The sequence below is a fragment of the Pinus tabuliformis genome, chromosome 5_2 (assembly GCF_031772625.1).
Source record: "Pinus tabuliformis cultivar Carrire ecotype Pingquan chromosome 5_2, CPIR1, whole genome shotgun sequence".
Lineage (NCBI taxonomy): Eukaryota > Viridiplantae > Streptophyta > Pinopsida > Pinales > Pinaceae > Pinus > Pinus tabuliformis.
Window position 1 is genome coordinate 407502317 of NC_142306.1, and position 144179 is coordinate 407646495.

Genomic DNA, 144179 nt, shown 5'->3' on the forward strand with positions numbered 1-144179 from the left:
GATGTTGATTCTCTCGATATTAGACTCCCGATCCTCATTAATCTCTTGCTCCAATGACGTGAGCTCAATTCTTCTCCTTTGTGCAGCTTGGCGATTCTCGCGGATGTTTTGTAACTCCATGATTGCTTGCTGATCTTCAAGTTGTTTGTTGCTCAACTTCAAATACTTCATGGTCCACTTAGCTCTCTCCAATTCAAGGGATAAGGCTTGGATTTCTGTTTGTTGCTCCGGGATGATCTCCCTAAGTTTGGCACTTTGTGGGCCGGTATCTGTATCATCATCATGAATGAGAATGAAGTCAGTCTCTTGTTCACCTGAAGGCCCCTCATCCTACATTGGCCTCTTGCCTTTGTCTTGTACCTGTGATGCTGATGGAGGAAGCGAGACCCCTTCCACACTAGGTGGAGATAACACTCGCTTTGCTGCTGCAAACAAATGTCTGGTGCCCCTCTAATATGTGGTGAATACTGGCACACTAGCAGTCTCATGGTGCTCATACTGATGAGAAGGTCCACCTATCTCATGCTTGACCTCTGATAATCCTTGTGAAGCTATGAAGAAGTCACGAGAGATGAAATCATCCCAAGTGATGCCTTGTAATCCAAGCTGATGAACCACAAAAATCTTAATAAGAGAAAAATGATAAACATTGTTAAGTTGCTGCTGAGGGGTTTAATGCTGCACAAGTGTGGTCATCCTCTCTATGTTCCGACAAATGAAATACAGAATATTCATCATCCGTACCCCGGTGAAATGCATGAGCAACCTGATGTGATAATCATATAAACGAGAGAACCGTCCCTCACAGCTGAAATATTTCATGATCAATTTCATTAGTGGAGCATATTCATCTTTCAAATATCGGAATGGAAACACTCTCTTGAGCTGCCTCAAGAAACCGGTTTTAATGTATGGCTCATAATGCTGCCGGTCAATCTTCTTCCTCTTGGTCCATGGTTCCCCAATGTTTGGTATGTCGGTTGCTAGTGAGACAGTTTCTGGTGTAAGTGTAAAGGTGACACCAGCCAAGGTAGCCTGATCTCCATGTAAATGCAGCACAAATAGATGAGCCAACTCATGATGAAATTGAACATTAGCCACCTTTTGACAAAACTCATAGCATGACTGATGCTGAAAACAAAACATGGCAAGAGGGCAGGCCTGTAATTCAGTGAGGGTGACCGGTTCTTCTCTGATATGCCTACCTCCTCTATGAGGCCTCCGGGGTGCATGTTCCTCCATGGGAGAGTCACTTTGAGTTTCCATTTCATAATCAGATGAATGCTCAGATGCCATGACTGTTGTTTTTCAAACTGCCTTGGAGAAAAAGATGCTGGTGTATGAAAACTGTTTGGACTACTCTTTTAGTGATGTGTGCAAACTCTGCCACCAAAGGGGAAAACAAATGAAACAGGGACTGTTAGGAAGGGGAAATAATATCAAGGGATTAGGAATTATTGGGAGAGAGATTTGTTAGGGAAATATGGGAGAGGGTTTGAGGGATTTATGTGTGGGATAGGGTTTAGGGTTTCACATTTGAAAGTTTTGGGAAAGGGAATTTAGGATAGGGGTTTAGTAACTTTAGGGGATGGGGAACAATGGAGTCAAGGAAAAAAGGGAATTAAGGACAAAAGAAATAATGGAAAAGAGTAACCTTGGTGGCAAACAAGTTTTGAAACCCTAGGCAGCAGCTTACATGTGAGGAATTCAAAATGATAGGGTTTGAATTTTTGTTTCAATCATTAGCATCCATAAACCACCATCACTTATCACACAATTGGATGAAATACCAAGATAAGGACCCTACCTAGCAAATCCACGCAAGTTATGGGAAATTTGGAGAAATTTCAATCAAATTCGGGCTTTCAGGTGTATGCGTCGCGCCACATACCCAACGCGCCGCGCCATGCCAGTGCGCCGCGCCCGTTCAGAATTACACTGCGCAACTTCTCCCAGTGCACCGTGCCTCCCTGGTGCGTCGCACCGGCCAAATTTCCTCCAACTTCACCCAAATCGCACACTAACTTTGAATGGCTTCTCCTTGTTCTTGGCATGCAAATAACATTGATCTTCATGAAAATATCTTTATAAAGACATGGATTTAATTTTTGACTCTCCAAGACCCATCTTTGTAATTTTTTGGCATTGGCACTTTTTCTATTTTAATACAACTCTATTTTTGAATTTCCTTTTTGATTTTTTGACTAAAATGATGAAATTCTTGGCAATTTTTTGCAGGGATAGCTGACATGGAATTTGGAAAAGGAGACCAGGGCTGCGCCTGAAGAATTCAACAACTGAAAACTTTTGAAAATTATTACAAAGGAAAAAATGTTGACTTTTCTTCGAAACATAGTTTTGAAGAACAGTCATAATCCATCAATATGACGATGAAATTCGCGAAATAGAAAACATGTGTAGAACCTCCCTCTGGCCTGTTGGCATTTGGACACTTTAACGACTCAATTTGTGAAATCCTAGACCTATGATTGACATGACTCTTTGCCCATTTAAAGATCAAACATTGACTGTCATGGACTTTAATAAACATTGATGAAAAGACCTAAGCCAGCAGGTACAAGACATGAGGGGAATGAATGACAAAGCCCTTCCGTCAGATTATGGCATGTTCCTAAATGGAATGCAGGTGATCGAGCAGGATGGGACACCTAAAAATGAAATGAAAAAAGAGTTTTGATCTCTGACAGAGGACTGATAAGACCGACTCTAACACAGTAGAACTCTAATACAACAATGAAAATAGACAAAACATTACATAACCTTCCAACTCTATAAATAATTTCCTACAAGCAAAATCCTAACTACCCATGGTCTTTCAATTAATGAGTACCAACTACCTAATTAACTTTATTTAATCAAGATGAAATTTTAAAATTAAATTACCACCAACTGAATAATTGATGGGCCTTATTGAAAGAACATGGCCTCATACATCAATTGAATAACTCCTAAGTACCCCAAAGTAGGGGCGATAGGGTAGACAGTAGAATAATTATGGTAAAAGTAGTAATATAATCATACCTTATTTATTAGCATTCACTAGCATGCATACCAAAGGGAATAATTAACAAAACCAGAAAGAAATTATCCATCTTCCTTTGAATAAGTAAGAAAGGAAAGGAATGTGTTTCATTAGTCATGTGGGGGAGATTTGTCACACCTGAGAAACTCAAGGGTTGAGGGTCAAAAACATATACCACTCTAGAAAATCATTAGTCCTAAAAATCCCTTAGAGGCTTATCTCATGCGATGATTTGTTGCATAATCTCATGGTACATAATTACATCAAATCCTTTCCACCAAGGAGTCAATAAATAAGACAAATAAAAAAAATTCAAATGCCTTTATAATGTGGAAGCTCTATTTTTTTTTCTTCCCTCCCATAGGTAATTGGTTTGTGCGGGAGATTGATGTTTTGGATAGGGTTTGTATTGCACTACCACATCTTAGAAATGGTTGATTTTATAGTTTGATAGAAAGTTTGTTGAATGCCTTTACACAAAATAACATCCTAACAATGAAAAATGGCCACAATCCCAATAATGCAATAATGTGGAAAGAAGGTTGGAAATCTTCAAGGGACTTAAATCTAGAAGTTTAGTAAGAAACATAGTGAGACACTAGGCTCATTAAAAAGTTAGCTTCATGGTTCACCAATATAAGAACTAGATATGACATACTTTTATGGTTTATTAATCTTGTAAGAGGTGAATACTTTGCACAACTTGGATACGCAACTATATTTCTAGAAGGTCAAGGGTGTGAGACCAAAAGGTAGTGGTACAAGGATAGGTGTTTTGAACTTCCTCTCAAGGATAGGTTATTCATGTGGTTGTAATTTGCCAATAAAACTCTCACTTATGAAATTTTACCAAAATAGCCTAGCAAGGAATAAGCTTTTGCTCACTATGTAAAAATAGTCTTGAGACAATAAATCATCTTCTAATAAGGAGACACTTTCCAAGGAATTTTGGTAGATGGTGAAATCATTAACATGTGGCAATGGATTATGGGAAGGTGATGGAAAATGCATCAAAGAATTGGATGGAACACTGTAAATAATAAGACACAAAGTAGTCTCATTGATTGTTAGTTGGGCATTGTGGCTAGGTATTAAATTTACTATCTTTCAACATCATACACTCACACCGATGTAGGTATTAAAAAAAAATCAATCATTCTTGTGATATGTTAAGAAAATTGGTTGGTCCTAGATTGGTTGATCCAATGGATATTCACAAGAGTGGAACCATGAGGCTTTTTCGATGGGCATTGAAAGGAACCAAGGATTATGTGAAGTTGGAGGTTTTCTATTTTTATCAAGAGATCCTAACATGATTTTCACATGTGATTTATCCAAAGGAAGCAAAAACTTGGTAGATATTAAGGTAATATTAATTCTAATGGGCATTGTTATAGGTAGAGGAATAATTAAGATGTGATTTTTTGGAAACTGCAAACTTTTGATTAGATGCATAAATGAAGAAATATAGAATAAAAACATTGGCTAATATCATCTCATCACCTAGATAAAATAAAAATAAATCACATTTACCTTCATGCGGCACAAACATATATTTAGGGAGCTTAATATGCTAGAATATTAACTATCCAAAAAGGAAACAGATAGACATAGTATTGAATCTAGATGATAATTTCCAACATATTAGTCACTTCTCATGAATTTATGTTTATAGTATTTGAAGTAGAGTGGTGAATATATAATTTGATGTAAAAGTTGTTTTGAGTTGTTCTCATAGAACCCAATATTTTGATATGGTCTTAAGTTGATCATATTGTTTAGTAATGCAGGTAGAACCTTACAAAATCTTGTGTTACCAAACATGTTCATACAATAATGTCACTTCCTTGATAAGCCAAACACATTTTTAGCCAATGTGTGTGTGTGAAAGAGAGACGCGGGGGGGCAGGAGATGGAGAGGGAGGGAGAGGGAGAGGGAGAGGCTTTTATACTTAACCAAATTCCAAGTTATGCACACACATATGTTTCCCCAATCTCGTATTATTAACCCTCAAAAGGTGTTTGAAGAGGAGAAGGAAATTCCTCGTTATCCTCAAAAGGAGTTTGAGGAGGAGAAGGGCCTTCTTAGTTATAAATGTAATAAGAACACAACGAAAAATTAATGTGTCAATCTCTCTCTCTAGGAAATTAATCTTGATGTACCAAAGTATCATTCCTACTTTTGTCGGAAAAATAGTCCCAAAGTATTCCAAGAACACTCTAACATGCATATTTAACAATAGGGAAGACAACAAGAAATCTTTGTAGATGTGCTTGGAAAACCATTGGAGTGACTTACTAGCATACAATCCCTAGTTTTTCTTGAGTGCCAAGAGATTCTCTAATTATGTTTTTAAAATCAAAGTAGATAAGGAGTAAATTAAGAAAGGAGGGCCCTAGTCATTAAGGAATCAAGTCTATTTTTGAGTGATTTGATTGCACATTTTGATCCCATTGAAGAAAGAGTAAGGTGTAATATTCCAAATTTATGAGTGCAAGAAATGCTAAAGGATTTTTGTCCAATTTTGGTAATATTAATTAAAAAGGGCAATCATTATTTTGGAGAAAGATGGAAAATAATATTTTATGGGAGAAAGGCGGCAAATAATATTTTATTGGAAGAATGGTGGAAAAATAATATTTTACTAGAGAATGGTGGCAATATATTATTTTATTAGAAAAGTGTGGCAAATTACTATTTAATTAAAATGGCGGCAGAAGTCACTAAGTGGAAAATAGCCCCCACCAATAAAATAATATTAAAAAGGAATCTAAGAAGGATGGAGTGAAATTATAAAAGGAGGAGAGATTCATTTGTTGGGCATCCTATTTTCCTATCATCTCTCATTGACATTGAAAGGAAACTCAATCAAGTTTCAGTATTGAGGGTTTCAAGTGAAATCCTAACTCTAAGCTAATTTCAGTGGACTTCGAGTTCCACCCTAGATAGCTCTCTTCTAGTTTTGATGGACAAAAGTTCCATCCTAGTTGGATTTCTTTTCAAGTGCTTATTTAAGAATGAAAAGAATTGTTGGCAGACATATTTTAGCACTTTGTTTATTTGTTAGAGGATAAATTTCTATCATTCTCAAGGCGTTGAGTTTTCCTTAGATGGGTTGTATTCTTAAAGCTTAAAATCACCTTCATCTAGGTCGAAAACCTCAAAATCCAAGGATCAATTTGTGTAAGAGGGAAGACATTGAATTTATTGTTTCATGAACCCTCCACTCAACTAGGGATGCATATTATTAATTCATTTCACTATTCAGCTAGGGAGGTCGAATTAAAATCATTATCATATCTGAGTTTGAAGGACCAAGTTGTTTATTTCCATAGGGTTGATTCTCTGCTTGAATATTAAGGAATTTTCAACAAAACTAAATCCATTATTATTTTGTAAGTAAGTCGAATTCCATTCCACTAGTGGATTAGCTTTCCTGTGATATAAATTTTGGTACTACTTGTACCTGACCCTCATTCTCTGAGCATTTCAATCATTAAATTCCTTAATAAATCCAAGTGTGGTAGTAGGTTGTCCAGGAGGTTGATTCTCTGTGCACATTTCATTAATAGTGATTATTTATTGCAGAATTTAAGGGCCAAGTTTCTGATATCTCGGAGGCCATATTTATTACTTATCAATGCCAAAAGGGAGGGTATATTTTACCAAAGTTGTGGGTAGCATCTATTCTCAAATTTCAAACCCATTTTTGAAGTGGAATAGGCTTCAATTTGAAGGCTAAAATCCTTCTCTAAATCAGTCACCACTTTCCTTATTTATGTTCTTGCAATCTCTAGGGATTGCATCTCCATCTAGTAGAGGTTGAGTTCTTGTTCTCAGTGATTATTATCATCAATAAAATCTCTAGTTTTGATGTAATATTTTTTGAAGATTACATCAGCTAGAGGTTGTTAGAAAATGCAATATGGCAGCTATTATATTCATATTTTCGTTAACCTTAATAATTGCTCGTGAACTTTATTTATCTTCTTGTGTTTTCTATATTAGTTATTCTTCATCAAATAATTATCAAGAGAAAAATAGTAAAGACAATGGACACAGAAATTAGGCTCCAAGTCAAGTAAAAACCCCTCCAAGAATAAAACATAGAAAAATATATTCTCTTCTTATAGAATCTGCTTCAAATGAGATAAACAAGACCCAAACCCTAGACCAAGTCCTCCTCCAAGTACCAAGTCAACCCTTCAAGAATCTCTTTCAAGTATATCAGATCAAACAAGGCTTAATCATGCCTCAACCAACTTCTAGCTTCAACTTCGACCCCCATTTTCGACCCTGTAACTTCGACCTACAACTTTGACTCTATAGTTATTACAGGGACCCTAATTCAGCCACAAGATAGTCCTTCAAGAGATCCTCCTTTGAGCAAGACAATTACTCCCAAGATCAACAAAGTCAAATCAGGATACTCACTCTTCCAATGATTCATTCCTACAACTTGATCTTCATGCAATTTCGGCCTTCCTTGAAGTTGTAGAAAACCTTAATATTCACACGTGTGAGAGAGATAGATCCCAAAAACAAACTTTTCTTCTTATTCTTGGATATCCTTTCCTTTTAGACCTTCACTCTTCGTTCCTAGCTTCAGATCAAACTTGTGTGAATGCATGTCCCAAATGAGATCGAAACTACTTCTATTTATAGCCTTTCCAAGGGGTCAAGTTCCCTCATTTAGGCTGACTTGTACTTTGGAGGTTTCCAGGACTTTCTAGACTCAAAAATAATTCTTTTACAAGGTACATTCTACCTGGAAGGATCTGATAACCATGATTTTGACTCTCTTGATTCATGACAATAAATCTTATGACCTAGTAATCCTTAGAAGCATGAAGAACATGCGTTTACCTAGAAGACCATCAATAAGAAGCATGAAACCCATGCTTTTAAAATAATAATTTTTTTTCTTATTTTGTTTGTTATATAAGATATACATATTGAAATGAGTACAATAACAATTATGATGGCTGAAACTAGTTACATTTTCAACACTCGCTCTTAACTATGGAGGTATTCATAATTGTACTACCAGTACAACATCATTCTCAAATTGAAGAGTTATAATAAGAAGAGTCAGATTGATAAGCCAACTGTAAGCATCATCAATATAACCAACACTATCTTTGAGGCCTAGCTAGACAAGCTCAACCTCATTCAAGAGCATTATGCTGGGAGGCTTTACATGAGATGCCACACTACCTCTAAGGAACATACGCCATCTGAATATTCACACAGTATGTATTTTTAGGACTATTATTTTCTTGTATTTTTATCCCTTAATCCTCAAAGAATGTTGCTCCTCTTCGACCACTCTTATATTGGATACATATCTTTTCCTCTAGAAAATATGGTGTATATTTGCAACTGCTCATGAAGTTTTAATCAAAATCGTAAGACACAAACCTACTCTACTACTATGTGGAATTCAATTCACAATTTAGAACATCAATCATAAACATAGAATGAGAAACACAACACATGCACACATTATTTCTCCAAATGAAATAAATCTACTAAAAACCCCTTTGTCTGCTTGCATTAATCTAATGAATAGAGATGTATTACAATCTCTAGCTCAATCTGAGCTCAATCTGCAAGTGAATAACCTATCTCTCTACTCACTAAGAAGCTCTGAACCAGACTTATTCAATTTTTGCCTCTACTTGAGCCCCTGTTTCCTTGTGTAATTCCTGAGGAAATTAGGCCCCTATTATTTAGGAATTTCTTCCAAAATTCTTGGGCAATTCCCAAGGTTGATCATTTCATTGCATGCAACACATGTACACTCAAGACTAGTCTACAACTAATGTTACACTACCTTGGAATCTCCACCACAACTGGGGAACTCGAATTCTCTACATCCACTAGCTATTTTGGGTTGATTGATCAGTTAATAGGATGATAACTCAATTAGACTGAAGTCTCACTACATAATTGACCTTCCACTAGTTCCTCCAACAGTTAGAACTATTTTAACTAGAAACAACTTGAAATAATTGACCTTCATTGCTACAAATTAGCAATGACACATGCTTAACTGAACTCCAACTCCTCCAACTCTAATTTATTGAGTAAAATAAGTGACACAAGCCATTTCACACAAGTTAACTGCATTCAAGTTGTCTTTTGATGTGGAAATTTGAATATTCTCAATTTGACCAAGGCAAAATCAAATTGATACTTTCTTGCTGCATTTTTCAACACTCCCTCTCAGTAAGAAAGGGATTATTAACCACCCCCATCCTGCACTTATGGAACTCAAACTTCCCTCTTGACAAGGCCTTTGTCAAAATTTCATCATCTTGTTCCTTTGTCGGAATGTATTGTAGCAACATTATCTGCCTCTGCACACAATCCCATAAATGGTGATACTTGATATCTATATGCTTGGATCGATCATGAAATATCAGATTCTCAAAGAGATTAATGCAACTTTGATTATCACAATAGATCATCGTAGATCCATCATGATACCAAACAATCCCACAAGTGGCTTTCTCATTCACATCACCTCACATGTTGCTTGAATTGTAGCCATGTATTTTTCTTCTGGCGAGTTGAACGCCACATATCTTTGCTTCTTCTTGTACTAGGAAACTATTGTGGACCCAACATTGAAAATTCCACCTAATTTACTCTTTCAATCTGATGGACTCCCCACCCAAAATGCATCTATGAAGCCACATAACTTCACTCCCTTTATCTATATGTACCATAGTCCAAACTGGGTAGTGCCTTTGTGATACCGTAAAACATGCTTAGCTGCCTACCAAAACAATTTGATCGACCTAACCATAGCTTGGCTTAGTTGTTTGATTGCATAGCACATATTTGGTCATGTGTTCACAATATACATGAGTGAACCCATTGGCTTCCTATAAATGGAATCATCCACTTCCTTATCTGAAGTGGCATCCTCCTTCCTCTAGTTGGTTGCTAGAGGTGTCTCCATGGGTTTACAACTCTCCATGTGAAACCTCTATAGTATCTCATTTGAATACTTTCCTTGAGACACAAACAATTCCTCATTGTCTTTCCATACTTCCAACCCAATGAAATAGTGCATGAGACCCATGTCCTTCATTCAAATTCCCTTGCAAGGTACTTCTTGCAAGATTTGATCAATTGTTCATCACCAATTAAAATTAAATCATAAACATATCACACAATAATAATCAATTTACCTTCTACCAAGATGTGATAGAGGTTTGCATCGAATTCCATTTTGGTGAAACCCAAACCAATGAGATAGTTGTCAATCTTAGTGTACCAAGCACAAGGTGCTTGTTTGAGACTATAAAATGCTTGCTTTAGTCTTCACACATGAGACTCTTGATAAAATGCCTCAAGACCTTCTTGATGATCAATGTACACCTCCTCCTCAATAACTCCATTGAGAAATGTTGTCTTTACATCCATCTGCTGGATCTTCCACCCCATTTTCGTAGTTAGTGTAAGAATTGATCTAATGGATGAGTACCTTGTTACAGGAGCCAAGGTATCCTCATAGTCAATTCTCTTAACTTGAGAGTATCCGTTAGCCACAAATTTGGCCTTATACTTCTCTATGCTTCCATCTGCTACATGCTTAACCTTCAAGATCCATCTCGAACCCACAACTAATTTATCTGTCAGTCTTAGGACCACTTCCTAAACATTGTTCTTTAGAATGGACTCATATTCCTCCACCATTGCATCAACCCATATAGGTTTCTCTACTACTTTCTCGAAACAGGATGGCTCAGTCTCTACAAGCTCAGTCATTAGATCCATGAAGCCAATATACCTATTAGGTGACCTCCTTGGCTCAGACTCTACAAGCTTAGTCATTAGATTATTCCTTGATTCTTTGGAGACATGGCAATAAAAATAGGCTCCAAAAATTCCAAAGTGCGACATATATGGATTTCTCCCCGAGAAGGCCTCCTCCAATGCAATCATACTAAGAACTCATTGAGGAATATGGTTCTGAAAATAGATTGTTGTGTTGCATGCCTCGGCCCATGAATGCAAAGGTAGGCCTTGGTCATGCAACATAGCCCTTACATCTCCCACAATGCTACGATTCTTTCTCTCAGCTACCCCATTTTGTTGTGGATTGTGGGGTTTTGTTAGCTCTCTTCGAATGCCTTATTTTGCATAGAAATGTTTGAATTCATTCGAAACATACTGACCTCCATTATCACTCCTAGGAGCCTCCACCTTCTTGTCAATTTATTTCTCAACTAGTGCCTTTAATTCTGCGAACTTGGAGAATGTCTCATCTTTCTTCCGCATGAAGAAGATCCAACACTTCCTTGAGAAGTCATCAATAAAAGTGAAAAAATATTTATGTCTGGCAGTGGAGGTTGTCAAGAAAGGTCCACAGACACTAGAGTGGATCATTTTCCAAGAATTCATGTGCTTTTTTGTCCCAATCATGGAATGTGAATTTTGCATACTTCCCCAAGGTACGTCCTTTACATACATCCTGTTGCGCAAGTGCTCCTTTGGGTAGGCTAGTGGTTATTTGCTACATAATCTTCAAGGTGCCATGATAAAAATGGCCAAGTGTTTTGTGCCAAAGTTCACCGACATCGCATCTTTTCAATTTCTTTGCCTTACTTCTTAATGTAGCACAATCTTCCACATCTAGCTTATACATGCTCTTCACACAAACCTCGATATGCTTCACCTGCCTCATGGATATGTGTCTCAGAAATGTTTTCCTTTTGCTGAAGATCACATCATAACCATGATCTTCCAAAACTACAATAGAGATGAGATTTTTCTTTAAGCCTAGAACGAACATGACATCCTCCATTCTAAGAGGGGAGACCGACTCCCTCAGAAAGGTGATTGTACCATTCTCGGTTGTGTTGTACCTTCTGTCATCCCCCACCTTGATGTTCATCTAGAGATCTTTCTCCTTCGGGTCATTGAAAAAATCTCTACACTCTGTCATGTGGAATGATGCACTTGAGTCCAAGTACTACACGCTCCCCTTCAATGTGTTGGCCATGCATACGATAAGGGTGAAATTAAGCTCGAACTGTGAAGCCAAGGCTTTACTTGCTACTCCTCCTTAGTTCTTCTTGCTTGACTTTTTGTGTCGACACTTCGTGGCATAGTTCCTGAATTCATGACAATTGAATCATTTACTTTTGGACAAATGTTTCTTTTTGTCCCCTTGGCTGGATTATGGTATGGTTTGAGATTTCTTCCCTTTTCCTTTCTTTTCCTTTCCAACCAATGAAATTTTTTCTTCTTCCTTGCCCTTGGATGAAGTCCCATATCTAGTATTTTGCCTTATTTCCTCTTGTACAAAATTAGACCATAAGCATTTCCCAATTTCGATATTTTCTCCATCTCGTTCACCAAATCTTGGTAGTTCTGCCAAAACTTGGGAAGGGCTAGGCTTACCAAGTAATATTCTGCAACATTAACACCAACCCCACCAAGTTCATCATGAACTTATTTAAATATGCTCAGATACTGCGGGATAGTGTCATTCTTTCGCATCTTGATATTTTGAAGTTTATCCTTGAGCACTAGCTTCCTGTGGAGACTAGTATTCTCGAACAATTTTGTCATTGCTTTCCACATTATGAATGGAGTTTCTTTCCCATGGAGATTTGAGATAATGCAATCTCGTACTCCCTCCAAAACTATTCTCCTCGCCTTGGCTACATCTTTCTTCCATTGGGCTAGGCTCTGTGCATCAGATGCTTGTGGTTTTACAACATCTATCTTGATGTATCCTAACAATCCGTTGTCATCCAATATTGCCTCCATGGGATCCTTCCATGCAATGAAATTAGAATTTCCTTCCAAGGCATACTCTAGTCTCAGCCCGTTGAAGGTCATCTTGCCAACTCTAAAGAGATCCTGCTACAATGAACTACAAATTTAAACCTCCTGAGAAACAACTTCAAAATTCTTGTTTTAATGTGAATCTTGCTCTGACACCATGTAGAAATTATGGTGTATATTTGCAATTTCTCATGAAGTTTTAATCAAAATCATAATACACAAACCTACTCTATTTCTCCATGGAATTCAATTTACATTTTAAAACATCAATCACAAACATGTAATGAGAAATAACACACAATATTTTTATAAGGGAAAGAAATCTGCTAAAATCCCCTTTCCCTGCTTGCATTAATATGTGTATATTTTCTTCCGGATCCATCGCATTGCCTGCTTGCATTAATATGATTAATAAAGATGCATTACAATTGCTAGCTTAATTTGAGCTCAACCTGCAAGTGAATAACCTATCTCTCTGCTCACTAAGAAGCTTTGATCGAGACTTAATCAATTTCTGCCTCTACTTGAGCCCCTATTTCCTTGTGCAATTCCTGAGGAAATTAGGCCCCTATTATTTAGGAATTTCCTCCAAAATAATACACAAACCTATTCTATTTCTCCATGGAATTCAATTTACATTTTAGAACATCAATCACAAACATGTAATGAGAAATAACACACAATATTTTTATAAGGGAAAGAAATCTGCTAAAACCCCTTTGCCTGCTTGCATTAATATGATTAATAGAGATGTATTACAATTGCTAGCTCAATTTGAGCTCAACCTACAAGTGAATAACCTATCTCTCTGCTCACTAAGAAGCTCTGACCCAAACTTAGTCAATTTTTGCCTCTACTTGAGCCCCTATTTCCTTGTGCAATTCCTGAGGAAATTAGGCCCTTATTATTTAGGAATTTCCTTCAAAATGTTTGTGCAACTCCCATGGTTGATCATTTGACTGCATGCAACACATGTACACTCAAGACTAGTCTACAACTAATGTTATATTGCCTTGGAATCTCCACCACAGCTATGGAAATCTAATTATCTACATCCAATAGCTAATTTGGGTTGATTGATCAGTTAACTGGATGATCACTGAGTTACAGTAAGCCTCACTACACAACGAATCTTCCACTAGTTCCTCCAACAGTTAGAACTAGTTTAACTGAAAACAACTCGAAATAACTGACCTTGATTGCTACAAATTAGAAATCACACATGCTTAACTAAACTTCAACTCCTCTAACTCTAATTTACTGAGTAAATTGAGGGAAACAAGTCATGTCACACAAGTCAATTTCATCCAAGTTGTTTGTTGATGCGGAAATTCAAATTTTATCAATTTGACAAAGGCAAGACAAATCAAGACTTTCTTGCTGCATTTTTTAACACATCCTCAAAGAGTGTCAATACCTTTCCTTTCTTCTAATTTCTATCCTCAAGGAAACCAAAATTCTTATCCAATCCTCCACCAGTCTTTCTTCATAACCTTCACTTAGACTTAGAGTTGTTAGTCCTGGTTAAGTGCTTGGCACATGAAGAAGAGAATGCACATGTGATGTATATCATCACTCCCTCTCAACCACAGAGGATACCTCCATTCCCTCTTCATTAGGGGATAAATCCTTGCTCCTTTACAAATATCTTATAGATTGTAGGTTTTAACCATGTACTTAAATTACATGCAAACGAATTCTTAAAACAAAAACATATACAATGGAAAGAACATAAAAAAAAATATACATAGAGATTTTCCCCTGGATACCAAAGCGGGACTACCAGATTGATTTTTCATTATATTCCTTTCAATGTTATAATAAATATATATACGTGTCGGAGAATCCATAAACCCCAATCCACTAACCCAGGATTAAAACATAACCTTAGTTCCCTTGACCGTATCTACAAAATACCATGGGAAAAAAAAACATCATGCCTAAAACCATGTACAAAAACCATGAACAAAACCATGGGTAGGTTCACCACCATCTTTGGGTCTGCCCCCCATCCTTCGGTGACCCTAGTCATGGAAATAATATAATACACACCCAATAGAGATTTCATACTCCCTCTAAATAATAAAGGAGATTCACAACTTTTTTTAATTAGAAAGTCATAGCCACAAGCTTTCTAGCTTGTCTCCATAAGAGTATGTTGGCTTAGTGGGTCCTAGAATAGGTTCAAAGTTAGTTGCACCAAACAAATCCCTACACTACTAGCCCTTTTGGCATCAACCCGCAGAGCGTGGACTAAAGTCTCACCCGAAGTAGTTTGGGGGGATGTTGGAACTACGTTTCCGCACCCAGAGATCAGAGTGATGTCGTTTTATGCCCTAAATCCGCCTTCGCACAAATTGATAAGCCTTTATGGCTTATTGATATAACTCCCTTTAATCAACCTCTAGACCTCCGCGAAGGTCTACGACTGTCTTTCGTGGACCTTGAATAGACTAATCAGCTACTTACGTGCATCAAAGATTACTCTTAATCCAGTAATAACTCAAATCGGCCTAAGTGTTTGATAACTTTAACATACAAATAGATTATCTTCACATAAACAGTTAACATTAATTGCGTCCATATAACAATACAAATCAAGAAAAGTTGCGCATCAATACAATATTATTTCATAAACCCATCATTTGTCATAGCATAAGCGCATTCATTCATAACAGAAGTAAATATATAACACGGGTATTTCTACAACAATCTTCTTTATTAATATTCAGTTCAGCTTACATACTCAAACTTCCTTGTGCACTCAGCTGCAGACTCTACTCTAGGACTCTACACACACAGCTGCAGAGCCTTTCTTTCTACTCTTCTGCGCTAATTCTCTAGACTTTTCCCATGTACTTCATTTCTTCCCGATCATGCTTAGACTCTCTAAGGCACACCTATTTATACAATCCCATGGTCCGCAAACCATGGGTAGATCCTCAAAAATCCGATTCAACTTACATAAAGAATGGTAAAACCCTTTATGACTCTTTAAATATCTACGCGCTCCGTGACCACAATTTGTGGAGACTTTACATCTTTATACAACAAAACTTGGGCTTTTGCCCAAAATTGACCCTAGGGGACCCCATCCCAACAGGCCCCCAACACAAAGATCGTGACTCGCCCTTGAGTCACTCGAATGGCATGGAGATCTTACTGTGAAGATCCCCCAGCTCCACTTGTGCAACTTCTACCTCAGTTGTGCTCTGTGTGGCTGCCTGCTTGATCTGTTCCACCAGCTACTCTGAGGTTGGTCCTGCACTATCCTACTGGATTTTCTGCTGCGTGCTTTGCAAGTTCGCCAATTTCTCCTGAATATTAGCGGAGACGATGTATGCCTCATCCAACCAGGGCCCCAATTTGGCCTTAAGAATGACCTCTTTCCTCTCCGCTTCTTCCACCTGTGTAAGCAGCTGCTTCGCCTCCTGCAGCTTGGCAAGGCGTTGTGTTGTAGCAACGGCACGTACCATCGCCCTTACTTCATCATATTGTTGTTGGAGCTCGCAGACTTCCGTATTTAATACCTGTAGGGTGGAATCTTCCTGCAGGGCCGTCACTACCTCCATAGCTTGCTCAAACATCACAGTGCAATCCACCACCGCAGCATCCACCGTTGCGACTCCATCTTTCACAGCAGCTTCGCGTTGTTCCCTTACCTCTAGCGGGGTTGTAGGCTACGACTTGAGCTCCAATTCTATTATCTTCAAGTTCATCTCAAAATGGACTCTAGCCACCTCTGCTTTGGCATCGCGCATGCCTGCTGCAATTTTTTTGATCTTTGCCTCCAACTGTGCGTCCTCTAGGATATGTAGATCTGGCACTGTTTTGCATGCTTCTGCCACTGTGGCTGCCAGCTGGGCACTCTATGCCTAGATTGTTTCCTTGGCCTTTAACGCCTCCATCTTCTCAACGAACATTTGTTCATTGTTCACCTGATACTCATTAATGAGACTGAGCACGTGCTGATCCCGAGCTCTGAACTCTATTCTCACACTTACCTCCAGCGTGTGAAGGTAGTCATTGGGGAGTGCGGCTAGGTTGAGGCCGATATTCTTCAAATAACTTACGATGAACTTGTCATCAGCCACCTCTACGCTCAAGGATCCATCTGGCTTAGGAGCCTCCCTACTCATTACCTCTTAAGTAGATCCCTCAGAGGCGACAGCCCCTCCAGCACTAACAATATCTCCTGGTTCAGACATCATGCTAAGAATAAATCGTTGGGTATCCTCGGGTAACCTATCAAATACAAAAATAGCGACTAAATCATTGAAAAACTGGGGATTCATAAACAATTGATAGCTCAACACAGAAATTATTTGGATGCAAAGTGTTTCTCGTTGGACGGCCACGCGTAATTTATAAGCAAATTCAAATTCAAATTTGATTTTTCCCCCAAAGTCTGTCCATAAATGTTGAATTAGCGGTAGATTTCTAAATATTTCAGCCTTAAATGCCTTAAAATTTACCCCATGCCCCCCCCATTCCTCTTAACCGTCTCCTGACATTCAAATCATGAGCAATGACTATAACGTTTACTTTCTGGTTGCGCTGCGTAGTCTCTCCCCCTATAGCGCATCTCCCTTCACGCTTCTTCTGATACTATGACATCATTCGTTTTCGAGTAGCCCCCTTGTCGCGTAGCTCTACAAACTGGGCAGTCCAGTTTATAGTTTTGCGCCTCCTTGCAACTACCTGGAGCGCTAAGACTATGCTACCGTCATGTAGTCATTGGGCCGAATCTCTGTTGTATGGCTTCAACCGGCTTCCATTTGCCCTTCCCGGAAATGGGTCTCCATTCAACTTCGTGAGCTAAACTGCTCCACCATCTGTAATGTCTTTGATAACATATGGCCCTAGCCAGTGCATCTGAAATTTCCATGGAAACTTATCAAACTTACTGTCATATAATAAAACCAAGCCATTTACCTTGAAGGTGCGCAGTTTGATGTGTCGATTGTGCCAAGATTTTTCATGTTCCTCTGGAACCTGCTTGATCAGATATTCAACCTATGAGTGACATCACTGAAAGATTTATTAAACTAAGGTATTGCAAACTCATGTGCTGGTGTATGTGTTTTGTGTTATTGAAGCAACGGATCGATCAGATTGCCAATACATAGACAATAAAATGGAAAGACATCAGAGAAATATAGTAAGCAAACACAAAAACACAAACAATTTTAATAAGGAGTTCACCCTATTCTCCAGAGCTATGTCTCCGGTCCAGCTTTCAGTGGTGGCCTTGTTTTATTGTGCCTTTGGGCAGAGAATTTACAATACAGGGACTCAATGTAAGTTCACCTGAAGCAGGTTTTGCTGGTGTTGAAGCCCCGAAAATTGGGTCTACAACAAGGGGGATACCCACCCAGTCTGAACCTTGGTTAGGAGCTCCTTTTCTATTTGGTGTAGTGGATCCGACTGGGGATATGGGACCAGTTTCCCAATTTATGTGTGTGTGTGTGAAGAATTGATATTTCCTTTCTAAAAGTTCCTAAGTGAAATGTTCTAATTCTAACTCTAATCTAATAACATGCAAATTGTATTCTAATAAGCAAAAATATCTAAGTCTACACCAACCCGGGGTGTAATCCTTCTGTTATGCGATCTAAAATGATTTTAGATAACAATTGGTAATAAAGATCATTCAACTTTTATGAGAAAAGAATTCAATAAAGATGAACCACTTTGTATAAAAAGTTAGAAGAAACAGTAGTGAAAGGCATATCGCATGATAAGCTACTCATACACTAAGCATAAATAAATAGCTATCATCCTACAAAAGTGCCAAATGATAACTCAGACATTCACGCATCAATATATAAACAGCTTAACATGAATATCACTTTTAACACAAAGGCATAAATAGTTAAGAGATAGAAGTACCATTTATAACTAGTTCTACTCATGAGCTTCAAGCGATAATGATTTATCTCTTCTTAATCCAACATCCACTAAGAGTACAAAAGTGCAACATCAGTAGCAGATATTAAATGCAGATATCAATAAATCATGTTCCATTCATTCATCAAAACCTCCTCAGAGGGTACAAAAGTGCATGTTCTGGGGATAAGTTTTTGATAAATTTCAAGACCCTTCTATAAATGCATGAGAAGGGTTTAAATACTACTAACTAAATCTAAAAATAACTTATTACAAAAATGTAGGATGCGGTTTAAATGACCGTCCTCATTTCAGGAAAAAATAAAGCAAAATTAAAACTAAAACTGAATCTAAAATTAAAACTACTAACTAATTATTTCTGTATCTGCTCCTTCAAATCGCACGCGTTTAGCATTTGCTTGAGAAGAGTCGGTTGGCTGACTTCTGATTTTAGTTGTGCTGTGAAAACAAAATCGGCAAGAGTTTGCGCCATCTTCTTGGCAGAATTGATGATACACTTGAGAGTCATGCACTGGCTGTGTGGTTTTACCAAGTATGCCCAGTAATAATCCCAATTCAACTTGGTTAACCTTTGGATTGATTCTGCCTTTTCTTGAGCCTTCTGTCTCTAGCATGTTTGCAGTTGTTTGGTAGATACCCTGGAGTGGTTTCTGAGATCAAATTTTCTCTATGCAAATTTTCATTTAGACAATCAATAACGTTGTTTGCTGTCGTGGCTGCTTCTTCTGCTACTTGCTTTGCTTTCCTGAGTTGTGCATCCCATTTGATAAGAGCATTTCTTTGTGATTGTCATTTATTATTGGTGCGCCTGCTCTTTTTCCCTCCTCAATTTCTTGCCAGGCCAAATATTCAGTAACTCGTTTATCAATTAAATCATAATCATGTCGTAAATCCACGACTTGATTAGTGATTTTATCACTTATTTCACAATATGAATTCCACTATGATATTCTTTAGCTCAATGCTTCATGTTGTTGTAGTAGTTGCTCATTCAAGGAAATGGATTCTGTGATGAATTCTATAAGTTTAGGATCATCCTTGTGCATCTCCTACATATCCTGCAACTGTTTTTCTCTCTCATCCAAACTGTTCTGGTAGCCTATCTGCATTCGTTGGAAGTCCTGTTGTAGCCTTTCAAGCTGTTTTTGTGCTTCGTTGTTGACGTTGGCTTGTTGCAACTATTGTTTCAAAACTTGTATCTGGTCTTCCTTTTCTTTTAGCAGTTGTTGTACCTCAGATGCTTTATCAATAGTCGTCGAGGCATATGCTCCTGCGATCTGAGTAATTTAGTGAGATTCTCGGTGGGATCGGTAGTAGGATCTTGCCATAGGACGTCTAATTGCTCTGCATCATGGGAGAGCACGTTTTCCAATTTCCTTTTCTTCCTTTGTCTTCTCACTACTGCCTTGTGTTTTGGACTATAAAATATATCAAGAGGAGGAATCTCTTTTATCTTGAGTATAAGTTTAGAGGATAGGGTAATAGGAATATATTCCATATCTGAGACATTGCTAATTGTTCCTGTGACTATATCTTTTGTTGCCTATACATCACTCGCAGGTGTCTTTGTGCTTTGTCCTTCTTGATTGATCAGATCATTAAAGGTATCCCATTCTTTATCTAGCTCAGTTATGACTAATGGTGGCTGAACGATGAGAGGGGGAGGATCCATTTGTGGGGAGGTAAAAGCCTGTTGTTGTGGCAGCTCTTTTGATTGGGCAGTATCCTTCACTAACCCCTCGCTTTTACCATGCTGACTTTCTGATCTCTTGGAATGTTCAGGTGTTTCTTTCCTGGACTTAGATTTAGATCTATTTGTTCCTGAACTTCCACTAAGACTAATACTTGGAGTTGGTTCCCTTACGGGTTCCAAGCGTAGTTTTTCCACAGGGATACTAGCTAACCTCCTTTCCCTATATATCTTGAACTCTTGAAATTCTGCTAGAGAGAATCGCATTTGGGCCAAATGTAGAACTTCTTCAAGCATACTTTTCTGTTGGAACATTTCATCAAAAATATCTTCTTCTTTAGAAAACACCTTTATTTTGACTACGATAGTGAAATTCTTAACAATATCATGAGGGTCGAACGGTCTTCCTAGAAACTTGAATAATTGTAGACACGTTATGTTGTTTACTTCGTTGAATGCATGGCCTACATCAAATAGTGAAAAGGCCCCACAGGCTACAGGAAATTGTGGCCAAATAGCCTTCTTTTTTCCCTTCAAATCTTTAGTCAAACCTCCTTCTCCGCAAGTTTGATAAGCAATTTCTCGTGCCAAGATTTTATTAGGAACATACAAAGGTAGGACATAAGGGGGAGCGAGACTTCCGAATACCCTAACATATGTAAACATTTCTTCTCCGAACCATCTCGCAACAGGGAGTATATCTACCTCTGCTTTAGGAGAAAACCTTGGAACATCTTTATCATACAACACTTTGTACATGGGCAGCATGATTCCATGACAAATCTTGTAGAAATACGGAGTGAACTTAGAATCCCACAATTCTTTATGATAAACATGAATGGGTAAGGGGTCTTGAGTCATCCATTTCCAACCCATCACAGGAAACTTGGAAATATAACAGATCGCATCCATCACATATGCAGATAAGTAGAAAGGGGGATAGATTCTCTGAGAAACAGTTCTTTTAGACCGGTAATTTACAATGGCTGTGACTAAGTTATCAGACAATATTTTAGCCCAGTCCACTATAGTAGCATTGGTGGCGGCATCCAATAATGGTAGCCATTCAGATGAAAATTTGTTAATGTCTGGCTTCCCAAAAAGTCTACAGAGCATAGCAGCAGCAAAGCAATACGGGGAGGTGAGAGAACCAGTGCTATACATACCATGTTTGTCCTTTTTTAGCGGTTCATCTCCTTGACCAATCTTTGATGGTTTCTGCCAGGTCTTCATTCTCTTTGGAAAATTTCTCCATGAACTGTTTGTTATAAGTCGCCTGTGGCTCTGGCAAATGATACATGAGCCTCAAATCTTGTGAAGTGAATGAGCCAATGAGTCCTTGACCCTGAGTCTTAAACTGTCTATCCCTGATATCAGTGTTGTCCAGTATCCATTTAACCATGTCCGTGTATGGAAGAATTTTGGGCCTCGCCGCTATCCTGTGTAAGAACGAACAAGCTAGCTCTGTAATGGATGCCTCAGAAGAACTATGTGAGCCTGCAGTAGCCTCAACCTCCATTACTCTAGGATTCTCTTCCTCAAGTAAACTATACATGCCTTCCCAAGTAGAAATACCAGCGTCTCTGTTACAGGCAGTGTCTGTATACAAGGGCGCCATTTCTTTCTCTTCAGAGCTCGGGGCTTTGCCTTTCTTTCCCATGGTATCCTGCGTACTGCTTTGTATCATTCTCTATTCTCGTTCCTGCAATTTACAAGTGAAGTGAGAATAATGATAAGGAAAGGTGACAGGAAAGTCTTAAATGCTGAAGACGTATAAAATATACCACCTTACGTGAAATGGCTTTTCGATAAGCACAAACCATATTCCATTAATGACTGGAAACTAACTTATTAATTAGCATTAAAGCGCATAACCAGGTCTCGATTTATGGAAAATACTTTTTCAAACGACGAGCTCGAAAGATTTGCGATGGAGCGATTTTGCGATTTGCTTCGCAATATCGCAGATCGTAACATCGCAATATCACTTTATCGCTTGCTCGCTATATTACAATGTTGCTTTGTTTCTCTATCACAAAATCGTAATATCGTAATATCGCAATATCGCAGGAGCGTGGCATATGACAATTTTTGTTAATCTGTTTTCTGCAAAATGCGATTTGCGATATGCGCCATCGCATATTGGCAATTTGAGGTTTTTTAGCGTAAGTTATTTTTTAGGCATGCGATGCGATAAATGTTTTCTTAATTTGCAGTTTCGCATCGCGATCTCGCAATCTTAGAATTCGGCTTGCAAGGAGGCATTCATTATCTTTTTGCGATGCGATATTTCCTAAGGAATAATTCTACTTTATCATAAAACTTAGGCTTTTTTTATTTTTCAATGGTATTTTCCTAAGTTTATGATGGTAAGTTTTATTAAAAAGAAAATACAAGCACTAATTAATTTTTTAAATTTTTTACTAAGGGTCCCCACTTATTTAGTATTAAGAATAACACTAAATAAGAAGGGGGGTTGTTGCTGGCCACAACAATTGGCGATTCACTTGGAAGAACCAGTTATCTCTGCTTTTCTTTTGAATTTTCTAAACTTCCAAAACAGAAAATTTTCCAGAAAATTAAACTTTATTATAGAAAGACAAAGTACATTATGCTTTTACCTATCAATGATATTTTGTTTCTTCTATTTTCAACTTTGATTATTTACTCCCTCAAGCTAGTCCTTGTATCTACATCAGTCATTACTTGGTTTATAAAGATAAAAACAAAGCCTTCTCTGTAAATCAGTTTTGAATATGCTCATTTGTCGTAGGTAGAGCCTCTGCTGCCAGCAAGCGTTCATAGCCTTGACAAGGTTACCTATTACCCAGCAATGATCTTGTATCCTACTTAGAGAAATATACGATTTTCAAAGAGAAATCCACATCCACACTTATTGCTTTCATTTTCTTTTTTACCCTTAAAGAACAATGTCTTGGTTTGGTAGCCAATTTATGACACAGTCATTCACTGATTTATAGCTTTGTTGAACAAGCTGGCTTATGATGAGACCCCTTGTCTTTTGATTGCAACAATCTTGAGTCATTGCCCTATTGTGGTATGCAGTATTGGCAAAGTCAGCAAGCTATAATATCTATGATCATGATAAGTCGGCTCGTGATGAGACCTCTTACTCTTTAAGTTAAAGTGTATCTTTGGATCATTCTCTGAACATTGTAGTTTCCTAGGTGGGGAGGAAGTCATTGTTTCCTTAAGATAGCTCTGGACGACAATAGTAGAGTTTTTGGAAAGAGCTTTTCTACAGAGAATCTTTGTTTTATTATTGATACCTTTCATTGGACTGATATAAAACAATTTCTTACTAAAGGTCGTTTTTTATCAAAATTTACAAGGTCGAAACTAGTATCATTTCTAGGCCTAGAGTATTTAACTATATCTTTCAATAATAACAATCAATTTTCTAAAAGAATTTTATTTATACAAGTGAAAAAACAAAATCTAAAAGAGAATTTGTGTCTTTTTCATGAATTCCTAATGTAACCATTTACAACTGGTTTTATTATGAAACTAAAACAACTACTCTACAAAATAGAAGAATGATCTCCTATGGAAAATATTTTTTGAGGATCTGTCTGTTAACTGGTAAAGATTCTCTTTTTCCTGTTAAATCCTGTAACATAAAAGTAGACGGACCTATGACTTCTACTATTTGAAAAGGGCCAAGCCACATTCATTGAAATTTTGTATGTTTCCCTTTTTCCTCATGAGCCTTGTCCCATTTTAGAACTAAATCTCCCATCTGAAAATCTTTTCTGGATATCATGTTTGAATCAAAAGAAGCTTTCACTAATGCTTGGTGATGAGCATGATCCAAGTGGATGTTGGTGGCCACCCACCTATCCCATTTGGACCCCCACAACTATCTCTTTCAGTGTTTTCAGTTTCCTAAATTGTAGCATAGTTTACTATTTTTAGCAGTTTTTCGTGTCCTGAACTTCCGGAGCCGTTTTGAGGCCCTAAACGACGTTTTTTTGGGAATCTGGGGCAACATGGGTCCATGGACCCATTTTGCCTCCCAAAGTGGTAGTACTCAGATAGATCTTTCTAGCGAGCTATTGTACGCGTCAAACGGAGATCGTATGCCAAAGTTACGACCCCGGGAAATTGATGTACCAATTTACCCAAACGGGGCCCACAATTTGGCGTTTCATCTTCTAGGGTTAGGTTTCGGGATGTGAAAGGTTTTCCATTGTTTCTCAACAATAAATAGGCCTTCGAGCCTCATTGTAACATAGTTCAGGACAGTTCAGAGGCATGTAGCCACCACATCTCTTCTCATAGATAAGCTACCATCGCCCTAGCTGGTTTATTTCCATTACTGTTTGTAAGCATATTACAGTATTTTACATTAATGAAATGAAGTATTATTTCCGTTGCATATCTGTGTTTATGGTTATCTCTGTAATTTGTTGCGTTCCTGTCTAAATCTGGATCAGAGCATGAGTTATTTTAGCTTGTTCTCGTTGTTCTTCTAACTTAATTATTTCCAGTTGCCTTAGTTGTGAGGAGGAAGTTGGTGCTTCATCAATATATTGAACCAAGGCTAAAGAGGGAATTGCCAAATGAGTTGGAAGAACCACTTCCTTCCCATAAACTAAATTGAAGGGGGAAGTGCCGACGGAGGCTTTCTGCGTTATTCTATCTGCCCATAAAGCATATATTAAATATTTGTGCCAATTTTTATGATTTTGGTCAATGGTTCGCTTAATGATTCTGATTAAATTCTTATTTGTAGATTCAGCTAATCCATTCCCCTAAGGATAGTAATTGGCAGAGTATTTAAACTTGAAACCCCTTTTGAATGAAAATTCAGTCATCGCATTACCAGAAAAATATGATGCATTATCAAACATTAAAGCAGAAGGCAACCCAAACCTGGTGATTATGAACTAATCTATGAATTCAATGATATGTTCATCATTAGCCATCTTGAGTGGAACTGCTTCTACCCATTTAGTAAAGTAATTTTTTGCTGTAAGGATATATCTATGTTGTTTAGAGAGTGAGGAACGATCTCACCTATTATATCCAGTCCCCACTAATTGAAAGGTTGCTCAATGTTAACTGGTTATAGTGGCAAGAATGGTTTCTTTTGTCTCCCAGTAGCGGTTTGACAGACTTGACATTTCCTCACGTGGTTATGTGAGTCTTTGAATAATGTGGGCCAATAATAGCCTGCGTGTAAGATTTTATGAGCAGTAGCATCTCCAGCATAGTGTCCGCCTGTTGGCCCATCGTGGAGTTCCTACAAGACTTTTTCAGATTCAGATTTCTCAAGACATCTAAGGAGAACACAATCATAATTTACTCTAAAAAGAACATCGTTCACTAGCTGATCTTGTTTGGATTTCAACCTTAGAGCTCTTTTCTTGGTATGATCGAGGTTTGAAGGAGCATATCCATTCTTTAGATAATAAATGATATTAGCGTATAATGACTCAACATCGTTTAGGCTTACCTTGTACATTTGTATCTCTGGAGATGGAATTTCTAACATAAGCGATGCTCCGGCCAACATTTTGCAAAAGCATTGACCTTTTACAATACTTGCTGGTTTGATTTCTACGTCATATTCCTGTACGGCAGTAACCCAATTCGCTCTTTTCTCACCCACATCTTTCTGTACTAGAAGATTTCTTACCGCTGGAAACGGTACTATGATTTTTGTATGTATTTTGAGTAAAAAAGGTCTGAAATATTTAATTGCTTTGAAAACAACATAAGCATGTTTCTCCACATCTGAATAATTTAACTCAGCCCCTTGTAAATTGGAACTGAAAAAAAGTGATCGGAGCTTCTGCCTTTTCTTGATTTGCTTGAGTGAGTATCGCAGCATATGATCTATCAGAGGCAAATGTATATAAAATAAAAGGATCGGAAAAATTTGGAGTTGCTAAAGATGGAGCATTAACAATTGCTTGTTTGATCAGATTGAATGCCTCATGTTCATCTTGGCCCCATTTAAAGTTTGAGTTCTTTTTAATCATTGCTTGTAAAGGAGACACGATTCTTGAAAAATCTGGAACAAATCTCTTTACAAAGTTAATCTGGCCAAGAAAAGATTGCATGGCTTTCTTGTTGTGAGGTAGGGGTATTGCGGAAATCTCCTTGATTCTGTCAGGATCAATGTGAATTCCAGATTTTGACACTATGAATCCGAGAAGTTTTCCTTCACTTAATGCGAAAAAGGATTTTTTCGGGTTAAGTGAAATTCCATACCTTTGACAACGTTGGAAGATTTGTTTTAAATCTCTAAGATGATTGTTTCGTTTTTTGGAATATATAGTTATATCATCCAAATATATTACCACTAATTTATTAACTAACCCCTTGAATGCGATGTCCATGGCTCTCTGAAATGTGGCACCAGTGTTAATCAGACAAAATGGCATCTTTTGATATGTGTATGTGCCCCATCTAGTTCTGAATGTGGTTTTTAATTTATCATCGAGATGTACCAACACTTGATTGTATCTTGAGAATCCATCCAAGAATGACATCAATTTTGATCCCGCGACTGCCTGCAGTATTTGTTCCATGGGAGGCAAAGGAAAATTATCCTTTTGGTAGGCTTTGTTAAGATTTCGAAAGTCAATGCAGATTCTAATGTCTCCGTTTTTCTTTCTAATAGGGACCATATTGGAAACCCATTTGGAATGTCGAACGGGAAAAATTATTTTGGATTTCAATAACTTATTGAGTTCAGATTTGATCTGGTTTTCTAGATTGGGATGGATTTTTCTCAACTTTTGTTGGACAGGTTTTTCATCATCTATCATTGGAATAGTATGTTGGATGATGGAGGTGTCATACGTTTTGAGTTCATCATAATTCCAAGCAAAGACATTTTTGTATTGTCTCAAGAGACAAATATAGGCTAATTTTTCTTCAAGAGCTAGACCAAGGCCTAGATTGATATTCTGTGGTTTGGTATCAGTTCCTTGATTTACTAATTCATAGTTCGAAGTTGAACTTTGGAGTTTTGAATTGGTAGATCTTTTAAACCGATCTTTCAAATCATAAGGTCTACTAACTTGACTACTGACTTAGGTATGGCATTGTTAGAGCTATCTTGTTGCAATTGTCAGTCATGTTGGTCTTCATCAATTATTTGATTGGTGTAGGATCCTTCATATGTGAGGAAACTCACGATATCAGGATCGTCGTTGAAAATCCTCCAATTGGTAATGTTATCAGGAATAGATGGTCTAAAAATTAATTCAATTGAAAATTGATCAGGTCTAAAATCTTCTGAAGGAATGAGCTTGGAAGCTACATTAGCTACAAGGTCTGCGCTAGCATTCTGGAGTCTGGGAATTGATGAAATATTAAACGCTATAAAGTGTTCAGTCAGATCTTGAACTAAATATTGGTAATATTTTAAATGACCTGATAAACAATGTATAGTATTACGTACCTGTCTGATTACAATTTCAGAATCTCCGAAAACTTGAAGGTATTTGATGTGTAATCCGATTGCTTTGTATAACCCTTGGACTAAAGCCTCGTATTATGCGGTATTGTTGGTGCAATCAAATTTGAGTCTGCAAGTTAGCATAGTTTTACCTCCCTCCGGACTTATTAACACGCATCCTGCTCCTTCTCCTTCTTTAGACTTAGAACCGTCAAAAAATAATTTCCAAAATAAAGATTTATTTGCAGGACTATCTATGAAATTAATACATTTAGAACTATCTGTTTGAGAGAAATTTTTTACTTGAGATAAAACAGAATGTTCTAAGTAGGGTGAAGCATGAGCATTAAAATTCCTAGGAAAGAATCTACTGAGTAGTTTCCAATGATGTTATTGTTGTATGCTACTGGTTCATTTTCTCCCTCCAGTTCCGTTACTATGTATTTCTAATGTCTTTCCCGCTCAAATTTTATTTGATTTGGTTTACCATTGTAAGGGAGCCACATGTGTGACCAGTCAGTTGCAAAGTATCCATGAAATTTTTCTAACCAATCTCTGCTAAGAATTAAGCCATAAAATTCCGGAATATCAGCAACTAAAATGTCGATAACTTGACATACCTTTGGGTTGGATGACAGCCTTATGGTGACTTGATTTAATTCGCCAATCACTTCGACTTGTGATTGACCTAATTGAACTATGAGCACAGCGGATTTTTGTGGTTGAACATTCAATATTGCACACATTTAGTTTGGTAAAATATTCAATGAAGCTCCAGAATCCACTAAGCAATTATGCAAATTTTTATTGAAAATTTCATAAGTAGGAAGAAATGGGGGAGTATGTGATATCGATCTTCCTCCAATTAAGGCGATATCGTTTGGATCAACTTTATTAATCGCATTAGTTGGAGGTCTTCCCATGTCATGGGAAGCTTGAGAGATTACAACGGCGGGCAAAGGTGCAACTGGTACAGCATGTAATTCTTTCAAAAGTATCTTTTGCTAGTGCTTTAACTTTCTCAATTCGTAAAAAGTGATATTGGCCCTAGTATTTTTCATGTCTTCTATAATATTATACTCCATTTCATCTTAAACGATCAGCGTTTTAGATGGAGTTGATGGGTCCGACTAGGCTGGTTTGAGTCGCTTTAGGTGTCGTTTTCTTGGCTGCGACTTTATCCTTAGTCGTCGACCTTGCGCTCTTTGGCTTAGGTGTAGGTTGAGGAGGATCAAGTTGATTTCTACTATGAGTACTAACCAGGGATGCCTCTTGATCCTCTTCATCTAGGAGGATGAAATCCCACATACCTTGTAACTCTACAACTTCTTCTTCATCGGTATGTTCCTTAGTAGCGATTTCCTCTTCTTCTTCTTCAGATTCAACACTTGTAATAGCATTAGGGGGTTTGGGATTGGTCGAAGGGTTTATTTTAAAAGGTTTGTACGGCTTTTTAGAAGAATTTTCTGCCACTTGTTTCTTAATGTCGACCATCTCGTTAGAAATGGTCTTCAAAACTTTTTGCAATCCTTCTAAATCAAATCGATCTTTCGATTTTTTTTCTTGGGATCTTCCTTGAAAGAAACCTTCTTGGATTTTCGTTCTTCTAACACGTTTTTATCTTCTGAGTTTGTAATATGTTTCTCTACTGCTATTGCTTCTTTCATATTTTCGACTAAAGTTGTTTTGTTAGCCCTATCAACAAAGATTGCTATGTTTGATGGTAAAGCAATGATGTACCATTCACTTCACACTTCTTTGCTAGGCTTGGAAGCAGTAGGAATTTTGTTTAAGATTTTATTGAAACATAAATTGAAATCTGTGATAGGTTCTTTTGACTCGGCCCTAAGGTTAGACAGGTCGTTGATCAATGTTGCTGTAGGCCTATCATCACCAAACTTAGTCAGGAATTGTTCTTGGAAAGTCTCCCAACTAGTAATAGATCCATACGGTAATGAGAAATACCATGATCCGGCTGTTCCTTGCAGAGTATAAGTAAAAAGTGGAACAACAACATCTTCGTTGATAACTCCATTGAGATTTATGGATAGCATAAAGTTATTTATATGTTCTTCTGCTAGCATGCCTACCTTGGGATTAAACTTAGGCAGCCATTTTTCAGGATGGGCCGGTAGCTGACTCAAGGGTGCAGGCATTAAGACTGCCCGTGGGTTATTCCATGGAGATTGGGCCATCGTTGAGCTATTAACAGAGGAAAGTGCAGAAGATGATCCCTGCGGTTGAGAAGATGAGGATATTATGACTCCAGATGATTGAGAAGGATATGTGGGAGTACCGGTGGATTGATGAACAATGATCTGAAGTGGAGGAGTGGATGGTTGACTTCGCGGTGGAGAGATTGAGATGGATGATGATGATGAAAGAGTCTCGCTATCGGACCCTTTAGGAGATTTCCTTGCTCTCTTCCTTGTAGGTAGAGGTAACTCGGTTGGTTGAACGCCAAATTTTTCGCTCTTTAATCTGGTAAGAGGATGAGCAGGGTTATATTGTGAATTCATGTTGCCTTGAGATTTATCAAATTTTTGAGGAGATATACAAAATCGCTGAAGTTTGCGAATCAAAGATTCAACTTCAGGAGGTTCAATAATAGATTGTTCTGAAATGTGAGGGTTTGTAGCAGCGGTTGTTGCTCCTGTGACTTCTGGCTCTGGATTTAAAGATTCTAAATGCAATGGAGAAGTCAGGGGAGATGGTGAGGGAAATTTACTCTCAGAATGGTATTTAGATTTAGACTTGCTTGCCATTCATAGTTCGAGGCCCTCCTTCTAGCGCCAAATATGTTGAAGCCCCGAAAATCAGGTCTACAACAAGGGGGATACCCACCCAGTCCGGACCTTGGTTAGCAGCTCCTTTTTTGTTTGGTATAGTGGGTATGACTGGGCATATGGGACCAGTTTCCAAATTTATGTGTGTGTGTATGAAGAATTGATATTTCCTTTCTAAAAGTTCCTAAGTGAAATGTTCTAATTCTAACTCTAATCTAATAACATGCAAATTTTATTCTAATAAGCAAAGATATCTAAGTCTACACTAACCCAGGGTGTAATCCTTCTGTTATGCGATCTAAAATGATCTTAGATAACAATTGGTAATAAAGATCATTCAACTGTTATGAGAAAAGAAGTCAATAAAGATGAACCACTTCGTATAAAAAGTTAGACGAAACAGTTGTGAAAGGCATATCGCATAATAAGCTACTCATACACTAAGCATAAATAAATAGCTATCAATGTACAAAAGTTCCAAATGATAACTTAGACATTCACGCATCAATATATAAACAGTTGAACATGAATATCACTTTTAACACAAAGGCAGAAATAGTTAAGAGATAGAAGTACCATTTATAACTAGTTCTACTCATGAGCTTCAAGCGATAATGATTTATCTCTTCTTAATCCAACATCCACTAAGAGTACAAAAGTGCAACATCAGTAGCAGATATTAAATGCAGATATCAATAAATCATGTTCCATTCATTCATCAAAACCTCCTCAGAGGGTACAAAAGTGCATGTTCTGGGGATAAGTTTTTGATAAATTTCAGGACCCTTCTCTAAATGCATGAGAAGGGTTTAAATACTACTAACTAAATCTAAAAATAACTTATTACAAAAATGTAGGATGCGGTTTAAATGATTGTCCTCATTTCAGGCAAAAATGAAGCAAAATTAAAACTAAAACTAAATCTAAAATTAAAACTACTAACTAATTATTTTTGTATTTTCTCCTTGAAATCGCACGCGTTCAGCATTTGCTTGAGAAGAGTCGGCTGGCCGACTTCCGATTTTAGCTATGCTGTGAAAACAGAATCGGCAAGAGTTGGCGCCATCTTCTCGGCAGAATTGATGATACACTTGAGAGTCATGCACTGGCTGTGTGGTTTTACCAAGTATGCCCAGTAATAATCCCAATTCAACTTGGTTAACCTTTGGATTGATTCTGCCTTTTCTTGAGCCTTCTGTCTCTAGCCTATCTGCAGTTGCTGTGCATTTTGTAGATACCCTGGAGTGGTTTCTGAGATCAGATTTGCTCTATGGAAATTTTCATTATACATTCAATAACGTTGTTTTCTACCGTGGCTACTTCTTTTGTTGCTTGCTCTGCTTTCCTAAGTTGTGCATCCCATTTGTTAAAGAGCATTTCTTTGTGATTGTCGTTTATTATTGGTGCGCCTGCTCTTTTTCCCTCCTCTGTTTCTTGCCAGGCCAAATATTCAGTAACTTGTTTATTAATTAAATCATAATCATGTCATAAATCCATGACTTGATTAGTGATTTTATCACTTATTTCACAATATGAATTCCACTGTGATATTCTTTGGTTCAATGCTTCCTGTTGTTGTAGTAGTTGTTCATTCAAGGAAATGGATTCTGTGGTGAATTATGTAAGTTTAGGATCATCCTTGTGCATCTCCTACATATCCTGCAACTATTTTTCTCTCCCAACCAAACTGTTCTGGTAGCCTATCTACATGCGTTGGAAGTCTTGTTGTAGCCTTTCAATTTGTTTTTGTGCTTCATTGTTGGCATTGGCTTATTGTAACTGTTGTTGCAAAACTTGTATCTGGTATTCCTTTTCTTTTAGCAGTTTTTGTACCTCAGATGCTTTATCAATAGTCGTTGAGGCATATGCTCCTGTGATCTGAGATAATTTCGTGGCATTCTCAGTGGGATCGGTAGTAGGATCTTTCCATAGGATGTCTAATTGCTCTACATCATGGGAGAGCACGTTTTCCAATTTCCTTTTCTTCCTTTGTCTTCTCACTACTACCTTGTGTTGTGGACTATAAAATATATCAAGAGGAGGAATTTCTTCTATCTTGAGTATAAGTTCGGAGGATGGGGAAATAGGAATATGTTCCATATCTGAGACATTGCTAATTGTTCCTATGACTATATCTTGTGTTGCTTGTACATCACTCGCAGGTGTCTTTGTGCTTTGTCCTTCTTGATTGATCAGATCATTAAAGGTCTCCCATTATTCATCTAGCTCGGTTCTGACTATTGGTGGCTAAACAATGAGAGGGGGAGGATCCATTTTTGGGGAGGTAAAAGCCTATTGCTGTGGGAGCTCTTTTGATTGGGTAGTATCCTTTACTGACCCCTCGATTTTACCATGCTGACTTTCTGATCTCTTGGAATGTTCAAGTGTTTCTTTCCCGGACTTAGATTTAGATCTATTTTTGCCTGAACTTCCACTAAGACTAATACTTGGAGTTGGTTCCCTTACGGGTTCCAAGCGTAGTTTTTCCACAGGGATACTAGCTAACCTCCTTTCCCTATATATCTTGAACTCTTGAAATTCTGCTGGAGGGAATCGCATTTGGGCTGAATGAAAAACTTCTTCAAGCGTACTTTTCTGTTGGAACATGTCATCAAAAAGATCTTCTTCTTTAGAAAACACCTTTATTTTGACTGCGATAGTGAAATTCTTAGCAATATCATGAGGGTCGAACGGTCTTCCTAGAAACTTGAATAATTGTAGACACGTTATGTTGTTTACTTCGTTGAATGCATGGCCTACATCAAATAGTGAAAAGGCCCCACAGGCTACAGGAAATTGTGGCCAAATAGCCTTCTTTTTGTCCTTCAAATCTTTAGTCAAACCTCCTTCTCTGCAGGTTTGATAAGCAATTTCTCGTGCCAAGAGTTTATGAGGAACTTACAAAGGTAGGACGTGAGGGGGAGCGAGACTTACGAATACCCTAACATATGTAAACAATTCTTATCCCAACCATCTCGCAACAGGGAGTATATCTACCTCTACTTCAGGAGAAAACCTTGGAACATCTTTATCATACAACACTTTGTACATGGGCAGCATGATTCCATGACAAATGTTGTAGAAATACGGAGTGAACTTAGAATCCCACAATTCTTTATGATAAACATGAATGGGTAAGTCATCTTGAGTCGTCCACTTCCAACCCATCACAGGAAACTTGGAAATATAACAGATCGCATCCATCACATATACAGATAAGTAGAAAGGGGGATAGATTCTCTGAGAAACAGTTCTTTTAGACCGGTAATTTACGATGGTTGTGACTAAGTTATCAAACAATATTTTAGCCCAGTCCACTATAGTAGCATTGGTGGCGGCATCCAATAATGGTAGCCATTAAGATGAAAAATTTTTAATGGCTGGCTTCCCAAAAATTCTACAGATCATAACAGCAGCAAAGCAATACAGGGAGGTGAGAAAACCAGTGCTATACATACCATGTTTGTCCTTTTTTAGTGGTTCATCTCTCCTTGGCCAATCTTTGATGGTTTCTGCCAGGTCTTCATTCTCTTTGGAAAATTTCTCCATGAATTGTTTGTTATAAGTCGCATGTGGCTCTGGAAAATGATACATGAGCCTCAAATCTTGTGAAGTGAATGAGCCAATGAGTCCTTGACCCTGAGTCTTAAACTGTCTATCCCTGATATCAGTGTTGTCCAGTATCCATTTAACCATGTCTGTGTATGGAAGAATTTTGGGCCTCGCCGCTATCCTGTGTAAGAACGAACAAGCTAGCTCTGTAATGGATGCCTCAGAAGAACTATGTGAGCCTGCAGTAGCCTCAACCTCCATTACTCTGGGATTCTCTTCCTCAAGTAGACTATACATGCCTTCCCAAGTAGAAATACCAGCGTCTCTGTTACAGGCAGTGTCTGTATACAAGGGCGCCATTTCTTTCTCTTCAGAACTCGGGGCTTTGCCTTTCTTTCCCATGGTATCCTGCGTACTGCTTTGTATCGTTCTCTGTTCTCCATTCCTACAATTTACAAGTGAAGTGAGAATAATGATAAGGAAAGGTGATGGGAAAGTCTTAAATGCCGAAGACGTATAAAATATACCACCTTACGTGAAATGGCTTTTTGATAAGCACAAACCATATTCCATTAATGACTGGAAACTAACTTATTAATTAGCATTAAAGTGCATAACCAGGTCTTGGTTTATGGAAAAAACTTTTTCGAACGACGTGCCCGAAAGATTTGTGATGAAGCGATTTTGCGACTTGCTTCGCAACATCGGAATATCGCTCTATCGCTTTATCGCTTGCTCGCTATATCGCAATGTCGCTTTGCCGCAAAATTGCAATATCGCAATATTGCAAGAGCGTGGCATATGACAATTTTTGTTAATCTGTTTTCTACGAAATGCGGTTTGTGATATGCGCAATCGCATATCGGCAATTTGAGGTTTTTCAGCGTAAGTGATTTTTGAGGCATGCGATGCGATAAATATTTTCTTAATGTGTAGTTTCGCATCGCAATCTCGCAATCTTAGAATTCGGCTTGCAAGGAGGTATTCATTATCTTTTTGCGATGCGATATTTCCTAAGGAATAATTCTACTTTATCATAAAACTTAGGTTTTTTTAACTTTTCAAGGGTATTTTCCTAATTTTATGATGGTAAGTTTTATTAAAAAGGAAATACAAGCACTAATTAATTTTTTAAATTTTTTACTAAGGGTCCCCACTTATTTAGTATTAAGAATAACACTAAATAAGAAGGGGGGTTGTTGTTGGCCACAACACTTGGCAAGGTAGTCTTTGGATTCCCCAAGCCACTAGAGTACATAGACTCTGCTTCTTCCTACCAGCTCTGTGACCTTCTGGTCTACAGTGGAAAGAGCCAAATATGATGCTCAGTCCGGACAGATTCCTCTATGGGAAGGCTTGAATCTTCAAGCTCTCTAGTGCTCGATGTTGCTGCTAATCAACTCGGCCCTCTATCTCTTCTGCTTTACTTTAATGTTCTATGTGTTCAGTCCTCCTCTCAGGGTTCATTGTTCCACTTCGTCTCCCAACTTCTGTCTCTCTATGTCTAACTTGACTGACTAATTCGACTGCCTCTATTCATGGCTTTAGCCATTCGATCCCTATGCCTGTTCGGTTCCTCTTCTACCTCTATCGATTCACCTTCTAAAGCTGCACTTGGAGTTCCTGTTCAGTGTCATCATCAACGCTCAGGGAGTGGCCACTTGTCCTCCTCTAAATGACGCTAGCATAATTCGTTGATTCGTTTCTTCGGTTACACCGTGGATTCCTTCTTCCTCCACCGTGGCGGTCAAACGGATTTCAAATCCCTTTAAAATGTGGCTTAATTCCGTGTCGATTCTACTTCTTCCCATCGGGTGTGATCTCAGCCGTCCGATCTGGGCCCTCCAAATCTGACGCCATATGCACATTTCGCGTGGTTGACTTGCTCGACAAATAGTGCGCGATCAACAGCGGTTTTCTCTCACCTCCACCTGCTACGCATCGATCGTTGTATGGAATCACTCCGCTCTAGTCCAAAACCTATTACCATTTAAGGGCGCCCTGATCAAAACCGCTGATTTCCAGACCGCGGGTCCCACCTTGTACGTTTAGCACTTTTTCCCTTTTCTACCCATGGTCCTCCGGTTCCCCCATGCGACTGAGTGCTCGGGCTTTTCCATTTTGGACCTGTTCGCCCAGCGATGTGAGATTAGCACTAGGCATCAAAATCCACCTCCGTTTCTCGATCCAAGGCTCCCAGGGGCTACTTTGGCCTCCTTTGCGGTCTCCATGGGCCTCGGTCAGCGCTCTTTGACTGAGGTCCTCATCATTCCACATTGGATGTCGTTGCCACTGGTTTAGGGTGTTTTTCATTGCTATTTTGGAATTCTTTAGAGATTTGTTCGACTTGATACAGTCATGGTTCTTTGATAGTCTTTTATGGATCCGATTCAGATCACGGCCTTCCCACTGAAAAAGCTTTTGGACCACAAAAATTTGGTTTTTAAGCATCGACTACGTGAGAATACTGTTTCTTCACTTATCCAATCTCAATCCACTTTGCACTGCTCGGCTTTTACCCTTTGAGCCCAATCTTGAGGTACTCAACATCTCCCCTGCACGTTGTCCTCACCTTCCTGTCCAGCACTGTGTCTTCCTGCAACTCATTAAGGTATTCAGGTAGTAGGTCATCAATAGAAGGCAATTGACTTTTCTCTTTAGGGTCCTCAATCATTGAAGGTTCAAACAATCTCAAGCAATCTGCATTTACCACTGAGTAGATGTGCATGTAAGCTAGTATATCAAGGTGAAAAACATTTTCCCCAATCTTCTCAAGTATCCTAAAAGGTCCATACCTGATAGGCTTTAGCTTTTTACCTTCACCTTGCATCCTGTGCTTGCTTATATACAGCCAGACTTGGTCTCCAACTTGAAAACTATGCTCCATCTGATGCTTGTCATGCCTAGCCTTGTACTTGGCTTAGCTCTTTTCCAGTTGTTCCTGTACCGCTTGGTGGATCTCCTGGATTTGTTCAATGAACCTAGTTGCCTTGTGTTGGCATTATGACTCAGGTTTGGTGCTATGGCACAGGTGTTGTCCTTGATGGAAACTCACTCAAATGGAAAATCTCTGTTCATGCTCTCAATATAATAGAAAATGAGATACCCGCAGATGATCCTAACAAAAGTTATGGACCCGCAGGTTCCCCGAACAAGACGTGCGGACATACCCGTAGGTCCTCCGAACAAAAGGTGCGGCTTGGGGTTGCCATCAAGTCCAAAGGGGGAGATTGTTGGCATTATGACTCAGGTTTGGCGCTATGGCACAGGTGTTGTCCTTGATGGAAACTCACTCAAATGGCAAATCTTTGTTCAGGCTCTCAATATAATAGAAAATGAGATACCCGCAGGTGAGCCTAAGCTACGGACCCGCAGGTTCCCCGAACAAGACGTGCGGACATACCCACAGGTCCTCCAAACAAAAGGTGCGGACGTCAAATTCACTCACTTTCATGCAGAGAAGCGCGCGCACGTGGGAATTTTTTTATGATTGGTCCATGGTATTTAATCCGTGGTTTTTGATCCTATGGTTTAGGTCTGTGGTATTTCATTCAAAAGATTTGAACCCAAGTATTGAGTCCTTGGTATTGTTTCTCAATGGTTTTGGTCCATGGTTTGAGAAAGGCCTAGGCTATAAAAGGGGAAGGAGATCATTTGGCCCTGACACTTGTGAATGTTGAATATCTTAAGTGAAACAAGATCTGAAATACTTGTAATCGGTTAATGAGATAAAATTAAAACTGAGCATGAGAAGACTAATCAATTGAGGGGTCGTGAATCTTTGGTGCATGATCAGATTTGTGGATTTGACAGTCTGGGGTACAATTGAGGACTGATAAAGTGTGTATATCTAGAGGTCCGCAAGTGAGATACGGCGCAGGTGCGGAGGTGCACAGTCCGGTAGACGGCGCAGGTGCGGAGGACCGCAGTGCAGTAGACGGCATAGGTGCAGAGGTGCGCAGTCCAGTAGATGGCGCAGGTGCGGAGGACCGCAATGCAGTAGACGGCGCAGGTGCGGAGGTGCGCAGTTCAGTAGACGGCGCAGGTGCCGAGGACCGCAGTGCAGTAGACGGCGCAGGTGCGAAGGTACGCAGTACAGTAGACGGTGCATGTGCGAAGGTCTGCAGTTCATTAGACGGCACAGGTGCGGAGGTATGCAGTCCAGTAGACAGATCAGGTGCGGAGGTACACTGTTGAGAAAACAGAGCAGGTGCAGAGCTGTGCAGGCTGGACACAGCAGAAATGCGGATATTTGCAGGTTTATATTGGTGAAGTTACGGACTTTTCTTCAAATATTTGTTCGCTGCATTTTGTCTATTGCTGCAGAATTCTAGGTTTAGATTACTGGTTTTGCTTATCTGGTTATTGCATTCTGAGAGGTTATCGGTTGATTCATTAGTTGATTGTAAAAGGATATTAGTTGATTCACATGTACTTGATGATTATTTGATTTTCATGGATCCAGTCTGAAGATTAATGAAACGAGGTCCTTGGAAGAAAAGAAGTAGGTCAGCACCTACGTACTAGTAGCTCAGCTGGTACAAGAGCTAAGGGGGTTGTAGCTCCCTTCTAGGAAAGTCTGGAAAATGAGAGAGGGTTGTAGCTCTCTGCAGATTGCAGCCTGCGTACTGGTAAAGGACTGCACCAGTACAGAATCATTGTGAAAACAAGTTTCTAATTGAAAGAAGATAGAGACATATTGCAGCAGGTGGTTTTCACCCACATTGGGTTTCCACCTTATATCTGGTGTTCTTTGGTGTGACTATCTGTTTTTCTTGTTCCTGTTCATTATTATATGGTACTGACATACAAATTAATGATCAACATCTGAAGAATAAATTAAAGTATAAATTTGGAAGGTATAGTGAAAATAATTTGATAATACTGGTTCACCCCCCCCTCTCAGTATTATTTCCAACAATTGGTATCAGAGCACGTCCTTCTGAAGAAGCTTGATTGCTTGAAGGAAGATCTATCATCATGAGAAACTACGAGAGAGAAGCATCGATCAAGCCACCGATTTTTGATGGGACAAACTTCGTATATTGGAAGGTAAGAGTCACTGCCGATCTTCAATCTCTTGGTACAGAAGTCTGGGATATCATAGATACAGGGTACACTTTTCCGTCAGCAACACCTACAGATCTGGCTGGTAAGAAGCAATATGAAACAAATGCAAAGGCTGTCAATACTCTATTAGGATGTATATCTCAATCAGAATTCATCAAGGTTATGTAGTATAAATCCACAAAAGAAATATGGGACAAGATTGTTCTGAGCTATGAAGTAGATGAACAGGTAAAACGAGAAAAACTTCAAACCCTCATAATTCAGTATGAAAATCTCAAAATGCACAATGATGAAAGTGTGGCTAACTATTTCCTTCATGTAGATGAGATTGTTAATTGTATGAAAAACTTGGGTGAAGAAGTAAAACAGGTTATTGTGGTTGAAAAGGTTCTAAGATCCTTGTCCCCTAAATTTGAATCTAAAGTTTCTGTAATAGAAGAAAAAGAGAATCTACGAAACCTCACTATGTCACAGCTGCACGGAATTCTTACCGCTTACGAAATGAGGAAGGGAGGACCATCAAACAGAAGAGAAGCTGCATTCAAGGATTTAGGCAAAGGATATTACTATGAGTCAGGACATCTATCAGAAGAAGATGAAGAATCAAAGTTTGTCAAGAACCTTCAACGGGGTGCTCGAAGATTCAGAGGTAAGTTACCTTTCAAATGCTTTGCTTTTGGAAGAGTCGGTCACTATGCTACAAAGTGTCCTCATAAAGATAAGCTTGATAAAGGTAAGGAACCTGTCAGATGGAACAAGAAACAGAATGTAAATAAGAAAAGTTATTACACTCATGAAGATAGTGATGGACTTTCAAATAGTGACGAAGATGAACAAGGTAACAATTATAGACTCTTAATGGCTTTTGAAGCTAATGATTTCATGGATGCTATAGATGAAGAATGTCTGTATGAAGAGATATCTAAACTCAAAATTTGTTTAGAAGAGAAAAATATGATTATTGATACTCTGCAATTCCAACTGGCTGAAAAAGAAAAACTTCATGAAAAATTAGAATGTGAAATTGTTGGTCTTAGAAAAGAGATTGAGAAAACAAAAGATCTTAATCTTAAATTTGTTAAAGGATCTGAAACTCTGGATGAGATTATCAATGTGCAGCTTTCTCCACTAATCAAGACAGGTCTGGGATATAATGAAGAAGCATCTCAAGCATCCACCTCCAAAAGTTATCTTGATGCAGCAAGGAGAAGCAAGCAAAGGCCTAATAGAAATCATCAGGTAAATCAGGGACATCTTACCTTAAGAATGAACAAAGACTATCATGTAAATCGGGGGAAATCTACTCTAAGGACAAACAGAAGCTACAACCAGCCTCAGGTAAAACCTTCTCAATTTTCCTCAAGAATGGATGTCAATAGAAACTACAATCATTTGGCTGGTAGATTTGATAATCACGGGAGTTTCTTCAAGGGCCAATGTTTCTCTTGTCATAACTTTGGCCACAAAGCAGCTCAATGTGTTGCCTATAAGACAATCATGACTAGAGAAGCTCAAAAACAAAGAAGCATGACTGGGATCGTGAAAAGAACCTACAATAACTTTTCTGCTCTTGAAAATGAAATAGAATGCTCTATTTGTAACAACTTCGGTCATGGAGATTCTGAACGCAGGAGCAGATTTCGGCAGACAACTCAGAAGGAGCAAGCCTCAAGTGTCAAAACATGGAGAATGAAGGAACCACAACCAGAGAGATGTGGTATAGCTTTATATGTAGAAGGGCAAGAAAATCAATGGTACATTGACAGTGGCTGTTCGAAACACATGACGGGTGATAAGGAAAAACTCCAGTCATATAGCGCCTTAGAGAAGGAGAAGAAGGTCTCTTTTGGAAATGACACCCCTGCGCTCATAAAAGGTAAAGGTTATGTTCAGTTGAAAGATAAGGTCAAAGCTGGAGATGTTATGTATGTTGATGGGTTAAAGCATAATTTGTTGAGTGTCAGTCAGATGTGTGATCAAGGAATGGAGGTAATATTTCGATCAAATGGATGTAGTGTTCGTGATCTTGATACAGGAAAAACAGTGATCAAAGGCATAAGGACTCCAAATAATTTATACATATTCAAAGGACAACATCAATGCTATCTAAGCAAGAACGATGAACACTAGTTATGGCACAGAAGATTGGGGCATCTTAGCTTCTCACATATAAGGAAAGCATGTAAATACCAGGCAGTTCGTGGTCTTCCAGACATCAGAATTCCAGACAATATAATTTTCAAATCGTGTCAGTTTGGTAAGCAAACCAGAACTAACTTCCCTAAGAAGGAAGGATCAGCTAGCAGGCCACTTGAACTTGTCCATACTGATGTATGTGGCCCATCTAGGAAAAGGTCACCTCGAGGAGAAGAATATTTCATATTATTCATTGATGAATTTTCTAGGATGTGTTGGATAGGACTCATGAAGCACAAAGACGAAGCCTTTGAAAAGTTCAAATCATTCAAAGCCTTGGTGGAGAATGAATCAGATCACACAATCAAATGCCTCAGGTCTGATAGAGGTGGGGAGTTTACCTCAAATGAATTTTTCGACTTTTGTGAAGAACATGGAATAAGAAGGGAATTCTCTATAGCTAGGACCCCTCAGCAAAATGGAGAAGTGGAAAGGATGAACAGAACAGTTCAAAAAATGGCTCGTGATATGCTTGATGAGTTTGTAACTCCCGCAACTTTCTGGGGTGAAGCTGCATTTGCTGCAGTTGTTATTCTCAACAAGAAAAATATTCGGGTGAACAGCACTCAAACTCCTCATGAGCTCTGGTATGGTGAGACTCCTTTGGTAAAACATTTCAAACTTTTTGGAAGCAAATGCTATATTAAGGCTTGGAAGAATTGTCGACAGCATTGATGTAGTGGTGGATGAAAAAGAAAACACTCCCAGGCAGGTAAGATCTGAAGACTTCGAAGATGATGAGAATTATCCATCAACATCAAATCAGATTCATGATGAAGAAGAAACCCATGAGGCACCATAAGAATAGATAAGGATAGAAGATAAGACTCCTTCCAGGTACGTTCAGAAGAATCATCCAGAATCTCAAATTTTGGGGCAGAAAGAGGCAGGTATACAAACAAGAAGAACAATTGCATAAGCTTCAAGCTATTTGGCATTACTCTCCTCCACTGAACCACAAAATGTAAGAGAGGCATGCAAAGATGAATGCTGGGTCAAGGCAATGGATGAAGAACTTGAGCAGATCGAAAAGAACAACACTTGGGAGTTGGTTCCTAGACCAAAAGATAAGAATGTCATAGGGACAAAATGGATCTTCAAAAACAAGTTGAATGAAAATGGGGAAGTAATTAGAAACAAGGCCAAACTTGTTTGTAAAGGGTATGCTCAACAAGAAGGAATAGACTTTGAAGAAAGTTTTGCTCTCGTTGCAAGACTTGAGGCCATCAGAATGTTCCTTGCTCTCTCTAGCTTTCAGAAGTTCAAAGTATTTCAAATGGATGTGAAATCAACCTTTCTGAATGGAGACTTAGAAGAAGAAGTGTGCATTGAGAAACCAGATGGTTTCATTCTTGGGAATGATCCAAATCTTGTATGCAGAATAAAAAAGGCTCTCTATGGTCTCAAACTGGCTCCAAGGGCTTGGTACTATCGGTTGGACAAATACCTTCATCAACAAGGTTTTTCAAAAGGATCAGCAGATAGAAATATTTATATAAAAATTGAAAATGACAAGTTGTTAATACTTGTTGTGTATGTAGATGATATTATCTTTGGCAGTAATGAAGAAGATATGAGTCAAAACTTTGCCTTGGTAATGAAGAAAGAATTCGAAATGTCTTTGCTTGGAGAGCTGACATATTTTCTTGGTCTACAAATCCAACAAAATGAAGGTGATCCGGATTTAAGCAGGAACGCAATAGATTATAGAGATAACCATAAATACAGAGATGCGATAACCATAAAAACAGAGATGCAGCGGAAATAATACTTCATTTCATTAATGGAGAATATTGAAATATGCTTACAAATAGAAATAAACCAGCTAGGACGATGGTAGCTTATCTCTGAGAAGAGATGTGTAGGCTACATGCCTTTGAACTGTTTCAAATTGTCTTTACAATGAGGCTCGAAGGCATATTTATTATTGAGAAACAATGGAAAACCCTTCGCATTCCAGAACCTAACCCTAGAAGATGAAACGCCAAAATGTGGGCCCCGTTTTGGGGTGAGTTGGACAGCCAACTTCCTGGGGTCACGAATTGGTCGTATTATCTCCGTTTGACGCGCATGATAGCCCATTGGAAAGATCTCTCCGAGGACTACGACGTAAAAGATGATTTTTATCAAAAACATCATTGGCGGTGGATTTCCCAAAAAACATCGTTTAGTGCCTCAAAACGGCTCCGGAAGTTTAGGACCCGAAAAACTGCTAAAAATAGTAAACTATGTTATAATTAAGGAAACTGAAAAACTGAAAGAGACAGTTGTGGGGGTCCAAATGGGTTAGGTGGGTGGCCACCAACATCCACCTGGATCATTATGTCAGGCGGAAAGAGTCGATAGTGCGGACACAACCTAGTGACAAACAAGAGCAATCCTTCTCTAAACATGCATTTACCATACGAGAAATCAAGTGTTTAGATCCTACCTGTAGTCCAACGCTGTTGTAGTAGTCCAGCCTCGCCGATCCGGATGAGCTCCTCCTTCACTTCGAAACCTGCATTCACTAACAATCAAACGATTAAATAGCACTTGATAATCTCATAAAATAAAACATATTTAACATATAGACCAAGAAGTACATGAAACAACTCATAAATAACAAGTTATTGAGAAGAATGGACTCATTTGCATTAATAGGAAACAAAAGGAACAATTACAACCTGAGCCTTGGTGTTGTGCAAGTCCCTCCCAGGGTCCATCAAGAGTTCTCCTTTACTTTGACAAAGCTCACCCACTTCCAAATGAAACAAGAAAGGATGGGAATCTCTCCTCACAAGCTTCTAAATGGGAGTCCTAATTCCAGCAGCATCTACCCTTAGAAATGTTTAGCTTTCAACCTCTCCTCCTTCTAGCCCAATGCCTGTATTTATAGTCCTCAAGAGGAAGTTAATCAGGTCCACCATCAATGGGATAATCCCCTTTTTGGATGGGATAGCTCCTCTCTTGATGGGATAAATTCCTCTTTCATAGGGGTACATGAACCATCTGGAGGCGATCAATACACGTCGAACAACCTTCTAGAATTCTCTAGAAATGACCACAAGTAACTTTTTAAAGATGAAACTTGCGCCTTTTGACCTTTACAGGGGTACGCACCTACCCCTTTACATACAGAGCGTACAAGTACGCAGTTTTTGTGAACATTAGGTGCGTACACGCAGGTAAGGCCGAGAGAATCTGCGTACCCATAGATAAACACATTTACTAAGACTTTCTCTCTTTTTGGAGTTTGACATGGACAGCAGAGGCATAAGACTTGCCCAGGAGGATAGCATGACTGTTGATAGAGCCATACTAACTGTAATAGCCATGGTGACATTTTTTAGTGTAACAGATTGCCCCCTAAAGTGCGAAGCCTGTAGTAGATTAGGGTTTTGTATTATCTAGGAAGGGTGAAGCGCTTTATCATTTCAAAGATTATCTCGTGGAGAGCTTGGTCAGAACCTGCAATTTTCAACACAAAATACATGTATAATATTATATCATCGCTGAGGTAGGCATTCCCATACTCAGATCAAAACTTTAATTAACAGACTAACTACTCTGATAGAGGAATGATCTTGCAGTACATCATAATCATAGACTTGCGTAGACACAGTATGGACGCAGCCATCTGTTTATAATTGGTCTACTATATAATGAATACAAAACTCCTCGCAGCCTGGATGGTGGGAACTAGATCCAGGGTCTTCATTTCTACTTCCCGAATTGGTACGATTCTAGCCATGCGAATAAATGAGTTGATGTCGAGCATGGTAGAAACCACTTGATTACCAGTCAATGATGTAAACCGTTAATAAGTGTGAGAGAGACCACCAGTGATGTCAATGGTTCTCAAAGTACCCAGTACAATCCATGAAATGTGAATGAATGAATTGATGTCGAACACGTCACGGAATCCTCTGCTCAAAAGTCAATGATGTAAATTGTCGTCAAAGGCGAGAAACCTGCCATTGATGCATGCAGACTTCAAGGTACTGTCGATTTCTAAGTCATCTTTCCAGATAATGTGCTGATGTCGATAGAAAGCGACCCGTTGCAGGCAAGCCCACAACACGAAATCATTGTTCAAGTTGAAGAAATGTTGCTGTAAGGACTGACTCAGGGATGGTCAAATGGATGACAAGTATTTTGCATATGAATGGTTTATTTGCAGAGACCTCTTGAACACATAACGACACGACAGATGGTTTGGTGACGATTGACCCAAAGTTAATACCCGGAAACGGTTGAAGACTTTTAAAGTGGTTTGATCAACTTTTAAGGCAAAGGATTTCCCAACCCAGGTGAACGGAAAGTGTCGTGTTCAAGAGCAGTGATAAGGTTCTTCTGTAACAAAGGATGACAAATCGGTTCATTCTTCTCTCTTTTCCCCCACCATTTCTAGCAAGTACCTCTTTATTTTTAACAAGCTTGAGGAGGATAACATATGCTTGATTATAAGCTCATCCTTCGGATGAGTCCAACCTAGTTTTGATTCGAACCCTAGGAAGGAGTGGTTCGTTCCTGTTTGTAATTGAACAGATCCTTTACTGTGAAATTTTAACGAGCCCAGCATAGGAGAAAATCAGCGTTTTTCAATTTTAGAGAGTCTGAAAAACTTAAGAAGACTCCAGGTTGAACTTTTTCGTAAATTTGTGTCCCCCAAGCCCGAAAAAGTATAAAATAATACCTGGGAGAACCGCTTGATCTTGCGACCAAGGAGTACTTTCATGATTAGTGTATCTGACCTGAAAAGTAAAAAGCGATCAAGGACACGTCGTTTTATTTCCGTATCGAGTTTGAAACGACAAAAACCCGGCAATCTTTTCCTGTTTTTACGGTCAGAAAAGGGCTATAAGGGGACCGTCTTCTAATTCCGTTTTAACAAGTGTAAAAGAAACGCTCGGCAATCTTTTCATATTTTTAGGAGTCAGAAAAGGGCTTAAAAGATGACTCTGATGTTTTGGTTCGTGAAAAATGACAATTTTCCTTCTAAATCCTTTTTGTCCTGCACAAAAACAACTCATTACTCATACCTGTTTAAGATAGGCAAAAATACATTGAAAAACATCTTTGCATGGTGAAAAATAAACAAACTTAGCATTCATTCATCCAAAAAACCTATAAAAAGACTTTTTACCATGTCATTTTTACCATTTCACTGTTGAGGTTGAGAAAAGGGCTTTTGGCAAGAAACTTCCCGTGGACATTGCGGAGAATCCGACCGTCAGAATTGAGCGCCGTCTCTTTCAGGTATTCCACAACATCCTCCTCTTCAATTTCATCCGTTTAGAATTTCATTTCAAGTTTTAGTTTGATTTTTTAGGGGGTTTAGGGTTTTAGAATATGTTTCTCAGGGTACGCAGGTGCCCTATGGGCGACCTGCGTACCCCGACTTTCGTATATAGGAAAAAGGTCGGGGTACGCAGCCCGCCTTCAGAGCAGCTGCGTACCGCCGCTCTGTGTTCTGAACGCGGGGTGCGTACCCCGTGAAACACGCATTTTGAAACCCCAAACTCCAATTTCAACCAACCAAATTTTATTTAATGAATTCTAACTATTTTTTTTTGGTGTGTAGGGCACTCACCATGCTAGATTGGAGAGAAAGAGAACACGAAGACGTTGATTTGGCCGCAATTGGTCATCAACCTTCTATTGATGCGTTAAAAGCATGCGGTCTGTACAAATACTGGGTCATACCTGGCATGAGGGGCCAGGTGCCATTCCTTGAGTGGCTGGTTGAAAGGTGGAACATTCAGGATCAATGCTTCTACATCGAAGAGAACTAGCTCGAGATAGAGCCCTCCGACATATATTTTCTCTCTGGCTTGCCTAATAGGGGCGAGCAACTGACTCTGTCCGAGACTAGGCCGGGTGGCCAATCCCTTGCTAGCCTCCAGATAGAGTGGTGCAACAATCAAAACCAGGAGAAAGGGATAGAAATCAAGTACATATCCCTGCCCGAACTTATGGTGATAGCCTTTACTGTTACCAGACTCTGCGGTGCAGCCGCCTTGCACATTGCCACCGGGTCCCAAATGCGGATGGCGATAGATTGCTACCGAGGCACCATTTTCAACTGGTGTGATGCTGTGTTGGCCAATATGAAAGGCCAACTAACCAGGGCAAAGAACGGACAACTGAAGACCTTTGGATATGGGCCTTTAGTTGTGAGCTTTGCCTTAGAGAGAGTTCCAATGCTGATCCCCCAGCATCTTACTATTCCAGTTGGGGCTCCTCGGGAGCCTAAGTTGACGAGATGGGTTGCGGTAATGGCCCGGCATCCTGATGAGGGCGCGACAGTTGTTCGATTTCCTGATGGTTACTTTCACTGGCTAGAGGGCCAGGTCTTTGCTATTCAGGATTTTCCCTATGCCGGAATGGATTTTCGGAATGATCCGGACATGGTTCTTCCACAGGGAGAATAGTGGGATGACAGAGGTATTCCATTTTTCACAAGTTTTTAAATTATGTATTTTTTTGTTTTTATATATCGCCTCAAAACTGACAGCACAAATTTTCAAAATGCAGATGTAGGTCCACGGCGTCCGGCCAACCTCTGGACTTTTGAGAGGAGAGTACCAGCTGTACCAGCACCAGCCCCACAGGATGCGGCCGCAGAGACCTTAGCGGAGCTGGAACAGGATCTAGAGCGTCTGACGGCGGGTATACCAGAGACCACCATAGATGACATTCCTATTCGACTTCAGCGCTATGTGGTCACAGTCCCAGGACCTTTTAGGAGGTTCCTGTGTAGGGTAGCGCGGGCAGTGGTCTCATATAGAGAGCACCACCAGTGATTGGCTAGTCACTTTTGTAGACACATATGACATTTTTGGTTTTTTGTACTTATCATTTTTGCCGATCATAAGGTGTTTTTCAACCTATGATCGAAGACGATGTATATTTTTGACACACTCCTATCTATATATATATATATATATCATTATTACCGACTTATCTTGTTTTAACATATGTGATGAAATGTTTTAAATTTACTTGCATGATTATCGCAAATGTCTGTCCAACATTCGAGAAGCAATTGCATCTGCTAATGTATTTAAAGACCTTGGAATATGCTGATATTCAATGTAATCAAATTCACGTTCCAAGAGGCGCACTCTCAAAAACAACCTTAATAACACAGGATTTCTAATGGCATATACTCTATTAAGCTGTAATACAACGAGTTCAGAATCTAACCTCACTATCAAACGTCGAATTCCAAATAAAATAGATTCAGACAATAATTCAACCACTGCACTGTATTCTGCAATGTTGTTCGTTGTTTGACCGAGGCTCACCCCATGCATAGAAACTAACTCGTCAGAGGGCGAATAGATAACCCAAGCTGCGGAAGAGATATTCCGTGTACTACGACAAGCACCATCGGCAAATCCAATGTACGTTTGGAGAGGCGTCGACATCTGCAATATCAAGAGTAAAACCAAGATAAGCCAGAATAACGACGAAAAACACACTTTCTAAGCTAAGCACACTATCTAAACTAACAAACATACTAGCTAGAAAGAAAATCTAACCTAACTAAAAATTCTCCATACCCATCATTTAAGCATAATACCTCTTTAGGTAAAGTCCATTTCTGGGTTTACCCAAAGAGTCCCCATCAAAATCTACCAGCTCATAGGCCCCTTTTGCTAGCTTTCGCTTTACAATGTAGGGTCCATGCCACATAGGAACGAATTTTCCAGCACCTAGCTTATTGTTAGCTTGATCATATAATAGCACTAGGTCTCCCTCCGAAAAACTTCGAGGGGTCACATTTCTATCATACTGAGCTTTCATTCGCTTCGCGTGAGTCTCGATTGCAAATGCAGCGTCACGTCGAGTCTCATCTAATTGAGCTAAGTATAATAAACGTTTCTCCTCTTCGGAAATAGCTGGGAGTAATTCGACAGCCATTTGAAGTGATGGGATTTCACATTCAATGGGTAACACAGCTTCCAAGCCATAAACTAGCTGGAAAGGAGTGAACCCTGTTGAAGTTTTCACTGAAGTTCGGTATGCCCATAGCGCTAAAAATAACATGTTGTGCCAATTCAACCGATGAATACCAATGATTCGTCGGATCATGATAACCAAAACTTTGTTGATAGACTCAACCAAACCGTTGGCTTTCGGATAATAAGGAGTAGAGCTATCGTGGCGTAAACCAAGCTGGCTTGTAAGCTCAGTCATCATGATGTTTCGAAAATGGCTCCCATGGTCAGTGATGATTGCTTGCGGGACACCAAACCTAGTTATAATGTGATTGAATACGAAAACTGCAGTTGTTTTGCCGCTTGCGTCGAATGTAGGCATCGCTTCGGCCCATTTAGTAAAATAATCAACCGCGAGGATGATATACGTATGCCCCCCGGCCGAGTGAGGGTTAAAAGTAATAAAATCGATACCCCATTTGGCGAAAGGACCAACAGCAATTATAGGATGGAGAGGAGCAGGTGGTGCGTGCATCTTGCGATCAAACACTTGACAGTTGTGGCATTTTCGGACCGCAATGATACAATCTTTAAACATGGACAGCCAGAAATAGCCAGCACGCAACACTTTCTGAGTTGTGGCATACCCATACATATGACCGCCACATGCTCCAGAGTGACAATCATTCAAAACCCTCTCAGCCTCTTCGTGAGTTAAACAACGTCGAAAAACTAAGTCTACCCCCCGGTGATAAAGTGTATCTCCAATAATTCTGTATTGCTGGTATTGAAACCGAATTTTTCGACGTTCCGACTTTGAAGCTTCAGGCCAAAAGGTTTGGGTTTGGAGATAGATGATTATATCCCCATACCACGGATCTAAAGTACTGATAAGAAACAAAGATTCGTCCGCAATGGACTCCTCTGCCACAGTTTCTGTGTCAGCGTGCGGGAAATCACACATCAATTCCGCAAAAACTAAGGATTTCTTAGACTTGGACTTCTCGAACTCCAAGTCGAACTCTTGCAGGATAACGATCCATTTAGAATACTTGCCCCCTAGCAGTTGTTTAGTCAAAATATAAATCATAGGGTTGCAATCCGATAACTGTAGTTTTACGGAGAAGAATGTAGTGACGAAAATGCTGGACAGCTTCAACGGCTGCCAGGGCCAATTTCTCCACATGCGAATATTTTAGCTCAGTGGGTTTTAACATCCTACTAAGATAATATATCACATGTTCCGTTCTGAATTCATCTTCTTGGACTAACACCATTCCAAAAGTGGAATGCGAAGCTGCGAGGTATAAGAAGTAGTCCTGGTTGTAGTTGGGAGGATGCAACAACGGTGCATGGGTCAACGCGTGCTTAAGTGCATCAAAAGATTGTTGGGCAATCTCATCCCAAAATAATTGAGCGTTATGTTTCAACAACCGTGTAAAACCCTTAGTGACCTCGGCGTAGTTTGGAATGAATCGGCGTAAAAAGTTTGCTTTCCCTTGCAAACTTTGGAGTTGGCGCAAACTCGAAGGAGGAGGCAATTTGATGATAGCTTCGACCTTCGAGGGATCGACGCTAATGCCGGATTTTGAAACAACAAATCCCAGCAATCGACCCATTTCTATACAGAATACACACTTGTGGGGATTCAACCGAATACGATAATGCCTACACCTCATAAAGATTGCTCGTAAGTGGACAAGGTGATCAGCTCGATGTAAAGAATGAGCAGGAAAATCATCGAGGTACGGTTGCACAATGTGCTTGATGTCATGAAATGCATAAGACATTGCCCGTTGAAAAGTGGCTCCGGCATTCTTAAGCCCAAAAGGTAATTTGCAGTAAGCAAATGTCCCCCATGGACAAATGAATGCCGTTTTTGGTTGATCGGCAGGTAGAATATTGATTTGATTATAGCCCGAAAAACCATCCATAAAGGAAAACATTTCACTTCCGGCACAATCATCAATTATTTGATCGATATAAGGCGTAGGATAGTTGTCTTTTGGACAAGCTCGATTTATATCCCTATAGTCGATACATATTCTTATTTTTCCTTGTTTCTTGTTAACCGGAACAATATTCGATACCCAATTCGTTAACAGGATTGGATAAATGAAACCTGCTTTCAACAGCTTCTCGACTTCTACTTTAATCGCAGTCGCTTTTCGAGGGTGAATCTGACGCAACCGTTGCCGGACGGGTTTAGCATCCGGGTAGGTCTTTATTTTATGAACAACAATGGCAGGATCGATTCCTGGCATTTCCTCGTAAGACCAGGCGAACACATCGCGGAATTCTTGGAATAGGGCCTTGTAAGTTTGAATTTCATCTTCTGTACATGAGGCACCTATATGAATGTTTTCTTCAATTCCGGGCTTCACTGAAATGTCAATGGGAATAGTGCGAGAAATATTCCCTAAATTCAACTCTGCATCAGAATGTTTCGTTGGATTCTGAGCGTCTTTGACATATTTAGCGGTAAAAATAGATGAAAAATTGTTTTCAAAAGCATCATCCTCAGGTAAAAACGAAGATCTATGATGGAGATCTTCCCATGGTAGATCGTCTACACTTAGGATTTCGCGAAGTTGGTCGTCAGATGACACGACTTCGGGAAACGCTATCCGTTCTGAGGTTGATGTGAAAAGTGATTCCTCACTGACCACATTCATTTGGTCGATTTGGGTTGAACGCGAGTCGGTAAAAGACACGACGGCTTCATAAGCAATTTCATATGGGCTCAAAGGCATAGCATCACCGAATGAGTCTATCTCAGATTCAGATGGGACAATCCAAGGATCGTCGTAAATAATGGTGTCTGATGTAATCATATGAATTGATGCAAATGAAGGGTCTGCGTTGATTGGAGGGAAAGGAAAAGTTCCCAGTAAACCGGAATCTTTAACTAAACCTACGCCAACATCCCTATAAGGGATTGTCGTCTTACCGACATGCTGGATACTCTCTGAAGAGGCTGGGTCGGATGAAAAGTATGTCAGCTGATCAATTGTCACGATCTTGTCGTTATGTGGAAACTTTATTACTCTGAAGACCGATGAAACAACCGTCGTCATAGCATATGACCAACTTCAACCCAAAAGAAGGTTGTAGTCTAGAGGGGCATCAACCACCTCCACATCCAGACTAACGGTTTTACCTTCTACCCCTATAGGCAATTCCTGTAGAATACCAAACGGACGGAACCCACGGCCATCAAAGGCCTTAAGGATGGTCGGGGATTGGTTCAGCGAAGGAGAACCAAGCGATCTCCAACACTAAATCGACATAATACACATGGAAGCTCCCTCATCAATTACAGTCCGATGAATAGGCATGTTTTTGACTATCACTGGAATCTGGAAAGCCATTTGATGGGGTAAGCGCAGTGTACTATTTTCTAGATCGAAGATTATCAGATTCGGGTCCTGAACATCAACAGCTCCGATAGCCGACAAAAGTAATTTTCGTTGTGCTGGGCATGATTGCAGCACTTCTAAAGCCGACATTGCTGAGGGTGAAACAGCTAAGTCCTCAACAATGTTGTAATTCTGGGCCGCTCTGGCATGTGGATTGAAAGCAGACCTTCGAAGAACACCCTTGGCGAGCGGTTTGATTACTAAGTCCGGGTTAGGTTTTTCGATCTGTAGTGGATCGGAACCAGGAGCTGAGGTTGATGGATTAGAATGAGAAGATTCTGCTTCCTTACCATCAACAGGATTCTTACTACCATAATCTTGCGACCGAGTCGCAATCCTCACAAAGACATCATCAAAATGGGTTCTTCACTGGCAGTCGAGGAAGAACCTATCATCTTACTCTCCTGCTTTGGAAATGGATCTTTCAACACAGCAGGAGTGGGAGAACCTTTGACTATTTTCACAACCTCAGCCCGATGAGGGCAATCTCTTGTAAAATGATCCTCTTCACAAATAAGACAAGGATATCGAGGTTTGCGCTTTTCGTCATTGGTTTCCGACTTTTCTATTTTCTCCTTCAGAGCCTTGTCTGCTTTAGCCTTCTTCTTTCCTTTCTTCTTTCCACCGTTTTTTGATTTGGCCGTAGATGACTCTACAGCGTGAATATCGGCGGAAAGTTCAGGAGAAGACTCTCCTGTCGGGGAATCAGGCAAGGTGATTATAGGAGTAGTAGAATTCTTGGAAGATTTCTTCTTGCTCTTTGTGTTCACCGTACCAATCATTCCATCAGCGGCATGAGATCCCGAAGGAGCAGCAGCGATTTGATTCGATTTTGGAAGATCTGGGATCTTCTCGTGTAACGTACCCGACTGAGTATAAACTAAGTCAAGGTACTGCGCCTGAGAAATGACTTGCTCCTCAGTAACTACTCTGGCCTTAGCTACATCTTCAGTAATCTTCGGTAATAATGATTTAACAAACCATTTAGCTAAGATTTGGTCCGGAATAAAAACTTTCACTAACCTTCTTCGACGTCTCCACTCATGAATGTGGTCAGAAATATACGTGGACGTCGATTGTTTTAGTGAAGTTAATAACTCTGTGCCGTTATCGTATCTAACCGGCAACTGAAAATGAGTTAAGAACGAGGTAGCTAACTGGCTAAAATTGTAAAAAGAGGCCCGTGGTAACTCAATGTACCACTTGGCCGCGAGACCAATGAGTGTACGTTGGAAAAGGCGTAAGCGGATCGAATCATCCGAGATAGAATTTGAAGCACACCAGAGGTGGTAAGTCATCACGTGATTGGACGGATCCTCTCCAAACTTACCTTCGAACTTGGGTATATCACTGGGCAACTTATTTGGCATTGGCGGCCAGAACGGAAGATATTGAATTGGATCGTTCGTTAGGCGCGTCAAGTCTGGTAAATCCAAAGTTGCGATAAACGGTAATTGCCGGTTAGGATCTCTAAAACTCCGGGTCACAAGACCAGTCCCAGGAGGAGGATATCCAGGATAACTAGGAACAGGAATCGCATTAGGTATATTATATCCTCCTGGAAAACCAGGATTAACCGGACCGTACTGGGGTTGTTGAGGTTGTTGATAAGTGTACCCAGGATACAGTTGATACTGGTAAACCGGCTGCTAGACAGCTTGCCCATATTGGTACTGTCCCTGGTACGGTTGATGAACAAATTTTGGTTGAGTAGTGACAACCGTACTTATACCAGGCTGACCTACAAGCATCTGAACCGTAGTTTGAATCGTAGATCCAGATAAGGGTAAAGATGTCTGAGGAGTAGTTACAGAGACAGTAGAAACAGGAGTTGTCGATACTCCAGAAGTAAGTGCGGCAGATGTTGCGGTAGTTGTAGCAGCCGTTTGAGATGGAGTACTAGGTGCAATTGGCGGCTGAGTAACTACCGAAGTTACAGAAGTTTGAACATTTGACTGGACAGGTTGCGGTTGCTGGGGTGAACCAGAAACTACGGGTTGTCCGGTTTGAGGTAACAACTGTATACTTGGCTGCAACACCTGTTGACCTTGGGATGGATCCCACACTATCATTCCAGGGTATTGACCCGTAACAGGTTGAGGATACTGGGATCCATAACCGGATTGAGGATAGGATTGATAACTTAAAGGTACAGTTCCCATACCTTGAACATATGACTGACCTTGAGGTGGTTGATAACCTTGACTCAAGTATTGACCTTGAGGTTGATAACCTTGGGGTAAATACTGATACTGGGGTTGACCTTGACCTTGAGGTTGATACCCTTGAGGTAAATATTGATACTGAGGTTGACCCTAGGGTACATATTGAGGTTGGGGTTGACCTTGAGGCATGTATTGTACCATAGCTACATACTGACCTTGAGGCTGCCCCCCAGACACAATTTGTGTACCTTGAGGTTGCCCCCCAGGCGTTAATTGAGGTTGCCCCCCAGGCAGTAATTGACCACCTTGAGGTTGACAAACAGGAACTGAACCTGACATCATGTAAATGTCCCCTACACCCAACGGTTTATTACCATTGTTTCCAGCTAATAACCCATGATCAACGGGTTGAGGAGATGCCCCCGCAAAGATACCAAAAAGTGATTGATACCCGGTGGGAACAGAAGGTCCGCCGTGTAAGAAAGATTCAGGAGATTGAGTGAACACGGACGACTAACCAGACATATTTACAGGAGTATAAATACCTCCAGGTGGAAAAGGAGTACAAGGTGGAGAAAAACCTACCCCTGAGTTGTCTAAATAATTGGTTAACGAAAGGTACCAAGTAGTACTTCTAGGAGGACTGTAAAAGATAGATTCACGCTCCCTTAGATCAATAGTAGGTTGATCTTCAAGGTTAGAGACGCCTATTTCTTCCTCTGGAGCAAGTTCTTCAATAGCAATCAAACCAGTAGGAATATTTTCGATGATAACTCGTTCTACTCTTGGTGAATCTGGAACACTAGAAGTTGGAGTAACAGGTTCAGATATTTCAGGTTCTTCGCCTATATCACTAGTAGATGAAAAGCTACCAGCAAGCTCGGAAACTGTAACAGCTTCAGGATTATAACCTGTCTCTAGACTTTGGTAATCTGGATGGACTACCAAGGAAGACTCTCCTTCTTCAGGTGAACCTACTCTACTGCCACTAGGAGGAGTTACGAGGACCTTCAATCCTTCGTACTGACTCGGGACGTCTTCAGGAGGTCCACCCTGTGATCTACGGAGTTTCCTCAACAAATCAGTTCCGGTAACAATCTCAGGTGACTTTCCCCGAAGTCTACGGGACTATCTCGGTAATTCTGCCACAGCTAAAAACTTTTAACTACTATACACGAAAACAAAGTAAAATCTCAAATCAAACCACCTAAAGTCTCTAAAGAACCAAACAAATTTGAATCATACGCCTAAAGAATCTAGGGCGTCAAACCAAACACAAACAGTAGCCTTCCAGACCGAAAACGCTAGTTGGAGATGAAACCCAACATCGTTGGATTCAGTACAGAAGTGGCGGGTGGAACAGTTACCCCGGCAACCTGCTTAATGAATAGACCAACACAAGTTCCTCCACTTTAACCGTCTCGAGTGAAGTGAACCCCCCGGAAAATCCAAGTGAGTATAGCCGACGTCTGCTCCAGGTACAGTGGGATCTTCCCTCCACCGTCACCTCGGTAGAATCCTAAAGATAATGGTCACTAAGGTTACCAACCGCAACAAATGCACCTGGGGGAACAGTCTACACTCCGACAGCATGCAAGGGCAGAGTATCAAGCTCAATCCCCTTGCCGATTCCTTGACAATAATCCAAGGTTTACCGACAAGTGACCCCTGGCTCCTCGACAATGGTTAATCCGAGGTTTACCGTTTGTAATACGTGCGTGTCTGGCGTCGTTCCCAACGAGGGAGGATTGATCCCCTCACTGGTTCGGACACGAGCTCGTGCTTCTCCTTTAAGAGGAGCTTTTCCAGAGTACAAATGAGACAATTGGATTTATTCTATCACAAGATAAGCTACTTGTTTGGTTTTGTTGTCTTGGAGAGTTAATTACTCTCCTACTCCAAGACACTAGCCTGATCTAAATTGGTGTTTCAGAGCCCTAGTAAATAAAAGTTACTAAGTTGATTTTACTTTAAGCGTTAATTTTATGGTTTTTCTTAAAGACAAAAGGTAGCGGAAATGAAACCAATGGTGTGTAGACTCGACTCGCAACCACTACAGAGATGCACCTAAGATGATTTACGCTACTTTTATTTTTCAATGAAATTCTTAGCTAAGAAAGTTTAGAGAATGCAAATTTATATAAAAACAACTCTCTTGGCAACGAAAATCAAGGAAATAAAACTCTTTATCTTTCCAAGCATACAAACATGACCACTCATTACGTGAACGAAAAATCCTTTCTCTTTCAAAACAAAACTTTTCAAAGGAGATGTTTTTGTATTTTTTTTTTATTTAATAAATCATATAAATCTATTTTAACGAAAATCAATCTCAAAATCTATAAAATCTATGAAAAATTGACTCACAAGCAAATCAAAAGGAAATTTACTCTAAAGCAAACCTAACGAGGCAAAAGCCTACAAGGATGATTCTAGGTTGTTTTACTTGACCACAATCAAGCCAAGGACCAGCTAATGCAGAATCAAAAAACCAGTCAAAACAAAACTCAAATCTTTTTGTTCTTTTTGTAAAATGGAATTCAATACTCAATCAACAAGCACTTCGAAATTCGCCAAAGAGACAACTCAAAGGTAAGTTGCTCTCACAGGTAGACTTTATGACAGGTCTGACTCCTAAGAAGGTTGACAAAACCAGAGAGATCTAAGGCTTGACAACTTCTACCGCCAAAGTCACTACAGGAACTACTCAAAAATCAAACCCTAGGGCTTAAACTTCTATGAAATCCACTAAAACACTCAATGCTATCGAAACAAGTTCAGGTGAAGATCTTTGACAGGAGACTAATGGATCTGGGCAGTAAAAACTAAGAAAAAGCAAAATCTAAGAGGAAAAATGTAAAAAATGGAAATTTCTTAATTTTTAGCAGGGTACGCAGGCAACCTGTTAAGACAGGTGCGGGCCCGCTCTGTGCACACAGCAACAGTGCGTACAGGTACACACTGTGCAATACTCAGAGGGTGCGTACTACTAGAAAAACCAAGAAAAACTAAATCTAATTTAACCCTAAGCTAGCCCACCCAAATACAAAGTCACACAGCCAAAAACCAGAAAATAAATGACTTTTCTCAGATCAAAGTTGCATACAAAGGAAAAAACTTTCACATCAATGGAGTCCCCAGCAGAGTCGCCATTTTGTCAGGCGGAAAGAGTCGATAGTGCGGACACAACCAACCTCCCTAAGAGCCTAAGACTCTCTAGTGACAAACAAGACAAACAAGAGCAATCCTTCTCTAAACATGCATTTACCATACGAGAAATCAAGTGTTTAGATCCTACCTGTAGTCCAACGCTGTTGTAGTAGTCCAGCCTCGCCGATCCGGATGAGCTCCTCCTTCACTTCGAAACCTGCATTCACTAACAATCAAATGATTAAATAACACTTGATAATCTCATAAAATAAAACATATTTAACATATAGACCAAGGAGTACATGAAACAACTCATAAATAACAAGTTATTGAGAAGAATGGACTCATTTGCATTAATAGGAAACAAAAGGAACAATTACAACCTGAGCCTTGGTGTTGTGCAAGTCCCTCCTAGGGTCCATCAAGAGTTCTCCTTTACTTTGACAAAGCTCACCCACTTCCAAATGAAACAAGAAAGGATGGGAATCTCTACTCACAAGCTTCTAAATGGGAGTCCTAATTCCAGCAGCATCTACCCTTAGAAATGTTTAGCTTTCAACCTCTCCTCCTTCTGGCCCAATGCCTGTATTTATAGTCCTCGAGAGAAAGTTAATCAGGTCCACCATCAATGGGATAATCCCATTTTTGGATGGGATAGCTCCTCTCTTGATGGGATAAATTCCTCTTTCATAGGGGTACATGAACCATCTGGAGGCGATCAATACACGTCGAACAACCTTCTAGAATGCTCTAGAAATGACCACAAGTAACTTTTTAAAGATGAAACTCGCGCCTTTTGACCTTTACAGGGGTACGCACCTGCCCCTTTACATACAGAGCGTACAAGTATGCAGTTTTTGTGAACATTAGGTGTGTACACGCAGGTAAGGCCGAGAGAATCTGCGTACCCAGAGATAAACACATTTACTAAGACTTTCTCTCTTTTTGGAGTTTGACATGGAGAGCAGAGGCATAAGACTTGCCCAGGAGGATAGCATGACTGTTGATAGAGCCATACTAACTGTAAATAGCCATGGTGACATTTTTTAGTGTAACACATTCCTCCCCCCTTAGGAAGAAACGGTCCCCATTGCGTTGAGTTCCTCCCTGAGATGAGGAAGCTTCTGCTGAGCTGGGTTTCTATTGAGTTGTTCTGCAATCTCTGATGTGTCCAGAAATGGTGGGGAGCATGGTCGGCGACGGTCCACATTGAACACTCGGTGCAAGCGAAGGAATGGAGGAATGCTATGCTTCAAAGCATTGTTTCCCGTAGCCTTGTTACTGGTGTAAGGACCATGTCGAAGTGGTCTGAGTTTCTAATGGGTTCTGGTAAGGCGCTCCCTCTGCAAATGTAACCAAACTTTGTCGTCCACTTGAAACTAGTGTGGTACCCCTCCGGGTAAGGAGAAGTTGTTCTTGTGTTCTGTCACGACTGTATCCCTCTGTTTCTGTTGTTGTGTGGAGGAACCCTTCGCGGGGGTCATGGATGTAGCAACGATCTTCCCCTTACTTTGGGAGCGAACCAGGCAGAAAATAAATTTCCTAGTCAATGAGATGAGCTTGCTGCCTTTCTTAGCAGTAATCAAAGAGGTGGCGGTAGGTGGGGCTACCTTCGGTATCCTGTATAATGAATTATCCAAAGAAATGATGACAGCACGAGGCCTTGACTCATACACAGCATGTCGCCTCTACAAGTATGGCTGGCCTAATAGTACATCACAAACATCCAGAGGTGTAACATCACACCATACCTTGTCTGTGAAGGGCTTGATGCTATAGGGAAGGCGGCACTGCTGGCGAACTTTGAGATCTCGTCCTTCATGAAGCCAACTGATATTGTACGGCTCTGGGTGTGGTGTAGTTGGTAGGCCCAACTGCTTCACGACCTCTGCTGAAATGAGGTTCTTTTGGCTGCCACTGTCGACAATGAATTGCAGCGGCGAACCCTTCACCCACATCTGTGAGTGGAAAAGACGTTCCCCCTCCTCTGGATCTTCGGCCTCATTTTTCTGGATCTTGGCAGTAGCAATAGTGGCGCTGGGATTCGCGTCAATGATCTCCTTCCCTTTTTCATTCCCCTTGTCGGGTTCTGACTCAGAGTTGGAACATGCATCTGATTCGGAAGCCTTCAACTCGGCCACCAGCCACTGCTTGGTCCGACACTCACTTGTGTTATGAGTGGGACTCTTGTGGAACTCACACCACTTTCATGTGTCCTTCTTCGGCTTCGTGGTGTTGTTCTTTTCTGACGGGTTGTCTTGGGTCACCCCACCTTGGCTTTGTCCTTTGGGCTTTGGATTTGTAGATCCAAAGTCTCGCTTCTTCTGTTTGAACTTTTGCTCGATTTTGACAGCGTATCGGTATGCTGTGCCGAGTGAGGAGATGTTAAAGAACTCCATCTCTTCCTGGATGTATCTGTGTAGGCAGCCGCGGTATTTGAGTACCAGATGCAGCTCAGAATCTTTGATACCCAATTGTGTGCGAAGGGTATGAAAAATGTTTGTGAACTCCGGCACATCTTGGTCTCGTCCCTGCCGCAGTGTGGTCCATTTGATGTATTTGTCCTCATAGCTTTTGATAGGGTAGTACTGCTCCTTGATGGCATCCTGGAAGTCATTCCAAGTGGGTGCGGCTGAAAACAGTGAGCCTGTACTTTCATCCTTCTGTTCGCAGTAGGTTTCCCACCAGTCCTTGACATGGGAGGCTGCTTTGAGAAGAGCGAAAACAATCTTTTCCCGACTTGAAAATTCATGAACAGAAAAATACCCATCGAGCAGATTTAACCATTTATCTACGGCATCTGTGTCTATTTGACCCTCGAAGATGGGGATTTCAAAATTTACTTGTACCTTAAACAGTGTGGCATTTCCAGAGTAACTGTTGGAAGCCGATGTGTTGCCTCTAGGTAGCCGCTGAAGGATTTGGGCAAAGTTGTCCATCATCGCGTTCCTTTGTCACTCGAGGGCTTCTTCGAGCAATATTTTGATAGGATCTCCTGCCCCCTCGTCTTTCTTCTCATCCGCCATGGGAGGTCGTCGAGATTTGCGAGGCTGGTCTTGCAAAGGTTCGACCAATTCAAGCCCTAACTCCTTATATCCCGACCTCGTTGGGAACATGCAAAGAAAAACAGAGAAAAAGCAGACCGCTCTGATACCACTGATCCGGATTTAAGCAGGAACGCAATAGATTACAGAGATAACCATAAATACAGAGATGCAATAACCATAAAAACAGAGATGCAGCGGAAATAATACTTCATTTCATTAATGGAGAATATTGAAATATGCTTACAAATAGAAATAAACCAGCTAGGGCGATGGTAGCTTATCTCTGAGAAGAGATGTGTAGGCTACATGCCTCTGAACTGTTTCGAACTGTCTTTACAATGAGGCTCGAAGGCCTATTTATTATTGAGAAACACTGGAAAACCCTTCACATTCTAGAACCTAACCCTAGAAGATGAAACACCAAATTGTGGGCCCCGTTTTGGGGTGAGTTGGACAGCCAACTTCCTGGGGTCGCAAATTGGTTGTATTATCTCCGTTTGACGCGCATGATAGCCCGTTGGAAAGATCTTTCTGAGGACTACGACGGAAAAGGTGATTTTTATCAGAAAAATCGCTGGTGGTGGATTTCCCAAAAAACATCGTTTAGTGCCTCAAAATGGGTCCGGAAGTTTAGGACCCGAAAAACTGCTAAAAATAGTAAACTATGCTATAATTAAGGAAACTGAAAAACTGAAAGAGACAGTTGTGGGGGTCCAAATGGGATAGGTGGGTGGCCACCAACATCCACCTGGATCAGAATGCGATATCTTTTTATCTCAAACCAAGTACCTCAAGAAGATCTTGAAGAAATATGGCATGGAAGATTCGAAACTAGTATGTACCCCTATGGTTACAGGATGCAGCCTCAGTGAAAATGATGAATCAGCAGCAGTGCATCAACCAACCTATAGATCCATGATTGGAAGTCTGCTTTATTTGACAGGTACCCAACCAAACATCATGCATGCTGTGGGAATAGTTGGAAGATTTCAGGCAAATCCAAAGGAAACCCATCTTCAGGTAGTTAAGAGAATCTTCAAGTACCTTCAAGGAACTCAAAACTATGGCTTATGGTATCCTAGAGATACAGATCTCACACTTCATGCTTATAAAGATGCAGATTGGGCCGGAAGCGTGGATGACAGAAAAAGCACTAGTGGAGGTGCATTCTTCATGGGTTCCAGATTAGTATCATGGCTCAGCAAGAAACAGAGTTCAATTGCTTTATCTACATTTGAAGCAGAGTATGTGGTTGCCGCATCTTGTTGCACACAACTCCTTTGGATGATGAAAACTTTGCAGAACTTTCAAATCACTTGTACTCCACCTATCTCCATCCTATGTGATAATACAAGTGCTATCATCATTTCGAAGAACCCAGTCATGCATTCAAAGACCAAGCATATACCTATCAAATATCATTTTCTTTGGGAACAAGTGCTTGAACAAAAGGTGAAGTTGGAGTATGTTCCTTCTAAGGAACAAGTTGCTGATATACTCACCAAACCACTGCCCAGGGAGACCTTTGAATACCTCAGGCAAAATCTAGGGGTAGTTGATGCATCCTCTTGTTGTTGAATCTTATCTATTTCAGAGATTGTTGGTTGTACGCGAGTTTCATATGGGGTATATGCGTACATTCGCTAGTTATAGACCAACTGGCACAAGTTCAGGGGGAGCATGTATTCTTCTAATAATGCATTGTTGGCATTATTGTAGAAGATCTTGGAGGAGCATGTACAGAAGGAGTACATGGATGATGATCTAATATTGTTGCTTATGTTTTGTCTCTATGTCTTATATTTCTTTTGTCAAGGTCATGTAACGGGCTATGACCAGGATGAATGATGTAATGTACTTGATTGTCATATGTAAATTTCTGATGTAACCCCACTTGGTTGGGAGGATGATCCCCACTTGGTTGGGTGATGAATGTATAGAATCTTTTGGTGATAGGAAGGTCATTTGGTGTATGGTGGTTTATGGTTCTTCTTGAAGAAAATTTCTTTTGCAGATCTGGCCTACAGTCAGGGGGAGCACGATCAGCACAGCAGAACAGAGTTTTTAGCATGTTCTCAGGGGGAGCATAACCCATTGCCCTTGATGGAAAAGGGGGAGAATGAATTTGAAGATCTTGGGGTTGCCATCAAGTCCAAAGGGGGAGATTGTTGGCTTTATGACTCAGGTTTGGCACTATGGCACAGGTGTTGTCCTTGATGGCAACTCACTCAAATGGCAAATCTCTGTTCAGGCTCTCAATATAATAGAAAATGACATACCCGCAGGTGAGCCTAACAAAAGTTGCGGACCCGCAGGTTCCCCGAACAAGACGTGCGAACATACCCGCATGTCCTCCGAACAAAAGGTGCAGACAAATGACTTTGAGGATCTTGGGGTTGCCATCAAGTCCAAAGGGGGAGATTGTTGGCATTATGACTTAGGTTTGGCACTATGGCACAGGTGTTGTCCTTGATGGAAACTCACTCAAATGGAAAATCTCTGTTCAGGCTTTCAATATAATAGAAAATGAGATACCCGCACGTGAGCCTAACAAAAGTTGCGGACCCGCAAGTTCCCTGAACAAGACGTGCGGACATACCTGCAGGTCCTCCGAACAAAAGGTTTGAACGTCAAATTCACTCACTTTCATGCAGAGAAGCACGCGCACGTGGGAATTTTTTTATGATTGGTCCATGGTATTTAATCCGCGGTTTTTGATCCCATGGTTTAGGTCCGTGGTATTGCATTCAAAAGATTTGAACCCAAGCATTGCGTCCTTGGTATTTTTTCTCAATGGTTTTTGATCCGGATTTAAACAGGAACGCAACAAATTACAGAGATAACCATATATAAAAAGATGCAGCGGAAATAATACTTCATTTCATTAATGGAAAATACTGAAATATGCTTACAACCAGAAATGGAAATAAACCAGCTAGGGCGATGGTAGCTTATCTCTGAGAAGAGATGTGATGGCTACATGCCTCTGAACTGTAAAGCCTACATTGTGGCGGACAATCTGTCCTTTTACAAAATGTGACTTGTTACTTATATTATTTTCCCGTTACAATACCACGGGTCAATTCCATGGGTGAATGAATACCATGGGTCGATTTTACAATACCACGGGCGGATGCCATTTACAATACCATGGGTAAATTCCATGGGTTGATGAATAATATGGGTGGATGAGTACCATGGGTTGATTCCATTTTCCATTCGGATCATTCCTCCCTCCTTAAGAAGCAATGGTCCCCATTGCGTAAAGTTCCCTCCTGCAAAGCCTTTGTTGAATATGAAGAGCCACTGAAGATAAGGGCTTTATGTGGTTAACCCAAAACCCTGATAAATGAAGATCCGAGGATAGAGATACCCTGTAATGCTTGTGACCAACTATGATTCTAACAGTGTGCGGCCTAGCAAATGGACTTCGATGACAAGGATTTTATGCGGTTGACCCATAACCATGATGTTAGTTGTTGATGAAGTAGCAGGTACCTACATAGCCTGGGGTGGGAGGGCACGTCTCCAAATAACCCAAGCCGAATGCTGCTATGTTGAAACTGATGAATGTGAAGCAGGTGCCTACTAAAGTGGGGTGGGAGGGCACGTCTCCAATGGAAACCCACTCTGAATGCTGCTCCAGAATTAAAATGGACATAACTAGGCCACTATATCTCAGAATTTTTATTATAACCTGTTTTTGGAAGCAGAAGGATCATTTTGCATCTTCCCATGAGTTGGAAATCCTTATCTGGACACTCTGAGATCTCAGATTCGCGCTGCAATAGTTCTGCCGTCACAAAAATTCTGATAAAATAACTTATTTTAAATCAACGATATCTCCCACATCCGAACTCCGATTCGATCCATTTTTTTTGAAATTGGGTGATTTTTCGAGAGGAATCCAGATCTGGTATTTGTTTTTGTAAATTTTGTACAAAATGTTTCAGATCTGATCTGCAAAGTCGCCGCCCAAAAAAAATTCCTACAAAAAATGAGAAAAGAAAAATTCTTCCTGCTTGACCCAAGAAAGTGCTCTATGGAGGTTGTAGCACATGCCTGAAGTTTGTTGAATATTGCTGCAAAATTCGAAACTGAAATATGCATCAAACCCTCATTCCCATGGAATCATAACCTGCTCGGATACCACTGATCCGGATTTAAACAGGAACGCAACAAATTACAGAGATAACCATATACAAAAAGATGCAGCGGAAATAATACTTCATTTCATTAATGGAAAATACTGAAATATGATTACAACCAGAAATGGAAATAAACCAGCTAGGGTGATGGTAGCTTATCTCTGAGAAGAGATGTGATGGCTACATGCCTCTGAACTGTAAAGGCTACATTGTGGCGGACAATCTGTCCTTTTACAAAATGTGACTTGTTACTTATATTATTTTCCAGTTACAATACCACTGGTCAATTCCATGGGTGAATGAATACCATTGGTGGATTTTACAATACCACGGGCGGATACCATTTACAATACCATGGGTAAATTCCATGGGTTGATGAATAAGATGGGTGGATGAGTACCATGGGTTGATGCCATTTTCCATTCAGATCAGTTTTGGTCCATGGTTTGAGAAAGGCCTAGACTATAAAAAGGGAAGGAGATCATTTGGCCCTGACACTTGTGAATGTTGAATATCTTAGGTGAAACAAGATTTGAAATACTTGTAATCGGTTAATGAGATAAAATTAAACCTGAGCATGAGAAGACTCATCAATTAAGGGGTCGTGATCTCTTTGGCACATGATCAGATCTGTGGATCTGACTGTCTGGGGTACAATTGAGGACTGATAGAGTGTGTATATCCAGAGGTCTGCAGGCGAGATATGGCGCAGGTGCAGAGGTGCGCATTCCGGTAGACGGCGCAGGTGCGGAGGACCGCAGTGCAGTAGATGGCGCAGCTGCAGAGGTGCGCAGTCGAGTAGACAACATAGGTGTGGAGGACCACAATGCAGTAGACGGCACAGGTGTGGAGGTGCACAGTCCAGTAGACGGCGCAGGTGCGGAGGACCGCAATGCAGTAGACGGCGCAGGTGCGAAGGTACCCAGTCCAGTAGACAGTGCAGGTGCGGAGGTCCGTAGTGCAGTAGACGACGCAGGTGTGGAGGTACGCAATCCAGTAGACAGATCAGGTGCGGAGGTATGTTGTCGAGCAGACAGAGCAGGTGTGGAGCTGCACAGGCTAGACACAGCAGAAGTGCGGATATTCACAGGTTTATATTAGTGAGGTTGCGGACTTTTCTTGAAATATTTGTTCGCTGCCTTTTGTCTATTGCTGCAGAATTCTGGGTTTAGATTACTGGTTTTGCTTATCTGGTTACTACATTCTGAGAGGTTATCGATTGATTCATTAGTTGATTGTAAAAGGAGATTGGTTGATTCACATGTACTTGATGATTATTTGATTTTCATGGATCCAATCTGAAAATTAATGAAACGAGGTCCTTGGAAGAAAAGAAGTAGGTTAGCACCTACGTACTAGTAGCTTAGCTAGTACAAGAGCTAAGGGGGTTGTAGCTCCCTTCCAGGAAAGTCTAGAAAACGAGAAAGGGTTGTAGCTCTCTGCAGGTTGCAGCCTACGTACTAGTAAAGGACTACACCAAAACAAAATCATTGTGAAAAGAAGTTTCTAATTGAAATAAGATAGAGACATATTGCAGCAGGTGGTTTTCACCCACATTGGGTTTCCACCTTATATCTGGTGTTCTTTGGTGTGACTATCTATTTTTCTTGTTCTTGTTCATTATTATAGGGTACTGACATACAAATTAATGATCAACATCTGAAGAATAAATTAAAGTATAAATCTGGAAGGTATAGTGAAAATAATTTGATAATACTGATTCACCCCCCCCCCCAATATTATTTCCAACACCTTGTCCACATCACTATGTCCTTCAACCATGGTGTATTTACCAAAGACAAAATCCAAAGGAGACCTTGGTATGAAACCAAAACAGGTCTCAAAAGGAGATCTCTGTGTAGAAGAGTGTTTGGCTTTGTTGTAAGCATGCTGCACAACACAAGTGTTCATCCCAAAGCTTAGGATGTTTGCTGCAATAACCTCTCAGTAACTGGACCACTGTCTTGTTTACTACTTCTGTTTGGCCATCTGTTTGTGGATGAAAAGCTATGCTTTTCTTTAGTTTGGTGTCCATTAGTTCCCACAGACTCGACCAAAACTTCCCCACAAATCGGGTGTCTCGATCAGTTAAAATGGAAGTGGGTAATCCAAAATGAACCCATACATGTTCAAAGAACAATTTTGCAATCTGTTCAATTGTAATCTGTTTACTACAAGGTATCAAAATACACATTTTGTTGAACCTATCCACAATAACGTATAGATAATCATGACCTTTCCTATATTTAGGCAATCCTCTAACAAAATCCATGGAAACACTTTCCCAAGGGTGAGAAGGGACTGGCAATGGAGTGTACAAGCCTAGTTTTCTTTTGTTGGGCTTGCTTTTAGCACACATGGCACACCCTCTTACATACCTAGAAACTATCTCATTCATTTTCGGCCAATAGCATAATCTTTGCAGCTATGCAACTATTTACTTACCCCAAAGTGACCTAATATCAGAGAAGTGTGTGCTTCTCTAATTATCTTTATCCTCTCGGTTTGTGGAATGCAAAGTTTCCCACAATGATATAAGAGTCTGTCCTTTATATGATCGTCCAATTCTTCTACTCTTTTGCCTTGACTCAAAGTTGCATATACATCTTTAAAGCCCATATCCTGAACATATTGTTCTATGTAGCTTTCATGTAGCACTGAATTATGCTTAATTATGGTAGATTCATTTATAATGGGTCTAGATAACACGTTTGAAATCTTGTTATGTATGCCCTTTTTATATCTTATGACTAAATGAAAATTTTGTAGAAAACCCATCCATCTGTAATGTCTTGATTGCTGCAACTTAGTTTGGGAGTGTAGATATTGAAGTGGTTGATGATCGGTATGTATTACTCTCTCTTTTCCCATTAAGTAATGTTTCCACTTTTTCACACTCTGAACTAGTGCATAGAATTCTTTATCATATGTAGGATAGTTAACTACTACAGGATTAAAAGTCTCAGAATGATAACATATGGGTTTACCGTGTTGTGTCAACACTGCTCCCAGGGCATAGTCACTGGCATCAGTTTGGATCTCAAATGGTCTTTGTAAATCAGGCAGTGCTAGTACAGGTGTTGTACTAATTTTCTCTTTCAAGGTGTCGAAGGCTTTCTAATGTTTGCCTCCCCACTTAAACACCTTTTTTAATCATGTAAGGGAGTTTCAATCGAGGAGAAGTTAGAAATGAACTTCCTCCAATATTGTGCTGCTCCTAAGAAGCTTCTCACTTCTGTAGCAGACCTAGGTTTAGGCCTGTTCACAATGACTACCACTTTAGAGGGATCTATTTTCAATTCACCTCCCACTACTATATGGCCAAAGTAGTTTAGAGATGTTTCTCCAAATTCACATTTTGAGAGTTTAACATAATTTTTTTCTCTTTTCAAAGCATCCAATGTCTACTTAACATGCTTTAAATGTTCTTCCCGCGTTTTACTAAAAATCAGAATGTCATCCAGATACACAATGACAAAATCATCAAGAAAAGGTCTGAGTACATCATTCATTAATCTCATGAAAGTAGAAGGAGCATTAGTTAAGCCAAAAGGCATAACCAGCCATTCATACAATCCCTGCTTTGTCTTGAAAGCAGTCTTCCATGCATCTTGCTCTGCGACTCTGACCTAATGGTATCCACTGTGCAAATCCATCTTGGTGAAATAAACAGCTTCTTTTAATTGATCTAGAAGATCATCTATGCGAGGAAGGGGATAACGATTTTTTATTGTTATCTGATTCAGTGCTATGTAGTCAATGCACATTCTCCAAGAGCCATCTTTAATTCTCGCCAAAACGACTGGTGACCCACATGGTGATGTGCTAGGCCTGATGAAGCCCTTCTCAAGCAACTCCTGCACCTGCTTCTTGATTTCAGCATTCTCTAAAGCAGACAACCTGTACATCCCAATGTTACACAAAGGAACATCTTGCTACAAAATAATATCATGTACTATTCCCTTTTGGGTGGCAGACCTTTAGGTTCTTGAAACAAGATATCATACTCTGAAACAACATTTTCTATATCAACTTGTTGTTCAACATTACAGCCCTTAAATGCATTGGTTTTATCAGGTTTCTTTTCCTTTACAACCATCAGTAAGAATTGTTTACATGAATTAATCATTCTTTCCATCTGTCCTGTGTTTATGAGAGTGTAATTATTCTTGAGCTTATGAGCTCTTACAAAGTATTTGATTCCATCTTTAACAAGTAGATACTTGTTCTCGTCTCTATAGAAAATAGCCTTTCTATCATACAAGTAAGGGCTTCCTAAAACAATTCCACATATATCCAAAGGAATTATGTCTAACTCAACCTCATCTACAAATGTTGACCCAAAAGAAAGCTTGAGTTTGCACTGTTTAGTCACTTGTAGTTGTGCTTTATCATTCAACCATCCTAATTGGTATGGTTTCTTGTGAGGTGTAGTTGCTAATCCAAAATTCTTTACAATTGCTTCAGAAATCAAATTTACTTGTGATCCACTATCAAACAAAGTATCAATCTTTTGATTTTTGGAAATAACTCGAATATGGAAAAGCTCATGTCTTTTTCTCTCATTTTCTTCATCAATAACAGATTGAGCAAAATTACTAGTAGATGCTTCAGAATTCTTACCTTTTATACCTATGGCTGCTATAGTTGTTTCATCTCCCGATTCTGACCCCAAATCTATCTGAATAGCTGCAGCTGCCTTCTTCTTCTTGCCCTCGGACTTCTTAGGTCTTAGCTCTGGATGCAAAATGCAAAATCCAGTACTGCTCATCATCATGCCCCTCCTTTTTACTATGAGTGCATGAAGCTTTGGCTTTCTGTTCAGTGTTAGCCTTCCTTGCTTTCCACTTCTGCTTTCTTTTCTCCTTGCTCTTGCTTACAGTGGGTTGGTATGGTCCCCCAACTTCTAGATTTCCATTCTTTCCTCTAACTTCTAGATGAGTAGCTTGAATAGATACCTCATCTATACTAGTGGGATTAAACATGAGGATGGTATGCCTCATGTAGCTGTGTAGACTACCAATGTACTTCAAAAGAGTCTCTGGTGAGTCTAATGAAATACCCAATATCAATGCTCTCTTTCTGAACTCTTGAGTATACCCTCGCACACTTTTCCCTTTCAACTGCCGAAGAGTTTGCCAACTCATCATGGCTTGTTGCATGTAGGCCAATGGATAGAACTGATTTTTTATTGCAGAAACAAAGTCACTCCAGACAGAGATGGTCTTATCATGTCTTTTCATATCAGGTTTGGTTCTACCTTCCCACCAAACCAAGGCAGTGCCTCCTAGGCGTAGGCCTGCCAGCTGAATCTTATTCTTGTTTGAGTGTATGTTCTATACCCTGCAATACACATCAATTTGTCTAATCCAATTGTCCAAATTTTCGGCATTTAGCTCTCCATCATATATAGGCAAATCAAATTTAACATCTAACTTAATCAAAGATGCTTTCTTATTATGCACAAGGCTATTAGGAGGTGTGAGAAAGCTTTCCTCTTTCCCCTTTCCTTTGGAGTTTTCATGGAAGTGAGACTCATCTTCTTCTTTATCTTGCTAAGAGCCTGCTGCATCTTCCACCTTTCTCTTTCTAAAGTCTTTGTACATTTCTTCAACCATAGACTTTATAGCTAGGAAACTCTCTATGAATTGAGGGTTTGGCCCAACAAAACCTTCTTCTGACATTGTGTTTCAAGAATAGACTCTCCCAATTTCAGGATTAGTTTCCACCAACTCTCCTTCTCCTAATTTGGGCTTTGATCTTGTGAGCGTTCACAGCTAAACCAACACAAGCTTGTCTAACCTTACAGACTAGTGCTTTGAACCACTTCATCTGATATTCACCCTATCAGTGACATCAATTAAAGATTTATTAAACTAAGGTATTGTAGACTCATGTGTTGGTGTGTGTGTTCTGTGTTATTGAAGCAACGGATCGATCAGATTGCCAATACACAAATAATAAAATGGAAAGACAGTAGAGAAATACAGTAAGTAAACACAAAGACACAAACAATTTTAATAAGGAGTTCACCCTATTCTCCAGGGCTACGTCTCTGGTCCAGCTTTCCGTGGTGACCTTGTTTTATTGTGCCTCTGGGCAAAGAATTTACAATACAGGGACTCAATGTGAGTTCACCTGAAGCAGGTTTTTCTTGGCAGGGTGGTCTTTGGATTCCCCAAGCCACTGGAGTACATAGACTCTGCTTCTTCCTACCAGCTTTGTGACCTTCTGGTCTACAATGGAAAGAACCAAATATGATGCTCATTCCGGAAAGATTCCTCTATGGGAAGGCTTGAATCTTCAAGCTCTCTGGTGCTCGATGTTGCTGCTAATCAGCTCGACCCTCTGTCTCTTTTACTTTGCTTTAATGTTGTTTGTGTTCAGTCCTCCTCTCAAGGTTCACTGTTCCACTTCGTCTCCCGACTTCTGTCTCTCTATGTCTAACTTGACTAACTTATTCAACTGCCTTTTTTCATGGCTTTAGCCATTCGATCCCTATCTCTGTTCGGTTCCTCTTCCGCCTTGTCAATTCACCTTCTGAAGCTGCACTTGGAGTTCCTTGTTCGGCGTCATCATGAACGCTCAGGGAGTGGCCACTTGTCCTCCTCTGAACGGCGCGAGCATACTTCATCGATTTGTTTCTTCAGTTACATCGTGGATGCATTCTTCCTCCACCGTGGTGGTCAAACGGATTTCAAATCCCTTTAAAATGTGGCTTAATTCCCTGTTGATTCCGCTTCTTCCCACTGGGCGCAATCTCAGCCATCTGATTTGGGCCCTCTAGATCCGACGCCATACGCACATTTCGTGCGATTAACTTGCTTGACCGATAGCATGCGATCAACGGCGGTTTTCTCTCACCTCCGCCTGCCACGCATCAATCGTTGTATGGAATCGCTCCGCTCTCATCCAAAACCTCTTACCATTTAAGGGTGCCCCGATCAAAATATTCGGTTTCCAGAGCGTGGGTCCCGCCTTGTAGGTTTAGCGCTTTTTCCCTTTTATGCCCGCGGTCCTACGGTTCCCCCACACGACCAAGTGCTCGAGATTTTCCATTTTGGCCCTGTTCGCCCAACAATGCGCGATTAAGCACTAATCGCGCATAAAAATCCACCTCCATTTCCCAATCTGGGGTTCCCAAGGGCTACTTTGGCCTCTGCACGATCTCCATGGGCCTCGGTTAGCGCACTTTGACCGAGGTCCTTGTTGTTCCACATTAGATGCCATTTCCACTGGTTTAGGGCGTTTTTTATCACTGTTTTGGAATTCTTTAGAGATTTGTTCGACCTAATACAATCATGGTTCTTTGACAGTCTTTTATGGATCTGATTCGAATCACTGCTCATGGAATCCAACCAAAAATCTATCTTCCTCAAGCTCTGTTAACTACTGTAACTTGTCTTCTAAGGCTCCGCGGTCTGCCATTCCTATGAAAGCCATGATGCATAGACTAGGCACAATATACCCCATAGGCATGACAGCTTCCACGCCATATACCAACCAAAAATGTGTCTGACTAGTAAGTTTTTTGCACGTAGTTCTGTAAGCTCGTAGCACTGTTGATACGCGTACATCCCAATCATTCCGCTGTGCGTTGCAAACCTTTGTTAGTGCATTCTCCAATATCTTATTAAAAGCCTCAATCGTTCCATTGGCCTGAGAATGATATGGAGTACTCTTCTGATCGTGAACCTGGAACTTATCTGTCAGTGCGCTGATCATTTCATTGGGAAAATGCATACCACAACCACTCAACAAAACCTTCGAGAAACCAAACCTGGTCAACACATATTCAAACGAGAACTTTGCTGATGTTGCCCCTATACAGTCATTCACAAGTTGTGCCTCCACCCATCTGGTCAAATATTCGGTCGTGGTAATGATATACCGCGCACCTGCCTTCTTGCCTGGAGGTTGAAGCAGTCCTAAAAAACCAATTGCACATTTCTCAAATGGCTGCAATGACACCTGCGGATTCAAAGGTATCTCATCCCTTAGCAATGGCCTACCCATTCTCTAACATGCATTGCATGCCATACAATAGGCTTTAGAATCCTTATGCAGCGTTGACCACCACAACCCAGTGCACAAAATATTCTGCGTTGTTGCTTTTCCTGCATAATGCCCTCCAGCAACTCCTCCATGAGCTTTAGCAAGGATACTATTCCATTCAAAATCAGGCACATAATGTTGAAGTATCTGACCCAATGCCATCTTATACAAATGCCGTGTGATCACAGAGAAATTTGTTTCGCACACAACCAATTATTTCTTTTGCTAAGTGGTGTATCCTTTTAGAGCCATTCCTATGGTTAATAAATGGACAATATCTGCGAAGTGATTATCCGCTACACGCACCATGAAGAGCTGCGTGTCAGGAAATCCTTCCTCCAAGTTAGTAGGCTCCTCTCCTGTTTCAATGCGTGATAGATGGTCTGGCCCTACTTTCAATCTTCCTGGCTTCACAATTACTTCAAAAAAATATTCTTGAAACAACAACAGCCATCTGCATATTTTCCCCCCAACACAGGCTTATAACTAGATACTTTAATGCAGAATGGTTTGTGTACATCTTGAAATGTCCACCTAACAGGCAATGTCTAAACTTCTGGAGCGCGTACACCATAGTCAAGCCTTCGCCCTCTGTTGTCAAATAATTATTTTCGGCTTTTGACAACTTCCTGCTCACAAACGCTATAGGATGATCCAATTCTCCTTCACTAGCCTGTGTTAGCACTTCTCTTATCGCAATTCACAAGGCATCAACATGCACATGAAATTCCTTCTTCCAATCCGAGAAGACTAGGATCGGCGCAGTGACCATTTTTTCCTTCAGTACATCTAGGCTACACTGACATTCTTCATCCCAACAGAATGTAGTGTCCTTCTTCAGTAGCTTTTCCATATGCGCGTAATATGACCATAACTTTTGATGAACTTTCGATGATACCCAGTGTGGCCCCGTGTTTCGCGCAGTTGTTTAGCACTTCTTTGCACCTCCAAATTAATTATTAGCGCGATCTTAGCAGGGTCCACCATAAGTCCTTGCCTGCATACCACATGACCTAGAAAGATTCCAAAAGCGACGTAGAACAAGCATTTCTTTAGGTTTAACATGATCTGATACCTTCGGCATGTATCCAACATCAAGCGCAAACTGGCTACATGGCACTTTACAAGCCCAAACACTGTCCAATCATCAAAATATACCTCCAATAACTTGTGAATAAATTCTTTGAACGCCACAATGACTACGCACAAGAAGATCGTCGGCGCATTCTTAAGTCCAAAAGGCATCACTATATACTGGAAACATCCCCACTTCTTCTCGAAGGTGGTCTTACTCCTGTCTTCTTGCATGATCTTAATGTGATGGTATCTAGAGAACCCATCAATGAATGAGTAGGCCTCCTTCCCTCCAACATTTTCCAGTACTTCATCTGTGAATAGAGTTAGAAAACTGTCATGAACACAAGCATCGTTAAGCTTCCTGAGATCTACACAAATCCTTATTTCATCTTTCTGGTTCTTTTCTTGAACGACTATTGGACTCACCCAATTAGATTCCTCCACCAATTCAGTAATACCTATTGCAAGCATCTTGTCCAAGTCCAAGCCGACCTTTTCCTTATATTTTGGATCAAGGTGATATGGTCTTTTCTTAACGGGCTTTGCGTCTGGTTTCAAAAGTAATTTTCATCACTCCCAAATCTCCTATGATACCTTTCAAGTTTGAAAATTTGGTAGGAAATAAGTCCTGTTATTCGCGAAGCAACTCAACAACTTTATCTACTGTAGCATCATCCCAGTAATCTCCAATCTTTGCAAACTTCGGCTCTGCCTCCGGCCAATGTTCACTTGTCTAATATTCAATGGTACAGTGATGTCTGGATTCTCTATCTGCGGTCCCTCAACTTCGCGGTGGCCTTTGGCCTCTGGGATGTTAATATTACTTGGATCCTCATCATCTTCTTCAACGGTCACGTTATAGCACTCTAGTGCATGGCGTAGCTGGGTGCTCCAATCTGGTTGAATCAATTCTAAATGATATTGCGGTATTCTGAATATTGTCACATTAACCTCCTACAATGCTCTGTCGATGCTTTCGAACCCATCCTCAAAGCTAAAGGTCATCAAAAATCCTTCTCTTAAGATGTCCCACTCTGCGATACCATGGCAAAGCTCTATTTCCAGGTACCAATTCACAGGAATGATGTCCAAAGTGTGATAGAAAATATGCACCCACTCTGGTTGTGGCTCCGTTCCATAAACCTTAGTTCATTTTGCTAAGTGATCACGCAGATCATTTCTTCCATCATACTTTTCAGTTAGCCGAACTTTTAGGTGACCAAAACACAATCGCGTCATTTTTCTATATTCGCGCCATTCATAAAAATTGTCTTTATGCGTACCCCACCACCGTTCAGGCATAGCGCGCAATGCCAAATCCAGTGCTTGGAAGCGATGCTTCTCAGGAAATTCCCTTTCAAATGCATCCAGAAATTTATCTACGTCAGTTAGACCATCATAATAAGGCAAATTTCTTACCTCAGATGAAACATGACACAATGATTTAGTCATCATATTACAGTGCATCGTAGATACTTCGTGCAACCTATTCTGCTAGTGTTCTAGTTCCTCATCAAAATCTGATGTATAGGAACTTTCTCATTCCCATGCAATACGTCCATCATCTATTGGATTAACCCAATCTTGTTCTCGCACTGTTATTTTATATATCTGGTCCAAATCATCATCGCTTTCCTCATAGTCGTAGACAGGTTCAGTATAGCGCGGCACTTCTGCAGGGTCCAATGGTACTACTACACGGAGCGATTTCCTTTCAAATGACATCGTCCACTTCTTCAAATTGATTACCACATTCATGTTGATAGCCCAATCAATTCCTAGGAGCGTGGGGTATGCATTGTTTTCATCAAACAATATCTATCACTTCGAAATCAGCCAACGCGCTCGCACCTTCTATATCTACAGTCACTCCATGCAATCTCCCCATAGGGAAAATCTTTTGTTGATTTTCCCTTCTCAATTGAATCGGAGACCACTGCAGCGTAGGTCTCCCCATTCTTTCCCATGTCTATTCAGGCAAAACATTCACATCCAACCCCAGATCTAGAATAACTTGATCCATCTCATATTCTCCTATTTGCGCAATAAGTCTCATCTCACACCATGTTCTTGTCTTGTGTTTTCCTATCTTTATGACTACGCGGTGTCCTTCAAGAGCGCCTTCATTATCGACACACTTGTTTATCAGTTCTTGTAGCTTTTGTAGTTCATTGATATTTAATGTCTTTCTCCCACTTCTAAAGCTTTATTTGAAGAGTTGAGGTCTTAGACTTGCTTAGGAGGAAAGTACAAGTGATGATAGACCCATACTGACTGCAAATAATCATGGTGACGATATTTTTGTGTAACAGATTGCCCCCTAAAGTGCAAAGTCTGTAGTAGATGAGGATTTCATTTATCATATAGGAAGAGTGAAGTACTTTATCATTTCGAGGATCATCTTGTGGAGAGCCCGGTCGGAACCTGTAAAAGCATTCAATGCAAGATATATATATGAGATCATATCATCGCTGAGGTAAGCATTCCCATACTCAGATCAAAACTAACTAGAAAACTAGCTACTGCTCTGATATAGGAATGATCTTGTAACATCATAAGTATAGACTCATGTGAACACAGTATGGACGCAGCCATCTGTTTATGAATAGTCCACAACATAATGAATACAAAATTCCTCGCAGCCTGGATGGTGGAAACTAGATCCAGGGTCTTCATTTCTACTTCTTGAAATAGTACGATTCTATCCATGCGAATAAATGTGTTGATGTCGAACATGGTAGAAACCACTTGATTACCAGTCAATGATGTAAACTGTTAACAAGTGTGAGAGAAACCACCAGTGATGTCAATGGCTCTCAAAGTACCCAGTACAATCCATGAGATGTGAGTAAATGTGTTGATGTCGAACATATCACGGAATCCTTCGATCGAAAGTCAATGATGTAAACTGTCGTCAAAGGCGAGAAACCTGCCATTGAGGCATGCAGATCTCAAGGTACTGGCAATTTCTAGATCATCTTTCTAGATAATGAGCTGATGTCGATAGAAAGCAATCTATCGTAGGCAAGCCCACAACACGAAATCATAGATCAAGTTGAACAAATTTAGTTGCAAGGACTAACTCAGGGATGGTCAAGATGGATGACAGATATTTTGCAGATGAATGGCTTATTGGCAATGACCTCTTGAACACATAACGACACGACAGATGGCTTGGTGACAATTGACCCAAAGTGGTTTGATCAACTGTTAGGCAAAGGATTTCCCAACCCAGGTGAATAAAAGTGTCGTGTTCAAGAGTGGTTGCAAAGTATGACAAACATACTCATTTTCCTCTCTTTTCCCCCACCATTTTTGGCAAGTACCTCTTTATTTTTGACAAGCTTGAGGAGGATAACATTTTCTTGATTATAAGCTCATCCTTCGGATGAGTCCAACTTCGTTTAGATTCGAACCCTAAGAAGGAGTGGTTCGTTCCTGTTTGTAATTGAACAGGTCCTTTACTGTGAAATTTTAACGAGTCCAGTATAGGAGAATCTCGGCGTTTTTCAATTTAAAGAGTCTGAAAAAACTTAAGAAGACTCCAAGGTTGACCTTTTTCATAAATTTGTGTCTCCCAAGTCCGAAAAAGTATAAAATAACACTTGAGAGAACCGCTCGATCTTTTACGACCAAGGAGTACTTTTCGTTATTAGTGTCACTGATCCGAAAAAGTAAAAAAGCGATCAATGACACGTCATTTTATAACCAATATCGAATTTGAAACGAAAAAAATCCGGCAATCTTTTCATGTTTTTACAGTCGGAAAAGAGTTGTAAGTGGACCATCTTTTAATTCCGTTTTAACGTGTAAAAGAAACGCTCGGCAATCTTTTCATATTTTAGGAGTCAGAAAAGGGCTTAAAGATAACTCTACTTGTTTTTTCGTTGAAAATGATAGATTTCACCTGAATAATCCTTTATTCTGCACAGAAACACAAACATTACTCATACCTGTTTGAAATGGATAAAAGCGTTGCAAAATACCTTTTCAAAGTGAAACATAAACAAATTTGCGATTTATTTACTCAAAAAACTTATAAAAAGGGCCTTTGTCAATTCATTTTTACCGTTCGAGTTTGGGTGAGAAAATAGTGCTTTTGCTTAGAAAACTTCCCGTGAAGATTGTGGAAAATCCAACCGTCAGAATCGAGCGTCGTCTTCTCCAGGTAACCCACATCATCCTACTCTTCATTTTCAACCGTTTAGTTTTTTTATTTAGTACTTCATTTCATTTTTTGGGAGGGTTTTTAGGCGCAAAACCCGCGCGCGGGGGTCCGCAGGTTTACCATTACGGACCCGCGGACCCCGAATTTTTCTCCATTGGGAAAAAGCTCGGGGTCCGCACCTTCCGTGTAGACAAAGTGCGGACCCACGCACTGTGTCTAACGTGGAGGGTGCGTACCCCGCAGCAAGGGCTTTGAACCCAAATTTTCTCAAAAATGGACCAATCAAAATGTTTTCTAGCAATCTAATTAATCTTTATACTTGATGCAGAGAGTATATCATGCTAGATTGGCATGAAAGAGAGCATGAGGACGTGGATACTGCCGCATGGAATCATCAGCCTTCACTTGATGCTTTGAGGGCATGCGGACTGTACAAATTCTGGACCATTCCTGGCATGAGGGCTCAGGTGGATTTCTTACAGTGGCTGGTTGATAGATGGAGCATACAGGACCAGTGTTTCTTCATTGGTGGGCACCGGCTCGAAATCGAGACGGAGGACATTTATTTCTTGACTGGTTTTCCTAAGAGAGGCGAAGACTTGACTCTATTCGGGACTAGGCCAGGTGGCCAGTCTGTCGATAGCCTCCGGTTAGAGTACTGCAACAGCCAGGCTAAAGACAAAGGGATAGACATAAAGACCATATCCCGTCCTGAGCTCATGGTGATTGCGTTTACCGTCACCAGACTTTGCGGAGCTGCCGCATTACATGTTGCCACCGGATCCCAGATGCGTATGGCAGTTGATTGCTTTCGAGGCACCATCTTCAACTGGTGCAATGTTGTGCTGGCCAATGTGAAAGGCCAACTGACCAGGGCCAAGAGCAGACGACTAAAGACCTTTGGTTATGGGGCTTTGGTCATGAGTTTTGGCCTGGAGAGGGTTCCTATGCTGATCCCACAGCATCTTACTATTGGAGTTGGGCTTCCTCGAGAGCCCAAACTGATGCGATGGGTCGCAGTCATGGCCCGTCACCCGGACGAGAGGACAGAAGTTGCTCGGTTCAAACCTGAGTATTTCCAATGGTTGGAAAACCAGGTCTTTTCCATTCAGGATTTCTCTTACGCTGGGATAGATTTCCGTGGTGACCTAGACATGGCTCTTCCACCAGGAGAGCAGTGGGACGAGTCAGGTAAAATCCTTTTCAACTTTTCCTATTTTAAATTTTTTTTTTATATTTTTCATCATGTCAAAACTGATAGTAAAAATTTCAAATGCAGATGTGGGTCCACAACGACCAGCCGCTCTCCGGCCTTTCGAGAGGAGGCAACCAGTTGCACCCGCGCCAGCCCCACAAGATGAATCAGCAAAGGTTTTGGCCGAGTTGGAGGATCATCTTGGGTGCTTGACAGGCGATATTCTCGAGACCACTATAGACGACATTCCTCGTCGACTTCAGCGCTATGTGATTGGAGTCCCGGGACCTTTTAGGATGTTCCTTTGCAAGGTGGCCCGGGCAGTGGTTTCTTATAGAGATCATCACCAGTGATAGGATGATCACCTTTTGTGGGAACATGTGACATTTTTGTTTTTTGTACTTATCATTTTTGCCGATCATAAGGTGTTTTTCAACCTATGATCGAAGACGATGTATTTTTTGACACACTCCTATATATATATATATCACTATTACCGGCTTATCTTGTAAATCATGTTATGGAATGGTTTTAAATTTACATGTATCATTATTGCAAATATCTATTTAACATTCGAGAAGCAATTGCATCTGCTAATGTATTTAAAGACCTTGGAATATGCTGATATTCAATGTAATCAAACTCACGTTCCAAGAGACGCACTCTCAAAAATAATCTTAATAACACTGGATTTCTAATGGCATACACTCTATTAAGCTGTAATACAACGAGTTCAGAATCCAACCTCACTATCAAACTCTGAATCCCAAATGAAATAGATTCAGATAATAACTTAATCACTGCACTATACTCTGCAATGTTGTTTGTTGTTTGACCGAGGCTTACCCCATGCATAGAAACTAACTCGTCAGAGGGCGAATAGATAACCCAAGTTGCGGAAGAGATGTTCCGTGTATTACGACAAGCACCATCAGAAAATCCAATGTATGTTTGGAGAGGCATTGACATCTGCAATATCCAGAGTAAAACCAAGATAAGCAGGAATAATGACCGAAAAAACACTCTCTAAGCTAAGCACACTTTTTTTTTAACTAAAACACACCAGCTAGAAAGAAAAACTATCCTAACTAAAAATCTCCATACCCCATTCTTTTAAGCATAGTACCTCTTCAAGTAAAGGCCATTTCTGGGTTTACCCAAAGAGTCCCCATCAAAGTCTACCAATTCATAGGCCCCTTTTGCTAGTTTTCGCTTAACAATATAGGGACCATGCCACATAGGAACGAATTTCCCAGTGCCTAATTTATCATTAGCTTGATCATACACTAATACTAGGTCTCCTTCCAAAAAATTTCGAGGGGTCACATTCCGATCATACTGAGCTTTCATACGTTTTGCGTGAGTCTCGATCGCCAATGCAGCATCACGTCGATTCTCATCTAATTGAGCTAAGTATAACAAATGCTTTTCCTCTTCGAAAGTAACTGGAAGTAACTCGATGGCCATTTGCAGTGACGGGATTTCGCACTCAATGGGTAACACAGCTTCCAAACCATAGACTAGTTGGAAGGAGTGAACCCTGTTGATGTTCTTACTGAAGTTCGGTACGCCCAAAGCGCTGAAAATAGCATGTTGTGCCAATTCGACCAATGAATCCCAATGATTCGTCGGATCATGATAACTAAAACTTTGTTGATGGAATCAACCAGACCATTCGCTTGTGGATAATGAGTTGAACTATTGTGACGTAAACCAAGCTGGCCTGTAAGTTCAGTCATAATAACGTTTCGAAAATGATGCCCATGATCAGTGATTATCGCTTATGGGACACCAAACCTAGCAATTATATGATTGAACACGAAAATTGCAGCTGTCTTGCCGTCTGCCTCGAATGTAGGCATCGCCTCGGCCCACTTAGTAAAATAATCTACCGCAAGGATGATATACGTATGCCCCCCGGCCGAGTGAGGGTTACATGTAATAAAATCGATACCCCATTTGGCAAAAGGACCAACGGCAATTATAGGGTGGAGAGGAGCAGGTGGAGCGTGCATCTTATGATCAAAAATCTGGCAGTTGTGGCATTTTTGGACCGTCGTAATACAATATTTAAACAAGGACAGCCAGAAATAGCCAGCGCGCAATATCTTTTGGGTTGTGGCATACCCAGACATATGACCGCCACATGCTCCAGAGTGACAGTCATTTAGAACCCTTTCAGCTTCTTCGTGAGTTAAGCAACGTCAAAAAATAGAGTCCGCCCCACGGCGATAAAGAGTATCTCCAATAATTTTGAATTGTTGGGACTGGAAGCGAATTTTCCGACGTTCCGACCTTGAAATTTCTGGCCGAAAGAATTGGGTCTGGAGATAGACGATGATATCCCCATAACACGGATCTAAAGTGCTAATTAGAAACAAAGATTCGTCCACAATGGACTCCTCTGCCACAGTTTCTATGTCATCACGCGGGAAGTCACACATTAACTCTGCAAAAACTAAATATTTCTTAGACTTAGATTTCTCAAACTCCAAGTCGAACTCCTGCAGGATAACGATCCATTTAGAGTACTTGCCCCCTAGCAATTGTTTGGTCAAAATGTAGATCATAGGGTTGCAATCCGAAATTACTGTAGTTTTACGTAGTAAAATGTAGTGACGAAAACGTTTGACAGCTTGAACGGCCGCCAATGCCAATTTCTCCACATGTGAGTATTTTAGCTCAGTTGGATTTAGCGTGCGACTAAGGTAATATATCACATGTTCCATTCCGAATTCATCTTCCTGAACTAAGACCATTACAATAGTGGAATGGGAGGCGGCGAGATACAAAAAGTAATCCTGGTTGTAGTTGGGATAATGCAACAACGGTGCATGGGTCAACGCGTGCTTGAGTGCATCAAAAGATTTCTGAGCTATCTCATCCCAAAAGAATTGAGTGTTCTGTTTCAACAACCGTGTAAAACCCTTTGTAACCTCGGCGTAGTTAGGAATGAATCGTCGTAAAAAGTTTGCTTTCCCCTGCAAACTTTGGAGTTGGCGAAGACTCGAAGGAGGAGGCAAATTGATGATAGCTTCGACCTTCGAGGGATCAACGCGAATGCCGGCTTTCGAAACTACAAATCCCAGCAATCGACCCGTTTCTATATAGAAGACACATTTGTGTGGGTTCAACCGAATACGATAATGCCTACACCTCATAAATATTGCTCGTAAATGGACGAGGTGATCAGCTCGATGTAATGAATGAGCAGGCAAGTCATCGAGATAGGGTTGCACAATGTGCTTGATGTCATGAAACGCATAAGACATCGCCCTCTGAAAATTTTCTCCAGCATTCTTAAGCCCAAAAGGTAATTTGCAATAAGCAAACATCCCCCATGGACAAATGAAAGCCGTTTTTGGTTGATTGGCAGGTAGAATGTTGATTTGATTGTATCCGGAAAAACCATCCATAAAGGAAAATATTTCGCTGCCGGCACAATCATCAATGATTTGATCGATATAGGGAGTTGGATAATTGTCCTTTGGACAGGCTCGATTAATGTCCCTATAATCGATGCATATTCTTATTGTCCCCTGTTTTTTGTTAACCGGAACAATATTCGTTACCCAATCCGTTAACGGGATCGAATAAATGAAACCGGCTTTCAACAGTTTTTCAACTTCTGCTTTAATTGCAGCAGATTTTCGTGGGTGAATTTGACGCAAAAGTTGCCAGATGGGTTTAGCGTCCGGGTAAGTCTTGATCTCATGAACAACAATCGCGGGATCAATTCCTGGAAACACGTCGTGGAATTCTTGAAATAGGGCCTTATATAATTGAATTTTGTCATCTGTACACGAGGCACCTATATGAATGTTCTCAACAATTCCGAGTTTAACTGAAATGTCAATGGGAAAAGTTCGAGAGATGTTTCCCAAATTTAACTCTGAATCGGGATGTTTCATTGGATTTTGAGGTTCCTTGACATATTCAGTCGTAAAGATTGATGAGAAATCATTTTCAAAACGATCATCCTCAGGTAAAAACGAAGATCTGTGATGGAGATCTTCCCATGGTAAATCATCTACACATAGGATTTCACGAATTTGCTCATCAGAGTGAACAAGTTCAGAAAACGTAGTTAAATCCGAGGTTGATGCGAAAAGTGATTCTTCACGGACCACATTCATTAAGTCATTTTCGGTTGAACACGGGTCGGCAAAAGACTGCACGGCTTCATAGGCAATTTCATATGGACTCAAAGGCATGGAATTACCAAATGAGTCTATTTCAGATTCAGAAGGAACGATCCAAGGATCGTCATAAAAAATAGTGTCTGATGTAATCATATGAATGGTGGCAAATGAAGATGATGCGTTGATTGGAGGAAAAGGAAAAGTTCCCAGTAAACCGGCATCTTTAACTAATCCTACTCCAACATCCTTATATGGGATAGTCATTTTACCGACATGATGAATACTCTCCGAAGAGGCTAGGTCGGATGAAAAGTAAGCCAGCTGGTCTATTGTTACGATCTTTCCATTATGTGGAAACTTTATGACTCTAAAGACCGATGAAACGACCACTGTCATAGCGTATGACCAACTTCGACCCAAGAAAAGGTTGTAGTCTAGAGGGGCATCAACCACCTCCACATCTAGACTAACGATTTTTCCTTCAACCCCTATAGGCAAATCTTGTAGAATGCCAAAAGGATGAAACCCACGGCCATCAAAGGCCTTAACAATTGTCGGGGATTGATTTAGTGAAGGAGAACCAAGCGATCTCCAACACTGTATCGACATAATACACGTTGAGGCTCCCTCATCAATTACAGTCCGATGAATAGGCCTGTTTTTGACTATCACTGGGATTTGGAAAGCCATTTGATGAGGCAAACGTGGTGTATTATTTTCTAGATCAAAGATTATTAGGTTCGGGTCCTGAACATCAACAGATCCTATAGCCAACAAAAGTAATTTACATTGTGCTGGGCATGATTGCAGCACTTCCAAAGCCGACATTTCTAAGGGTGAAACAGCAAAATCCTCAACAATGTTATAATTCTGAGCCGCTCTCGCATGTGGATTGAAAGCTGACTTTCGAAGTATACCCTTGGCGGGCGGTTTGATTACTAAGTCTAGATTAGGTTTCTCGATCTGTAGTGGATCGGAACCGGGTGCTGAGGTTGATGGATTGGAATGAGAAGATTATGTTTCTTTGCTATCAACAGGACTTTTACTACCATAATCTTGCGATCGAGTCGCAATCCTTACATGGGACATCATCAATATGGTTTCTTCATTGGCACTCGAGGAAGAACCTATAATCTTACTGTCTTGACTTGGAAATGGATCCTTCAAGACAGCAGGAGTTTGGGAACCTTTGAGGATCTTCACAACCTCTGCTCGATGAGGGCAGTCTCTTGTAATATTTCTTCGTCACAAATGAGACATGGATAACAAGGTTTACGCTTTTCATCATTGGATTCCTCCTTTTCAGGTTTCTCCTTTGAACTTTTGTCCATTTTATTCTTCTTCTTCCCTTTCTTCTTCCCACCGGATTTTGATTTAGCCGTAGATGACTCTACAACGTGAATATCGGCGGAAACCTCTGCAAAAGAATCTCCTGTCGGGGAATCAGGCAAGGTTATGATAGGAGAAGAATTCTGGGAAGACTTCTTCTTACTTTTAGTGTTAACCGTACCAATCATATCGTCAGCGGCATGAGATCCCGAAGGAGCTGCAGTGATTTGATTTGACTTGGGAAGATCGGGGATCTTTTCGTGTAACATACCTGACTGAGTATAGACCAAGTCAAGGTACTGTGCTTGAGCAATCACTTGCTCCTCAGTAACAACTCCGGCTTTAGCAACATCTTCAGTGATCCTTGGCAACAAATATTTTACAAACCACTCAGCCAAGATTTGATCCGGAATAAATACCTTCACTAAACGTTGTCGACGTCTCCACTCATGAATATGATCTGAAATATACGTGGATGTTGATTTTTTTAGCGAAGTTAACAATTCCGTGCCATTGTCATATCGGACTGGCAACTGGAAATGAGTTAAAAACGAGGTAGCTAACTGACTAAAATTATAAAAAGTGCCTCGCAGTAACTCAATGTACCACTTGGTCGCGAGACCAATTAGAGTGCGCTGGAAAAGTCTAAGACGGATCGAATCATCTGTGATGGAGTTAGACGCACACCAGAGGTGGTAAGTCATCACATGGTTCGACGAATCCTCTCCAGATTTACCTTCGAACTTGGGAATGTCACTGGGCAACTTATTTGGCATTGGCGGCCAAAATGGAAGATAATTAATCGGATCGTTCGTTAGGCGCAACAAGTCTGGTAAGTCCAAAGTTGCGATAAATGGTAATTGCCGATTAGGATCCCTAAAACTCTGGGTCATGAGACCAGCCCCAAGAGGAGGATATCCAGGATAACTAGGAACACGAATCGCGTTCGGGATATTGTATCCTCCCGAAAAACCAGGATTAACCGAACTGTACTGGGGTTGTTGAGGTTGTTGATAAGTGTACCCAGGATACGGTTGATACTAATAAACTGGCTGTTGGACAGCAGGACCGAATTGGTACTGTCCCTGGTACGGTTGATAGGTGAATTATGGTTGACTTGTGACAACCGTACTTAAACCAGTTTGTCCTACAGGCATCTGAACCATAGTTTGAATCGTGGATCCAGACGGTGGTAAAGATGTCTGAGGAGTAGATACAGGAACAGTAGAAACTGGAGTTGTCGATACTCCAGAAGTAGGTGGGGTAGATTGAACAGATGTTGCGGCAGTTGCAGCAGTCATTTGAGATGGAGTACAAGGCGCAGTAGGCCCAGACTGAGAAACTACCGAAGGTACAGAAGTTTGAATATTAGACTGAACTGGTTGCTGGGGTGAACCAGAAACTAAGGGTTGTCCAGTTTGAGATGACAACTGTACATTTGGCTGCAACACCTGTTGAGTTTGCGATGGTTCCCACACTATGTTCATTCCGGGGTACTGACCCATAACAGGTTGAGAATATTGAGGACCATAACCAGGTTGAGGGTAGGATTGATAATTCAAAGGTACATTTCCCGTTCCTTGAACATAAGATTGACCTTGGGGTGGTTGGAAACCTTGGTTCGAGTACTGACCTTGGGGTAGATACCCCTGAGGCACGTACTGATACTGGGGTTGACCTTGAGGTATAAATTGATACTGGGGTTGACCTTGGGGTACATATTGAGTCTGGGGTTGACCTTGAGGAACGTATTGTACTGTAGGTACATACTGTCCTTGAGGTTGCCCCCCAGATGCAAATTGTGTACCTTGAGGTTGCCCCCCAGGCATTAATTGAGGTTGCCCCCCAGGCGGTAACTGGCCACCTTGAGGTTGAGAATTGGGAATAGAACCTGACATCATAAGAATGTCTTCTACGCTCAACGGCTTTGCACCATTGCTTCCAGTGAATAACCCTTGTTCAATGGATTGAGGAGATGCTCCCGAAAAAGTACCAAAAAGTGACTGATACCCAGAGGGAACAGAAGGACCGCCGTACAAAAAAGATTCAGGTGATTGAGTAAACATGGACGACTGACCTGACATATTTACGGGAGTATAAAAACATCTAGGGTGATAAGGAGCACGAGGTGGTGAAAAACTTAACACTGGGTTTTCCAAATAATTAGTCAAAGAAAGATACCAAGTAGTACTTCTAGGTGGACTGTAAAAAATTGATTCACGCTCCCTTAGATCAATAACAGGTTGATTTTCAGGGATAGGGATGCCTACTTCTTCTTCTGGAGCAAGTTCTTCAATAGCTATCAAACAAGAAGGAAGATTTTCGGTGATTACTCTTTCTACCCTAGGTGAATTAGGACCACTAGAAGTTGGAGAGACAAACCCCGATGTTGGAGTAACAGGTTCAGATATCTCAGGTTCTTCACCTATATCACTAGTAGATGAAAAGCTACCTGCAAGTTCGGAAACCGAAATAGATTCAGGATTATAACCTATTTCTAGAGTTTGGTAATCAAGATGTACAACTAACGAAGACTCTCCTTCTTCGGGTGACCCAACTTTACTGCCACTAGGAGTTACGAGGACTTTCAAGCCTTCAAGATGGCTCGGGACTTCTTCAGGAGGTTGGCCCCGAAGTCTACGGGACTTCCTCAGTAAATCAGCCACGGTTACAACCTCAAGAGACTGGCCACGAAGTCTACGGGACTGTCTTGGTAATTCAGCCACAGTTAAAAACTTTTAACTACTTCACACGCAAACAAAGTAAAATCTCAATTGAAACCACCTAAAGCCTCTAAAGAACCAAACAAATTTGAATCACACGCCTAAAGAATCTAGAGATCAAACACACACAAACAGTAACTTTCCGGACCGAAAACACTAGTTGGTGATGAAATCCAACGTCGCAGAATTCAGTACAGAAATGGCGGTGGGAACAGTTACCACGGCAACCTGCTTAATGAATAGACTGGACCAAGTTCCTCCACTTAACCGTCTCGAGTGAAGTGAACCCCCCAGAAAATCCAAGTGAGTCTAGCCGACGTCTGCTCCAGGTACAGTGGGATCTTCCCACCACTGTCACCTTTGGAAGAATCTTAAAGAATATGGCCACTAAGGTTACCAACTGAGACAAATACACCTGGGGGAACAGTCTACGATCCGATACGCACGCAAGGGCAGAGTAGCAAGCTCAATCCCCTTGAAGGCTCCTTGACATAATCCAAGGTTTACCAACAAGTGACCCCAGGCTCCTCGACAATGGTTAATCTGAGGTTTACCGTTTTCAATACGTTAATATCTAGCATCGTTCCCGATGAGGAGGGATTGATTCCCACACTGGTTCGGACACGATCTCGTGCTTCTCCTTTAAGAGGAGCTTTCCCAGAGCATAAATGCAACAATTGGATTTCTTCCTACCACAAGATACAACTACTTGTTTGTTTTTACTGTCTTGGAGAGTTAATTACTCTCCTACTCCAAGACACTAGCCTAAGCTAAGTTGGTGTATCAGAGCCCTAGAAATAAAATGTTACTAGGTGAATTTTACTTTAAGCGTTAATTTTAGTGGTTGTTGTTTAAGTCAAGAGGTGGCGGAGATGAAACTCGTGTTGTAAAGACTCGACTCGAAATCACTAAAAAGATGCACCTAAGATGATTTAAACAATCTTTTCTCTTCGATGAACTTCTCAACTAAGAGTTTGAGAATGCAAATACTTTGTAAGCACAAATATTTCTCAATTAAACAAATTAAAAGAAGAGCTTTTCCTTTCCAAAGCACTCGAAACGAGACAACTAGTTATTTCACAAAAATTTCCTTTGTCTTTTCAAAGCACTCAATCACTACAAAAAACAAACTTTTCAAAAGAGATTTCTTTTTATATTTTGTAAATAAAACACTCAAAACTAATGAAAATGACTAACTTTGAGAGCTACAAACTATATAAAAAGCTACTTGAAGTCAAAGCCTACTAAAATTCTTTTTAAGGATGTTTTACTTAGCTAAACATGAGCTAAGGACTAATTTATGCAGAATCACAATTAGTCAAAAAACAACCAATCTTTCGTTTTCTTTTTTAAAAAATGAAAATTCCAAACTTTCAACTACAAGCTTTTCGAAATTTTGAAATGAGAAAACTCAAAGCGAATTCCTCAACAAGGGAAGATTTCATCAATGGTCAGACTCATAAGAATACTGGTAGACACCAAGGTAATCTGAGGTCCCTACGGCTTCTAAGCTCGGAGCCACTACACAACCAAAAACAAAAAACAAACCCAACAAGCAAAATTCCTAGGAGTTCCACCTAAAACCCTAATGCTAATGAAATTAAACCAAGGAAAGTTTTTGACAGGGAACAAGCAGGTCTGGGCAATGGCTAAAACCTATAAACAAATTCTAAACTGATAAAAAAGAGAAAATTTTAAAATTTTTCAAATTTTTGACAGGGTACGCAAGCAACCTGTTTACACAGGTGTGTCCACGCTCTGTGCACAAAGCAAAAGTGCGTACAAGTACGCACTATGCTTAACTCATAGGGTGTGTACCTCTCCCAAAACTATGAAAAAAGAAAACTAACTCAAAATTAACTGAATTCACCAAATCCCACAATCATCAAGTCAAAAACAGAAACAGAAAATACAGTTTCTCAGGTCAAAGTATAGACAAAGAAAACAATCAAGTCCCTAGTATGGTCACCATTTTGTCGCACGGAAAGTGTCTATCTTGCGGACAAGATAGACCTTCCTAGAATCTAAAGAAGACCTAACGACAAGCAAACCAACCAGACACTATCTTTCCCTAAATATGCTTTAATAAACAATAGCAAACAAGTGTTTTTAGGGCCTACCTTTGGTCCAATGCAATCTTGTGGATGCCCTCGCTCCTTTGATCCGAATGAGCTCCTTTTCACGAATCTGCAAACACAAACAAGGGAAACAAATTAAATAGCACCTGAAAAGCCAATTGCATAAAACATATTTAACATGAAAGTCAAGGAGTCCATGAAACAAATAACATAAGATACTTGTTGAGAAAAATGAGTTTGATTGTATTAATTCAAAAGAAGAAGAACCTTACAACCTTTTCCTTGACGCTGTACAAGCTCCTCCCAGGGTCCAACAAGATGTCTCCTCTACTTTGACAAGTTTCACTCACTCTCCAATGGAACCAAGAGGTATGTGATCTCTCCTCTCAAGCTCAACCAAAGAGTCTCAATTTCACCAGCATTTACCCTCAAAATGTTCAGCTTCTAACCTCTTTAGTCCTCACCCCAATGCCTGTATTTATAGTGCAATGGAGGGAAGTTACTAGGTCCTCCTTCAAAGGGATAAAGCCCTCCTTCAAAGGGATAGCTCCTTTAGTCAAGGTATTAGCTCCTTCTCTTTTGGGATGCATGAACCACCTCAGAGCAAACAATCCACATCAAAATTCCTTCTAGAAAACTCTAGAATTAACCCAAAGTGAGTTTTTTAAGATAAAACTTGCGCCTTTTGACTTTCACAGGGGTCCGCACCTACACCGTTAGGAACAGAGCGGGTAGGTATGCAGCTTTTGTACACAGAAGGTGCGGGACCGCAGGTGATCATGAGAGAAAGTGCGGAACCAGAGTTACATTGATATTTAATGTCTTTCTCCCATTTCTAAAGCTTGATTTGAAGAGCTGAGGTCTTAGACTTGCTTAGGAGGACAGTACAAGTGATGATAGACCCATACTAACTGCAAATAATCATGGTGACGATATTTTTGTGTAACACCCGCTCCTTCTTGATTTCTAAAGATTCGTCCACTTCGTGTAGATCCAAACATCAAGGCAGTGGCATAAACCGCTTTTCACACAAGAGCATTTTAATCCAAGTATTCAAAGATTTCAAATACTTACCTCGCGATCCTTTGAAAAATCGTCACTCTGCTTCACTATAGTTGACTAAGGTATCAACCGTGAATTCTATCACAAATCCTCCTATTACTCGATCTAGCTAATGATCGACAGGGCACGCGATCTTATCTTCAGAGGCTTCCAACCTTCGCACTAGCCCTAGGGTCCACACTATTGGACCATCAAGCCTCTACCTTCCTTGGTTATCTGCCAATTTAGCGATCAACTCGTACAGCTCGATCAAGAAGGTGCAGAAGAAAATTTTGTGTATTTCTGTGTATAGATACCTGTCCAACCACCTTTCTTTTGTCAAGCGTGGATTTATGTTCTCTTGCGCCACGAATTCGTGGATCTTTCTATCCAATCACTTCTCAATTTCTTTCTTTGTTAGATTCCAGTGATGCAACATCACACATATCTTTATGTATATCCTGCTCCTGGAAACGAAACCATTTGTTGGCTTAGTGGGTCATGACCCAGGTTTAGAGTTAGTTGCGCCAAACAAATCCCTACACTACAAACCCTTTCAGCATCAACACGCGGAGCGCGGACTAAATTCTCACCCAAAGTAGTATGGGGGGATGCTAGAACCAACTTTACGCACCTAAAGATCAGCGCGATGTCGTTCTATGCCCTAAATCTACCTTCGTGCAGATCGATAAGCCTTTATGGCTTATCGATATAACTCCCTTTAATCAGCCTCTATACCTTTGTGAAGGTCAACAACTATCTTTTGCGGACCTTGAATAGACTAATCAACTACTTACACGCATCAAAGATTACTCTTAATCCAGTAATAACTCAAATCAGCATAAGTGTTCGATAACTTTAACATACAACAAGATAATCTTCGCGTAAACAGTTAACATTAATTACGTCCATATAACAATACAAATCAAGCAAAGTCGCTAATCAATACAATATTATTTCATAAACCCATCATTCATCACAACATAAGCGCATTCATTCATAACAGAAGTAAATAGATAACACGGGTATTTCTGCAACAACCTTCTTTATTAATATTCAATTCAGCTTACAGACTCAAACTTCCCCGCGCACTCAGCTGTGAACTGTACTCTAGGCCTCTGCGCACACAGCTGCAGAGCCTTTCTTTCTACTCTTCTGCACCAATTCTCTAGACTTTTCCCATATACTTAATTCATTTCTTCCTGATCATGCCTTAGACTCTCTAAGACACACCTATTTATACAATTCCATGGTCCAGTAGATCCTCAAAAAGCTGACTCAACTTACATAAAGAAGGGTAAAACCCTTTATGACTCTTTATATCTACGTGCTCCGTGACCACAATTTACAGAGACTTTACATCTTTATTCAGCAAAACTTGGGCTTTTGCCCCAAAACTTCGGCTTTTTCCCAAAATTGACCCTAGGGGACCCATCTCAATAGAGTATAAGCTACCTATTCTTTATGGAGATAGTTACATGGATCCCTCTATCCTTTGCACCTCTTTATATTGATCCTTCTTCCTTCCTGGGTATCATAGAGCCATCCTCTTCCTTCAATCTTGTAACAGGTTTCAAGTCATTAATCTAGCATATCACTTTCATCTTGACATCATCAGTAAGGCATTACATCAAGCCTTACCAAAATTCAAGCTAATCATAGCTTCCTTATGAAAGTGTTTTCTTTGAAGTTCAGGTTATCTTCTCACATTGGTACCTTTTAATCCCAATATTAAAATATCTTGACTTCATTATTGCCAAAATCATATGTTGATCTTGCCTCAATATCCATCATATATCCCTACAATATCCTTTGAGGTAGCAGAACAATATGTTAACAAGATAACCAATAAAAAAAATATTAGACTTGCTTCATCATGATGCCTTTCTCATCACATCAACATCTTCATGGTCCATCTCCAAAAGAATCTCCCTTCATGCATCAGAGTGCCCAAGGATCGAACTTGATTACAAAGTTATAATTTTCTCTCAGAGACTATACTAGATGTTGATCATTATTCTATTTAATCTAGTGAGAAAGTCATGATCCTTTATTCATTATAGAGTAATTCAAATTCTTCTTTTAATCATATAACCATACTAAGCATATTTTGTTATCAAATTTATTACAATATTCTTGCATTCTATATAAAAGAAGAGTTACTTCAAATATACATTCCCATGTTGTCATACAATCATCTAGTTGTTTGACCTTAAGTGGGCCTTTAACTTAACCAACTGCATTCCTTCATCCTTTAAGATTATTGTTTCCATACTATATGTAACATATAATAACCTTGTCATAGTGCTTCTTCTAAGAACCTTACGAAATGATGGTTCTTTTAGGATCTTGATGCTCAATTTTAGCAAAATGACTACCTCTAACATAATGTTAGAAAATGCTTGGATGAATAATAATATTCACAATGGTTCTAATATTCTCATTCATAAACTAGATGATTCTTATCGAAACAACTTAATTAAGTAGACTCTAATTATTTTACTGTCACATGCTTCTATCTATGATTCCATACAAAATCAAAAAATTTCTAAGGTAAAAAACAATGCATGCTATTCTATATGATGGAAAGACAAACTTCATAAAGAACTGTTAGAGAGGATACCTTCTTCAATAGTAAAGATCTTTGACATCTTCTATCTTTGGCTTCTTTTCTAGTTCTCCCTTCTCTTAAGTTGTGCGAGCTTCACTTCTTTCCTTTCTTTTTTTGTTTCTCTGGATTAGACAATCCCTTTTAAAGTGTCCATATTCATTGCATCCAAAGCATTGAACCTTGGACATATCTGGATTCTTCTTGGACTTTCCAAACTTTCCCTTCTTTAGCTTCTTGGTTCTTGTAATAAAGGTTTGAGGTTTTTCATTCGATTCAGCGTCATCCTTTGCCTTGATCCTAGAGCCTTCCAAGATGCATTGAGCCCACAACTCATCAAAAGGAGTAGTACCTTTCTTCGAGTAGATGCTAGTTGCAAAACTACTCCATTTCGGCGATAAAACATTTAGTACATAGATGGTCATATAAAAATCATAAATTCTTCCCCCAAGCCCATGTAATTGATCTCTTATTTGAGAATTTTTCATTAGATAGGAGGCCATGTATTCATCTTTTGATTTCCTTATTTTGTATAATTGGTTTCTCAAGGAAATCTTTTGAGTTGATGTACTTATATAGTACAACTTTACTAGCTTATCATTCCTAGACTTGGAAGTCTTTAAATAAAAAACAAAGGGAACTACATGATCCTTAATGGATTCAACAATGATCCTTTGTGCTCTCACTTCTCCTTTCTTGTATTTTTCTAAATCTTGAGTCTTGTCTTTCCTAGGTTCAACAACTTTACCAAGAACATACTCTATTACTTCATGTTTTGTAATTGTCAGGTCATTCCTTTTCTTCCATGCTAGGAAATTTGTTGAGCCAACGAGCTTATTGTTTTCCTTGCAGAAAGAACCCATATGACCTATAGATTCAAACATGGATAAATAATATGATACTTACTTTTCAATCAAGATCCTTCTCATCTTTGATGGTGTCTCCTACTATCTTTATGCTATTGAAGAGAGATTCCATACAGGCTGGTAGAGTATTTAATTAATGGAAAGACCTGTGACCGATTTTGAAACCGACGTTTCGGACTAGCAAGGTGAGTCTCTTTCAATATCTTCAAAGAGACTTCAATGATATTCTTGAAATATGATTCCTTTAACAATAGCTTCCAACAGTGATGAATGATACCAATATCTTTTGATGTTTCCTTTAGATTTGCTCGGTGAGCCTTTAAATAGATATCCTTCCAAGAGAGATCAACACCCTTCTTGTAATCTTCCTCTTTCAATCCTTTCTTTTATGAAGTCTTATTTCATCAATAAGAGTTTGATTTTCTGCAACTAATTCCCCTTACCAAACCCTTCTTTGTGTCCACAAGATGACACCTTCAGATGTTTTCTATTGTTCAACTTGGCTCTAATACCATGTTGGAAAATGCAATATGGCAACTATTATGTTCCGATTTTCCTTAACCTTAATAATTGCTTGTGAACTACATTTATCTTCTTGTGGCTTTTTATGTTAGTTCTTATTCATCAAACAATTATCAAGAGCAAAATAGTAAAGATAGTGGACATAGAAAATAGGGTCCAAGCCAGGGAAAAATCCCTCCAAGGGAAAAATCCAAAAAAATATACTCTTCTTATAGAATCTGCTTCAAATGAGACAACTAAGACCCAAACTCTACACCAATTCCTCCTCCTAGTACCAAGTCAACCCTCCAAGAAGCTCTTTCAAGTGGATCACATCAAACAAGGCTTAATCCTACTTCAACCAACTTCCAGATTCAAATTTGACCCCCAGCTTCAACCCTACAACTTTGACTTTGTAGCTGTTGCAGAAAACCTAATTCAAGCACAAGACAGTACTTCAAGAGATCCTCCTTTGAGCAATATAATGTCTCCCATTGTCAACAAATTCAAATCAAGATGCTTTCTCTTCTAGTAATTTTTTCTTGCAACTTGATCTTCCGACAATTCAGACCTACAATTTTAGCCTTCCTTGAAGCTGTAGAAAATCCTAATCTTCCAACATTTGAGAGAGATAGAGCCGAAAAACAAACTTTTATTCTTCTTCATGGATTCTCCTTGCCTTATAGACCTTTGCTCTTCTTTCCTAGTTTCTTCCAACTACGGATCAAACTTCTTATTGAGAGATCGAACTTGTGTGAATGATTGTCCCAAATAAGGTCGAAATTGCTTCTATTTATAGCCTTTCCAAGGGGTCGAATTCCCTCCTTTAGGTCGACTTGTAGCTGCTAGGGCCACTTGTACTTTGGAGGTTTCCAGGACTTTCTAGACTCAAAATAAATTATTTAACAAAGTACATTTTTCCTGGAAAGGTATTCTAATCATGATGTTGACTCTCTTGACTCATGAAAATAAATATTATGACCTAACAAACCCTAGAAGCATGAAGGACATGGATTTACCTAGAAGACCATCAATAGAAGCATGAAACCCATGCTTTTAAAATAATAAAAAAATTTCTTCTTTTGTGGCTCAAACCTTCGTTTCTTCTTGAAATTTTTAATCAATAAATTTTTGAATTGATAGATTAAAAAAAGGGTATATTCTTGAAGTTAAATGATGAAATTGGGATGATGGAAAATACACGATTGGAGAACGTGTGTACAAATATGTATTTAACAAAGAGCCTCCTAAATGGGTTTACATTATTTGCAATAAATAATTATCTTGATTAGATTTTCAATTACATAAAGATTCCCTTTTATTGAAATGAATGTAAATCCCATAGACACTTGGAATTCACATGGTAATCTCACCATCTCAATTTGGGGGGATAGGATTAGTAAAATCCTTAGAAAGGGATAGAGGAGCTAAAAAACCTCACAAGGAGAACACAAGGGATTTTCTCTTTAGTCCTAGACAAGGTTTGGATGCCATAGCAAGGGTACTCGTAGAGTAGGAAGCTAAGATGAAGACTATCACAGGCTTGTTTGGAATCATAACTAGATTAGGGAGAGGTAGGCTAGTGGATTGCTACTAGCAATGAGTTGGGAGATTGTTGGGTTGCGAAGCCCCCCCCTTGTTGCGTTGATTGCGCAGCAGGGGGTGGCATCCCCTCCTATACAGGGGGTTTGAGGGGGGTGGGTAGTCCCCCTCTATAGGGTCCAAGGCAGCGCCCCAAAAAAAAAAAAAAAAAAAAAAAAAAAAAAAAAAAAAAAAAAATGGACCCTATATTAGGTTGGGCGAACCTACCTATGGTTTTCGGTCCATGGTATTGGATGCTTCAGCATGTATAAATATGTACTATAACATTGAAAGGAATATAATGAAAAATCAAGTTGGTAGTCCCGGTTTTTGGATCTAGGGGAAAATCTCTGTGTATATGTGTTTTATGTGTTATGCTCTCGCATTATTTATTTTCTGTGTTTTATAATTTGTATACAGGTAATTTCTCTACAAGGTTAAAACCTACATTTGGTATCGGAGTTTTTTTGGCTTCAAGGGGACACCTTTGTTGCTGAGGAGTTTCGCTCAGGCCTGTGGTAGACCCTGTTCAGTGGGAGATCTGCAGGATCGATTCTGGTAGTGAAAGAAGATGGCGAGCAGTGGAAAGATAGAGATCGATAAATTTAATGGTCAAAGTTTTGAGTTATGGAAACTCAATATGGAGGATATGTTGGTGGATAAAGATCAGTGGATCGTGGTAGATCCAGGTACTAAACCAACGGGAGTGTCCAATGAAGAATGGAAGAAGTTGGATCGGAAGGCAAAGAGCAGAGTATGATTGTGTGTCTTAGATTCAGTATTGTTGAATGTATTAGGGGAAGCTACGGCGAAGGCTTTGTGGGACAAGTTAGGGACTTTGTACCAATCTAAGTCTCTAGTGAATAAACGGTTCCTACGGAAAAAGTTGTATAACCTGAGGATGAAAGATGGAGACTTAGTGACAAAGCATCTGAACGCATTTAATATTGTGGTAAGTCAATTATTATCTGTTGATATTAAAATTTCATATGAAGATAAGTGCATCAGTTTGTTGTGTTCTCAACCAGACTCGTGGGATGGTCTGGTTATTACAATAGGTAGCAATGCAACTACCTTGCAATTTGATGAAATAGTCCCATCCTTGCTGGCGGAGGAGATGAGACAGAAAAATATGGAGAGCCAGAATGGTGATGCCTTGTCTGTACGAGGATGGTCTCAAAACGGAAACAAAAATAAGTCATCGAGTGGGAGATCTAAATATAGAGGGAGATCTAAATCTCCAGGAAAACCTGTAAAGGTGGTGTTCTGGAAGTGAGGAAAGGAAGGGCACTACAAAAGGGACTGTAAATCTAAAGCTCCTGACAAAGGAAAGGGATCTGATTATGCCTCTTCTGCAGAGGTGAAAACCACCTTAGATGAAGGTGGGTATGTGTACTTGGCTTCTTCAAGTACGCATGTAGATCATGAGGCATGGTTGATTGACTCAGGTGCATCCTTTCACTTCACTCCCCATAGATAATTTTCTGCGAGTATGATAAATATGATGGTGGTGATGTCTTCTTAGGGGATGATAGGAAGGCTAGAATCGTTGGTTGCGGGAAAGTAAAGTTGAAGTTGCAAGGTGGAAGGGTTAGAACACTTCCGGGTGTTCTGCATATTCCTGCATTAGCCAGAAATCTGATTTATGTAAGCAAGTTGGATGACGCAAGTGTAAAAACAATGTTCGAGAAGGATACCTGCAAGATCTTTCGAGAAGCACCAGTATTGATGAGGGGAGTTCAGACTGGAACTCTGTACAAGCTACAAGGTAGCAATATTGTTGATGGGTGCAACAGTTCTGTGGTTCTCGAAAGTGGAGCAGAAAATCTAGTGGTCTCTGGAGAGAAGACCATGTTGTGGCATCAAAGTCTTGGAAATATTGGAGAGAAGGGACTTCGAATACTTTATGGTAAAGGTATGGTAGAAGGTATGGGTAATAGCTCTCTGGATTTTGATTTCTGTGAAAATTGTGTATATGGGAAGCAGAATCGGGTGAATTTCCCCTCTAGTGGTAAGTGGGCGAAACAGATATTAGAGCTTGTGCACAGTGATGTGTTTGGACCTGTGAAGGTTCCATCGCTGGTAAGTCTATGTACTATGTATCATTTATATATGACTTCTCAAGGAATACATGGACATATTTCCTTAAGAAGAAATCTGAAGTCTTTGATAGGTTTAAAGAATTTAAGGCTCTGGTGGAAAACCAGACAGAGAAGAGGATAAAGGTGCTGAGGACAGATAATGGTGGAGAGTTTTGCAGTGAGGACTTTGAAGAATTCTGTAAGAAGTGTGGTATAGCACGTTAGAAGACTACTCCATATACACCTCAGCAAAATGGAGTTGCGGAAAGAATGAACAAGATGTTAATGGAAAGGGCAAGAAGCATGCTCAGTGGTGCAAGGTTAGGACAGGAATTCTGAGCAGAGGTAGTGGAGACAACATGTTACCTGGTCAACATATCACCTTCATCAGCATTGGAGGATAAGATTCCACAAGAGGTATGGACTGAAGAAACCCTCTCTTTCACATCTGAGGGTATTTGGATGTGATGCATATGTACATGTTCCAAAGGAGAAACAAACCAAGTTGGGCAGTAAATCTGAAAAGTGCATCTTTATTGTGTATAAGGATGGTTTAAAGGGTTATAAGTTTTGGAACCCAGCAACAAAGAAGGTTGTGTACAGACGAGATGTGGTGTTCAGAGAGGTGAAAGATGTTATTAAATATGAATTCCAACCAAAGGAACCTGAGAAGATAGAGTTTGAGTTAAAGGAGGAAGAATTAGACTCTACAGCAGAGGAGGAATCAGAAGATGAAGAGCCACAAAATCTGGGTGTAAGAAGATCAGTTTGAGAAAGAAGGCAGCCAGAAAGGTATAGTCCTTCTGCTTTCTATTCAAATTTTTCTTTATCTATTACTAATGATGATCCCAGAACTATGAAGGAAGCAGTAGATTCAGAGCATGGAAAATTGTGGAAAGAGGCCATGGTTGATGAAATGGCATCTTTACACAAAAATGAGGCTTGGGACCTGGCGGAGTTGTCGGTTGGAAGGAAACCCATTGGCAGCAAATGGGTGTTTGAGAAGAAGACAAATGCAGAAGGAAAGGTGGAGAAATACAAAGCTCGGTTGGTAGCAAAAGGTTATTCCAAGGTGTCGGGAATTGATTTTGGTGATATTTTTTCTCTTGTTGCCAAGGTAACTTCTATTAGATTAGTTTTATCTATTGCTGCTACTTTTGATTTTGAGGTAGAACAGATGGATGTGAAGACAACATTTCTTCATGGGGATCTGGAAGAGGAGATCTACATGAAGCAACCTGAAGGCTTTGCGATGAAGGGTAAGAAAGAACTAGTATGCAAGTTAAATAAGTCTCTGTATGGGTTAAAACAGTCACCAAGGATGTGGTATCAGAAATTTGATACATTTATACGGGTACTTGGCTTCACCAGAAGCAAAGCAGATCACTGTGTGTATTTTAAATTAATTGGTGACTATGTTATTTATCTGGTCTTGTATGTGGATGATATGTTGCTGGTTGGAAATGACAAAGAAATTATCTAGGATTTGAAGACCCAATTATCCTCCAAATTCGACATGAAAGATCTTGGTGTTGCAAACTATATTTTGGGCATGGAAATTAAAAGAGATCGGGTGAAGAGGAAGCTCTGGTTAAACCAGAGGAAGTACGTCGAGACAATACTGCATAGGTTCAATATGTAGGATAGTAAACCGGTGAAGGTTCCTATTCTTGTAGGTGTAAATTTATCTGTTGAACAATGTCCGAAGACACAAGAAGAGGAAGAGGATATGTCCCATGTTCCATATGCAAGTGCAGTCGATAGCCTGATGTATGCAATGGTCTGTACTAGACCAGACATTGTACATGCACTGGGAGTACTGAGCAGGTTTATGTCAAAACTAGGGAAGGAGCATTGGACAGCAGTGGAGCGGGTGTTCAGGTATTTGTGTGGCACTAGTGATTATGGTTTGTGCTACCAAGGAAGACCAGGATTGGACAGATTTTTGGATATCCATGGCTTTGTTGATGCAGACTGGGCTGGAGATTTGGATCAGAGAAGATCTACAAGTGGGCATGTGTTTAACCTATTTGGAGGAGCAGTCAGTTGGATGAGTAAGAAACAATCTGTAGTGGCACTATCAACTATAGAGGCAAAATACATGGCAGCCACTCATGCAAGCAAGGAAGCAGTTTGGTTGTAGAGATTGTGTTCAAGTATTGGGTTAGTAAATGGAGCTATAAGGATAGATTGTGACAACCAAAGTGCAATTTTCTTGGCAAAGAACCTTGCTTATCATTCAAAGACAAAGCACATTAATGTTCAATATCACTTTGTGAGAGATATGATAGAAGACAAAAAGGTGTTGCTGGTAAAGGTGGACACTTTGAATAATACTGCAGATGCATTGACAAAACCTGTGAGCTCTGAGAAGTTCTCCTGGTGTAGAGAAACAATGGGCGTTTCAGGGCTAGAAAAATGACTAAGCTCTCCTGTGGAAAGAAAAAAACAAGTGGGAGAATGTTGTTTTGTGTTATATTATTTCCACGACTAACCTATGTAGTGAACCGAGGGGTTAGAAGGGGGGTGAAGCCCCCCCTTCATTGCGTTGATTGTGCAGTAGGTGGGTCACGGGGGGGTGGGTAGCGCCCCTTTACAGGGTCTAGGGCAGCGCCCCAAGAAAAAAAAATGTGAACCCTATATTAGGTTGGGCGAACCTACCTATGGTTTTCAGTCCACGGTATTGGATGCTTCAGCATCTGTAAATATGTATTGTAACATTGAAAGGGATATAATGAAAAATCAAGCTGGTAGTCCCGGTTTTGGGATCCAGGGGAAAATCTCTATGTATATGTGTTTTATGTGTTATGCTCTCGCATTGTTTATTTTTTGTGTTTTAGAATTCGTATGCAGGTAATTTCTATACAGGGTTAAAACCTGCAGAGATAAAAAGAGAACAATGAAGGAATTTAAAGAAAAGCAATTGATGAATCAAGGGTCAAGTGGAGGCCTTGCACATGAAGATAGGTGTACAAAACTTGGTGAGGATGAGCGACCAAAAATAGAGCCCCGATAGGAAACATAATACTAGATCAAAATCAATCTCTAAAGGATTTGATTCATTATGCCCTCTTTATCAACATTTATATCAAACACATGTATAGTGTGGCTCCATGGTAGTTATAGGAATGTGATGCCATTGCCATTAGTTCAAGATGTTTTTGATCGTTGTTTTGTAATTATTTAGAGATTTGTTCGACCTGATACAGTCATGGTTCTTTGATAGTCTTTTATGGATCCGATTCAGATCACGGCCTTCCCACTGAAAAAGATTTTGGACCACCAAAAGTTGGTTTTTAAGCATCGACTACGTGAGGATATTGTTTCTTCACTTGTCCAATTTCAATCCACTTTGCATTTCTTGGCTTTGACCCTTTGAGCCCAATCCTGAGGTACTCAGCATCTCCCCTGTGCGTTGTCCTCACCTTCATGTCAAGCACTGTGTCTTCCTGTAACTCATTAAGGTATTCAGGTAGCAGGTCATCAATATAAGGCAATTGACTTTTCTCTTCAGGGTCCTCAATCATTTAAGGTTCAAACAATCTCAACCATCTACATTTACGAAAGAGTAGATGTGCATGTAAGCTAGTAGATCAAGGCGAAAAGCATTTTCCCCAATTTTCTCAAGTATCCTAAAAGGTCCATACCTGATAGGCTTTAGCTTTTTACCTTCACCTTGCATCCTGTCCTTGCTGATATACAGCCAGAATTGGTCTCCAACTTGAAAACTATGCTCCATCTTATGCTTATCATGCCTAGCCTTGTACTTGGCTTGGCTCTTTTCCAGCGGTTCCTATACTGCCCAGTGGATCTCCTGGATCTGTTCAATGAACCTAGTTGCCTTGTCCACATCACTGTGTCCTTCAACCATGTTGTCTTTACCAAAGACAAAATCCAAAGGAGACCTTGGTATGAAACTAAAACAGGTCTCAAAAGGAGATCTTTGTGTAAAAGAGTGTTTGGCTCTGTTGTAAGCATGCTGCACATAACACAAGTGTTCATCCCAAAGCTTAGGATGTTTGCTGCAATAACCTCTCAGTAACTGGATCACTGTCTTGTTTACTACTTCTGTTTGGCCATCTGTTTGTGGATGAAAAGCTATGCTTTTCTTCAGTTTGGTGTCCATCAGTTCCCACAGACTCGACCAAAACTTCCCCACAAATCGAGTGTCTCGATCAGATACAATGGAAGTGGGTAATCCAAAATGAACCCATACATGTTCAAAGAACAATTTTTCAGTCTATTCAGTTGTAATCTGTTTACTACAATGTATCAAAATACACATTTTGCTGAACATATCCACAACAACGTATAGATAATCATGACCTTTCCTAGATTTAGGCAGTCCTCCAACAAAATCCATGGAAACACTTTCCTAAGGGTGAGAAGGTAGTGGCAATGGAATGTGCAAGCCTAGTTTTCTATTGCTGGGCTTACTTTTAGCACACATGGCACACCCTCTTACATACCTAAAAACTGTCTCATTCATTTTCGGCCAATAGCAGAATCTTTGCAACTATGCAACTGTTTTACTTACCCCAAAGTGACCTGATATCAGAGAAGTGTGTGCTTCCCTAATTATCTTTATCCTCTCGGTTTGTAGAATGCAGAATTTCCCACAATGATATAAGAGTTTGTCCTTTATATGATAGTCCAATTCTTCTACTCTTTTGCCTTGACTCAAAGTTGCATATACATCTTTAAATCCCATATCCTCAACATATTGTTCTATGTAGCTTTCATGTAGCACTGAATTATGCTTAAGTATGGTAAATGCATTTATAATGGGTCTAGATAACATGTCTGCAACCTTGTTATGTATGCCCTTTTTATATCTGATGACTAAATGAAACTGTTGTAGAAAACCCATCCATCTGTAATGTCTTGATTGTTGCAACTTAGTTTGGGAGTGTAGATATTGAAGTGGTTGATGATCAGTATGTATTATTGTCTCTTTTCCCATTATGTAATGTTTCCACTTTTTCACACTCTGAACTAGTGCATACAATCCTTTATCATATGTAGGATAGTTAACTACTCCAGGATTAAAAGTCTCAGAATGATAACATATGGGTTTACTGTGTTGTGTCAACACTACTCCCATGGCATAGTCACTGGCATCAGTTTGGATCTCAAATGGTCTTTGTAAATCAGGCAGTGCTAGTACAGGTGTTGTACTAATTTTCTCTTTCAAGGTGTCGAAGGCTTTTTGATGTTTGCCTCCCCACTGAAACACCTTATTCAATGTTAAAGCATGTAAGGGAGTTGCAATCGAGAAAAAGTTAGAAATGAATTTCCTCCAATATTGTGCTTCTCCTAAGAAGCTTCTCACTTCTGTAGCAGACCTCGGTTTAGGCTAGTTCATAATGACTGCCACTTTAGAGGGATCTATTTTCAATTCACCTCCCCCTACTATATGACCCAAGTAGTTTAGAGATGTTTTTCCAAATTCACATTTTGAGAGTTTAACATAAAAAAATTTCTCTTTTCAAAACATCCAATATCTACTTAACATGCTTTAAATATTCTTCCCACATTTTACTAAAAATCAAAATGTCATCCAGATACACAATAACAAAATCGTCAAGAAAAGGTCTGAGTACATCATTCATTAATCTCATGAAAGTAGCAGGAGCATTAGTTAAGCCAAAAGGCATAACCAACCATTCATACAATCCCTGCTTTGCCTTGGAAGCAGTCTTCCATGCATCTTGCTCTGCGACTCTGACCTGATGGTATCCACTGTGCAAATCCAGCTTGGTGAAATAAACAGCTTCTTTTAATTGATATAGAATATCATCTATGCGAGGAAGGGGATAACGATTTTTTATTGTTATCTTATTCAGTGCTCTGCAGTCAATGCAAATTCTCCACGAGCCATCTTTCTTTCTCACCAAAACGGTTGGTGACCCACATGGCGATGTGTTAGGACTGATGAAGCCCTTCTTGAGCAACTCCTGCACCTGCTTCTTGCTTTCAGCATTCTCTAAAGTAGACAACCTGTACATCCCAATTTTAGGCAAAGGAACATCTTGCTACAAAATAATATCATGTATTATTCCCTTTTTGGGTGGCAGACCTTTAGGTTCTTGAAACAAGACATCATACTCTGAAACAACCTTTTCTATATCAACTTGTTGTTCAGCATTACAGCCCTCAAATGCATTGGTTTTATCAGGTTTCTTTTCCTTTACAACCATCATTAAGAATTGTTTACATGAATTAATCATTCTTTTCATCTGTCTTGAGTTTATGAGACTATAATTACTCTTGAGCTTATGAACTCTTAGAAAGTATTCGATTCCATCTTTAACAAGTATATACTTGTTCTCAGCTCTATAGAAAATAGCCTTTCTATCATACAAGTAAGGGCTTCCTAAAAAAATTCCACATATATCCAAAGGAATTATGTCTAACTCAACCTCATCTACAAATGCTGACCCAAAAGAAAGCTTGATTTTGCATTGTCTAGTCACTTGTAGTTGTGCTTTATCATTCAACCATCCTAATGGGTATGGTTTCTTGTGAGGGGTAGTTGCTAATCCCAATTTCTTTACAATTGCTTCAAAAATCAAATTTACTTGTGAGCCACTATCAAACAAAGTATCAATCTTTTGATTTTTGGAAATAACTCGAATATGGAAAAGCTCATGTCTTTTTCTCTCATTTTCTTCATCAATAACAGATTGAGCAGAATTACTAGTAGATGCTTCAGAATTCTTACCTTTTATACCTATGGCTACTATAGTTGTTTCATCTCCCGAGTCTAACCCCAAATCTTTCTGAATAGTTGCAACTGTCTTCTTCTCCTTGCCCTCAGACTTCTTAGGTCTTAGCTCTGGATGTAGAATCCAGAAATGCTCATCATCATGCCCCTACTTTTTACAATGAGTGCATGAAGCTTTGGCTTTCTGTGCAGTGTTTGCCTTCCTTGCTTTCCACTTCTGCTTTCTTTTCTCCTTGCTCTTGCTTACAGTGGGTTGGGATGGTCCCCCAACTTCTGGATTTCCATTCTTTCCTCTAGCTTCTAGATGAGTAGCTTGTATAGATACCTCATCTATACTAGTGGGATTAAACATGAGGATGGTATGCCTCATGTAGTTGTGTAGACCACCAATGTACTTCAAAAGAGTCTCTGGTAAGTCTAATGAAATACCCAATATTAATGCTCTCTTTCTGAACTCTTGAGTATACCCTTGCACACTTTTCCCTTTCAACTGCCGAAGAGTTTGCCAACTCATCCTAGCTTGTTACATGTAGGCCAATGGATAGAACTAATTTTTGATTGCAGAAACAAAGTCACTCCACACAGAGATGGTCTTACCATGTCTTTTCATATCAGCTTGGGTTCTGCCTTCCCACCAAACCAAGGCAGTTCCTCCTAGGCGTAGGCTTGCTAGCTGAATCTTACTCTTGTCTGAGTTTATGTTATGTACCCTGCAATACACATCAATTTGTCTAATCCAATTGTCCAACTTTTCAACATTTAGCTCTCCATCATATATAGGCAAATGAAATTTAACATCTAACTCAATCAAAGATGCTTTCTTATTATGTACAGGGCTATTAGGAGGTGTGAGAAAGCTTTCCTCTTTCCCCTTTCCTTTGGAGTTGTCATAGAAGTGAGACTCATATTCTTCTTTATCTTACTTAGAGCCTGATGCATCTTCCACCTTTTTCTTTCTAAAATCTCTGTACATTTCTTCAACCATAGACTTTATAGCTAGGAAACTCTCTATGAATTGAGGGTCTGGCCCAACAGAACCTTCTTCTAACATTGTCTTTCGAGAATAGACTCTCCCAATTTCAGGATTAGTTTCCACCAACTCTCCTTCTCCTAATTTGAGCTTTGATCTTGTGAGCATTCACAGCTAAACCAACACAAGCTTGTCTAAGATTAGAGCCTAGTGCTCTGATACCACTTGATCTGATGTTCACCCTATGATTGACATCAGTTAAAGATTTATTAAACTAAGGTATTGCAAACTCATGTGCTGGTGTGTGTGTGTTATGTGTTATTGAAGCAACGGATCGATCAAATTGCCAATACACAGATAATAAAATGGAAAGGCAGTAGAGAAATATAGAAAGCAAACACAAAGACACAAACAATTTTAATAAGGAGTTCACCCTATTCTCCAGGGCTACGTCTCTGGTCCAGCTTTCAGTGGTGGCCTTGTTTTATTGTGCCTTTGGGTAGAGAATTTACAATACAAGGACCCAATGTGAGTTCACCTGAAGCAGGTTTTGATTGGCAGGGTGGTCTTTAGATTCCCCAAGCCACTGGAGTACACAGAATCTTCTTCTTCCTACCAGCTTTGTGACCCTCTGATCTACATTGGAAAGAGCCAAATATGATGCTCATTCCAGACAGATTCCTCTATGGGAAGGCTTGAATCTTCAAGCTCTCTGGTGCTCGATGCTGCTGCTAATCAGCTCGGCCCTCTGTCTCTTCTACTTTGCTTTGCTATTCTCTGTGTTCAGTCCTCCTCTCAGGGTTCACTGTTCCACATCGTCTCCCGACTTATGTCTCTCTGTGTCTAACTTGACTAACTTATTCGACTGCCTCTGTTCATGGCGTTAGCCATTCGATCCCTATACTTGTTCAGTTCCTCTTCTGCCTTGTCGATCCACCTTCTGAAGCTACACTTGGAGTTCCCTATTCAGCGTCATCATGAACGCTTAGGGAGTTTCCACTTGTCCTCCTCTAAACTGTGCCAGCATACTTCATCGATTCGTTTCTTCAGTTACGTCGTGGATGCATTCTTCCTCCACCATGGTGGTCAAACGTATTTCAAATCCCTTTAAAACGCGGCTTAATTCCCTGTCGATTCTGCTTCTTCCCATCGGGCACAATCTCAGTCGTCTGATTTGGGCCCTCCAGATCCGACGCCATACGCACATTTCACGCGTTAACTTGCTTGACTGATAGAGTGCGATCAAAGGCGATTTTCTCTCATATCTGACTGCCACATGTCGATCTTTTTATGGAATCTCTCCGCTCTCGTCCAAAACCTCTTATCGTTTAAGGGCACCCCGATCAAAACCGTCAGTTTCGAGAGCCCGAGTCCCACCTTGTACGTTTAGCGCTTTTTCCCTTTTCCCCCCGCGGTCCTACGGTTCCCCCACGCGACCGAGTGCTCGAGTTTTTCCATTTTGGCCCTATTCGCCCAACGATGTGCAATTAGGCACTAATCGCGCATAAAAGTCCACCTCTGTTTCCCGATTCGGGGCTCCCAGGGGCTACTTTGGCCTCCTGCGCAATCTCCATGGGCCTCGGTCAGCGCTCTTTGACCGAGGTCCTTGTCGTTCCACATTGGATACCATTACCACTGGTTCAAGGTGTTTTTTATCGCTATTTTGGAATTCTTTAGAGATTTGTTCAACCTGATACAGTCATGGTTCTTTGACAGTCTTTTATGGATCCGATTCGGATCATTGCTCATGGAATCCAGCTAAAAATCTATGTTCCTCAAGCTCTGTTAACTGCGGTAGCCTATCTTCTAAGGCTCTGCGGTCCACCATTCCTATGAAAGCCATGATGCATAGACTAGGCACAATATACCCCATAGGCATGACAACTTCCATGCCATAGACCAACCAAAAATGTGTCTGACGAGTAAGCTTTTTGCACGTAGTTCTATAAGCATGTAGCACTATTGATACACGCACGTCCCAATCATTCCGCTGTGCATTGCAAACCTTCGTCAGTGCATTCTCCAATATCTTATTAAAAGCCTCAATCGTTCCATTAGCCTGAGAATGATATGGAGTACTCTTCTAATGGTGAACCTGGAACTTATCTATCAGTGCACTGATCATTTCATTGAGAAAATGCATACCACGACCACTCACCAAAACCTTCGGGCAACCAAACCTAGTCAGCACATATTCAAACGAGAACTTTGCTGATGTTTCCCCTATACAGTCGCTCATAAGTTGCATCTCCGCCCATCTGGTCAAATATTCGGTCGTGGTAATGATATACCACGCACCTGCCTTCTTGCCTGGAGGTTGAATCGGTCCTACAAAATCAATTGCACATTTCTCAAATAGCTGCAATGACACCTATGGATTCAAAGGTAGCTCATCCCTTCACAATGGCCTACCCATTCTCTAACATGCATTGCATGACATACAATAGGCTTTAGAATCCTTATGCAGCGTCGACCACCACAACCCAGCGTGCAAAATCTTCTGCGTTTTTTATTTTCCTGCATAATTCCCTCCCACAACTCCTCCATGAGCTTCAGCGAGGATACTATTCCATTCAAAATCAAGCACATAACGTCGAAGTATCTGATCCGCTGCCATCTTATACAAATGCCCTGTGATCAGAAAGAAATCTATTTCACACACCATCAATTCTTTATTTTGCTGACTGGTGTATCCTTCTAGAGCCATTCCTATGGTTAATAAATGGACAATATCCGCGAAGTGATTATCTGCAACACGCACCGTGAATAGCTGTGTGTCAGGCAATCCTTCCTCCAAGTTAGTAGGCTCCTCTCCTGTTTCAATGCGTGACAGATGGTCTGGCCCTACTTCCAATCTTCCTGACTTCACAATTACTTCAAAAAAAATTCTTGAAACAACAATAGCCATCTGCATATTTCCCCCCCAACACAGGCTTATAACTAGATATTTTAATGCAGAATGGTTTGTGTACATCTTGAAATGTCCACCTAGCAGGTAATGTCTAAACTTCTGGAGCGCATACACCATATCCAAGCCTTCGCGCTCTGTTGTCGAATAATTCTTTTCAGCCTTTGACAACTTCCTGCTCACAAACGCTATAGGATGATCCAGTTCTCCTTCGCCAACCTATGTCAGCACTTCTCCTATCGCAATGCACGAGGCACCAACATGCACATGAAATTCCTTCTTCCAATTCGAGAAGACAAGGATCTGTGCAGTGACCATTTTTTCCTTCAGTACATCCAGGCTGCGCTGACATTCTTCATCCCAACAAAATGTAGCGTCCTTCTTCAGTAGCTTTTCCATAGGCGTGTAATATGACCATAACTTTTGATGAACTTCTGATGATACCCAGTGTGGCCCTGTGTTGCACACAGTTGTTTAGCACTTCTTAGCACCTCCAAATTAATTATTATCGAGATCTTAGCAGGGTCCACCATAAGTCCTTGCCTGCATACCACATGACCTAGCAAGATTCTGAAAGGGACGTATAACAAGCACTTCTTAAGGTTTAACGTGATCTGATACCTTCTGCATGTATCCAACATCAAGTGCAAACTGGCTACATGGCACTTTACAAGCCCAAACACTGTCCAATCATCAAAATATACCTCCAATAACTTGTGAATAAATTCTTTAAACGCCACAATGACTATGCGCAAGAAGATCGTCGGTGCATTCTTAAGTCCAAAAGGCATCACTGTATAATGGAAACATCCCCACTTTTTATCGAAGGTGGTCTTACTCTTGTCTTCTTGCACGATCTTAATCTGATGGTATCTAGAGAACCCATCAATGAATGAGTAGGCCTCCTTGCCTCCAACATTATCCAATACTTCTATGAATAGAGTTAGAAAAGCGTCATGAAGCAAGCATCGTTAACCTTCCTGAGATCTACACAAATCCTTATTTCATCTTTCTACTTCTTTTCTTGAACGACCATTGGACTCACCCAATTGGATTCCTCCACCGATTCAGTAATACCTGCTGCAAGCATCTTGTCCAAGTCCAAGTGGACCTTTTCCTTATATTTGGGATCAAGGCAATATGGTCTTTTCTTAACGGGCTTTGCGTCTGGTTTCAAAATTAATTTTCATCACTCCCAAATCTCCTATGATACCTTTCAAGTTTGAAAATTTAGTAGGAAATAAGTCATCTTATTCACAGAGCAACTCAGCAACTTTATCTACTGTAGCATCATCCCAGTAATCTCCAATCTTTGCAAACTTCGGCTCCACCTCTGGCCAATGCTCACTTATCTAATCTTTAATCGTGTGGTGATGTCTGGATTCTCTATCTGCGATCCCTCAACTTCGCGGTGGCCTTTGGCCTCTGGGATGTTAATATTCATTGGATCCTCATCATCTTCTTCAACTATCACGTTATAGCACTCCAGTGCATGGTGTAGCTGGGTGCTCCAATCTGGTTGAATCAATTCTAAAGGATCTTGTGGTATTCTGAATATTGTCACATTAACCTCCTACAATGCTCTGTCAATGCTTTCGAACCCATCCTCAAAGCTAAAGGTCATCAAAAATCCTTCTCTTAAGATGTCCCACTCCGTGATACCGTGGCAGAGCTCTGTTTCTAGGTACCAATTCGCAGGAATGATGTCCAAAGTGTGACAGAAAATATGCACCCACTCTGTTTGCAGCTCCGTTCCATAAACCTTAGTCCATTTTGCTAAATGATCATGTAGATCATTTCTTCCATCATACTTTTCAGTTAGCCGAACTTTCAGGCGACCAAAACACAATCGCATCATTTTTCTGTACTCACGCCATTCAAAAAAATTTGTCTTTATGCATACACCACCACCGTTCAGGCATAGCGCGCAATGCCAAATCCAATGCTTGGAAGCGATGCTTCTCAGGAACTTCCCTTTCAAATTCATCCAAAAATTTATCTATGTCAGTTAGACCATCATAATAAGGCAAACTTCTTACCTCGGATGAAACACAACACAACAATTCAGTCATCATATTACAGCGCATCGTATATACTTCGTGCAACCTATTCTGCAAGTGTTCCAATTCCTCATCAGAATCTAATGTACAAGAACTTTCGCATTCCCATGCAATACGTCCATCAGCTGTTGGATTAACCCAATCTATTCTTGCACTGTTATTTTATAGATCTGGTCCAAATCATCATCACCTTCCTCATAGTCGCAGACAGGTTCAGTATAGCATGGCCCTTCTGCAGGGTCCAATGGTACTACTACGTGGAGCAATTTCCTTTCAAATGACATTGTCCGCTTCTTCAAATTGATTACCCCATTCATGTCAATAGCCCAATCAATTCCTAGGAGCACGAGGTATGCATTGTTTTCATCAAAAATCTCTATCACTTCGAAATGAGCCGACGCACTCGCACCTTCTATATTTACAGTCACTCCATGCAATCTCCTCATAGGGATAATATTCTATTGATTTTCCCTCCTCAATTGAATCGGAGACCACTGCAGTGCAGGTCTCCCCATTCTTTCCCATGTCTATTTAGGAAAACATTCACATCCGACCCTAGATCTAGAATAACTTGATCCATCTCATATTCTCCTATTTGCGCAATAAGCCTCATCTCATACCATGTTCTTGTCTTGTGTTTTCCTATCTTTATGGCTGCGTGGTGTCCTTCAGGAGCGCCTTCCTTATCAGCACAATTATTTATCATTTCTTGTAGCCCTTTCACGGCCTTGTTGTCACACAATAGCTTCATACAAGTCTCCAAGAAAGTGGTAACCATGGAGGGGTCAACTTCTTCAGATAGCTCGTCCTGACTTCCTAAGGTAGAGGCCTCAGTGAAGCTTTTTTTTGCTTCCATGAATGTTTCCTTCGCACACTCCAGATCAAACCCAACCTCCTTTTCTGGAGCCTTGCGAACCCACTCACTTTCTTCAGGTTGCTTTCCTTTATCATCACCAGTCATCATTCCGCTTTGTAGCACAATATTCACATTGCGATCCTCTTCGCAGGGCTCGACCCTCATTATCCGTAGATTCTAGATAGGTTGTTGAGGTTGCGCCTTCTTCTCCTTCATCTTAGCTATTAGTATAGGGCACTCTTATATCGCTTGGTCAAACAGAGTACAGTATCGGCAATATGGGCATGTCTGGCTCAAGCACTCCTATGCATAGTGTCTTGGAACTCCGAAATTGTAGAAAATAACTTGTCCTCAACCTCTCCCAAGTCCTCCTCTTCCTCGGCCTCATTTGCATCCCTGATATCTTCCATGCGCTCCCCCAATGCCTTGATCTAGAGGCCAAGTTTCTGTTTGCATTCGATACGTGGTCGTTCTTTCCATCATCAATTCATAGCTACGGCAGTTACGCTGATTGTGGCCCACCAATTTATAGAAATTGCAGAATAATTGTTGCGGCGTCTGTACAAATTTCTGTAGCAAATAAAAATTGTATGTTACATGTTTTCCTACTACCTGACAGATAGCGCACCATAGCATGGGCCCTGCACTTGGTCCCTCAACAACCTCTTGTCTCAGGGGTATTGGCTCTCCCCCTATAATATAATTCGAAAAAATAGGGCAGTGATCTTTATCATGCCCTTGACTTTTACATTTTAGGCACCAAACTTCTTCGTGCACCTCCGGCCGAGCAGCTTTTTCCTTCTTCAATCTTTGTAATTCCAAGCAGAGGTTCTACAACTCTGCATGAATCTGCTGCACTCCCAAGTCAGTGTCCTGGATAGGTGTCTCATGTAAGCTCATCGCGATCTCTAGTGCTTCTGCCTGAATCCCTATATTTTTCTGCGATAAAGCAACCATTAGGTGGGGCAGGAGCGAAGCTACAAACCATTCGTGGTGCTGACTATCCATGAGATTCATGTTAGCTTCATGAATCTGGCACTTCAGTCTCTGATCCATCTTCCAAGGTGTTTCACCAGGCCTCATCATGATTTCCTTGAATCCAATGGCTGATTGTGATTCATAATTGGGCCTAACGAATTCCTTATTCAGAGCAGTCTGAGTGTCCGCTAACGGTGCTAATGGGCTATCGGTGCAATACTTAATGTACCATGTCAACGCGTGATCCTGTAGAGTAGTAACCAACTACGCCTTCTTTATATTATCATCTGTAATATTTCATGTCGTGCATACAGCCTTCGCAACGAACCAAAACTGGTCCGAGTCCCCACTTCCCAAGCCCTGAAAAACGGGCAACTTCATGGTATTCGACATATTGAACGGTGGCGAAGGTGGAGGTGGTGTGGGTGAAGGTGTATGTTGTGGAGCTGAAGGTGGAGGTGTTGTGGGCAGATGAGGTATTTACGGAAAACCCTACTTTATCAACTATACAACGCTTCGCAGTAAGACCTGTACTGCTCCCTCGTCGTCACTCAAAGGAGGCTCTATCAATGGAATATATTGAGGACCCGCTCTTTCCTGATTTCTAAATAATCATCCACTTTGTGTAGATCCAAACATCAAGGTAGTGGAATAACCCGCTTTTCACACAAGGGCATTTTAATTCAAGTATTCAAATATTTCAAATACTTACCTCGTGATCCTTTGAAAAAATGTCGCTCTACTTCACTATAGCTGACTAAGGTATCAACCGTGAATTCTGTCACAAATCCTCTTATTACTTGATCTAGCTAATGATCGACAGTGCATGCAATCTTATCTTCAGAGGCTTCCAACCTTCGCACTAGCCCTGGGGTCCACATTATTGGACCGTCAAACCTCCACCTTCCTTGGTCATCTGCCAATTTAGCGATCCACTCGTACAACTCGATCAAGAAGGTGCAGAAGAAAATTTTGTGTATTTCTGTGTATAGATACTTATCCAACCACTTTTCTTTTGTCAGGCATGGATTTATGTTCTCTTGCGCCACTAATTCGTGGATCTTTCTATCCAAGCACTTCTCAATTTCTTTCTTTATCGGATTCCAGTGATACAACATCACACATATCTTTATGTAGATCCTGCTCCCGGAAACGGAACCATTTGTTGGCTTAGTGGGTCATGACCTAGGTTCAGCGTTAGTTGTGCCAAATAAATCCTTACACTACCAACCCTTTCGGCATCAACCCGCGGAGCGCGAACTAAAGTCTCACCCGAAGTAGTATGGGGGGATGTTGGAACCAAGTCTATGCACCTAAAGATCATCGCGATGTCGTTTTATGCCCTAAATCTACCTTCGCGCAGATCGATAAGCTTTAATGGCCTATCGATATAACTCCCTTTAATCAGCCTCTATACGTCCGTGAAGGTCTACAACTGTCTTTCGCAGACCTTGAACAGACTAATCAGCTACTTACACACATCAAAGATTACTCTTAATCCAGTAATAACTCAGATCAGCCTAAGTGTTCGATAACTTTAACATACAACAAGATAATCTTCGCGTAAACGGTTAACATTAATTATGTCCATATAACAATACAAATCAAGCAAAGTCACTAATAAATACAATATTATTTCATAAACCCATCATTCGTCACAACATAAGTGCATTCATTCATAACAAAAGTAAATATATAACACGGGTATTTCTGAAACAACCTTCTTTATGAATATCCAGTTCATCTTACAAACTCAAACTTCCCTGTGCAATCAGCTGCAAGGGTCCTCGCACTCGGTTGTGAACTCTACTCTAGGCCTCTACGCACACAGCTGCAGAGCCTTTCTTTCTACTCTTCTGCACCAATTCTCTAGACTTTTCCCATAGACTTACTTCATTTCTTCCTAATCATGCCTTAGACTCTCTAAGACACACCTATTTATACAATTCCATGGTCTAGTAGATCCTCAAAAAGCTGACTCAACTTACATAAAGAAGGGTAAAACCCTTTATGACTCTTTAACTATCTATGTGCTCCGCAACCATAATTTACAGAGACTTTACATCTTTATACAACAAAACTTGGGCTTTTGCCCCAAAACTTCTGCTTTTTCCCAAAATTGACCCTAGGGGACCCATCTCAACAGAGTATAAGCTACCTATTCTTTATGGAGATAGTTGCATGGATCCCTCTATCCTTTTCACCTCTTTATATCAATCCTTCTTCCTTCCTGGGTATTATAGAGCCATCTTCTTCCTTCAATCTTGTAACAGGGTTCAAGTCATTAATCTGGCATATCACTTACATCAAGCCTTACTAAACTTCAAGCTAATCATAGCTTCCTTATGAAAGTGTTCTCTTTGAACTTCAGGTTATCTTCTCGCATTGGTGCCTTTTAATCCCAATATTAAAATATCTTGACTTCATTGTTGCCAAAATCATATGTTAATCTTGCCTCAATATCCATCATATATTCCTACAATATCCTTTGAGGTAGCAGAACAATATGTTAACCAGATAATCAATAAAAAAAATATTAGACTTGCTTCATCATGATCCATTTCTCATCACATCAACATCTTCATCGTCCATCTCCACAAGAATCTCCCTTCATGCATCAGAGTGCCCAAGGATGAAACTTGATTACCAAGTTATAATTTTCTCTCAGAGACTATACTAGATGTTGATCATTATTCTATTTAATCTAGTGAGAAAGTCATGATCCTTTATTCATTATAGAGTAAGTCAAATTCTTATTTTAATCATATAACCATACTAAGCATATTTTGTTATCAAATTTATTACAATATTCTTGCATTCTATATAAAAGAAGAGTTACTTCAAATATACATTCCCATGTTGTCATACAATCATCTAGTTTTTTGACCTTAAGTGGGTCGTTAACTTAACCAACTGCATTCCTTCATCCTTCAAGAGTATTGTTTCCATACTATATGTAACATATAATAACCTTGTCATAGTGCTTAACCTTCCAAAATGATGGTTCTTATAGGATCTTGATGATCCATCTTAGCAAAATGACTACCTCTGACATAATGTTAGATAATGCTTGGATGAACAATAATACGCAAAATGGTCCTAATCTTCTAATTCATAAACTAGATGACTCTTATTGAAGCAACTTAATTAAGTAGACTCCAATTCTTCTACTATCACATGCTTCTACCTATGATGCCATACAAAATCAAAACCCTTCTAGAGTAAACAACAATGCATGCTATTCTAAATGAAGGAAAGATTAAATTCATAAAGAACCTGTTAGAGAGGATGCCTTCTTCAATAGTAGAGATCTTTGACATCTCTATTTTTGGCTTCTTCTCTGGTTCTCCCTTATCTTCAATTGTGTGAGCTTCACTTCTTTCCTTTCTTTTGTTGTTCTACTTGATTGGACAATCCCTTTTAAAGTGTCCATATTCATTGCATCCAAAGCATTGAACCCTCGACATATCTGGATTCTTCTTGGACTTTCCAAACTTTCCCTTCTTTAGCTTCTTGGTTCTTGTAATAAAGGTTTGAGATTGTTCATTCGACTCAATTTCATCCTTTTCCTTGATCCTAGATTCTTCTAAGATGCATTGAGCCCACAACTCATCAAAAGGAGTAGTATCTTTCTTGGAGTAGATTCTAGTTGCAAAACTACTCCATTCCGGCGATAAAACATTTAGTACATAGATGGTCATATCAAAGTCATAAATTCTTCCCCCAAGCCCATGTAATTAATCTCTTATTTGAGAATTTTTCATTAGAGAGGAGGCCATGTATTCATCTTTTGATTTCCTTATTTTGTATAATTGGTTTCTCAAGGAAAGCTTTTGAGCTGATGTACTTATATAGTACAACTTTACTAGCTTATCATTCCTAGACTTAGAAGTCTTTAAATAAATAAAGAAGGGAACTACATGATCCTTAATGGATTCAACAATGATCCTTTGTGCTCTCACTTCTCCTTTCTTGTATTTTGCTAATTTTTGAGTCTTGTCTTTCCTAGGTTCAACAACTTTACCAAGAACATACTCTATTACTTCATGTTTTGTAATTGTCAGGTCATTCTTTTCTTCCATGCTAGGAAATTTGTTGAGCCAACGAGCTTATTGCTTTCCTTGCAGAAAGAACCCATATGACCTATAGATTCAAACATGGATAAACAATATGATACTTACTTTTCAATCAAGAGTCTTCTCATCTTTGATGATGTCTCCTACTATCTTTATGCTTTCAATATCTTCAAAGAGATTTCAATGATATTCTTGAAATATGATTCCTTTAACAACAACTTCCAAGAGTGATGAATGATACCAAGATCTTTTGATGTTTCCTTTAGATCGAACTTGTGTGAATGATTGTCCCAAATAAGGTCGAAATTCCTTCTATCTATTGCCTTTCCAAAGGGTCGAATTCCCTCCTTTAGGTCGACTTGTAGCTTCCACGGCCACTTGTACTTTGGAGGTTTCCGGGACTTTCTAGACTCAAAATAAATTATTTAACAAAGTACATATTTCTTGGAAAGGTATTCTAATCATGATATTGACTCTGTTGACTCATGAAAATAAATATTATGACCTAACAAACCCTAGAAGCATGAAGAACATGGCTTTACCTAGAAGACCATCAATAGAAGCATGAAGCCCATGCTTTTTTAATAATAATTTTTTTCTTCTTTTGTGGCTCAAACCTTCTTTTCTTCTTGAAGTTTTTAATCGATAAATTTTTGAATTGATAGATGAAAAAAAGGGTATATTCTTGAAGTTAAATGATGAAATTGGGATGATGGAAAATACACGATTGGAAAACGTGTGTACAAATATGTATTTAACAAAGAGCCTCCTAAATGGGTTTACATTATTTGCAATAAATAATTATCTTGATTAGATTTTCAATTAAATAAAGATTCCCTTTTATGGAATTGAATGTAAATCCCATAGACACTTGGAATTCACATGGTAATCTCACCATCTCAATTTGGGGGGATAGGATTAGTAAAATCCTTAGAAAGGGATAGAGGAGCTAAAAAGCCTCACAAGGAGAACACAAGGGATTTTCTCTTTAGTCATAGACAAGGTTTGGATGCCATAGCAAGGGCACTGGTTGAGTAGGAAGCTAAGATGAAGACTATCACAAGCTTGTTTGGAACCATAACTAGATTAGGGAGAGGTAGGCTAGTGGATTGCTACTAGCAATGAGTTAGGAGATTGTTGGGTTGCGGAGCCCCCCCTTCGTTGTGTTGATTGCACAGCGGGGGGGGTGGCAGCCCCCCCTATACAGGGGGTTTGAGGGGGTGGGTAGTCCCCCTTTATGGGGTCTAGGACAGCACCCCGGCAAAAAAAAAATTGGACCCTATATTACGTTGGGCAAACCTACCTAGGGTTTTTGGTCCATGGTTTTAGACGCGATGGTTTTCGATCCATGGTATTGGATGCTTCGGCATGTATAAATATGTACTGTAACATTGAAAGGAATATAATGAAAAATCAAGTTGGTAGTCCCCGTTTTGGGATCCAGGGGAAATCTTTGTGTATATGTGTTTTATGTGTTATGCTCTCGCATTATTTATTTTCTGTGTTTTATGTGTTATGCTCTCGCATTATTTATTTTCTGTGTTTTATAATTCATATACAGGTAATTTATGTTCAGGGTTAAAACCTACATTTGGTATCAGACTTGTTTTGGCTTCAAGGGGACACCTTTGTTGCTGAGGGGTTTAGCTCGGGCCTGTGGTAGACCCTGTTCAGTGGGAGATCTGCAGGATCGATTCTGGTGGTGAAAGAAGATGGCGAGCAGTTGGAAGATAGAGATCGATAAATTTAATGGTCAGAGTTTTGAGTTATGGAAACTCAAGATGGAGGATTTTTTGGTGGATAAAGATCAATGGATCGCGGTAGATCCTGGTACTAAACCAACAGGAGTGTCTAATGAAGAATGGAAGAAGTTGGATCGGAAGGCAAAGAGCACAATACGATTGTGTGTCTCAGATTTAGTATTGATGAATGTATTAGGGGAAGCTACGGCAAAGGCTTTGTGGGACAAGTTAGGGACTTTGTACCAATCTAGGGCTCTAGTGAATAAACTATTCCTACGGAAAAAGTTGTATAACCTGAGGATGAAAGATAGAGACTCAGTGACAGAGCATCTGAATGCATTTAATACTGTGGTAAGTCAGTTATTATCTGTTGATATTAAAACTTCAGATGAAGATAAGTGCATCAGTTTGTTGTGTTCTCTACCAGATTCATGGGATAGTCTGGTTATTACAATAGGTAGCAATGCAACTGCCTTGCAGTTTGATTAAATAGTCCCATCCTTGCTGACGGAGGAGATGAGACAGAAAAATATGGAGAGCCAAAATGGTGATGCCTTGTCTGTACGAGGACGGTCCCAAAATGAAAACAAAAATAAGTCATCGAGTGGGAGATCTAAATATAGAGGGAGATCTAAATCTCCAGGAAAACCTGTAAAGGTGGTGTGCTGGAAATGCAGAAAGGAAGGGCACTACAAAAGGGACTGTAAATCTAAAGCTCCTGACAAAGGAAAGGGATATGATAATGCTTCTTCTGCAGAGGCGAAAAACATCTCAGATGAAGGTGGGGATGTGTACTTGGCTTCTTCAAATACGCATGTAGATCATGAGGCATGGTTGATTGACTCAGGTGCATCCTTTCACTTCGCTCCCCATAGAGATTGGTTCTGTGAATATGATAAATACGATGGTGGTGATGTCTTCTTAAGGGATGATACGAACGCTAGAATCGTTGGCTGTGGAAAAGTAAAGTTGAAGTTGCAAGGTGGAAGGGTTAAAACACTTCCGGGTGTTCTGCATATTCCTGCATTAGCCAGAAATCTTATTTATGTAAGCAAGTTGGATGATGCAGGTGTAAAAACAGTGTTCGAGAAGGATACCTGCAAGATGGTTCGAGGAGCACCGGTATTGATGAGGGGAGTTCAGACTGGAACTCTGTACAAGCTACAAGGTAGCACTGTTGTTGATGGGTGCAACAGTTCTCTGGTTCCTGAAAGTGGAGCAGAAAATCTAGTGGTCTCTGGAGAGAAGACCATGTTGTGGCATCAAAGTCTTGGACATATTGGAGAGAAGGGCCTTCGAATACTTCATGGTAAAGGTATGGTAGAAGGTACGAATAATAGCTCTCTGGATTTTGATTTCTGTGAAAATTGTGTATATGGGAAGCAGAATCGGGTGAGTTTCCCCTCTAGTGGTAAGTGGGTGAAACAGATATTAGAGCTTGTGCACAATGATGTGTTTGGACCTGTGAAGGTTCCATCACTGGGTAAGTCTATGTACTATGTATCATTTATAGATGACTTCTCAAGGAATAAATGGACATATTTCCTTAAGAAGAAATCTGAAGTCTTTGACAGGTTTAAAGAATTTAAGGCTTTGGTGGAAAACCAGATAGAGAATAAGATAAAGGTGCTGAGGACAGATAACGGTGGAGAGTTTTGCAGTAAGGAATTTGAATAATTCTGTAAGAAGTGTGGTATAGCACGGCAGAAGACTACTCCATATACACCTCAACAAAATGGAGTTGCTGAAAGAATGAACAAGACGTTAATGGAAAGGGCAAGAAGCATGCTCAGTGGTGCCGGGTTAGGATAGGAATTATGGGCAGAGGCGGTGGAGACAGCATGTTACCTGGTCAACAAATCAACTTCATTAGCGTTTGAGGATAAGATTCCACAAGAGGTATGGACTGGTAAGAAACCCTCTCTTTCACATCTGAGGGTATTTGGATGTGATTCATGTGTACATGTTCCAAAGGAGAAACGAACCAAGTTGGACAGTAAATCTGAAAAGTGCATCTTTATTAGGTATAAGGAGGGTTTAAAGGGTTATAATTTTTGCAACCCAGCAACAAGGAAGGTTGTGTACAGACGAGATGTGGTGTTCAGAGAGGTGAAAGATGTTATAAACATGAAGTCCAACCAAAGGAACCTGAGAAGATAGAGTTTGAGTTAAAGGAGGAAGAATCAGACTCTACAGCAGACGAGGAATCAGAAGATGAAGAGCCACAAAATCCGTGTGTAAGAAGAGAAGTTCGAGAAAGAAGGCAACCAGAAAGGTATAGTCCATCTGCTTTCTATTCAAATTTTTCTTTATCTATTACCGATGATGATCCCAGAACTATGAAGGAAGCAATAGATTCAGAGCATGGAAAACTCTAGAAAGAGGCCATGGATGATGAAATGGCATCTTTACACAAAAATGAGGCTTGGGATCTAGTGGAGTTGTCGGTTAGAAGGAAACCCATTGGTAGAAAATGGGTGTTCAACAAGAAGACAAATGCAGAAGGAAAGGTGGAGAAATACAAAGCTCGGTTGGTAGCAAAAGGTTATTCCATGGTGCCGGGAGTTGATTTTGGTGATATTTTTTCTCTTGTTGCCAAGGTAACTTCTATTAGATTAGTTTTATCTGTTGTTGTTGCTTTTGATTTTGAGGTTGAACATATGGATGTGAAGACAACATTTCTTCATGGGGATCTGGAAGAGGAGATCTACATGAAGCAACTTGAAGGCTTTGCGGTGAAGGGTAAGAAAGAACTGGTATGCAAGTTAAATAAGTCTTTGTATGGGTTAAAACAGTCACCAAGGATGTGGTATCAGAAATTTGATACATTTATACGGGGACTTGGCTTCACCAGAAGCAAAGTAGATTACTGTGTGTATTTTAAATTAATTGGTGACCGTGTTATTTATTTGGTCTTGTATGTGGATGATATGTTGTTGGTTGGAAATGACAAAGAAATTATCCAGGATTTGAAGACCCAATTGTCCTCCAAATTCGACATGAAAGATCTTGGTGCTGCAAACTATATTTTGGGCCTGGAAATTAAAAGAGATCGGGCGAAGAGGAAGCTCTAGTTAAACCACTGGAAGTATGTGGAGACAATACTGCCGGGGTTCAATATGTAGGATAGTAAACCGGTGAAGGTTCCTATTCCTGTAGGTGTAAATTTATCTGTTGAATAGTGTCCCAAGACACAAGAAGAGGAAGAGGATATGTCCCATGTTCCATATGCAAGTGCAGTCGATAGCCTGATGTATGTAATGGTCTGTACTAGACTAGACATTGGACATGCAGTGGGAGTATTGAGCAGGTTTATGTCAAAACCAAGGAAGGAGCATTGGACATCAGTGAAGTGAGTTTTCAGGTATTTGCGTGGCACTAGTGATTATGGTTTGTGCTACCAAGGAAGACCAGGATTGGAGAGAGTTTTGGATATCCATGGCTTTGTTGATGCAGATTGGGCTGGAGATTTGGATTAGAGAAGATCTACAAGTGGGTATGTGTTTAAACTATTTGGAGGAGCTATCAATTGGATGAGTAAGAAACAATCTGTAGTGGCACTATCAACTATAGAGGCAGAATACGTGGCAGCCACTCATGCAAGCAAAAAAGCAGTTTGGTTGTAGAGATTGTGTTCAAGTATTGGGTTAGTAGAGGGAGCTATAAGGATAGACTATGAAGACCAAAGTGCAATTTTCTTGGCAAAGAACCCTGCTTATCATTCAAAGACAAAGCACATTGATGTTCAATATCACTTTGTGAGGGATATGATAGAAGACAAAAAGGTGTTGCTGGAAAAGGTGGACACTTTGAAGAATATTGTAGATGCATTGACAAAATCTGTGAGCTCTGAGAAGTTCTCCTGGTGTAGAGAAACAATGGGTGTTTCATGGCTGCAAAAATCACTAAGCTCTCCTGTGGAAAGAAAACAACAAGTGGGATAATGTTGGGTTGTGTTATATTCTTTCCATGACTAAGCTATGTAGTGAACCGAGTGGTTAGAGGGGGGCGAATCCCCCCTTTCGTTGCGCCGATTGTGCAGTAGGGGAGTCACAGGGGGGTGGGTAGCGCCCCTTTACGGGGTCAGGGGCAACGCCCGTGAAAAAAAAAAAAAATTGGACCCTATATTAGGTTGGGCGAACCTACCTATGGTTTCTGGTCCATGGTTTTGGACGTGATGGTTTTCGGTCCATGGTATTGGATGATTCGGCATGTATAAATATGTATTGTAACATTGAAAGGAATATAATGAAAAATCAAGCTGGTAGTCCCTGTTTTGGGATCCAGGGGAAAATCTCTGTGTATATGTGTTTTATGTGTTATGCTCTCGCATTGTTTATTTTCTGTGTTTTAGAATTCGTATGCATGTAATTTTTGTATGGGGTTAAAACCTGTAGAGATCAAAAGAGAACAATGAAGGAATTTAAAGAAAAGCAATTGATGAATCAAGGGTCAAGTGGATGCCTTGCACATGAAGATAGGTGTACAAAACTTGGTGAGGTTGAGCGGCCAAAAATAGAGCCCCGATAGGAAATATAATACTAGATAAAAATGAATCTCTAAAGGATTTTCTTCATTATGCCCTCTTTATCAACGTTTATATCAAACACATGTATAATGGTAGTTACAGGAATGTGATGCCATTGCCACTGGTTCAGGGTGTTTTTTATCATTGTTTTGGAATTCTTTAGAGATTTGTTCGACCTGATACAGTCATGGTTCTTTGACAGTGTTTTATGGATCCAATTCGGATCACGGCCTTCCCACTGAAAAAGCTTTTGGACCACCAAAAGTTGGTTTTTAAGCATCGACTATGTGAGGATATTGTTTCTTCACTTGTCCAATCTCAATCCACTTTGCGCTGCTCGACTTTGACCCTTTGAGCCCAATCCTGAGGTACTCAACATCTCCCCTGCGCATTGTCCTCACCTTCCTGTCCAGCACTGTGTCTTCCTGCAACTCATTAAGGTATTCAGGTAGCAAGTCATCAATAGAAGGCAATTGACTTTGCTCTTAAGGGTCCTCAATCATTGAAGGTTCAAACAATCTCAAGAAATCTGCATTTACGACATAGTAGATGTGCATGTAAGCTGGTAGATCAAGGTGAAAAGCATTTTCCCCAATCTTCTCAAGTATCCTAAAAGGTCCATACCTGATAGGTTTTAGCTTTTTACCTTCACCTTGCATCTTGTCCTTGCTGATATACAGCCAGACTTGGTCTCCAACTTGAAAACTATGCTCCATCTAATGCTTGTCATGCCTAACCTTGTACTTGGCTTGGCTCTTTTCCAGTTGTTCCTGGACTGCCCAGTGGATCTCCTGGATCTATTCAATTAACGTAGTTGCCTTATCCACATCACTATGTCCTTCAAGCATGGTGTCTTTTCCAAAGACAAAATCCAAAGGAGACCTTGGTATGAAACCAAAACAGGTCTCAAAAGGAGATCTCTATGTAGAAGAGTGTTTGGCTCTGTTGTAAGCATGCTGCACATAACACAAGTGTTCATCCCAAAGTTTAGGATGTTTGCTGCAATAACCTCTCAGTAACTGGATCACTGTCATGTTTACTACTTCTGTCTAGCCATCTGTTTGTGGATGAAAAGCTATGCTTTTCTTCAGTTTGGTGTCCGTCAATTCCCACAGACTCGACCAAAACTTCCCCACAAATCGAGTGTCTCGATCAGATACAATGGAAGTGGGTAATCCAAAATGAACCCATACATGTTCAAAGAACAATTTTGTAGTCTGTTCAGCTATAATCTGTTTACTACAAGGTATCAAAATACACATTTTGTTGAACCTATCCACAACAAGTATAGATAATCATGACCTTTCCTAGATTTAGGCAGTCCTCCAACAAAATCCATGGAAACACTTTCCCAAGGGTGAGAAGGGACTGGCAATGGAGTGTACAAGCCTAATTTTCTATTGTTGGGCTTACTTTTAGCACACATGGCACACCTTCTTACATACCTAGAAACTGTCTCATTCATTTTAGGCCAATAGTAGAATCTTTGCAGCTGTGCAACTGTTTTACTTACCCCAAAGTGACCTGATATTAGAGAAGTGTGTGCTTCCCTAATTATATTTATCCTCTCGGTTTGTGTAATGCAAAGTTTCCCACAATGATATAAGAGTTTGTCCTTTATATGATAGTCCAATTCTTCTACTCTTTTGCCTTGACTCAAAGTTGCATATACATCTTTAAAGCCCATATCCTCAGCATATTGTTCTATGTAGCTTTCATGTAGCACTGAATTATGCTTAAGTATGGTAGATGCATTTATAATGGGTCTAGATAACATGTCTACAACCTTGTTATGTATGCCCTTTTAATATCTGATGACTAAATGAAATTGTTATAGAAAACCCATCCATTTGTAATGTCTTGACTGCTACAACTTAGTTTGGGAGTGTAGATATTGAAGTGGTTGATGATCAGTATGGATTATTGTCTCTTTTCCCATTAAGTAATGTTTCCACTTTTTCACACTCTGAACTAGTGCATACAATTCTTTATCATATGTAGGATAGTTAACTACTGCAAGAATAAAAGTCTCGGAATGATAACATATGGGTTTACCATGATGTGTCAACCCTGCTCCCATGGCATAGTCACTGGCATCAGTTTGGATCTCAAATGGTCTTTGTAAATCAGGCAGTGCTAGTACAGGTGTTGTACTAATTTTCTCTTTCAATGTGTCGAAGGCTTTCTGATGTTTGCCTCCCCACAGAAACACCTTATTCAATCCTGTTAAAACATGTAAGGGAGTTGCAATCGAGGAGAAGTTAGAAATCAACTTCCTCCAATATTGTGCTGCTCCTAAGAAGCTTCTCACTTCTGTAGCAGACATGGGTTTAGGCTAGTTCACAATGGCTGCCACTTTAGAGGGATCTATTTTCAATTCACCTCCCCCTACTATATGACCCAAGTAGTTTAGAGATGTTTTGACAAATTCACATTTTGAGAGTTTAACATAATGTTTTTCTCTTTTCAAAATATCCAATGTCTGCTTAACATGCTTTAAATGTTCTTCCCACATTTTACTAAAAATCAGAATGTCATCCAGATACACAATAACAAAATCATTAAGAAAAGGTCTGAGTACATCATTCATTAATCTCATGAAAGTAGCAGGAGCATTAGTTTAGACAAAATGCATAACCAGCCATTCATACAATCCATGCTTTGTCTTGAAAGCAGCCTTCCATGCATCTTGCTCTGCGACTCTGACCTGATGGTATCCACTGTGCAAATCCATCTTGGTGAAATAAACAACTTCTTTTAATTGATCTAGAAGATCATCTATGTGAGGAAGGCGATAACGATTTTTTATTGTTATCTTATTCAGTGCTCTGTAGTCAATGCACATTCTCCACGAGCCATCTTTCTTTCTCACCAAAACAATTTGAGACCCACATGGTGATGTGCTAGGCCTAATGAAGCCCTTCTCGAGAAAATCCTGCACCTGTTTCTTGATTTCAGCATTCTCTAAAGGAGACAACCTATACATCCCAATATTAGGCAAAGGAACATCTTGCTGCAAAATAATATCATGTACTATTCCCTTTTTGGGTGGTAGACCTTTAGGTTCTTAAAACAAGACATCATACTCTGAAACAACCTTTTCTATATCATCTTGTTGTTCAGCATTACAGCCCTCAAATGCATTGGTTTTATCAGGTTTCTTTTCCTTTCAACCATCAGTAAGAATTGTTTACATGAATTAATCATTCTTTTCATCTGTCCTGAGTTTATGAGAGTGTAATTATTCTTGAGCTTATGAGCTCTTACAAAGTATTTGATTCCATCTTTAACAAGTAGATACTTGTTCTCATCTCTATAGAAAATAGCCTTTCTATTATACAAGTAAGGGCTTCCTAAAGCAATTCCACATATGTCCAAAGGAATTATGTCTAACTCAACCTCATCTACAAATGCTGACCCAAAAGAAAACTTGAGTTTGCACTGTCTAGTCACTTGTAGTTGTGATTTATCATTCAACCATCCCAATGGGTATGGTTTCTTGTGAGGTGTAGTTTCTAATTCCAATTTCTTTACAATTGCTTCAGAAATCAAATTTACTTATGAGCCGCTATCAAACAAAGTATCAATATTTTGATTTTTGGAAACAAGTCGAATATGGAAAAGCTCATGTCTTTTTCTCTCATTTTCTTCATCAATAACAGATTGAGTAGAATTACTAGTAGATGCTTCAGAATTCTTACCTTTGATACCTATGGCTGCTATAGTTGTTTCATCTCCCAACTCTGACCCCAAATCTTTCTAAATAGCTACAGTTGTCTTCTTCTTCTTGCCCTCGGACTTCTTAGATCTTAGCTCTAGATTTAGAATCCAGCAATGCTCATCATCAGGCCCCTCCTTTTTACAATGAGTGCATGAAGATTTGGCTTTCTGTGCAGTGTTAGCCTTCCTTGCTTTCCACTTTTGCTTTCTTTTCTCCTTGCTCTTGCTTACAGTGGGTTGGGATGCTCCCGCAACTTCTGGATTTCCATTCTTTCCTCTAGCTTCTAGATGAGTAGCTTGTACAGATACCGCATCTATACTAGTGGGATTAAACATGAGGATGGTATGCCTCATGTAGCTGTGTCGACCACCAATGTACTTCAAAAGAGTATACCCTTGCACACTTTGTCCTTTCAACTGCTGAAGAGTTTGCCAACTCATCATGGCTTGTTACATGTAGGCCAATGGATAGAACTGATTTTTTATTGCAGAAACAAATTCACTCCAGACAGAGATGGTCTTACCATGTCTTTTCATATCAGCTTGGGTTCTTCCTTCCCACCAAACCAAGGTAGTGCCTCCTAGGCGTGGGCTTGCCAGCGGAATCTTACTCTTGTCTGATTTTATGTTCTGTACCCTGCAATACACTTCAATTTGCCTAATCCAATTGACCAAATTTTCAGCATTTAGCTCTCCATCATATATAGGCAAATCAAATTTAACATCTAACTTAATCAAAGATGCTTTCTTATTATTCACAGGGCTATTAGGAGGTGTGAGAAAGCTTTCCTCTTTCCCCTTTCCTTGGGAGTTGTCATGGAAGTGAGACTCATCTTCTTCTTTATCTTGCTTAGAGCCTGATGCATCTTCCACCTTTTGCTTTCTAAAGTCTCTATACATTTCTTCAACCATAGACTTTATAGCTAGGAAACTCTCTATGGATTGAGGGTCTGGCCCAACGGAACCTTCTTCTGACATTGTCTTTCGAGAATAGACTCTCCCAATTTCAGGATTAGTTTCCACCAACTCTCCTTCTCCTAATTTGAGCTTTGATCTTGTGAGCATTCACAGCCAAACCAACACAAGCTTTTCTAAGCTTACAGCCTAGTGCTCTGATACCACTTGATCTGATATTCACCCTATAAGTGACATCAGTTAAAGATTTATTAAACTAAGGTATTGCAGACTCATGTGCTGGTGTGTGTGTTCTGTGTTATTAAAGCAGCAAATCGATCAGATTGCCAATACACAGATAATAAAATGGAAAGACAATAGAGAAATACAGTAAGCAAACACAAAGACACAAACAATTTTAATAAGGAGTTCACCCTATTCTCCAGGGCTACGTCTCCGGTCCAGATTTCAGTGGTGGCCTTGTTTTATTGTGCCTTTCGGCAGAGAATTTACAATACAGGGACTCAATATGAGTTCACTTGAAGTAGTTTTTACTCGGTAGGGTGGTCTTTTGATTCCCCAAGCCACTAGAGTACACAGACTCTGCTTCTTCCTACCAGCTTTGTGACCTTCTGGTCTACAATGGAAAGAGCCAAATATGATGCTCATTATGGACAAATTCCTCTATGGGAAGGCTTGAATCTTCAAGCTCTCTGGTGCTCGATGTTGCTGCTAATCAGCTCGGCCCTTTGTCTCTTCTGCTTTGCTTTACTATTCTCTGTGTTCAGTCCTCCTCTTAGGGTTCACTGTTCCACTTCGTCTCCCGACTTCTGTCTCTCTGTGTCTAACTTGACTGACTTATTCGACTGCCTCTGTTCATGGCTTTAGCCATTCGATCCCTATGCTTGTTTGGTTCCTCTTCCACCTTGTTGATTCACCTTCTGAAGCTATGCTTGGAGTTCCCTATTCGGTGTCATCATGAACGCTCAAGGAGTGGCCACTTGTCCTCCTCTAAACGACGCCAGCATACTTCGTCGATTCGTTTCTTCAGTTAAGTCGTGGATGTGTTCTTCCTCCACCGTGGCGGTCAAACAGATTTTAAATCCCTTTAAAACGTGGCTTAATTCCCTGTCGATTTCGCTTCTTCCCATTGGGCGCAATCTCAGCCGTCTGATCTGGGCCCTCCAGATCTGACGCCATACGCACATTTCGCGAGGTTAACTTGCTCGACTGATAGCGCGATCAACAGTAGTTTTCTCTCACCTCCGCCTACCACGTGTTGATCATTGTATGGAATCACTCCACTCTTGTCCAAAACCTCTTACCATTTAAGGGCACCCCAATCAAAACCGTCGATTTCCAGAGCGTGGTTCCCGCCTTGTATGTTTAGCACTTTTTCCCTTTTCCGCCCGTGGTCCTCCAGTTCCCCCATGCAACCTAGTGCTCGGGCTTTTCCATTTTGGCCTTGTTCACCCAACGATGTGCGATTAGGCACTAATCGCGCATCAAAATCCACCTCCGTTTCCCGATCCGGGGCTCCCAGGGGGTACTTTGGCCTCCTACGCGGTCTCCATGGACCTCGTTCAACGCACTTTGACCGAGGTCCTTGTCGTTCCACATTGGATGCCATTGCCACTGGTTCAGGGTGTTTTTGATTGCGATTTTGGAATTCTTTAGAGATTTGTTCGACCTGATACAGTCACGGTTCTTTGACAGTCTTTTATGGATCAGATTCAGATCACCGCTCATGGAATCCAGCCAAAAATATATCTTCCTCAAGCTCTGTTAACGTCGGTATCCTATCTTCTAAGGCTCCACGTCCACCATTCCTATGAAAGCCACGATGCATAAAATAGGCACAATATACCCCATAGGCATGACAGCTTCCACGCCATAGACCAACCAAAAATGTGTCTGACCAGTAAGCTTTTTGCACGTAGTTCTGTAAGCTCGTAGCACTATTGATACGCATACGTCCCAATCATTTCATTGCGCATTGCAAACCTTCGTCATTGCATTCTCCAATATCTTATTAAAAGCCTCAATCGTTCCATTGGCCTGAGAATGATATGGTGTACTCTTCTGATGGTGAACCTAGAACTTATCTGTCAGCGCGCTGATCATTTCATTGAGAAAATGCATACCACGACCACTCACCAAAACCTTCGGGAAACCAAACCTGGTCAACACATATTCAAATGAGAACTTTGCTAATGTTGCCCCTATACATTCATTCATAAGTTGCGTCTCCACCCATCTGGTCAAATATTCGGTCATGGTAATGCTATACCGTGCACCTATCTTCTTGCCTGGAGGTTGAATCGGTCCTACAAAATCAATTGCACATTTCTCAAATGGCTGCGATGACACTTGCGGATTCAAAGGTAGCCCATCCCTTCATGATGGCCTGCCCATTCTCTAACATGCATCGCATGCCATACAATAGGCTTTAGAATCCTTATGCAGCGTCGACCACCACAACCCACCGCGCAAAATATTCTGCGTTGTTGCTTTTCCTGCATAATGCCCTCCCGCAACTCCTCCATGAGCTTCAGTGAGGATACTGTTCCATTCAAAATCAGGCACATAACGTCGAAGTATCTGATCCGATGCCATCTTATACAAATGCCCTGTGATCACGAAGAAATCTATTTCGCACACCACCAATTCTTTCTTTTGTTGACTGGTGTATCCGTCTAGATCCATTTTTATGGTTAATAAATGGATAATATCCGCGAAGTGATTATCCGCTACACGCATCACGAAGAGTTGTGTGTTAGGCAATCATTCCTCTAAGTTAGTAGGCTCCTCTCCTATTTCAATGCGTGATAGATGGTCTAGCCCTACTTTCAATCTTCCTGGCGTCACAATTACTTCAAAAAAATATTCTTGAAACAGCAACAACCATCTGCATATTTTCCCCCCCAACACAAGTTTATAACTAGATATTTTAATGTAGAATGGTTTGTGTACATCTTGAAATGTCTACCTAGAAGGTAATGTCTAAACTTCTAGAGTGCGTACACCATAGTCAAGCCTTCGCCCTCTATTGTCGAATAATTTTTTTCAGCCTTTGACAACTTCCTGCTCACAAACGCTATAGGATGATCCAGTTCTCCTTCGCCAACATGTGTCGGGACTTCTCCTAACACAATGCATGAGGCATCAACATGCACATGAAATTCCTTCTCCCAATCCGAGAAGACTAGGATTGGTGCAGTGACCATTTTTTCCTTCAGTACATCCAGGATGCGTTGACATTCTTCATCCCAACATAATGTAGCGTCCTTCTTCAGTAGCTTTTCCATAGGTACGTAATATGACCATAACTTTCGATGAACTTCTGATGATACCTAGTGTGGCCCCGTGTTGCGCGCAGTTGTTTAGCACTTCTTGGCACCTCCAAATTAATCATTATCGCAATCTTAGCAAGGTCCACCATAAGTCCTTGCATGCATACCACATGACCTAGCAAGATTTCGAAAGGGACACAGAATAAGCATTTCTTCAGGTTTAACACGATCTGATACCTTCGGAATGTATCCAACATCAAGCGCAAACTGGCTACATGGCACTTTACAAGCCCAAACAATGTCCAATGATCAAAATATACCTCCAATAACTTGTGAATAAATTCTTTGAACGCCACAATGACTACACATAAGAAGATCTTCGGCGCATTCTTAAGTCCAAAAGGCATCATTGTATACTGGAAACCTCCCCACTTCTTCTCGAAGGTGGTCTTACTCTTGTCTTCTTGCATGATCTTAATCTGATGGTATCTAGAGAACCCATCAATGAATGAGTAGGCCTCCTTCCCCCCAACATTATCCAGTACTTCATCTGTGAATACAGTTAGAAAAGGGTCATGAACGCAAGCATCGTTAAGTTTCTTGAGATCTACACAAATCCTTATTTCATCTTTCTGCTTCTTTTCTTGAATGACCATTGGACTCACCCAATTGGATTCCTCCACCGATTCAGTAATACCTGCTGCAAGCATCTTGTCCAAGTCCAAGCGAACCTTTTCCTTATATTTGGGATCAAGGCTATATGGTCTTTTCTTAATGGGCTTTGCATCTGGTTTCAAAAGTAATTTTCATCACTCCCAAATCTCGTATGATAGCTTGCAAGTTTGAAATTTTGGTAGGAAATAAGTCCTGGTATTCACGGAGCAAATCAGCAGCTATATCTACTGTAGCATCATCCCAGTAATCTCCAATCTTTGCAAACTTCGGCTCCGCCTCTAGCCAATGTTCACTTGTCTAGTCTTCAATGGTGTGGTGATGTCTGGATTCTCTATCTGCGGTCCCTCAACTTCGCGGTGGCCTTCGGCCTCTGGGATGTTAATATTCCTTGGATCCTCATCATCTTCTTCAATGGTCACATTATAGCACTCTAGTGCATGGCGTAGCTGGGTGCTCCAATCTAGTTGAATCAATTCTAAAGGATCTTGCGGTATTCTGAATATTGTTGCATTAACCTCCTACAATGCTTTGTCGATGCTTTCGAACCCATCCTCAAAGTTGAAGGTCATCAAAAATCCTTCTCTTAAGATGTCCCACTCTGCGATACCGTGGCAGAGCTCTGTTTCCAGGTACCAATTCATAGGAATGATGTCCAAAGTGTGACAGAAAATATGCACCCACTCTGGTTGCGGCTCTGTTCCATAAACCTTAGTCCATTTTGCTAAATGATCGCGCAGATCATTTCTTCCATCATATTTTTCAGTTAGCCGAACTTTCAGGCGACCAAAACACAATCGCATCATTTTTTTGTACTCGCACCTGATGAGCCCCAAAAATGGATAATTATAATTCGACTTAATCCACCATTCCCATTAGTTTATTGCATGTTTTTTATTATATTTATGCTAATAGAGTGAATTGGGTTAGTCATTATGTCAACAAGTCTAATGGGTGCTTTGTGTAGATTTTTAGTCAATTTTGAGACAAAATCAAACGTTTTAATGCACACTTGGCAGCCAAATTCGTGGAAGAACAAGGGAGAGGATTTATAGGAAGGTGTCCCATTAATTTATGGACCCTTACCTCGAATTCTCCACCGTCAGCTTGGAGTTCAAGGGCCACCAAATCAATTATCACAAGGGCAGCCGAGCAAGTGCTAGTAAAAGTGTTGCTAACTACAAGTTTTGGCAGCCGAGTTCCTAAAGTTTAGGAGGGTTGTTGGGGTCCTCAATTTGTATAAATAAGAGGGCTTAGGGCCTCATTTTAGTTAGTCACTTTGTAGGCAGAAGTTAGCTAGTTTGTAGTTCGATTTTAGTCATTTTTTAGGCAGTAAGTTAGCTCTACATTTCAGCACATTTTCAAGTTTTCCTTGTGGACAGTTTTTGGAATGTAACTATTCTTTTGATCAATAAAGATGAATCCAACTTTGCACCAGCTCCAAATCTCTCTTAGGAGGCTATAGCTCTTGGGGTTGGGCCCATCTCAAGTGCCCCGTACCTCCTTTGTTTATCTTTATGTGTTTTTTCTACATTCTTAGAATAAAATCTTCTATTTAGATTTAAATCTTGTTTTGTTATTTAGATTTCTTTTGATGATTAAAAAGGATTTTTATGTTCAGATTGAGTTGATAGGTTAATAACATGGAAGATCTTCATAAAAATTCCATCAAGCACCTCTGATTTCACCTCTCCCTCAGTGGGATCAGGAGCTGGGATCAAGGTGACCTTGCTGCCCAAAAACATTGTCTTTGCTTCGCCATGCAATCATTAGTGTTCGATTTTTATTTGCATAAGTTGGTTACATGTTCAGATTATTTATTGCTTTTTTGCATAGTTATTATACATGGTTTCATTGCAAATAAACGTCTGTTCATTTCCTTTGCTGTTATCTAGGTCAGATTAGGTCAAAGTGATTAGCTTCTTGATTTTCCAAGTCTTCATTTGTCTAATTCGAAAGATAACGTGTAGAGCGCCTGTAATACCTCTCCATCACATGTACTCCATCAATCCCATCTACTCCATCCCCTAACTTAGATTCCTGCCTTTCATTTGGTACGTTCTCACACTCTACCCTAGTTCCTATACTCTCACACAACATTGCTTCTCTTACCTTTGAACTAACCCAATCGCCTTAGCCACTCTTCAGCCTCATTCACCAAGTCCTGGACATCCTCACACCCCTGTCTCACCTCCATATCCACTCCTTCATCTTTCTTCCTCCATCCATCCTCCAAAATCCCATTTCTGAACATCCTATAGAAAAATTACAGACATCCTGTAGAAATTCCAGAACATCCTGTAGAACCCCTGCAGACTTCCTGTAGAAGCTCACGAATGAGGTTTCTTGATAGCCAAACTCTGTGAAACTCTCTGGAAGGGTGTTAGGGGTCCCTTAGGCCCTCTCTGAACCTTCCTGACCTCCTCCAAGCATTTCCCCTCACCAATCCACCTCTGCACAGTCAAAACCAGTTAAAAGCACATGCATGATAATTCTAACAACTTATTCAAAAATACAAAAAGATGTTTTTTTCAAATGTTACTATAGAAGTAGCTTAGACACATGCATTTTACCTTCCTAGAAGTCAATGGCATCTCTTTCAGTAGCTTGCATCCTCTTTCTTGCATCAGTAGGGCTAGCTGGTAAAATTAGGGTTTGCTAGGGTTTACATTTCCTTTCAGCTTTCCAGTTTCTTTCTGCAAGTAGATTAGCCTTCTTTGAGTTAGCTTTCATCCATCAGTTAAAAATCTTCTTCTAAGAGCTCATAGAAGTTGGCTTAAGCTCCTAGCGGACTTGTGCCAGCTGACCAAGTGACAGTCGCGACAAGAGCTAGTACTTGTGCATACAGCACCGTCGCTTCCAAGTTTGTTACAAACTACCGAGTTGATAAAATTAAAGAAGGGAGTTCCAGCAGTTGCAGCATTATTGCTGCAATACTGGGGCCCACCAGCACCATTCATAAAAACTGTCTTTATGCGTACCCCACCACCGTTCAGGCATAGCGCGCAATGCCAAATCCAATGCTTGGAAGCGATGCTTCTCAAGAACTTCCCTTTCAAATGCATACATAAATTTATCTACGTCAATTAGACCATCATAATAAGGAAAACTTCTTACCTCGAATGAAACACAGCACAACGATTCAGTCATCATATTACAGTGCATCGTAGATACTTCATGCAACCTATTCTGCCAGTGTTCCAATTCCTCATCAGAATCTGATGTACAAGAACTTTCGTGTTCCCATGCAATATGTCCATCCTCTGTTGGATTAACCCAATATTGTTCTTGCACTGTTATTTTATAGATCTAGTCCAAATCATCATCGCTTTCCTCATAGTCACAGACAAGTTCAGTATAGCGGGGCCCTTCTACAGGGTCCAATGGTACTACTACGCGGAGCGATTTCCTTTCAAACAACATCTTCTGCTTCTTCAAATTGATTACCCCATTCATGTCGATAGCCTAATCAATTCCTAGGAGCGCGGGGTATGCATTGTTTTCATCAACAATCTCTATCACTTTGAAATCAGCCAACACACTCGCACCTTCTATATCTACAGTCACTCCATGCAATCTCCCTATAGGGATAATCTTCTATTGATTTTCCCTTCTCAACTGAATCGGAGACCACTGCAGCGCAGGTCTCCCCATTCTTTCCCATGTCTATTTAGGCAAAACATTCACATCTGACCCCATATCCATAATAACTTGATCCATATCATATTCTCCTATTTGCGCAATAATCCTCATCTCACACCATGTTCTTGTCTTGTGTTTTCCTATCTTTATGACTGTGCGGTGTCCTTCAAGAGCACCTTCCTTATGGGCACACTTATTTATCAGTTCTTATAGCCTTTTCATAGCCTTGTTGTCGCATAACAACTTCATACAAGTCTCCAAGAAAGTGGTAACCATGGAGGGGTCAACTTCTTTAGATAGCTCGTCCTGACTTCCTAAGGTAGAGGCCCCAGTGAAGCTTTTTTTTGCTTCCATGAATGTTTCCTTCGCGCACTCCAAATCAAACCCAACCTCCTTTTCTGGAGCCTTGCAAACCCACTCACTTTCTTCAGGTTGCTTTCCTTTATCATCACCAGTCATCATTCCGCTTCGCAGCACAATATTCACATTGGGATCCTCTTCGGGCTCAACCCTCATTATCTGTAGATTCTAGGTAGGTTGTTGAGGATGCGCCTTCTTCTCCTTCATATTAGTTATTAGTATAGGGAATTCTTCTATCTCTTGGTCAAACTGAGTACAGTATCGGCAAGATGGGCATGTCTGGCTCAAGCACTCCTGCGCGTAGTGTCTTGGAACTCCGCAATTCTAGAAAATAACTTGTCCTCGACCTCTGCTAGGTCCTCCTCTTCCTCAGCCTCGTTTGCAGCCCTGATATCCTTCGCGCGCTCCCCCGACGCCTTGATTTGGAGGCCGAGTTTTTGTTTGCATTCGATACGTGTGCATTCTTTCCATCATCAATTCATAGCTACGGCTATTACGCTCATTGTGGCCCACCAATTTACAAAAATTGTAGAATAATTGTTGCGGCGTCTGTACAAATTTATATAGCAAATGACAATTGTCTGTTACATGTTTTCCAGCTACCTAACAGATAGTGCACCACAGCACAAGCCCTGCACTTAGTCCCTCGGCAGCCTCCTGCGTCAAGGGCATTGGCTCTCCCCCTGTAATATAATTCGCAAAAATAGGGTTGTGATTTTTATCATCCCCCTGACATTTACATTTTAGGCACCAAACTTCTTCGCGCACCTCTGGCCGAGCAGATTTTTCCTTCTTCAATCTTTGTAATTCCAAGCAGAGGTTCTACAACTCTACATGAATCTGCTGCAATCCCAAAGTAGTTTCCTGGATAGGTGTCTCATGTAATCTTATCGCGATCTCCAGTGCTTCCGCCTAAGTCCCTATCTTTTGCTTCGATAAAGCAACCCTTAGGTGGGGTAGGAGCAAAGCTACAAACCATTCGTGGTGCTGACTATCCATGAGATTCATGTTAGCTTCACGGATTTGGCACTTCAGTCTTTGATCCAACTCCCAAGGTGTTTCACCAGGCCTCATCATGATTTTCTTGAATCCAACAACAGATTGCGATTCAGAATTGGGCCTACCAAATTCCTTATTCAGAGCAGTTTGAGTGTCCGCTAACGGTGCTAATGGGCTATCGGTGCAGTACTTAATGTACCATGTCAATGCGCGTTCTTTTAGAGTAATAACCAACTGCGCCTTCTTTATATGATCATCTGTAATACTTTATGTCGTCCATACAGCGTTCGCAACGAACCAAAACTGGTCCGGGTCCCCACTTCCCAAGCCCTTAAAAACAGGAAAATTCATGGTATTCGACATATTGAAAGGTGGCGAAGGTGGAGGTGGTGTGGGTGAAGGTGTATGTTGTGGAGCTAAAGGTGGAGGTGGTGTGGGCAGATGAGGTATTTGCAGAAAACCCTACTTTATCAACTATACAGCGCTTCGCGATGAGGCCTGTACCACTCCCTCGTCGTCACTCAAAGAGGCTCTATCAATGGACTATATTCAGGACGCGCTCTTTCCTGATTTCTAAAGATTCATCCACTTCGTGTAGATCCAAACATCAAGGCAGTGGCATAACCCACTTTTCACACAAGAGCATTTTAATCCAAGTATTCAAAGATTTCAAATACTTACCTCACAATCCTTTGAAAAATCATCGCTCTGCTTCACTATAGCTAACTAAGGTATCAACCATGAATTCTGTCACAAATCCTCCTATTAGACGATCTAGCTAATGATCGACAGTGCACGCGATCTTATCTTAAGAGGCTTCCAACCTTCGCACTAGCCTTGGGGTCCACACTATTGGACCGTCAAGCCTCCACCTTCCTTGGTCATCTGCCAATTTAGCGATCCACTCGTACAGCTCAATCGAGAAGGTGCAGAAGAAAATTTTTTGTATTTCATTGTATAGATACATGTCCAACCACTTTTCTTTTGTCAGGCGCGGATTTATGTTCTCTTGCACCTAGAATTTGTGGATCTTTCTATCCAAGCACTTCTCAATTTCTTTCTTTTTCAGATTCCAGTGATGCAACATCACACATATCTTTATGTAGATCCTACTCCCGGAAACGGAACCATTTGTTGGCTTAGTGGGTCATGACCCAGGTTCAGAGTTAGTTGCACCAAACAAATCCCTACACTACTAACCCTTTCGGCATCAACCCGCGGAGCGCGGACTAAAGTCTCACCCGAACTAGTATGGGGGGGATGCTGGAACCAAGTTTACGCACCTAAAGATCAGCTTGAAGTTGTTTTATGCCCTAAATCTGCCTTTGCACAGATCGATAAGCCTTTATGGCTTATCGATATAACTCCCTTTAATCAGCCTCTATACCTCCGTGAAGGTCTACAATTGTCTTTCGCAGACCTTGAATAGACTAATCAACTACTTACATGCATCAAAGATTACTCTTAATCCAATAATAACTCAGATCAGCCTAAGTGTTCGATAACTTTAACATACAACAAGATAATCTTCACGTAAACAGTTAACATTAATTACGTCCATATAACAATACAAATCAAGCAAAGTCACTAATTAATACAATATTATTTCATAAACCCATCATTCGTCACAACATAAGCGCATTCATTCATAACAGAAGTAAATATATAACACGGGTATTTCTGCAACAACCTTCTTTATTAATATTCAGTTCAGCTTACAGACTCAAACTTCCCTGTGCACTTAGCTGCAGGGGTCCGCGCACTCAGTTGTGAACTCTACTCTAGGCCTCTGCACACACAGTTGTAGAGCCTTTCTTTCTACTCTTCTGCACCAATTCTCTAGACTTTTCCCATAAACTTACTTCATTTCTTCCTAATCATGCCTTAGACTCTCTAATACACACCTATTTATAAGATTCCATGGTTTGGTAGATCCTCAAAAAGCTGACTCAACTTACATAAAGAAGGGTAAAACCCTTTATGACTCTTTAATGATCTACGTGCTCCGCGACCACAATTTATGGGGACTTTACATCTTTATACAACAAAACTTGGGCTTTTTCCCCAAAACTTCGGCTTTTTCCCAAAATTGACCCTAAGGGACCCATCTCAATAGAGTATAAGCTACCTATTCTTTATGGAGATAGTTGCATGGATCCCTCTATCCTTTGCACCTCTTTATATCGATCCTTCTTCCTTCCTGGGCATCATAGAGCCATCTTCTTCCTTCAATCTTATAACATGGTTCAAGTCATTAATCTAGCATATCACTTTCATTTTGACATCATCAATAAAGGCATTACATCAAGCCTTACCAAACTTCAAGCTAATCATCGCTTCCTTATGAAAGTATTCTCTTTGAACTTCTAGTTATCTTCTCGCATTGGTACCTTTTAATCCCAGTATTAAAATATCTTGACTTCATTATTGCCAAAACCATATGTTGATCTTGCCTCAATATCCATCATTTATTCCTACAATATCCTTTGAGGTAGCAGAACAATATGTTAACCAGATAACCAATAAAAAAAATATTAGACTTGCCTCATCATGATGCCTTTCTCATCACATCAACATCTTCATGGTCCATCTCCACAAGAATCTCCCTTCATGCATCAGAGTGCCCAAGGATCGAACTTGATTCCCAAGCTATAATTTTCTCTCAGAGACTATACTAGATGTTGATCATTATTCTATTTTATCTAGTGAGAAAGTCATGATCCTTTATTCATTATAGAGTAAGTCAAATTCTTCTTTTAATCATATAACCATACTAAGCATGTTTTTTTATCAACTTTATTACAATATTCTTGCATTCTATATAAAAGAAGAGTTACTTCAAATATACATTCCCATGTTGTCATACAATCATCTAGTTGTTTGACCTTAAGTGGGCCTTTAACGTAACCAACTACATTCCTTCATCCTTCAAGAGTATTGTTTCCATACTATATGTAACATATAATAACCTTGTCATAGTGCTTCTTCCAAGAAAATTATGAAATGATGGTTCTTATAGGATCTTGATGCTCAATTTTAGCAAAATTACTACCTCTAACATAATGTTAGAAAATGCTTGGATGAATAATAATATTCACAATAATTCTAATATTCTCATTCATAAACTAGATGATTCTTATCGAAACAACTTAATTAAGTAGACTCTAATTCTTTTACTATCACATGCTTCTATCTATGATGCCATACAAAATCAAAACTCTTCTAAGGTAAAAAACAATGCATGTTATTCTAAATGAAGGAAAGACAAACTTCATAAAGAACCTGTTAGAGAGGATGCCTTCTTCAATAGTAAAGATCTTTGACAACTTCTATCTTTGGCTTCTTTTCTATTTCTCCCTTCTCTTAAGTTGTGCGAGCTTCACTTCTTTCCTTTCTTTTGTTGTTTTTCTTTATTAGACAATCCCTTTTAAAGTGTCCATATTCATTGCATCCAAAGCATTGAACCTTGGACATATCTGGATTCTTCTTGGACTTTCCAAACTTTCCCTGCTTTGGCTTCTTGGTTCTTGTAATAAAGGTTTGAGATTGTTCATTCGATTTAGTGTCATCCTTTGCCTTGATCCTAGATTCTTCTAAGATGCATTGAGCCCACAACTCATCAAAAGGAGTAGTATCTTTCTTGGAGTAGATGCTAGTTGCAAAACTACTCCATTCCGGCGATAAAACATTTAGTACATAGATGGTCATATAAAAGTCATAAATTCTTCCCCCAAGCCCATGTAATTGATCTCTTATTTGAGAATTTTTCATTAGATAGGAGGCCATGTCTTCATCTTTTGATTTCCTTATTTTGTATAATTGGTTTCTCAAGGAAATCTTTTGAGTTGATTTACTTATATAGTACAACTTTTCTAGCTTATCATTCCTAGACTTGGAAGTCTTTAAATAAAAAACAAAGGGAACTACATGATCCTTAATGGATTCAACAATGATCCTTTGTGCTCTCACTTCTCCTTTCTTGTATTTTGCTAATTTTTGAGTCTTGTCTTTCCTAGGTTCAACAACTTTACCAAGAACATACTCTATTACTTCATGTTTTGTAATTGTCAGGTCATTCCTTTTCTTCCATGCTAGGAAATTTGTTGATCCAACGAGCTTATCGCTTTCCTTTCAGAAAGAACCCATATGACCTATAGATTCAAACATGGATAAATAATATGATAATTACTTTTCAATCAAGAGTCTTCTCGTCTTTGATGATGTCTCCTACTATCTTTATGCTTTCAAGATCTTCAAAGAGACTTCAATGATATTCTTGAAATATGATTCCATTAACAATAGCTTCCAAGAGTGGTGAATGATACCAAGATCTTTTGATGTTTCCTTTATATATGCCTTTCAGTGAGCCTTTAAATAGATATCCTTCCAAGAGAGATCAACACCCTTCTTGTAATCTTCCTCTTTCAATCCTTTCTTTGAGGAAGTCTTATTTCTTCAATAAGAGTTTGATTTTCTGCAACTGATTCCCCTTACCAAACCCTTCTTTGTGTCCACAAGATGATCCCTTCAAATCTTTTCTATTGTTCAACTTGGCTCTGATACCATGTTGGAAAACGCAATATGGCAACTATTATATTCCGATTTTCCTTAACCTTAATAATTGCTTGTGAACTCTATTTATCTTCTTGTGTTTTTTTATGTTAGTTCTTATTCATCAAACAATTATCAAGAGCAAAATAGTAAAGATAGTGGACATAGAAAAGAGGGTCCAAGCCAGGGAAAAATCCCTATAAGGGGAAAATCCAAAAAAATATACTCTTCTTATAGAATCTACTTCAAATGAGACAACTAAGACCCAAACTCTACACCAATTCCTCCTCCTAGTACGAATTCAACCCTCTAAGAAGCTCTTTCAAGTAGATCACATCAAACAAGGCTTAATCCTACTTCAACCAACTTCCAGATTCAAATTTGAGCCCCAGCGTCAACCCTACAACTTTGACTTTGTAGCTATTGCAGAAAACCTAATTCAAGCACAAGACAGTACTTCAAGAGATCCTCCTTTGAGCAATATAATGTCTCCCAATGTCAACAAAGTCAAATCAAGATGCTTTCTCCTCCAGTAATTCGTTCTTGCAACTTGATCTTCCAACAATTTAGACCTAAAATTTTAGCCTTCCTTGAAGCTGTAGAAAATCCTAATCTTCCGACATTTGAGAGAGATAAAGCCAAAAAACAAACTTTTATTCTTCTTCATGGATTCTCCTTGCCTTATAGACCTTTGCTCTTCTTTCCTAGTTTCTTCCAACTTCGGATCAAACTTCTTATTGAGAGATTGAACTTGTGTGAATGATTGTCCCAAATAAGGTCGAAATTGCTTCTATTTATAGCCTTTCCAAGGGGTCGAATTACCTCCTTTAGGTCGACTTGTAGCTGCCAGGGCCACTTGTACTTTGGAGGTTTCCGGGACTTTCTAGACTCAAAATAAATTATTTAACAAGGTACATTTTTCGTGGAAAGGTATTCTAATCATGATGTTGACTCTCTTGACTCATGAAAATAAATATTATGACCTAAAAAACCCTAGAAGCATGAACAACATGGCTTTACCTAGAAGACCATCAATAGAAGCATGAAACCCATGCTTTTAAAATAATAATTTTTTTCTTCTTTTGTGGCTCAAACCTTCTTTTCTTCTTGGAGTTTTTAATTGATAAATTTTTGAATTGATAAATGAAAAAAGGGTATATTCTTGAAGTTAAATGATGAAATTGGGATGATGGAAAATACACGATTGGAAAACGTGTGTACAAATATGTATTTAACAAAGGGCCTCCTAAATGGGTTTACATTATTTGCAATAAATAATTATCTTGATTAGATTTTCAATTACATAAAGATTCCCTTTTATTGAAATGAATGTAAATCCCATAGACACTTGGAATTCACATGGTAATCTCACCATCTCAATTTGGGGGGATAGGATTAGTAAAATCCTTAGAAAGGGATAGAGGAGCTAAAAAACCTCATAAGGAGAACACAAGGGATTTTCTCTTTAGTCCTAGACAAGGTTTGGATGCCATAGCAAGGGTACTGGTTGAGTAGGAAGCTAAGATGAAGACTGTCACAGGCTTGTTTGGAATCATAACTAGATTAGGGAGAGGTAGGCTAGTGGATTGCTACTAGCAATGAGTTGGGAGATTGTTGGGTTGCGGAGCCCCCCCTTCGTTGCATTGATTGTGCAGCGGGGGGTGGTAGCCCCCCCATACGGGGGGTTTGAGGGGGGGTGGGTAGTCCCCCTCTACGGGGTCCAGGGCAGCGCCCCGGGAAAAAAAAAAATTGGACCCTATATTAGGTTGGGCGAACCTATCTATCGTTTTCGGTCCATGGTTTTGGAGGCGGTGGTTTTCGATACATGGTATTGGATGCTTCGGCATGTATAAATATGTACTGTAACATTGAAAGCGATATAATGAAAAATCAAGTTGGTAGTCCCGGTTTTGGGATCCAGGGGAAAATCTCTGTGTATATGTGTTTTATGTGTTATGCTCTCGCATTACTTATTTTCTGTGTTTTATAATTCATATACAGGTAATAATTGTACGGGGTTAAAACCTACATTTGGTATGAGAGTTATTTTGGCTTCAAGGGGACACCTTTGTTGCTGAGGGGTTTCGCTCGGGCCTATGGTAGACCCTGTTCAATGGGAGATCTGTAGGATCAATTATGGTGGTGAAAGAAGATGGCGAGTAGTGGAAAGATGGAGATCGATAAATTTAATGGTCAAAGTTTTGAGTTATGGAAACTCAAGATGGAGGATCTGTTGGTGGATAAAGATCAATGGATCACGGTAGATGCAGGTACTAAACCAATGGGAGTGTCCAATGAAGAATGGAAGAAGTTGGATTGGAAGGCAAAGAGCACAATACAATTGTGTGTCTCAGATTCAGTATTGCTGAATGTATTAGAGGAAGCTACGGCGAAGGCTTTGTGGGACA